We start from the raw sequence: 144,179 nt of genomic DNA, 5'->3' as shown, positions 1-144,179 counted from the left end.
TTTACAAACTGCCTGTATGTGTCCAATTTTACATTTAAAGCACTATCATTACGAAATACACATGAATTACATGAATGAAATTTGCCACAGGATAAACATTAACCAAAATTGTGCTCTTCTCCGTGACCTGCTTCGCAACTTCTAGAAATCTGTACACTTTACATGGTCTAGTAGTAATTCCTTGAGAGTTGCATAAAGAAGTGAAATACGCTTTTCTGGAAATTCCAAAGACCTTAGTAGGCTGTAGACTTCTTTTCCGACTAATACAAGGAAATGAGCCAAAATATAAACATATTCCTTTATTACAGCCCCAATTTGAACCTTTCCACATAATCCTCAAACGCACTAAAAGTTGATTGTATTGTAGTAGGCGTCGAGTCGCGATTGACTATGATCACCACTACAGGAAGATTACGAGCCAGATATTAGGTTTGATCCCTTCGTAGATCAAAAACCAAAAGGTAATTGACTGTCGTAATAGAGTATACTTGACGTCAATCTCGTGGTATCGAAATAATACCGAGATCATGCCAAATAGTACAAGCGGGACTAAGTAGCGTAAACAAAAGCGTGCGAAGTCACAGTTAACGGAAGAAGGTAAGGTTTTAGTACCGTTAAACAATCAGGTACAGTAAAACAACCACTGATACAATGGGTCATAATAATAATTGTTTCCATTATACCAGTCACGTTCTCTTCATAAAAGTAGGTCACTGCGGTATGTCCAACTGTCCTATAACAGGCTCCATCGCGATGCAAGTGCGATGATCAGAAGTATTTGAATTATTGTACTAACTAGGAATTTCCGAAATAGCACAATTTAAACCAAACAGAACTAGGTGAGCACAAACGAACATAATGCATTTATGATTCAAAATCAGTCAGACATCAAGTACAGAATAATTATTAGTTCATACAAACACCACACTTTTTTAGTGTCAATTTAGATCGGGCATAAAATGACTCCACTCTTGAAGACCTCACTCCAATATATATTATATAGAAACACAACATTGTCGTGATAGTCTAGACACTATCAAGCAGTCATTTTGAAACCACAATCACAAATTTATATGACTTTTGGCCCGATCAATTGTCACATGACAAAATCCTCAATCAGAATATCGATGTCTGTTACCTCGTATCTGTGCTAAACCAATGACACATCAACTAGTACTAGCTGCAATGAGTCAACTCTGAATCCTTAGTCGTCCACGATACAGTTGCTCATCACATAGCCCTACTCACCCGGTTCACAACACAATATCCACCTCCACTGTATGAATCAGATATTTTAGATATGCATAGTTTCGGTACAGTCAGACCAGACCACATCACACCATAAAATAAGGAGATAACAGTTATAAAAGATCAGTCGAAAAGTGGCTGTGAATATGGGAGACCGTAACTAGTAGATTGTGAGTAGATTACAAATAGTAAGTCGTATAATAATGGTCAACAGGTCAAATGAAAGCTTATGGTAAGATATATATTTGACCGTCTTTAAATCATTCCTGGCAGTAACCATTTATTTGATCTTCTTCGGATGCAACATGAATAACTGATCTTGTCACTTATCCGACCTGTTGTTGTCGCTCAACTTGTGGAAATCAGCAGAAAACCGATCGCATGTAGGCATTTTATGCTGAAATATACGCCATCACCTTAAAATTCCTTACCCGATTCTTAGTAGCACGTTTATGTACCATAGTTTTTCCTCTGGATCTTTTATTAAAATGAAGATTTCTGTTTGAGACTAATAAGATAACAATTATTTTTCACAAAATGTTTTACCATTTAAGTACGTTTAGTGCATAAAAAAACTTCAACGAAAAGGTAGACCATTAGAAAGACGGTATCATAAAGTTTGTTTATGTATTCATAATATCTTTGACATATTCGTTTCCGAAAGCTGTAAAATCGGTGTGATGAACAATTATAAGACAAATTATGACATATAATAAAGGACTAATTGTGTAACAAATGAAGTTCAATAGAATTTTTGTGATTTATAAGTTAGGAACGTGTGTTTTCCTGATCACTAATAAGTTTAAACAATATATACTTACATCAACTGTACTCGATGCTACTAACTAGTTTGGTTACATTATCTTTTTTATCTAATCCTATTGACTACTTGACATTCAACTAATGGTCATTGTTATTATTGATACTCATTGATTGATCATTTATTAACTAATTTATTTGAAATCAAATCAGCTTAGATGCATTAATAATAATAAAATGAACAAGTTAATTACTCAAAGTTTATACAACTTATCAAAATTAGATTCATTGTCGACCTAGGACAGTTTAATAATATAATCGATATGTGTTATCATTACCACATCATAACAAAAAATTGCCTTCTAATAATAAATATTTTATTACTGAAGAATAAATGATGGTGTGAATGAAGCATAATTAAGTCATAATAAATAAAGTATAAATTCTATAATTATTTAGAAGCAATATATACGATTATCGAACTTTTCATAATAAGTGCAATGGGCGAGAAATATCAGTTTATTTTTTATTAAAAGTAAGTTGATAACAATGGTAGTATGAAAAGTAATGAAGATAAGATTACAGTCATGGATATTTGTGTTTTCCTACTAGAATTGCATAAATCGTCTTGACAACACGATGTAACAATTCCTGACCCGGATCTCCTGGCATCAGCTTCAACGCAAACCGGAACACAACTACGACTGGTCACTTGTAGTTTATCTTGTACATATGTTCTTATTGTCTGTTAGTAAAAACAGAAAAGTGTTAAACAAAGAATATACTAGTTAGACAAAAACTAAGCTAACAGATGAGACAAAACTATATAAGGTTTTCAGAAAATTGACGTTTATTCCATTTTTCTTGAGTATTGATAAAATATCAAAGTAATCATTCATAGAGTCTAAGATTATTTCTTTAGTAAAATATGAATATTTTAACATTATAACTTTTCATAATGTTGTCAAATCCACGTTCATATAAGAAAGTGAAGAGATGACAACAACACATAAACATAAACAAGATTATAGGAATGTATGTAGAAAACCGCTTTCTCACTATTAAACCCTTGAAGTCACTGTCGTTGAGCCACTAACAGATAAAAACTATGCTATTTCAAATTTATTATCGTCTAAACAGTGTCAATTTAAGGCCACGAGTCATTTGTTTAGAGAAAAATGTGAGAGATATATGTATGATACTTTTATCGTTTGTGACAAAAATATTGAACTCAGTGATATCTAGGACGAGCTTGGTAGCTACCACCAGCCAATTAAATTCACAATATAGAAACGGAATTGAACTCGAAGTTCCACTACATTTATGTTTTTTTAAAAAAGGAGACTGGGTTGTTCAAAAACTAATAACATTTTTAATTGGTTATTTTGTAATTGGTTTTTCTTATTATTCCCACAGATTAAGTATTGGCTTAATATTTTTACCCCACTGTTCTTTGCAACTGCTCGGCGGATAATTTTCAACACACTAGTCTGATTGTTCATACTTCTTTTAAGTGACCAGTTAAAAGATTATTTCTTTTGACAGTTGAAGTATAATACTTTTTATATAATCTTATGATAATCTAGTTAAATTTACTTTATATACAGTAATGAATGATATTATAGCGTTTGCCCGATTTATTATATAAAAGTTCTTTCCCTTTTTATTGTTCAAAGACGTTTTGTATATAATAGAGCTGTTTTTAAACTGATTGTCCACTAAATAGTTACCGGACTTCATGCTTGTCGCCGGGTTATCATTAATTAAATTCTGTAGATTGGGTTCCGTTGTGGTCACTGTTCTAAATGATTCAGCATACTATGCACTATTTTAATGAAGGCAGTCTTCAAGAGATCCCATTTGATCTAGGTTTTGCGCTAGCTGACATTCGTCAACAAGCCAGAAATCTTAAGAAAAATGAGTATTCCCACGAAATTCAAATGGTGTCACTTGGTATAACAATCAAAAACATTGTCTTTAAGTTTTTCGAGTAGCTAATGACCCGTTTTAGAAATTAGATTTACACACTAACTAATCAGCGAGTAGTCATCAATTAACGTTCAGGTCATTCGAGATCCATATGGTAGCATCTTTGACTGTAACACTGGACAAGCTGGTTCGAGACTTGAGTGAATTAGCTGTTTCTTGAATATTTCAGGTACACCTTGACGACAAATCTCAAATAACATGAAATCCAATTTTAAGGCTTTCAATAAATTACCTCTAATCATCCAATGTAACTTTAAGCCTTCTCTGGGATAAGAATTGTTAGCTTGCAGTAACTTAACTGTTGAACACTTATATTCTGAGTTAAACACTTACCGTTAACTGTCAGAGTTTAATATTTACTTTCATTTCACTTGAATTTTCCTCCTATTACCTGTACTTCTGATTCATCGTACAGGATTTTTAGTGAGCTTTGGTAATTGTCATTGAATAAAAATACTTCGCCAATTATTTACAAATTTGCAAGAAGCATAAGAAATGCTTTAGTGCGTACAACTCGAGATTTAAATATAATATCACCTCTGTTGATTACGCTCTCATAGATGATCAAATATAAAAAGGGCAATGTGTGGTTAACTATATGTTTCTACAAATTATTACTTGAATTAAATAGTTTGTTTACTCACTAAATTGCATAAATTGAGATATTTATTGAAATACAACAGTTTTTTTTAAAGGAATAACCAACCACAAAAATTTCTTTTTAATTTATGTGGACTTGATTTATGTCAAATCTACCCAACAGAACAGAGCAAGAATTTTTGCAAACATTTACATTATAAGTAATGCAGTGGGATAAAGGAACAGTATTGTCTGTATAAAAAAGATTAGGACGATGTTCACTTTTTTCTGTTATCAAGGTAAAAAATCGATTTTATGATCACATGGTAGCATTTTTCACATGAAATAGTTTTTCATTGTAAGTACGACTGATCATCGATGAAATTATATAACAATTACAGCAACAGGTAAATTGTTAAATTTAGATAATGTGAGACAGAAGGTTCAATATTAGATCATGTTTGGAAAGTGTGCTAAGTAGTTAGAAACTAGAGCGATGCTGATGTCTATTACGTTACAATTTTCAATATTTTGATAACTTCTTTCAGTTAGTACATGGCATAATCGGAATGCAAAAGTAGAATGGTTGTTATCAGTTACGTAAATTCTTATGGAAATTCCCGGAAAAATTATTACAAGTATTGACATAAAAGGTATATTTCTCATCACTTACTGAACAGAAGGTACAACCCGTTTGTTTCTCAGTATCCTGATATCTGAAAGGGTCTTGACACTTACTACACACATAACAACGATGACCTAAACCTATTTTTGAAAAATAGAAACACAAATTTATTTACGGTAGTGAAACTCATAACTCATTCAAAGGATAAATGAATGTTGAACCAGGGTAGATTCTAGTAAATTGTACAAATACCGAGATGGATTTCAGGGATAAATGAATAAAATTATACAAACGGTTGTGGTTTACGTACAAAGATGGTTTTCATCGGTATATAATTTCTACTTAACAGTTAAACTAACAGAAATTCTCATAATTAGGGGAAAAATCTGTTTTTGTTACTTGTTAACATACTATTGTGAATCGCGAGGTGGCTACTCTAATTCTACCGATTGATCATCTTCAGATATCCCAGTACGACCCCAATACTGTTACCCAATCTCCAATATATCAGAACACGAACCGCAGATGAAAAATTGTTTATGGGGTCAGGAGCAGAATAATGATTTACAAACAAATTCATATTTACACAGTTAGGATTACTATAAATATTGACCAATCGGAAAATGACACGCGAAATAAATATTGATCAGTAGGGAAACGACCAATAGGAAAATGACACCATTTAACGTTCAAGGGTGGCATTAGACTTAACCGGATCATTGTTTTTGGGATATTTTTCTGAATATCCTCTTCGGTTGATACTATGGCTATGAGTGTGTCCTCATCAGTGGTAGAATGGTTACTGATAAGTCTGGACAGTGCATCTGCTTGACCAAAATCTTCAGAACGTCGATACTGGATTTCGAAGTCGTACCCCAATAACGCCAACGCCCAACGTTGTAGTGGGTTAGCAGAAGATTGGAACTTAGCATGGCTTTAAGCTTTGAAAAGGCTGACTCAAATTGCGTTGACCGATTCCAAGTAGTATTCTTTTCTAGCAGACGATTCAGTGGATATCGTACGTCATGCAGTGATGGGAGAAATGCTGAATAGTAGCTAATCATTCCCAAAAATGATCGCAGTGAGGAGACATCAGTTGGAGCCGGCATTTGTTGGGTTGCGTAAGTATTTTGAGGATCACGGTGTCGTCCGGAAGCATCAGAGATAAACCCCAGGTATTTAACGAAACGTAAGAAGAACTGGCATTTTTCTGGGCGAAGGCGAAAACCATTATCCTGGAGGCGTTGCAGAACTAAGTGGGTTCTGGTATGCAATTCATCAGCAGTTGACCCGACAATGAGGACAACGTCAAGGTATGTAGCAACACCAGGAACATCTGCCAGAAGTGTCCATGATCTGCTGGAAGATCGCTGGAGCAGTTTTGATATCAAAGGGTAACCGGGTATACTGAAAAAGTCCGCGGTGAGTGTTGGTTGTCAACAACTCTCTCGATTCCAAAGCGACTGGAATTTGAACGTAAGTATCTGCCAGATCCAGCTTAGCAAAGTAGGTACCACCATTTAAAACAGTAAATAAGTCATCTGGAATCGGCAGCGGATAGTGATGCTGTTGTAGAGCTGCGTTGAGTCCTGTGGAAAAGTCTGCACAGATGCTTATGGAACCATTGGATTTTTTTACAACCACAATTGGTGCAGCCCATGATGAATAAGAAACAGGTACTAGGACACCCTCAGTTTCCAAACGTTGAAGTTCAGCGTCAACCAGAGGTAAAGATGAGTATGGGACTGGACGCTTTGGGCGAAAAACTGGCGTAGCTTCTGACTGCAGTCTTAAAACAGCTTCAGTTGTGGAAAAAAGTCCGAGACCAGGCTGAAATAGTTCAATAAATCGTTTTCGAAGGTCTTCAACATGCTGTTGTGTAAAGGCAGTAGTTTGGACTTGATTGCAGATAGCGCTAATGGGAAGATTAGCGAGACCAAGTTCTTCGAACCAATCTAAACCTAAAAGGTTGAGCGGAGAATTGGTGATGTAGCACGTCCCATTGAAGGTTGTACCTCTGAATGAAATCCAGCAATAGAGTTCACGACGAAGGCGGAGATGATCCCCACAGGCACTGACGGCTGTCTGAGAGGATGGTTTGATGGGAGGTTGGCCCAAGGTTCGCCAAGTCTTTTTCGACAGAATGGTGATATCTGATGCAGCATCCAACTGCAACCGAACTGTCTGACCATTGATTGAGAGGGTCAGAAATTTGCGTCGAGTCGCGGCATGAGTATGGAAGATTGCTGCCAAACTCCTTGATGAGGTAATCGGCTTTTTGTGAAAACGACGCTGCGTCTGTGCATTTCGACGGTTATTGAATCGGTTGGATTTGCAAAAGCCGCTTTTGTGACCAACTTTCTGACAGCGATCTCCCACATGCTGTTTGAATGGGCAAAACTTCACATAGTGCCGGGCTCCACAGTGCCAACATGGCGAGGGGGCTTCTTCTGAGCCGGTTTAGAGTGATTAGAGACAGAAACAGCGCTGGCGTTCGAAGGACTCGAGGTTGTCGATCTCAAAGACTTTTTTCTGCTGCTGAACAGCATGAACTTCGGAACCACCCTGACCCCCAGATTGAACCAAAGCGGTGTCACGCTGCAGATTGATGATGCGCTGGTACTCGTCTATGATCGCATTGAGTGTCGGTGTTGGATCTTGTTCAAGGCGGTTAAGCAACCAAGTTCTGATGTCGGAGAATTCGGGTGACTGAAGACTGCATATGAGTACTAGGGACTTGAATTGGTCTTCAGTGAGGGATCTGAGCTTGAACCGTTCTCACTCACAGTTAGAAACGCCGACGTGGGTCAAGAAGTCATCGGACTCATTCATGACCAGTTTTAAGCAGCGATATCGAGTACTGAAGAGTGAATGATGATCACCAAAAAGTTGGCTAAGAGACTGAATATTGGCATCGAAGGAACGGTAGCGTGGGTTCTGCGGTAGAATGAAGTTGCAATACTTATCCAGCTCGGATGGACCAAGTTTCCGAAGAAGAAGACGCACCTTCCACGAATCATCTCTGTCAGCAAAGTCAACTTTGAAAAGGTCTTCATAACGTCTGAACCAGGTATCAAATGTAATATTGGCATCAGGATCATAAATAAATTCTGAAATACCACTGGTAATACCATCAACTGATTCAGGAATTGTCGGTGTAATTGGGACTCGAGAAAATATGTGCATCTGAGTAATCATCTCAATCACCTTCAGCTGCTGTTCGAACAATTTTTCTAATTTTGTTTTTCGTTTGCAATAACTATCAAAAATCATCAATAATTCATTCACAATAGCCTTTGGATCTCAATATTTTAAATATTTTTGGAACTTAAGTATGAAAAATGCATGAAAGAATCCTAGTTACATTTTGTTCTCAAGGTATAATGATAAATGTATCCTTAAGTAGATGGATTTTATTAACTCCAGTAAATAATAAGTCGTTTTTCAATATCTAAATTATAAGATAATTTATTTCTTTTAAGTTCATATTCATACTCAGTGAAAGTGAAATTAATAAATATTGAATAGAAAGTAGACATTTCATTAAACTGAATAACTTTCATGTTATTTCTTGTAGACTAATGATAATTTGGCATATGTCATATTCAATAGTACAAACATTAGAACATTATTTATGTTTTTCGTGATTGCACTATATGTATCTTGAGTAAATCGACTTTTCGGATTTTTGAGAAAACTAAATCTTCAACTAGCATACTTATTATCTCCAATTATGAATTCTTTTATAAATACTACTAAAATAATAACTGAAAAGGAGTAAAAGAAAGTTATCAAAACACACATTCTGTGGTTTCTGTTGCACAGAAAATGAAGGAAGATCATTAAATAATTATTAAATGACAATAATAATTACTTTCATGGTGATCATGAAGTGATATAAGTTAGACCATGATTAAAGACATGGAAGCATTGAACGGCCGTTTCGTTCCAATATGGGGCTCCTCAGTAGTACGCACCCACGAATCAGCACCTAGGAATAGAACCCAGCTAGTTACCCTACGGCGATAATGAGAGGTGGTCGTGCAATGTTGTGAATTGATTGAAGTTAGAGGTCAACACTGTTGGATGCTAACTCAGTGATCTGGAAGTTAAGGGTTCGTGCTGGAAACTGAAGGTCCTGTATACGATGCTTATGTGCTAGATCATGGATGTGGACTACTGAGGAGTCCTATACGAGGATGGAACGGCTGTTCAGTACTCACAAATTTTCAATATTGGTTTAACTTAGATTGGTTAATTATTGCAATGAAATTACTGTACACTTTTAAACTCCAATTTAAATTGCACTAATGGAGTTTTGTTGGAGTTTTGTTCTGTAATTGTTACGTACACATGAATACGTTGTAAGCGTAAAGAAATCTACTTATCTAGAAATCTCATGAAGTTTTAAAATACTCATAAAATATCATAGATTTAAGGATAATTTTATTACAAGCACCTGAATATATTAAAGATAAATATTTTATTCTGAGTCGTTAATGTCAAAACCTTTAATGCACAATTCTGTTTCAACTCAATGGATGGATATTTTCGCGTTTTTCACAAAACCTTGGTGTCTTATGTGTACATCGTTGATTAGTCCAATACAATGATGCAATAACTGTTCAATAATCTTTGTTTTTGGGATAGTCTTATCATACCGGTATCAGTTATTAATAGAAAAGCATAACTTTCACTTTATATAAAATCTGTGTAATATTACCTCAATAAAAGCTGAAGTATTGTAATTTTAAATACCTTAAAGAAATATATTATCGACTATTCTTAACTGAACAATGATAAACTTTATCGTTCCATGTTGAATTTGAATAATAGTCAACTATCATTATTGTTTATTCTATGAAACAGTATGAAGTATGAATTTTTGTTCTATAGTAATTAACTTGAAAGTATGTTATTTTATTGAAAACTGATTAATTTGTTTAATTTTATAGTTTACATAGTAATTCTTAATACTAAAAGTTTTAAAATCAAATAGAAATAATAGATTTTTTTCATTAGATTTGTTAATTGAGTGATTTACAAAAAGAATTTATAATGAATACAAAAGGTTAAATTATATCGAAATATAACCATCTTTTAAGAATGATCATCATAAATTTAATGGTTACGTAATAAATAATAATCCTAAAATTAAAAGTATCCTAAAAGTGTAGTGAACAGAACACCAGCGGGGACAATCGAATGTATTTGACACGAAATTACAGAGCATTTCAATAAAATCTGAGAACCATATTAGCAAATCGTTAATTTGCAAAATATCAATCCTTCATCTCAAACTTGACTGTTCCTGTTGCAAACATCAATCCATTGTCTCAGATTTCATTGTTCATGCGTTTTCATACCAGTTGCGTTCCATTCCTCATCGACCTACTGAAATACATCCTATGTTTGATCACCGTTATATACTACTTGTGTGGATATAAGTAACCCACATCACAACAGTAGCCTGTTATCTTATATATATATCTTAATCAAACAATTATTTATCCTTTATACAGGGTACATACTACGTTTTTTTATAAGATATATGTCTATTTACTTGAAAAAATGTTAATTGTTCTAAAAATTTACTGTGTTTAAGCCAGACCATTATGGAGCACTTATAATATGGTATTATTTATAGATTTTTGTACTCTATAAATCATTATTTATTACAGTAATTAACAAAAAAAGCTTTCTATAGTTGAGATCATGAGTCAATTAAAACTAGACCACCATGGAAAACCTGGACGCACTGGACGGCCGTTTTGTACTATTGTGGGTCTCCTATGAAATTTACCTCACTTAATTCAGTGCTTTCATTTAAATTTATAAATATTATAAATGAACAGTAAATCATGTATTAGTCTGTAATATGTAATTAGTAAACGTCACATGACAATAAAAATAATAAATTTTAATAAAAAAAATAACCTACATTGGTTACTGCTCTGTGATCAAGAAATTGTAAAAAGCCTATATAAGTGATGATTTGTTACTGGTAGAATAAAAAATGAATAAGGTTTATTGATTTGTTTATGGAGAAAGTATCCAATATCAGTATCGTTTTATTCAGAACGATTTACATAACAACAGAAAATTGTTATACAGTTAAAATAGTATTCACTCGTGGGCAGTATAATCCAATGGTCATCGTGTGAATTCAGTTAGCAGGTGGAAGTTATAAAGCATATGATACTGGGTAAGCATATAGTATAATGCGAAGCCTAACTCAATCTTAACTCAAACTTAACATTCCCATGCATTCAATCATATAATGTAATCATAAGAAGGGTTAAAGTTCCTCGCCATCTCTCATTGATATGAAATTTTATAGTCGAATTCATGAGTTTATTGAGGCTAGACCGCCATGGAAAACCTGGAAGCACTGGATGGCCGTTTCGTCCTGGTGTGGGACTCCTCAGCAGTGCGCATCCACAATCCCGCCTCGTGAGATTCAAACCCAGGACCTATCCGTCTTGCGCGCGATCGCTTAACCACTAGACCACTGAGCCGTCATCAAACGGTGTTAATGTCTAACTTCAACCAATCCACGAAGTTGCGCCACCGCCTACATCTAATATTTTCCTCAATTCTACACATTATTTCAAATCCAGGCATCAAAAATACAAGTTAGTAATCGATAGAAATATATAAAATTTTATATTCATCATTTATACACAAACTGAATATTATAGTGTTTTGAAAATTCTGTTGAATTATCAATTTTCAGTAAGTGATCTAATCTGAGTTGTTGACATGACATATATTTTTCCGTTTTCGATAAAACCTATCTACTGACTGTTTTTTTTAGAAATGTCCATATAATCATATGATCATATGATGCTACATGTTATTAAACAAAACAAAGCGGATATTTAATGTCTTAATTTTATTTAAATAATGGAAACTCATAATTAGTTGGATTTCGTTATACAATTCAAATGCTATGAAATAAAAATTTAGAAAGCTCTCATATAACTTGATTCAAAATAATATGTAGGCTGAGTATTTCCTAAGTAAAAATTGAATAAAATCTTAGTTGGTGGTTGCATAATCAATGTTTCAGATGATAAGGAATAATGAATTGTAACGTACGCTTGATATAATAGCTCCATATGTTGACCTACTTTCAGACAACAGTGATACTGAGTATTTAATAGTACATAAAAAATGATAGTACTATCATTAATTATACTACTAAAATTTATATCATATGGTTAAAGATCGTCAAAAATTACTCTTGAGTTTTTAGTCTTAGTTACGTTCTGCTAGCCAATTGATTTAATCGAGGGATTTCCGTTGTCTTTACAGACAAGCCTATCTGGGTTTTCACAACCGAAATCACGAAATGATATCAACTAGACCATCACTGGAAACCTGAAAGTGCTGGACAACCCTGGCACTGATACCTACAAAATCACGATCGATTTGTCATCATTGTATTATTCATTAGAGAAATGAGGATTCTTTGGTTTTTAAACTAAAATCATTATCTTGAACGTCTTGAAGGATCTACTATAAAAGATTTTTGGGCATTCTACAACAAAGTATAATCTTAAACATCATCAATACAATAAAATACAGTTTGAAGTATCTTTTCTTGATTTTGAAACCAAGTTAGTTAAATATGTAATTTATATTCGAGATCTAAATTAACTATAAATTCAAAGTTTCAGTACAAAGTATTTGTAGAGAATGAAATTTTGTTAATCTACACTCAATTTAATTTATATGTCAACATAGCGGATAACAAAAATCTAAGCATGGTCTTCAGTTTTTTAGACTCAAACACAATTTTGAGAAAAAGGATCTTTAAACACTACTGAAATTACCAAGTTTTAAAAAGTGACGTAAAAGCTAGCTAAATCATAGTTTATTAAAAACTCGATTGATAAACATATTAGTGTTACTCAGTCTTGATGTTCACAAGTCGAAAGTGGGTTTGCCGGGGTCAAAATTAGTGTGAAAATATTATCATATACAATTTTTCAGCTTAAAATCTGGACAAAGTGATTGATTTAAATATCCACCTGAACCTTATGGTTGAATAAGTCAATTACTTTTTCAACCTCGTTCATTGAATTCAGAAAAATATTAAAATGAATATCATGTCAGTTCTTGGTAGATTTATTGCTTTCACTGATGTACTTTTCACTGTTATAAATATGAATGAAATCCGATCAGTAATAGAACTGCTTAAATGTACTATATTTATAGTGGGTGTAGCATAGGTTTCGAAGTTATTCTCTAACTTACCGCAAAGGAGTTAACCTTGTGTAAGTGTTCTTTAACCGTTTGAATGCTAATGAAGACTACGAAGCATCTAACAAATAGTTGAGTTTTTATGGATATCATGAACTGATCAATGTAAGACCACCACTGAAAACTTGGAAGCAGTGGGAGGCCGTTTCGTCCTTGCATGGGACTTCTCAGAAGTCGGCATTCACGATCTTGCATACAGGCATAAACCTGAGACCTTCGGTCCCGCGTGAACGCGTAATCTCTAGACCACTGAGTTGGCATTCAACGACGTTAATTCATGACTTCAATCAATACACGATATTGCACGACCATCTGCCAATGTCTTCTGTGGGTAACAGTCTCACGCTCGACACGGTTGAATTCCACTGGTCACGGTTTCTCACTGTAACATCGGTTTAATTCACATTATTATCTTTTCAAACTGGAAGACAGGAATTATACCTAAGAAGTTGAAGGAACGCTATCAAGAAATTCACTCGTTTCAGTAAAATAAAAACATCATTCACATTTGTTACATTCAGATAGAAGCTTACCATTACATATAACATATATGGTGAATAAAATTATGTGTTTTCCTTTGCATTAAATGCTCATAAAATTGATTTCGTTACTTTATATTTAGTTACGATACTTTCTAGATATTCAGTCAGTACAGTTCTTTGCATCAATTACAAAGTAATCCACTTGTTTTTGTTAGAAAAAACTTTCTTCCCAGTTTTATCCTGCTCAAAAATAAAAGTTTATCATTTGATTTTTTCAAGTTGATAAAATGATTTAATACGTCTGAAAAGTTTCTTTTTACAAAATAACTTTTGGTTGAAAAATTTAGTATTAAGAAAACCTACCATTCATACAAATGAAGCACTAATGATACTATTATATGAGATTGATGGATAAATATGTGAAGCTAGAATTTCAGGGTTTTATTTAGTCATATATATACTCGAAAAATACACAAAGAATACTGTATTATTTTGCTCTCGAATACTGAGTTAAGAAAGAACTGAAATTTTTCTGATATGTTGTTTAAAAAGTACATTAATTAGCTATATGTGAGGACTTTTAATAATACATCATATATTTAAGCGTTCTCTTATTTGGCATCTACTCAAATGCTTGTTACAATACACAATGCAGAACATTACATAATTATAAGATTGTCAAAATGTTGTCAAGTATAATTGTTACATCTGAGCTTTTCCGGTCACGGCTGACCTCCTGTATTTACACTGACTTGTTATCAGTTGGTTATAGTATCACATTTATATAGTCTCCAGTATTGGTGGACTTCCAGTTCAAGTAAGCGGGATAAAGTTCCTCAGGTTTACAGACAAAACAATGAAGAGATGAATAAAAATTATTCTGCGGAATTTGACAATCACTAAGAGCTAAATGAACAAGGTGGTGTTCGATACCAAATCATTGATCAGTGTACATTTATATTAAGCCATTTACTCATTGGTTGATAGTTTTAAAAAATTCTCATTGAAAACATAAAAAGTAATGCATCGAATGAGTCTTGATTACAATTTCTCTAAACAACCTATGTTTTGTGATCAAAAAAGTTTCTCACTTTCACTTAATGTTACTACCTTCAGAATATACGATATGACACACATTAATTAAAGTCATGTAGTAGATCTCCAAGTTAAGTTCACAATACATGGAATTTTAAGTACTATCATGAAATATTATCGGTCCCTTCAAAATTGTTTTCAGTTGCAAATAGACTTGTATAGATCGGATGAACAAAAGAGTTTTAATAAGTTATCTTTCAAATAATTTAAATTTTAAATTAAAATGACTTCATATTATATCCTTTGCAAACCCGAAAAATATTTTGTAATCAAGTTGGCAATTAAATTTCACACATTTTAAAAGTAGTGACATATTATTTTCTTTACTAGTGAACTGATTTTCACAATTAATCTCTGAAGTGATCATTCAGTAATTATTTTAAAAATATGACTTTTTATGGAATCTTTGGATTTCATGTTAAAATATCAAGACAATACGTACAGTATGCACATATGCCAATAAAAGACTGATAAAATGCAGTCTTATATATCAATGGGAAGATTCAATTAAACAATACCAAGAAAATTTATTATTCTTTATTATTTTATCTATGGAAATTTAATAATATTATTTCCTTTTTTATTTGTGGTAGTTTAGATTTTCCCTTTGTTAATGTTAAGTACCAGATTTAAGTCAAATCAATCCTTAGCATTAAAAAAGCAACTAGAGGATTCTAACACATATAAATAATAAAATTCACTGTTATTGCACAATTTAGTGGATATCTGAATTCAGTAGCTCGGTGGATAATGCACTAGATATTTAAATTGCAAGATACTGGGTTTGAGTCCCAGAATGAATAAGAACACGGATGCAGATACATCCGGCTGACGAGTTATAAGTAGGATGAAACGGGTGTCTTGAATTTCACTTTTACAAAGTGAATTTAGTATGTTTAACAATAATGGGCTCAAATTGTATTTTAATTGAAATGTTCATCAATATAAACCACAGTCGAATTTAGGAATGCGTAATTACCAAAAAATCTTAAGTAGACTTACCTGTTGATGTGAAAATCATTAAAAGTAGAATGAGAAAGAGATGTAACATTTTTATATTGAAATTGTAAATCATTTAAGATGATAGGAAACACAAGGAAAATATGCAGACAAATTTCATATATTGATCAAAATACCGTTATTAATTGTAACGAATATAAAAGATTCGAATTACCAAATTTATTCAAATCTGTTTGTATATCCATTCATTGAATCCCTTAGGGTATTTTTTATAATTATTCACGAGGTCTAATTTTATTGGCTTGCTAGAGAGTTGGTTATTTTCCTGATTTGTGATTGGTTAAAATTCTGACAGAATTGTCTAAAATCAAAAAGTTTTTTTATTTGCTTTTATCGTCCGAGTAAATCCAGACTATATCACTTGGGGGTATTCATTGGATATTGATATCCAACAGTTTAATATTCATAGGAGAATTATTAGTATATTTTACTATGAGAAATAATGCTACTGTGGTGTATGCTACTTATGTCTGTCTTCATAATTAGTATTAATATACCAATCGGAAATGGAAAACCTGGCAGCAGAATGCTATGAAGGTTGACTTGAAGAAAACAGAAACAAAATTAGGGAGTAATTGTGAATCAAAAGAATCATAATGAACGTGAAAGACAAATGATGGAAATTTACAAATGAAGTATTTAATGTATTGTTCTTAAATTTTACCAAGATACTCTAAAAGTCTTATCAAAACACTACTGAAACAGGAACTAACTAGTCAATGGATGATTAACCAGGATATAATAGGGGGGAAAATAATCCATGAATAAATAATCGGCGATATGAAGTCACCCAGGAAATAAATAGAAGTTACGTCATGAAAGAAGGTGTCTTGGCGCCACTGTTAAGCCCTCGAACATTAGTCAAGTTGATATGCAAACTTTCCGAAGTTCTTCAAATCTGTTAATAAAACGAATCATTTGACAGTGATGCTTAATTAGTTATTAACTTTGGCACCAATTAAGTTCCGCAAAACTAAAACAATTGGAATTTTACTCAGCATAATTGTTTGAAACAGGTTTGTTTATATAGACAGCTATTACAGATTGAAATTAGGCATTTAGTTTTCGGGAATTTCTTTTGCATTTATATGATTATGAGCAAAATCGAAATTCGTTTCAACACCTCTATGAAAGGATTTTTTGAGCCTAACATAAAACCAACTCTCCACTTTGCATCAATAAAGCTTACTTGATTTTTGTTTTACTCCGCATACATTTAATGACACTAAAACAAAGTCAGATTACCATGTTTACAGTGTTCAGGGGACATAATACATTGAATGAATCTTTTAGGAAAGCAGAATTCAAACGTGAGAATGAAAATAGTTATTTAAAATTTTGAATAAAAACAATCACTTCAAAACAAAAAGTGATAAATTTAAATTGATAAAAAGTGTTTATAAATTGAAGGTTTTCAATAAAAAATAAGAACACTACATACTTATTTATTTACTTACTTACGCCTGTTACTCCTCGTGAAGGAGCATAGGCCGCCCACAAGCACTCTCCATCCACCCCTGTCCTGGGCACTCCTTTCCAGCTCTTTCCAGTTGTTATTCATTTCTTTCATACCTGCTTCTATTTCCCGACGTGATGTGTTCTTTGGCCTTCCTCTTTTCCGTTTCCCTTCAGGATTACCAGAAACACCTGACACATGGAAGTAAATGCTTCTTTGATACATCTCCAGTTGTCCTCCATAGTAGTTTCTTCTTCATTCAGTAGATCTTGTAAGGCTTGGAACCTGTTGTTGAGAGCTATCTTGAATTCATTGAGTTTGTTAGTATCTCGAAGGAAGGCTGTATTGAACCTTTGTAGTGCTGTTTGTCCAGTTCTTCTTAAGCTTCAGTTCTAAATTGGCCACAACTAGGTGATGATCTAAAGCTATGTCAGTTCCTCTTATGGTTCTCACATCTTCCATTGTCCTTCGGAACTTTTTATTGATGCAAATATGATCTATCTGGTTCTCTGTAGTGTGGCCTGGTGAGATCCATGTAGCGTTGTGTATACGTTTGTGTGGAAATATTGTGCCTCCTGTGACCAATTTGTTGAATGCGCACAGATTTGCAAACCTTTCCCCACTTTTGTTTTTCTCTCCCAGTCAGTCCATGTCGTCCCATGATATCTTCATATCCGGTGTTGTCTACTCCGACTTTGACATTTAGATCTCCCATCAGAATGGTGAGGTCCTTTCTTGGGCCTCTCATAGAATTGATCTTTAATGTCGTCGTTGCTATCATCGGTGGGTGCATAACACTGGATAACATTCATTATAATTCACTCCTTCTTTATCTTGAATGATGCTTTGATGATTCTGGATCCGTGAGATTTTCATCCTACAAGTACATTTCGTGCTTCTTTGGACATAATTAGAATAACTCCCTGAGTGTGTGGAGCACTTTCCTCTCCGTGACTGGAGTATAGCAGCATCTCTTCCGTATCTAGCCTTTGTTGTCCAGCTTGGGTCCAATGGGTTTCGCTGATTCCCAGTACTGCCAATTTGTATCTCCTCATTCCCGTTGCTATTTGACTGATCTTCCCGGTCTCCTGCATTGTCCGGACGTTCCATGTACCTATAAAAATTGTTGCTCTGGTTGTTAGAAGAGGCATCGGTCTTGTGGCTTTCGAAGGAACTCGGCTTTCACCATGAGGCGTCATAGTTCTTCTAAATGAAGACCTTCTAACTCCCAAGGCAGAGTTAAAATGGTTTGAATTATTTTTTCTGGTAAGCATTTTTTTAGCGAGTTAGTTTTCTAGGGGATGGGGTCGCTAACCCCATGCCCAACCCTTCTTTACCCGGGCTTAAGACCGGCAGTAACTCTAGAAGAGCTACAGGCGGAGTTAATCTAACAAAATTGTTTTCAATGAGGTCATCAATAAACTGTACTCTAATAAACATAAATATTGACATGAGTCTATAAAATGTAGGACCAGTCAACGCAATCTATGGTCAATGACCGATTTCATCGAGGATGTATTTAGAGATGCCTTCTGTGATAGATTGACGAGGGGAGTTCATTGGGCATCCTCCTCTGTTAATTTTGCATTGAGATTTTCTAGTAGGCCAGTGATATCTACTCAAACACAGGATAAGTTAGCTGAGCGTGCCTTTTTTTATGTGCATCTACAAATTGAGCTGGGGAGATGGCTACATTTGATGTTCTAACACGCAACTTAACCAACAAATGAAGGAATATCACTCTGCTTTGTTTGGACAGGGCCAGACAAAGACAATACATATCTCTGTCTTGGCACACCTAGTTGACGGTGATCATATGATGGATAAAACCAAAAGATTTCGAGTGATTTATTGCATACCTTCGTCACTCTTCGATGGAGTTCAGTCCCGTCTCCTAATATGACAGAGGCTATTAGGATCCGAACTTATTACCATAGTTTATGTGTTCATATGAAATCCGTAACAAATCTATCCGTTTTTTGGCCTGATGTAATTCGATAAACGACTTTATTAATTTTTTCACATCCTCTTTTTCCCCGTTTTTCACCTGCTTTCGTCTTTATTCTTCATTAAGTTAAAAATTAATGTACCGGTCATCAACAGGTTCTGAAACATACTCAGTTTATATGTCAGCTCATGCTTGTACTACGAAGTTCATAGTGATAAAAAAGCTCTGTATGTATGGGCTAATCAAAACAGCCTGAACAGAAGAGATGATATTCAACTAGCCACCCCTTTGCAAATGATCACTAACAAGTAATTGGACCTTATCTATATCCGCTCTGTTTATTTCACATGTAGCGTTGTTCCAACAAAAACCAATTTGAAAATTTTGACACTACAACTATGCATTTGATGTTTCTTATTTTATATACACACCGGCGACGTTAAAACATTTTCTATTTGTACTTTTATTTCTACATTTACTTCGAACAAACAAATAACATTCACTCAACAAGTATCAACATTAAGTCAAATTTACAAGCACAATCATTTGTTTACACATTGTGAACGTTTCACATAATTTACATCTTACTGATTCATATCACCTACTTACTGAAATCAACATCTGAATATGATTTAATAAGAACTTAGCGTAGATTCGATTTATTAGACGTCATAAATTCTTTGATAATATTGGTTTTGACTAATATTTTGAAGTGCTTCCAAGTTTTCCATGGTGGTCTAGCTGCAATTGACTCATGATATCAACTATTGAAATTACTACAATCTCCACAAAACCCCCTATGATACTAATATTTTGAATTTTAGACAAGTTTCTTGAATGAAACTTTGGAATTATCTAAATTTCAACTACTGAGATTATTTTAAATGTAATTTTCATAAATAATGCCTTCTATAAACTCATTCCCCAATTTTTATTAAATTATTAGTTCAAATATTGACGAATATTCGTATAAAACATTTCCAAGTCAATTTATTCAAATATGGCCTACTCCCTATATTGAACTACTGACCAGGACTTTTTTATTTCGTTATTTTTATTACTGCCAGAGCCTCTATCTTCTTACCATCAACATTTATCTTTTGCTGGTTACGTATTTATATGCAATCTATTTCATTGTGACCAATCATTAATAAATTCCCTTGATTGGTTTGATATTTTCATATAAATATTCATATATGTTATAGTAAGGCCTGATGAGGATCTAAATGAAAACAATGTTGTTCGCTTATTTTCATTATGGGAATCTTTAAATCCTCATTGAGAAAAGTAAGAACAAATGTTTTTTTGGTGGACAGTGATTTCCTTTTTACTGGAAGTAATTTAAGTACGTAAAATGACGAAGTTTCGAAAATGTAAAAATATAAGATATTGATTATAATTTGAAAACGAACCATTGGATCTAAATCATAGTACGTTAGAATTATCCATCTGTTGATAATTTTACTACGTGCATCGTTTGCCCCTTTGACCAGGAGGTGCTATCCAATCAAACTGTGAATTCTAGTTTGACCTTTGAAACTTGAATGATCACAAGTATGATAGATAAAGAAAGTAGACCTTTGTGCTCTATTTCCCCAGCGTACTACTCTTATATTTAAATGTAAATTATTGTGACATCTAAGGTAGTACGTGAATAGTTTTACCTAATTTTATTTGTGTAAATAGATTTTGTATGATATTTATTATAGCTAGTTTTTAAAGACACTAATTGTACTGCCATATACTAACGCTCTTAAGTTAGTCTTCCCACAATGTAATCATCCTTCAACACCAGATAAATGCTTTTTATTACCTTTATTAGCTCCATTCTTAAGTAATATTCATCAATAAGCTTCTTGATATACTTATGAAGATAGTCATTTTCTAAAACAGACTTCCTCAGTGTTTTACGTTCCCCTTTGAGTTTTTTTTGAGAATTCGGAAGGACTATGTTCACAGACTGTTAGACAAAAGCTGTGAAGGCAAGAGCTATGTCTCTTCCAACTTCTTGAGATATATGCAGAACAATCTTCCAGTCCTTCGAAATGATGAAAATATGTGTAACCTAATGCTAATGGACAAAATAATCCGAACCATCCATCAGGTATTTCGCAAACCAGGTATAAATTCTTACCTGTTTGCATAATTCATGCTTTTATCAGACTAATAAAGCGTTAGCCACTGTCACAAATTAAACATACATCACCATACTTCAAATAATTTGAAATGATCCAAACAAAAATACTGCGATATTTTGTTTGGAAAACCTATCGCAATTATGAAAATGTTAAGCTAGACAGATTTAGTCATTGAAAACAAGCCATATCAATTAGTAATTGCCTTTTTTCACCCATTGATTCGATTGTTTTAGTAACTCGAAATTGAATAGACTTTCAGTGTATTGAGCCCATGTTAAATCAGTTGCTGATTTAGATCACTGATTAATTAAATCATCCGGCTCAAAAAAATGAAACCACCATAATAATTCCCCAGAGCTACAAATCTCTAAAAGCTCACTCTGGTTTGGCTTAAAGCATGTGTGTAAGATAGCATTGAAAATATCATTTATTATTCAGTTTCCAGTAAAAATATAATTTTTACTGTGCTAACTGTAAATTTTATGTTTTACGGTCAAAATATTATCCACTAAACATTTAAATAGTTGGGAAATTTTCTCATTTTAAAAACCACAAAAATATGTTTATCTATAGTAATTCTGCTTCAACTTGGTTTTTTTATCCATTAAGTACAATTTTAAGAGTACCTTCCCCAAGTAAAGTTCAGTTAGTTAGATTATTTCATAAACTTAGTTCCCTTTATCATTTGAATTGAGCAAGAACACAAATTCCAGCGGTTGGTTAGACAAGTCATGTTTTGATTATAATCAATTTTTGTTAAAGACTGAGATGTTATATCGTTAATTTATATGACGAAAAGCTTAACAACCGTTATTGATTTATGCCTTCGGTATTTCCCTAAAACTTAGTAATTATCCCCACTCGTTTGATAATCAGTTATCATTTGATAATCAGAGTGATTATACAAAGAAATAAGCTCTAGCAAGTTTATTAAAATGTTCCTCTTTTTATACCGTCCCTGTTTATGTGAACACATATATCCTTATCTTTTAGTCCATGAGTATATAGTTGACAGTCACTACCGAATAAAAAACAATCGAGGAATGCTAAGTGACAATTGTTTAACCATAATAAGTAAACTTATTTCATTGTAAACATTCTATGTTCCTAAAACTGACCATATGCTTATCTGAGTTAAGATATTTTCGCGGGAATACAATTTACTTACTAGCTTAATTTATTTAATCTAAGGAAAAACCTTAAGAAAAATCACGAACGATATCCCTGGTAAAGGGACAGTTCAATAATGAATTCAAAAATAACTTGCAGTGTTTCCCTTTTAGTGTGTCTGATGTCAAAATGAATATACTACAAATCGAAGTTTGATAAATACAGAACTTCATTTAGAACGCTTACACTATCTTAGATCGATTCATGATTCCAATAAAGTTCATTGCTAACCACAACCTCATATTGATAAATTTTTTTGGTTTGTTTATAATCATGCTGGATGAGTCGAACATGAGCGAGCATGGCCATCAGACAAATCAAGAGTGACAAAGCAGCAGGACCGGGCAACATCCCAGCAGAGGCACTAAAAACAGACGTAGCGGCAACTGCAAGGATACTCCACATTCTTTTCAATAAGATTTGGGATGAGGAACAAGTACCGAAAGACTGGGAAGAAGGACTTTTGATCAAAATACCGAAGAAAGGCGATCTCAGCAAGTGTGATAACTACAGGGGCATCACTCTTCTCTCAATACCGGGAAAAGTCTTCAACAGGGTACTGTTAAACAGAATGAAGGACTGCATAGACGCCCAACTTCGAGACCAACAGGCTGGACTCCATAAGGATCGATCGTGTACAGACCAAATCGCAACTCTACGGATCATTGTGGAACAATCAATTGGATGGAATTCATCACTCTACATCAACTTCATAGACTACGAAAAGGCATTTGATAGCGTGGACAGAACAACACTATGGAAACTTCGACACTACGGCGTGCCTCAGAAGATAGTCAATATCATACAGAACTTATATGATGGATTACACTGCAAAATTGTGCATGGAGGATAGTTGACAAAGTCGTTCGAAGTGAAGACCGGTGTTAGGCAAGGTTGCTTACTCTCACCCTTTCTCTTTCTCCTGGTGATCGACTGGATCATGAAGACGTCAACATCTGAAGGGAAGCGCGGGATACAATGGACATCTAGGATGCAGTTGGATGATCTAGACTTCGCAGATGATCTGGCCCTTCTATCCCAAACGCAACAACAAATGCAGGAGAAGACGGACAGTGTGGCAGTAGCCTCAGCAGCAATAGGTCTCAATATACACAAAGGAAAAAGCAGGATTCTCCGATACAACACAGAATGCACCAATCCAATCACAATTGACGGAGAAGATTTGGAAGATGTAAAAACCTTCACGTATTTGGGCAGCATCATTGATGAACAGGGTGGATCTGATGCAGATATGAATGCGCGGATCGGTAAAGCAAGAGCAGCATATTTACAACTGAAGGACATCTGGAACTCAAAGCAACTGTCAACCAAAGCCAAAGTCAGAATTTTCAATACAAATGTCAAGACAGTTCTACTGTATGGGGCAGAAACTTGGAGAACTACGAAAGCCATCATCCAGAAAATACAGGTGTTTATTAACAATTGTCTACGCAAAATACTTCAGATCCATTGGCCGGACTCTATTAGCAACAACGTACTGTGTAAGAGAACAAACCAGATCCCAGCGGAGGAAGACATCAGGAAGAAGCGCTGGAAATGGATAGGACACACATTGAGGAAAGCACCCAACTGCGCCACAAGACAAGCCCTCACATGGAATCCTCAAGGCCGATGGAGGAGAAGAGGAAGACCAAAGAACACATTACGCCGGGAAATGGAGATAGACATGAGAAAAATGAACAAGAATTGGATGGAATTAGAAAAGAAGGCCCAGGACAGAGTGGGTTGGGGAATGCTGGTCGGCGGCCTATGCTCCGTTGGGAGTAACAAGCGTAAGTATGTAAGTATGTAAGGATGAGTCGAAAGACGTGATCTCTAAAATCTAAACAGATTAGGTAAATAAACAATCGTCGGTTATCTACGATTAAGTCACAACTGCTTTCAGTGAACAATTATCATATGTAAAAATAGTCTTTTCCCTTAATATATTGTCGAAACATTCATTTTAGATAATTATTACTATTCGTTTAGAAGTGTAACCATGTTCCATTTTATTGAACCATAATATACTGATTCTATTGTTAAATGACAGTAATTTTATGATTCTTTGTATAAAAAATATCATTTTAGATAGGTAAATAAATTCGGACCTAATTCTAAACAATTTTAATTTACTTTCAACTAGTGTTGATATGTTCATCTATCCTCTTGTACTTACCCACTTTCACTACATATATATTCTAAACTCAATAATTTAGTTTATATTTTGTCGCATGCCACAAAATAAAAGTACAAACTCTTACTAATTTCTTCGCAATGATTGAACAGAACAGAGATTACTCAGAATCAATTTTTTAGTAAACGTTTGAGTCAAGATATATTGAGTTCGAATTTCTATGTACAAAACACTGGGAGATAGATACATTTGTGGAATATCGATGAGATAGTTTTAAGGATCTAATGTTCAATCAAAACCTAATATTTATGAGATGATCACTAATTTATTTCCTCTAAAGGTAGAATGTCTAACATTATATTAGTGTCTTCCATTTATGAAGTCCTCCTGTAGCTCTTCAAGGATTACTGACGTTCCCTAGCCTGGGTAAACGAGGTCAGTTGGGCATAAGGTCATGACGTAGAAAACAACCTTGCCAAAAAAAAGAACGCTAACTAGGATAAAAGAATTAAACCATTCAAACCTAATTGAACTCAAACATCAGAGAAATAAGTCGAAATTGTAAACGAATTCCCACTCTCCATCGTTTTGTTAAGGCATTTTCCAGTAGTGTCATATGTCCGTGAATTGAGTGGAATTAATACGTTTGCTGCTGCTGGTACTATGTGAGGCCCACATAGACTATTCTAGTTTCTGGACAGACCAATCTATTCATTCTTCTCGAGCCATATTTTGACCTTGATAATTATTCGTTTATTAGCGTTGACTGTTTTGTATGATTGTGTGTGTGTAACCTATTTTTGACTGACTATAAATATTGAGTCATGCTTGGTTAAATGGAGTTGGCTCGCTCGCCTTCTCTACTGTTTTGCCACTGCTTATTCTAAATCTCTGTCTCAATAAACAAATGCCTGAAATAAATTCCTCTAACGCCACCCGTGTTTGGCTTCTTCTTACCACCGTCACACAAACGATGTCAGCCTAGGTAATAGACTCAGTTAAATAGAAGATTTAGATTCATAGCATATCCATAAGTTCATTCAAATTAGATTCATATCCAGCCGGCACCAAGTTATTCATTTTTCCAGTTTAACTTTTCCAACAATCTAAAATTTAACACTTCTGCGTCATAAATAACTTACAAGTATTAGTAAAACCCATTTTTATGAGCGATTCTGTTATTTTTTGGGAAATAGCTTCACTCTTCAAAGTATTTAAGTAAATTAATGCAGTTGATTGTAGATGTTCATTGTGACTAGGCTCTGGTATATTTGAACAGTGGGATACTATTTAGGTGTAATACGTATAAAATACAAATATATATAAAAAGAAATCTGTCAAAAACAAAATCACTTTACATAAATTTCAATTTTGATAAATGATGAAATTGTAACAAATCACTTATTATTGCGCACTGTCTATAAACTCTGTTTCTTGACTAAACGATGTGTATGGATTTTTTTGTTTTGCACTTATTAATGTAGACTTACGCATCACTGTTACGGTTATCACAAGTAAAATCTGGGTAATGATATTTTACTGGATTTATGCCGATATAAAAAAGTACATTTGTAATCTGTAGTTTGTTCCTGAAAACATCCATTGCATAACATACCAAACAAGTTCTTTTAATAGTTGAGGTAGTAACTCACTGATGAAAATAGTGGATGTGTCGCTCGATCTCGTGGATTAGTTGAAGTTAGACATTAACACCGTTGGATAACGGCTCGCGCACGTAACTGATAGGTCCTGGGTTCGAATCTCGCGAGGTGGGATCGTGGATAAGCACTGCTGAGGAGTCTCACAGTAAGACGAAACGGCCGTCCAGTGCTTCCAGGTTTTGCATGGTGGTCTAGCTCCAATTGACTCATGATCTCAATTATTAAAATTACTATAATACCTACAAAACTCCTTCTGAAAGTAAATGTTCATCGAGCAGAGAATTTAAGAGACAATACTGCGTCACACTTGAATGTATGACCTGCTGAATAGTTTGAGGTAAAATACTTTCTCAATCGCACTAACAATTTAAACCATTGCCCATAACCTTTCATATGAGAAGTTTCAAGTCTATAACATGTACTGAAATCAATACGCGAAGGTAGAGGATGAACTGAACTACACCATATCACTCGATGTATCTCTATTGATTATAGGTACTAAATAATCCCCAATCAGAAAATCTGAACATTCATGTAAGGCTCAGACTTATTAATCGCTTCATGGACCGATACTATGCCTCAGTATGAACAAACTCGGCATTCTTCTGAACAACTCCAGCCTTCATTCCCTGTTAAGATGTTGGTATGATATAGGTACGAAACATACTGTTGCGTAGCATACTATCATCTTAGTTTATAGACGGACATCTAGCCTGTGTCATCGGTAGTGTAGGTTAGTAAGAGAGATTTCTGTATCTTTTTGCAGATTTCATCAAATACTAACATCCCGGAGCTAATGAATTCAAGCATTAGTGAATAGGTTAAAGATATTAGACTAGGCATTAAATAATATTAGCTTTGTATAGTAGAGTTTATTCCGATTATCATTGTCTCATATGAATATTCAGATACTTCAGAGTTTAAATAAATCCAAACCACTTTAGTTTATTGTTTATGTTACCTGGTTGAAGAAATACATGAGCTCATGCAACTCGTAAATAAAACATTTTCCCACCTCTGATTTAGTAGGTAAACTACTATTCTGTTAAATTTGTTCCTTTCAGTAACTTTATTGGTCAACTAAACCAACGTAGCATTGAGATTTTAAAAGAATGAAAGAAAAGCCATAAGATCATATTTTTTTAATGATTTGATGAGAAATATATTTTTGAAATGGCTAAACAAATGATCAAGAATTCCATAGTACACATTGAATTCTAGTTATATGACAACATCCACTATTCTGGCGCGTAAAACTCAAACAAGATTGAATTCTTTTAAATTTGTTTGTAATATAGTATCCTTTACAGCTACGAAAACAACACGAATATTCTCTGTATCTGAAATTATGAAAAAATGTATACTTATATATGAACAATGAAATGCTGAACGATTATTTATTTGATTTTACATTGCATATTTCAATTATGTGAAATGACGCGTCTAATGATTTTCACAGTAAAATTAGACTACATGATCTTTAAAAAGTGCTGAAAGCAAATATGGATATAGAAATCTAAGATTTAACCTTACATGGGTAGCTCAACCAATAATGGTTTATTCATTAAAAGTGATTTGATTAATGTAAATTTGGAAATGTAAGTCAAATTAGTGAGTGCATCTGTAATCTGAATAAAATTGTAAGTATTACTAATTAGATGTTGGAGTTCGCTTTGAACAACAACGGAAAGAACATTCATTTAGTTGCTAGTCTAATAATCTAGGTGTATTGTAATGACACAGTTTTGTAATATTCCACTGGAAATTTTGAAAATTACTTCGCAAAGTAAACACATGTAACTAAGAAATATAATCTGCTTCAAGAGTAGATGATCACATTATTGTGTTTTTAGCTGAGTGATTCGATTCAATCGATTTACTATCTTATATATCCGAATCAGAACACTTTTTATTCGGGTGATTTTATGATCTTATAGTATTTCATATCACTTCGAAATCTCATAGTGGAGTCAAATTCAAACCAATCAAAGTCACACTAATAACTGTCAAAAAACCATTTATTGTTGGGTAAGTCATATACAGCACTATAATCTATTATACTGAATAGGATAGTTAAATGTTTCTATCCTAAAATTTTAACTTTACTAAGTACTACATCCTCAATTTGAACTAAAAGTGATTATCAAATAATAAGCAGCATATAGCTTAAAAAACTTTCTTACCTGTAGCACAAGTAAAATGTGAATAAATTGGTCGTCCTGAATTTAGATTCAATTCTTGATACATTTTTAGTATGAAATTACGTGCAGCTATTGCGTCGTTTTTTGGACCTAAAAATAAATAAAGTACTCTATTTTCATCTTTAATTGATATTAAATTTTGCTTTGTTGTCAATGTATATTATTGAGCGGAATAGATTTGATCGAAAAAGTACAACTATGTGATGCGAATAATATGAATGATAAAATTGACAACGAATGTTGCTTTTCATAGTTTTACAAATCTAATTTGTGTCATCCACAAAGCTTACTATTGCCTTGTGTTTTCCTATTCAAAACGGCTGGTTTAAATTTGAAGTTACAAATCATTGACCAACTTTAGCATTTAAAAGCGGTAAGTAATATAGGACTGTTTTGTTCTAGTAGGAGTCGCCTTAGTACTACATATCATTGACTCCATGTAGGAATGCACCTAGGACAACCGCTTAAAATTCGGACCACTGAGTTGGGATCCAGAGATTTACGTTTTTACCTGAATAAATTTACGATTTCGTCGCCTCCTCAAAATGGGTAACATACCATAGTCAAGGCTTCTCAGTAAAACTACGGGAATCACTCATCCAAGTTAATCACTAGTAAGCTCTTGGTGGTCTTCAGTTTGGATATTCTCGATCATTGTTTAAATGAACTCAGTTAGTAATGACAAATTATAAATTCATTGTTTCGATCCCTGGTAAGGTCATAGAAAGGCACTACTGAGTCTCATTCTAGTACTAAAATGTCTGTCCATTGCTCCCTAGTTTTCAGTGGTCATTATACTAGAATCAGCCTGCTATTTCAAACCACAACTTTGATAGTCTTCGCAAACCTGTATAGTAGAAGTTCGATTTTAATTTTTTTTTAATATTGTCTATTAGCAAAGTAATTAACTCAATACTGAAAGGTATCTTCAGTAGTGTAAACACTATCAAGAAATATTGGTAAGATCATCAAAAAGGAACTGAACAGATTTTTTATCATAGTAGACATTAAGCTTGTAAATATACCATATAAGGAAAACAGGAATTTGCATACCATTTATTCATACCTGTAAATTTCGGGAAGTAATCAACCAAATGTGAATATTGTATCTTCTCTTCCAAAATATCCTTTTTATTCAAGAACAATATAATTGACAATGATTGAAAGCATTCGTAATTTATAATAGTTTTGAAAAGTAGAAGACTTTCTTCCATTCGATTCTTGAAATATTCGAGATAAAAATAAAATTCCCATTTGTTTATGTTAAGTATTCAACAAATCTTATAGCTAGTTTGTAGCAAATGATTGATAGTTTTATCAAATGTACCTTTAATATAGCTGCCTCAAATCTACATGCTTATATGTTTTTCAGTTATATAAGACAAATGACATGTTGGTTTCTTATTTTATTTTATTTATTTATTCAACGTAATCCTGTAGTGGCTTAGCTTCGTTAATCAATCACCTTGATAACCGTTATTATATAAATCCCAAGTGTTTTAATTCAGAAGGTAATAAGAAACGGCGACTACAGTTTATTAGCAGATAGCGCAGATAACAAAGCTATAATTACATCGAGCGAACTTGAGACAAAGAGGCGAATGTGCGTATGCGAGCAAAGGTAGAGGTAAATTTATAGTCAAATCAAATAAGGTGCAGCTAGGCAAGGCATATGCTAATAATAGGATTCGCGTACATATACACATAGGAAAGAGAATGATTCATCGAGCGATATTTAAGATAATAAAATTTAAGCTAGAGATATATGAGTAGGCTGTCACATGTGATCAAACGTTCTCGTGCTAATGATCATAATGATACAAAGAAATAAGAGAATTGTTACTATTCGAATAACATTGTTTGTTAATTAAGTTAATAAAAGTGCTTAACGAAATTTAACTATAATCGAAATTGATTGTAGGAGAGTTGTTATGATCCGAAAACTACTTGGGATATACCACCATATGAACACATAATTAGGTTTATAGATAGTCTCGAATTAAAAAATAACATTTTTGTCACTCATCTATATCGACAAAAACACCATTGGAATTCTCGTTTTCTATCCCCAGTTTTTGGTACCTTCTGGAATAAATAAATCAATCATGAGGGGAACACTGGTAATCATTTGGATAAAGACATGCGTAACTGATAAAAATGAAAGACGACAAGGTAAGTCTTTTGGATCTTAGTGATATTTGACAATGAATAACAGTTACCCAACCTTCAAAAACGATGTCCTATATAAAAATAACTCACATCTTAAGATTATCCAATGAAGGGAAAACAGAGTTTATCCCATAAATTACTATAAAATTAATAAAAAATCATATTTTCTGAAGAACCTTCAGTACAATTATATGATTATCACTAATTATTTGTAAGGAAATTCTGAACTGAATGTTTAACACATTTAATTTAAACCAGTATAGTTGTATAAGATTATAAAATGTAAAATGCAAGTTCATTTTCAAAATTAGTATCTTGAAATGACAATATACATACTAAATACAAATACAAGAATGAATGTTAAGAAATTCCAATATTTTATAATAGCTTTTCTCCATTCCACCTTTTTTACCCCTTTAGGGTTCCTGTCGGTCTCAAGCCCAGATGAAGGAGAAGGGTTGAACAGGGGTCGGTAACCTATTCCGTTAAAAACAACCTTGCTAAAAAGACGCTAACCAGAAAAAAACAGTTTCGTAGTCACCATCCACATAATTGCTGATACATATTTTACTTATATAAAACGTAAGTGATCATTTAGAAAAAAAGGAAACAGTTAAATGCGATATTTTTCAACTGTGTTTTGGATATTTATAAACGAGAATATTAACTGAATGTTTTGTGTATAAACTTTAAAACAATTGTGAATGTTTCATCATGAACCGATTTATATATTTATTCATTTATTTAACCAAATGAACCGAAAATAATAAAACTTGTTCTAAAAATCACCAACTGAAAGAAATAAGACCTTATTAAAAGACCACTTTTGTTCACTGAATGCATTTCATTTGTCAGCCAGTCAGTCAGTCAGCAACAACGTAGGACCAGGCACATATGTGCATCGACCCAAGTTGCCATACCTCGTTAGCATAACAAGATGAACACCGGATTCATAGTAGTTAATTCAGTGGTGCTAATATATAAAGGAAAGATTGCACATAAGGATACATTACAGGTAGAAAGAATTAGTTGGTAGAAATAAAGATATGAAGCGATTTTAATCTCATAGTTTAAGGGAAGACAAAGAGTGTATACACCGACGCCATTGTGATCGATTCTGAGTCATGTCACCCACGGTCTCCAACCATTGGTTACGATAATCACGCGGACCCCAACCAAGTGGTTTGCATCTATCAACATGTCTCAAACTAGAAATTAGTGACTTCAAGCACTGATGCCATGTTTTGGTTTGGCCACCCCTAACTTTCTTCCAACCATCCTCAACACTAGTCAGCATTGTGCGAAGTGGTAATCGGTGTTTAGGCATGCGTAATACGTGGCCCGACCATCTCAGTCGATAAAGACTCACAACCTCACCAACTGATTTACCACGTGAATCCCAATGGACGATGTTTTTTGACAAAAGTACCGTTTTCATTTTAAAATAATCAGCGGCTATTAGAAAATGAATATTGAAGTGGTTAAAAGCTGTTTTCTTGTTCTCTACAATAATCAGTTTACCCTTTAACAAATACATAATAAAATGGGTGAAATCATCATTTTATTCTGCCTGTATTATACAGAATATGTTGAAACAGATTTAATTAAGGAATTTTAAACTAGAAAAAAAAGCATTACAGTTCTTTTTATATGCATTAGTTTTTAATTGAACATCAGTTTGTGAGAAAAATTTATCTCCAAATTATACAAAACATCCCCACAAAAACCATTTCCTAAAGTTACTGAATTGTTAATTCCCTACATTCAATTTGTACTAAACATTTGTTACTATATTACATCCGGTATAGTAATAACGATGCACAAGATAATTACGATATTATATAAAGGCTAACAAGCAGTTCACTCACATGTACTCAATAAGGTTTGCTATTTATAAAAATTTATGGCAATAATAGCAATAAATTTTCATGTAAATTGTATATATAATCTTTCTGTTAAAGAATTGGGAATGAGGAGGAGGATTTTAAATGTTGATTAAAGTAATCTAGTTCTTGCTTATTCTGAACACTTATCACGAATGGAGTGGTGTGTGAAATATAAACAATTTGGTACCATAAATTATTTATTATTTGTATCTATTGATTTACTGAAATCATAGAGATGCATCACCCAAAATCATTATAGCTCTTAATGAGGAACAGATTCTCGAAAACCAAAAGAACTGAAATGATGAAAAGGAAATCAGACAGTATGAAGATTATGTATAATTATGTAAATTATCATCTTTCATAACTTAGCAAGATAAACAGTGAATGTAGTTGGAAAACTATTAAAAGAGGGATATCTTGTAATCCATGCAAAGATTGATCTCTTTCAAAACACATACTTCAGACAATCAGAAGTTTGGATGAACAACTAGTTTACTCAGTGGTCTTGCTTGAACCTTACCATTGCAAAATTTGTCCTATCTTATTTACACATCTAATGCCATCCGAATCTAAAGTTTTTAACGGTCTAGAACGTGTTAAACATGTTTTGCTAATCCAGACAAACTTTTCCATAAACTGATATTCCATTTCAGAAAAAGACTGTTAGTCAAACCTAAACGTCTCTACCCATGTGATTACACCAGTTATTTAGAAGACCTTGAGGATGTGTGGATAAATGCCTAAATCTTCCTATGGTGCTTACATTGTGAAAAGATGTCTAAACATTATTTGATAAAACATAGAATAGGCTTACCTTGAATACTAGACTATGGTTGGTAAATATCATCTATCACTAACAAGCAATAAATAAAATTTTAACCATTGTGAAACAAAGATATTTCGATAATGCAATGAGAAGGCGAAGATTATCAGAACTATGTGATATATTAGCGCAATACATTTCGAACAATCTGGTCACACATATACTTGTTAAGAGCATTTATATATAAAAATAAAAGGTCAACTACACAGTATATGTGTGACTAGATTGTTCGAAATGTATTGCGCTAATATATCGCATAGTTCTGATATTCTTCGACTTCTCATTGCATTATCGAAATTTATCAAAGGAACTAATTGTTTTAAATTTCTTAAAACAAAGACATTTGTCTAAAATCTATGACTATTGCTTATTAGCTTAAAATATTGCTTGAGATAGTAGTATTTATTAACTATTATGTTATCTTGCATCATCTATGAGAATGAAATTTGAGTTTTTAGTTAATATTTGAAAATACAACTTTCAAATGTTTTTAAAACGATAGATTCAACTTTCCTACCTTTTTAGCTCGTTATGATCAATAAATGAAAAGAAGCAATTATATTGTCTTTTTGCTGTCATTTAGAAAAAAACAACAAATATTTTGGTGGGTAATGACATGTTATTAAAAAGTTGAGACAAGCATTGACAAGATCAATAAAATGAGATGATTTAAAGCTTGTGAAGTAAATACGGAAATCTCAATTCTGTACAAATTAAGCAATTATAACTTCAGAATTATATCATTCAGGTAAGAGAACACAGAATGAGAATCAGCCCGGAGTTATAAATATTTCCCAACAGTTTTAAGGATACATGATACACTACCAACTTATTGAAATGATTCAAAATTCATTTAATTTAACGCTTAATGAACTCGTCTCAACTTATATAAAGAAAATTTTCATGATGATATTTTCTTCTATGAGTTGATTGAATTATGAGCTGGAAACTATCGTTTTTAGTTATAAGTCAAAAAACTATAGACGCTTTTTACAGTTGCATTCTTTCGCTTGTTTATGGATAACACAATCAAACTGATTATCGATATAACTGATCGATGGAGTTGTTAAATTTTAATCTGATTGGTTGATATATAAAGCTTTTTATTGATTCTGTAAAACTTATCATATGCATCTACTGTTTGTTTCCCATATCGAAACAATAGTGTTAATTTACCTATCAATTGCTTGTGTATCTAATTTACTGTACTTTTCACATGATACAGTAACATCGTATTCATACGATTAGATAAGAGTGAGGATAAAACTACAATTGTCTGCCTAAATATTTCCCTAAAGTTTATGCAAACACGAAAATTGCCTTATCAGCATTTAGAAGAAAAGAGGTTTCTCAGCTATATATATATATATATATATATATATATATATATATATATATATACTTTATAATTTATATATATTTATATGATATTGTAGTTAGATGTGAGAATAGAAACCAGTACTATTGGTTAATTTATTATTGTTTAAACTAAACTAATAAAATAAAACTTGAAAATTGGCTGGTGAGCAGACATAGTAAAGTATTGATTTTAGGTGTTTTGTTTGGAAGAACGATATGGAAACTTAACTAAAGCTGAAATGGATATAAGTTACCACAAACCATGTCATAAAAATGTAATACGATCTAGTGACTAGGAGATTAAAATCTTACCAAGACTGCATGGTAGTTATAAACAAGGTGATGGTAAATGCTACTAGAATATCATATTAGTAAGTCATATAAGGATAGAGCTAAATCAACTTTAAGTCAAAAGAAATGTGGATCTCCCTACACGAATAACGGTCACTGAATTTTGAATCGCGAATTGAACTTACGATTACCCGGGTTGTAAGATGAAGACACTTACTGAGTTTCATTTTCAGTTGAGTTAGAGAGTTACGTTTATCGCCTGTAATATCATTTCCTATTATCGTATAATTCGGGACTATTACTAAAACATGATTCGTAATTATTCTGAAATTCAAGTTAAATGAATAATATGAAATAATCTATACTATCATAACCATAGTGTTTGTGTTATAACTTGTGGCCTGTGAGCCCTGTTAATGTATAACGTAATGGTACCGCCAATTAGAGAATAATAAATTATCGATTGATACAATGACGCGTAAAACACGTACGAGCAGCCTGGAGTCCTTGTCGATCCTTCTTCCTGCCTAACCCAGCCAGTTATGTCCAAAATACCAATCTCAGCCTCTGAGATATGAATCGTTTATTTCAAACATACTGGGTTTATATACCAATCAAACAGACCATATTGTACCATAAAACAGAAAATAACATTTTTACATTTAACCAAATGTGGCTGTGAATAAGGGAGATAGTAATTGATAGACAAGGCATAACTCAAGAATGGTCAATCATATAATAACAGTTTATGGGTCAAAATAAAGCTTATGATAAGAGAAACACGAATATGTATAGTTTATTCATTCGACAATTATACGATAAAAATATATGCATAGTATTGGTCCATAACTGAATCCCAAAAGTTACCATTCATTATTCTCATCGGGATATAACAGTTGGTAAATGGTTTCAACTAAGTTTTATCTCTTGTATAAAAATTTTAATTAAATATATTTTCATAAACGCTAAAGTGCAGTTTTGTCTTAGCGTTGCAATCATAAATTAATTTTGCAAAATGAAAACGAATATGAAACTAATATGGATAGCCTTAAAGTTCCCACAATATAATAGTGTTGAATATATGTAGTTGAAATTCGTTCATCTGATAATCATGTTTTCTACAAGATCGATAGTACTTACAGTTTATTGGTAAAAAAAAAGATATTACAATAGTCTGAAACAGTATAACAGTAACAACAAAAACAATAACAATGCAACTATTCAATATATAATAAACAATCCCATATAATTTGCTGAATGATTTCTAAATAATAACATGAGGTGAATCTATGCAAAAATTCATTCGAATATATAATCTATGTCATTGACTGTTATTAGTTTACGTAAAACTATAAACAAATAATGATTGAATGCCTGTCCTAGATAGATTTAGATTGTTTCTAACTCTTCTAAATATTAAGAGAATTGAAAATAGAATTTAAGAATTTTGTTAAAATCTATTATTCAATAATTTTACTCTTTAGATACTAAGACAAAAACTCATTTCTCAATGCTTGAACGAAACAACTTAATGAAATCACGAATCTATTTACGTCACTCAAGTACTGAAAACCTGGAAGCCCTGAACAGGTGTTTCACCCTAACGGGAGAATCCTCATCATTGTGAAACTGCAACCCTCATATTGGAGATCGAACCAAAGACCTTCAATCCTTCACGCGAACAATTCGCATTGCTGAGAAGCCCCATAATGGAATGAAACAGCCGTCTAGTGCTTCCAGATTTTCCAGGGTAGTCTAGCTCAAATCGATTCATGAATTCAACCATTAAATTACTACAATTTCTACAAAACTTCATTATGAAAATAATTAGAATAAATTAACTTTCAGAAAGGACTTATCACAGTCACATGCTAACAAAAAATTTTACAAATGAAAATTCACACACCTTCCGTTCCAGTTCAAGTAATTCACCCTGAGTAATATATTTTATAATATTTTATTTTCAACTACTATAAGGATAAAACCCATGTCAGTTATGATGATTACCATTGCTGTCTCAAAGAATCAAGTCATTTGTTTGAAAGAGCACAAAATCTCAACAATACTTTAATCATACCGCTAATATTTCGTCATTAAAATTAGTTCAAAATAAACTTTTATTTATACAGTAAAGAATTTTTCAAAGCTAAGATCCACTTTTAACACTAAAAATAATCTATTTGTGTAGAACAATCAATTAAATTATTCAATAGTTACAGATTTCTTAAAGAAATGATATATGCCCATTGAGACATAAATTAAGAAGAATTAGTTCAGCGAAGAGTTATTTTTTCGGCAAATTCATTTTCAAAGTTGTACAATCACAAATATATATAATTATGTTTCAGGATGATAATAATTACAATAATAGTGATAACAAAATTCTGTTAAACCTAGTAACCGTGAGGTAGAATAAACAAAGGTATTAAAACATTATCAACATGATAAGATAAAATGTTGAAATTGAAATGAAATATAATCAGCAAGATCATATAAACAGAAATACAGTTCTGGAAATGAATTCACTGAAAAGAGAACTCTTCTCTGAACTAATCTATTTTATTAAAAATTCTATTTCCAAATTTTTACAAATAGCGAAACAAAAAAATAACAACAAGTCGATGAGTATCAAACTTAATGAAAACGTTAAACAGTAATATTAGACAGTATCCATGTCAATAGAACTTACTTAAAAGGATTTTAGTTGATTTTTAAAGTACGTTGTAAGTTTATATTTTTAGCGCATATAGATGTGAATGAAAGCTTAGGATGTGCTATGGTAATTTTTAATTTATTTAGAATAATTCGTTAGAAAAAATATACGTAAAAAGTCCCATTTCAGGTTTTAATTTCATACATGGATGTACAAATACATTTAGATATCATGATAAAAGATATCACTACTTGATACTTTATAACTTCGGAAAACTTAATTATTTACGAATCTTGGAATTGCATAAATTAAATTCAGTGCCTGGAATTTTAACGAAATACTGATTTCAGTGGTTGAGATCATGGGTTAATTGAAGCTAGACCACAATGGAAAACCTGGAAGCACTGAAAGGCCGTTTCGTCCTCATTAGTAGTGCTCATCCATGATCCCGCCTCGCGAGATTCGAACCCAGGACCTATCGGTCTCGCGCGCGAGCGCTTAACTATTAGGCCACTGAGCCGGTATCCAACGGCGTTAATGTCTAACTTCAACAGATTCATGAAATTGAGCAACACATCCACCATTTTCTTTAGTGAGTCACTATCTCACAACTGACCCGGTTGAACTCCACTGGTCACTAATTTTCACTAGAACTCCAGGATATACCTCTTGAAGCCAGTCACTTCAACTGACTCATGATTTCAGCCATTTAAACTACTATAGTATCCACAAAACCCTCCTGATATGAAAACACTAGCTATTAGTCGATATTTTAGCAAATATAACTTTACGATTTTTTTCTGAATTATTTCGAGTTAATATTTTTTCATTCTAAAATTTATGCCATTCTGAACAAGTTTTATAAGTTAATTATTTTAAAATAGTTAGCTTCAGACAATCATTGCTTATTTCGTCAAAAGAAATTGTAATTTCTGAAGCCCGAACATGTTAGGAGCAAGTCAGTGACTCACTAATATTGAAGGGTACGCTACCAACTGACTGGAATTGTAAATGTAAGCCATTGTATTTTTACTGAGAAATATGAACGTATTATACTCGTCGTATGATCCGTAGTTTATGCCTGAGTTGGATTATGTTTGCGCACTGTTGAAAATCATCAGATAATGTCAATTCATGAACAAAACTATCTTTAAACTAACCAAACCTTCACGAACATTCTGTCTACAAAATTATGACAGTTTATTCGTCAACTGAAGAAAAAGTACCTAAATCAGTCACAAACAAAGTGAACCGTGCTTCGATACATAAAATGTTCACTTTCTCATCAGTTTTTATCCTATGTTTGTCAGTCGATAAGCTTTACGACTTACATTGCTAACTGACCATCTAATTATTTTTAACGACCGTTCATTAATAATCAGATGGTGATGTACAATCACAATAACCAAGCGAAATGCAAAAACTTCAATATCAGAGTTATGAATAAATAAATTTGTGTCTTAAGTAACATTTAATTTTCATTTGAGATTAAAATAGTGTGGCGTTTGTATGAACTAATGATTACTTTGTGCTTGATGACTGCTTGATTTCGAATTCCAAATACACTACGTTCTTTCATGTTCATATTGTTCTTCTTGGTTAAATTGCGTTATTTCTGTGATTTCTAATTCGTACAATAACTCAAATACTCCCAATTATCACAAATAGTTAAATATTTATTGAAAAACGTTCGCATCATGTTTTACATACAAATGTTTCGAAATGCTCTTAACAAGGAACTATTTCGACATTAGTACTAAATGTTTTGGTATGCAGACTAATAGATATCGGTAGTTATATACTATATATTATCGAAAACTTACCTTTCATTCAACAAATAGGACGATTGAAAGAGTTAATTAAACTAATGTTAACTGATACGTTTCATGAACATTGCGCATTCAACAAGAAAATGTCATTTACCTTACAAATTCTTTCGTTTATAATAGCTTTACACATGATTAATTTTGCCTAATCTTTTTCATTTAAAATACTTAATGTGTACCTTATGTTTTAGGACTTTATTTAGTATCATGGATTGAACATCACGTAATGCGGTAAACATTTTGAAGATTGACTTTTAAAATTTCTTATAAACAATATATATCATACAGATATGTTAAAGATAAATTGCTATATTAGTTCCCATTGTTGTGTACCAACCAGTTTACTTTCCTTTGTGAAACGGATTTTATTGATTTTACGTAGTATCCTATTTTTAATTTAATCTCTTTATCCAAAACAGAACGCAAGTTACTTAATAGGTTAATTCTTGAACATCTAATCAATTTTGGTCATGTAACACAATTAGAAATATCTTTGGAGATTCTGAAATAAAAGTCCAAACACTTTGGTATATAACGGATTGTGAGTCAGAAATGAATGTAAATTATAGCTTTTGACAAATTACCAACTTGTAACCCTGTATTTAAGGACAATAAACCAGGTTCTTCGTTTCACCATGATCTTAATCCTTTCCACTCTTTAAATATTTTCTATTTGTTCAACTGATACTATCACCTATTTGTTTCATTTTCACCTTCTTTTTGGTTTAGTGAGCAATCAACATTCAAACTTTTCATGTGCACATTATTCCAACTGTTTTCTGATTTTATTACTCTTTAAATCAATAGGTAACCTTTCTGTCTGATAACTGGAATTTTCGGACTTTTTTTACTGACGTAATATCAATCTATTTTTCAATACTTTATTGTGTATATTGAATAGATACAACACTAACTGTACAAATTTAACATGTGATAATGAATAGATATTTTCCTTCAAATTAGCCTTAAATATTTTCATTAATATATGATAGTTAATACTATCTATCTATACTGAAGATAAGAAAAAATCTTAAAAAAAGAAAACTAATTCATTTCATTCCATAAATAATATTCTAATTTCTTCATGAAAGTTGATTAGTGAAAGTAAATGTATAAAATTCCACGTTTTACATAAGATGATATTAGAACAGAATTTCTAACACAGTTTTCATTTGAAATATAATTTACAAGAAAATCTTTATGTTAAATGTCAAAGGTATTGTAAGATATGAAATAATTACATGATAAAATTTTAATCATTTTGCCTATAACGGAAAATCTTAGTATAAAATGTTAATAACACTAGGATTAGAAATCCTTTACATAAAAGACGGACAAAATAAGTACTGAGATGGTGGAGAAGATTTGTAGCTCAGGTGGATGATTTTGTTGGAGTTTTGTTCTCTGAGCCGGATGGTTTGGTCATGGAGCTTTTATCGTTCTTCTGAACGACATTATTAGCACAAACTTCAGATAGAAGTGAAGTGTTCGAATTTCTCCATATGTGTTTCATAGCTTATTCTGTACACCTCGATGTTGATTGGTTCTTACTGACCAAAAATCGAACCAATGGGAAGCATAACCAAAACAAAGAAGTAAACAATGACAAATTTAAGTAAGTACTCTTTGATTCTTATAAAGCACACTTTGTTACCATGTAACTTGGGGGGGTGAGTTAAAGACATAAGTTGAATAGTTTAACAGTAATCTAAGTAATAGACATACCTTTCACAGAGATTTTTATACAAACTTTAAAATTTATTTTACGCATCAACATTAACCTTGCATCGATTTGAAATAATATTAGGTTAAAACAAAAGATGATCATTTAAGAATTTATACAACTTTATTGTTATCGAACTTTAACTGGCAACAGAACAAATGAAGTACACTATAGCAAAATATGCTATCAGCCTTTTTTAAGTGAAAATGGGTTCTTATCTTGGTCAGTGAAAATTCCTTAACATTTAGAAATACATAATAAACAACCATTGTCAACAAATCTTTATTCTTAGACTTACAATAAGATATCGAATATCTTTATCTTAATTCTAAGTACCGGATATTAAGACAAAAAAAGTTTTATGAACTCATATAAATAGTCCTTTACTGCTGATATTACCGAATATAAATGACAATAGATGAAGTTTTCAATTCAATAAAAAGGGAAACATTTGGTGCATACCTTAAAAGTTTGATTTTTGTTATCAATCATTTTTTATTAACTAAGGTATTGTAGTACTTTACAGCCAAAAAGAAGACTGATTATTGAAATAGCTAGTTTGACTATAGTCACTGAGTGGGCATTTTATAAAACAATCAGCATTCAAAATAGTAAATGAAATATAAAATGATCTAATATCGTTAGTCAAAAACAAAGTTTGTTTTATGACATTCTTATTTTACAACTCTAGCTGATAAATCAAAATAGATTTAGCTGATCTTAAATAAACAAAATAGTGCAGAAGCCTTTTTATGATCAAGCTAAAATATATCAAGGCTAATAAAATGATGTAGTCTATGAAATAATTTTGGAAAAATCTTTTATTATTAAAATCATATCAATGCCGAAAGTCATTAATTTCAATGTTATAGATAACTCTAGGTCGCAGCGTGATAGTGTGAGTGCAATTGTGTACGTTCATATCGTTTTGCTTAGTAGATTTTACTAAAAGTTCAGTATTCAGTTTTATCAGTAAACTCAATACTTCGACTTTAAAATTTTAGTTCATAATTACACGAAAAAAACACGGTAGTTGAAATTAAAGTTGGCACCATTGCATATAATAAATTCAGTAAAGATTAAGAAAAATGTAGACACATTATTCATTTTAATTTTTTTTATATATACATTCTGTCAAATGATTTCTAAATCGATAATCGTCCCTTTAGTTGGTTATTACATTTTAAAAATTACAAGTCATTCAATTATAATGGTGACTGTCAAATACATATTACATGAAAGTCATTACAGGAAAATTAACCATTGGAAAATATTTTTAAAGGACAATAAGTTTTGGAGTTTTTGTTAATGTTCTCCTTAGTTTAAGTTAGTGTACAGTTTTCGTAAATAGCTTTGATGGTGATGAGCATTTGATGTCATTTAATAAGTGTTTATTACTTACTACTCCAAAATGTGGTATATATACGAATTATTTAACGACTATTATGGAATACGTATGTTGATTTGAAAACGTTCAGAATTTCATTTCAAATTCTATTGAGTCAAAAATTACTTGTGATAACCTGACAATACTATTTAATATTAAGAACATCTTAACAATTAAGTCACTGAGAAGTTAGCAACAAGTTGTAAGGTTATTATGTGATTCTTTAAAAAATTTTCAAAATGACCATTCAGAACATCTTAATGTAAAACAGTTCTAAAGTGTTGATATTGTGATTATTTATTGGTCAGTAATAACCACTGCTTTTCGCTTCGTTTTCAGATGATTTCAATAGTACTTGAATTATTTACAATGAATTGCTATTTCATTATTGAATACAGTTATATATATTATATGAATATTTGTCAGAATTTGAGAGAACAGTTCGACAGAAACTTGATGCCAAGTATTTAGAAGAAAATCAATATAAAAATTGTATTTGAATAATCGATTGTATTCCCCTTGGAGAAATTCACATCAGATTACCGGAGGAAACATAGGAATTGTGTTTCAATCACTGAAATTATTCAAATACAATTTTCATAGTTATATATTGTTCATAAGATGAATTTCAAGTGAAAATAAACACATATACAGCACTTAAATCCATCCTTTTTGACTTCTCAGATAGGTATTTACTGAATTACTTATAGTAACGATGCCTAAAAAAATTATTGAAATAAATTACTACAGTGAATAATTGAATGAGGCTTGGATTACATAATAAAAACATACAGGTCTATTTCTATGATGATTAATTAATAGATAGTTTTGAAATGACTCTCTCACTTTTATAAATAAAAAATATTTTTGAAATTTTGCAAAATATTTTAAAATTTTTACAAAATAAATTACCTCATTTTTATTTTCTACAAGAACTTGATCATATTCATTTAATGCACTTAAAAATATAATAGAAGTTACACTTTCAAAGGAATGAATCCATTTTCTTCGTTCTGATCTTTGACCGCCCACATCCACAACCCTTTATTATAATTTTAAACATAAGATAATTCTACAAGCACTAAGGATTAAACAAATACTCATTGGTTAATCAGTTTCATACATAGAGTTTATAATATTCTATGCAGTTAAAAGATAGAGTTCTAATTCAGAATGCTATAACAGTATGATAAGCAAATTTCTTTTGATACATAACGGTAAATACATTTGAATTCACTTGGTATTGTTTGGCTTGTATCTTCCCATTGAGGTTTAAGACTGCAATTAATCAATCTGTTATTGGCATATGTGCATACTGTGCGTATGTTTCGATATTGCCTTAATTCACAAGCTTTTTGTAAGCAATGATGGATAGTGGCTAGTAGTGGAATACAAGCCGAACAATACCAAGTGAATTTAAATTCACCCCATCGCACAAGCAAGTGGCTATCAGGACACAGTAGCTCAGTGGATAGCGCGATGGCGTTTGGAGCGAATGGTTCTGGGTTCGAGTCCCAGAGTAAACAGCAACTCTGAGATGCAGGCACACCCAGCTAACGAGTCTGAAATAGGACGAAACGCGCATCTTGGATTCCACTGCTAGCCACTATTCATCATTGCTTACGTAAATACATTTGGTTTCAAAAAACTCCAAGTTCAAATTATTTAGCTGAGATACCATACGTCTTTTATTTCTTTTCAAAAGCTTAAATCATCATAAAAAGAGGAGGGAATAACAGCTATTGGTATAGTAATAGGATCAGTAATAGTATTAGTAATATCATAAGATACAAATATTGTTAGAACTTGTGACGGTATTTGTAATTCCATTTTCTTTTTAAGACAAAAGTAGTAATAATTTGTGAACTAGTATTCATGCTATTGAAACGTTGAAAAATTTACTCATCTAACGAAATTACGTGCGTAACTGTAATTCAAATTGTATCATTATAGTTTCTTTGTATTCCGTTTGGCAAATAACTAACCGGTAGCAGAAGAATTTGGGAATTTGTTAGAAATAACTTAATCCATACATCATCACTGTAAATTGAAGAAACATCGTCGATACAAAGATTTATATATTTTAAGGATAGAAATTAAGCCTTGTTGATTGGTAACAAAGGACTGTTTGATATTTCTAGCAACTACATATTTCATTAGAAAAGTGTGACTTCTGAATACTTGTTACAATGTGTTACATTGTTCGGATTCTGTTGTTATGCCATAGAAATGCTTTTATTCTCACTGTGTGAAATCTTAAAGTTTTCAGCCCAGTCATTATTATTTTCTACCAATACTTTCTTTACAACATTTCAACAACTTAAAAACTAACCTGAAAACCGTAGAATCCAAATTGAACGGGTATTCAATTATACCAGTTGTTGGTACACGTACACGTAAAATATCTTGTAGACTTGGTAAATAATCTGGATCAGCTATTCTGTCAAAATTGTTCAAATAGCTAAAAAAGGTATAAAAAACTACTTGAATATTTTTGATGACTGGTAACTGAAGTTTTTATGATGGGTCACATGTTATTATAATATGATATAATGATTTGATTTTTTTGTCTTTTAAAAAGGCTATCTGATAAGAACGTTGAATATTTAGAACTGAAATAAATTAAATATTACTGCTATACTGAATAAGACTGACCATTTAATAAAATTTGTAGATGTATCTGAGGATCCATATCATCAATATAGTAGGGCACTTTTAAAATATCAAGAGGACTAGACAAATATTCTATTTACACTCATTCCTATCAAGCAAAAAAGTATCCGATTATTCTATTTCTCTCTGGAATAGATGCATTTATTAAGAAGCTTCCATCACAGTGCTAGGTGGGATCATCATCGTAAGCTTCAAAAGCAATGTATGTTTCATTCCCAGCCGAACGTATGTCAGCATTTATCCATGTTGAATAATGTGTCGTGGTATGTATACCGGAATTAAAGTCAATTAATGGAAAAATGAAGCTAGTAAGCACATTCTGTTTAGTTAACTTATTTAATTTACTTCTAAGGTGAAAATCTGAAGTCATGATGTGATTTTTGAAATATTTTTTATGTACAAAATTATCCATGATCTATTTTTATTGATATCTAGTTTATGTAATTTCAGTTTTTATTAAAGTAAGAAGACAAAAATCCGTCGGATTTTTTTTGCTTGTTTTGACTTGAACAATTTATCTAGGCTCTCAACAATCTAGCCAACTAATATTAGGAGAGGGTTGTAACATCAAGTTACTTTCAAGATTTTTTTCCATTCTAATGACAATTTACAACATTAGTCATTTTTCGTAAACAGTTTGGATATTATAAAGTCTAATATTTGAATTTTTTGTAAGTTATCTTGAATAGGTCTTTTTCTGTAAATGGTCACTTAATCGAAGCCTGTTTTGCTTCCTTTCATTTTTGCAAACGAGGTGTTATGAACTAAATCAATGTAACCATGTCTAATTTTTATCTGTAAATAGAAAACAGAAAATTAGTTAGAAACATTTTTCGCCAAATATTTTGTATTTTTATGTTTAATTTTGACTGGGCATATCAATATTCTAATCTGATCAATTAACCGTCTGTGATGTTATTTTTCAAAATAGGCACAAGTAACTATCAATAATTAAATCTCAATTACTGGGCACCTTGGAATTTATGAGTTATTTGGGTTATTGTCTAATGTATATCATTTGTCTTTAAACTGTTATTTTTTAGTTACAGATAATCTACATAAAACTAAATGTTTTAACAGTATAATGGTATATTTTTGCACAAACTAAAATATAATATTATGCAAATATACATCTATATAATCGACTTATGTACCGTTTAGACACCTGTATTCCATATTACTTATTTATTAACTTTTAATTTTGTCTATGATCTCTCATGATTTAACAAAGTAAACTGAATACATCTACAAGATAGCTAAAAGCAGTTATGAGGAAGCTTGAACTTTACGTTTTGTTGTGGTTGGCGTTCCTAAAAGATGTATAACAGTAATGCTGGTGTAACTCATAATTTCGTAACGATTACGAGTGGCACTAAACAGTACCAGGGAGAAAAATATTACTATTGAGCTAACCAGAATAAAATTTAGGATAAAGCTTTCATGGACTTCATCCAAATGACTTACTTTAAATAAGACGTATCAATCTGTCAATCAACACAACCCAGTGGCTAGATTGTCAACATTATCGATGACATTCAATGAGCAATAGGAATCAGACAACCGGAAATTAATTATCACCAAGTGATTGGTAAATATAATAAAATACTTCCTCATTAGTTAAATGAAAGATCAGTCTAAATAATCAGCAATGCTAGATAAATTTAGGCAAAATTAAATATTCAGGAAGTTGAACTATATGCTACTCCATGTGGGTTAATAATATATAAATATGATGTAATTAGGATACTTGGTTATTATTTGAAATCTATAAAAAGAAATTTACATCTGAATGAGAAGTAAAAGCTTTTTTCTTAAATAAATAGTTTAATTTGAGTAACGTAGAAATGATGACTGATTTGTTCAAGTATAAGGATTGTAATGCACATTGTAATGACTTCAACCTAATTTATTGTTTGATTGTGTTCAAATAGTTGCATGAATAAACATCCATTGCTTATTAATGAGAAAGTAATGATCATATTAAGGGATTCAGATATTTTTTGATTGATAATCTTCGGCGAAAAAATTTAAATAATCATTGCAAAAAAATATTATACAAGTTCCATTTGCCATAATCTTTCTAACTTACTATTTCGATGAGTCGGACAACTGAAATTCTCTTCTACGTTCATAGCACTCTTTCATTCCTTGGTCAGCCCATAACTGACGTATAGCATTGATACGTTCAGGTGTCAGTTCAACAGAATCTTCAAGATCAACTTTTATGATAAGTTCTATATTTTCCTAGTCCCATTTCAAGTGAAAACAAATGAATTTTTGAGTTGTATATATAAGATTTGAGAAATTAATACAATTCCACAAGCCATCATCATATCTAAGTATGAAATTCTTATGTTGAAATCCGTTTACATTCAACTTGTACATATGATTTCCATTAATGTAACATGAATTTCTAATAAAAATTTCTAAACATTTTCAGCCATTCCCATTAGCATTATCGTTCTTATTAGAATTTCATAAAATATATATATGAACTAGAGTATATATTAGTTAGCAAAACCTCTTAAGAGTTGTACTCAAAATGAGTGACTGATTAATTGTTGACAAATTACTGAGTTTACCTATTAAAGTGTTTGGTAAGTGGTTCATATTCACAACAGAACACATGCACAACTTTACACGAGATTAAACTAATGACATTCAGATCTGGCGTAGAGTACCATACTTTTAGATTACTTGTCAAAGTTTAGTGATTCATATTTTCGATTGCAGTCAATTCGCAATATACTCCAACCATCCCTATTATATAACTGCTGTGTATCTACCATATATTTTTTTAAAAGTCATTGATAACATTTCAAAACATTTACCTCTTTGAGAAAAAATTAAAGTATTAATTTCATCTTTCAAACGAAATACATTCACATCATAGTTGATTCATTCAGCAATAAAAATTATCAAAACTACGTTTTTCTATTATTTATAGGATAAATCATAAGTAAATTTTCATTCATCAAGCTTATAACCAAATCGTTTTGTATTTATAAAGTCAGATTTAACTAGTCATTTCATTATTTATTTAATTAATATACAATGAATTAAGACTATTGCATCAACTATAAATATGACACGTAAATAACAATGGTACCAGTAATGTTAGATATTGAATAATTCCCAGAAAATAATTAACTCCTTCTAATAGTCTATTTGCACAGAAAACATTAATTGATTATTTGTAATAATTTGTAAAACTTCACTCAGAAATACTTGTAAGGTATTTACCAGATACCATATTATGCTAATTAAACGTACAAAATATATGTTCATTACTTTATATCATTCTAATGAAAACATTTTGTTTAAGATGGTAGAGAAGATTTGTAGCTCAGGTGGATGATTTTAATGGAGTTTAGCTCAGAGAAAAAAAGTCCATCAAAAACTTTGGTGAAACTAAAATTTATGGACGACCTTTGAGCGATACTAGACTGACCTTGAGAGTGTCCACTCAAAAACCAGGACTAAATGAGGTCTATGTACCTGGGTGAGGAATTAGAATTATATTTTATAGTTGATGATTAAGCTTAAAAATTAGATTTCGGGTTGTCATCACGAACTGACATCATCTATCATGCCGAAATTCTATGTATCAAAATGGATGCGTGCATTTAGCGCCAAAATCCAAAACCTGTTATCTTATACGTGATTTTTTCGTTCAGAAATTATAGTCTCACCAAAAATTTTGTTTACTTTTGAACATTATGCAAACCTAACAAACTAAAAATAAAACTATCTTCTTGATAACCTGTTATTATTAGTCTCTGAAACATTTATTGAATTTACTTTTTTTCTGATTCATTTAAACATTAAATAATACTTTATTTATTATTTATTTATGTGAACACATTGATATTGGTACAAGGAGGCACCAAATACATATGCGCCACTAAAATCTCATTCGATATGTGTGAGGGCTGTGATACTGCTCGGGTGACCAAACCGATGCAGGTGGTTTTCTCAGAGGGTCACATCCGGAGCCTTCGACCTAAAGGTCTGATCCACAAAACAGTGGAGCACCGTGAGGAGATGCAGTTCCATGGTAGCCAGTGACCAACGATTGGTTCATACGCCATTTGTTCCCTCAGGATGCTGGAACCCGTGTGCACCATTGGTTTGGAATCAGGGTTTTCCAACTCCCCTAGGTTGACTCTCCGTGTCCACCAACCCGGTTAAAGCGTCCGACATTCGCTTTTTGTCCTCTCAACTTCGTAAACAACACCCGCGGTATGAGAAGGAAATGAGTAGGATTTCCGTGGCAGCTGCTACATACGTGTGGCCATGTTGAGAATATTTCGAGAGGGAGAGCGGACTCTCCTCACTCTCGGCCGTACCACGGCATTTGGTGGCACTAGTAAAAATATTTTTTAGCTGAGTAGATAGATTATATTATTATGATGAATGATATTGTTAATATTCCTGGTAAAAATTACCTTAAAATATTTTCAAACAATTAGGATTGATGATTTTATGTAAAAAACAAATTATAAACTATGACATTCATAAATAACTTATTTCAACATTTTGATTTTTAACTTACTTGATTTACAGGATATTCTAATTCTATTGAAAGTGCACACAGTGCATCACACATTGTTTGCATGGCTAGAAAGATATTCTGATATACTAAAGTTTTAAAAGCATATTTTTCCATGTCTGTATAACCAGCTCCATGTATAATTCGCATTTGTTTTACAAAAGTACTTTTACCGGATTCTCCAGTCCCTGAGAAAAAAATGAAAAGACAAAATTGTTTTTTTACGCATTCACAATTCAAATCAGTATTTTAAGCAGTTATTAAAATGGATTTTTAGCTGTTTATTTTGTTCTATTAGAATTTCCCTCATAACTTGTCCAGTCAAGATCTTTGGATATAGTACATCTACGGCGTGTAACTTAACTAATAAACATCGCTAATTTCAGATAGATAATTGTTAGTATTACTTAACAGGTGTCGGTATTTACTATGACTACTTAAAAGGTACGGATCTATTCAAATTAAATAAAGCACAATTTTCCAATATTTCCATGCAAATAACCTCAATATTTCATGATAATTTTACTACCAAATTATTACTGATCATTAAAAAATGTGTCAAAATTTTGTATGAAAATACAAATTTATATTACTGTGTTCGATGGTTATTTATTCCCATGTTATTTCAAATTTATTCCTTGAGTTTTAATGGACACTACAAAATAATCTGAATGCTTAAAAAAGAACAGACAAAAATGTAATTGATGATGAGCTAATCTATGATTTAATTATCAATTAACTTTAGTTTCGACTTTAATAATAGTTCTCTTACATGTATTCTGTTAACGATTGATTTTTTAAATAATTTAATGTAAAAACTAGTTAACAACTTCGATATAGCTGGACGATTTAGAGTTTGGACGCAAACTAGCTCCTCTATCCCATACATAGCAAAAATTGCACGCGAAGAAAGCCAATGAAGCGGCAGTCTCTCCAGAAGTAGGTCTCAGTATTCACAAGGGGAGAAAACACGATCCTAAAATATAACACTGAGAGTCCCAACCAAAGCACACCTGAAAGAGAAGCTCTGGAAAAGGTGGAAACTTGAACATGCCTGGATAGTATCATTGATAATCAAGGGGGATCTGGTGCAGATTTACAGGCTTGAAATACCAAAACAAGGGTAGCAGTCCTAAAATTGAACAACATCTGGAACACGAAAAAACTGAGACTTGGAGAGTCACTACAACCATCGTTAAGGCGGTACAGATATCTATAAGCAGTTATCTACGCAGGATGCTCCAGATCTGTTGGACAGGCATTATTAGCAAAAACATACTTTGGTAGAAAGCCAGCCAGCTTGTAGCCAAGGATAAAATTAGGAAAGAAGCTGGAGGTGGAAAATTCAAACTACGGAAGCTATCAAACTGTATCACAAAGCAAGCCCTAGTTTGAAATCTTGAGGGCAAATGGAAAGGAGGAAGGCCAGCGAACAAATTGCTCCAGAAATCGGAAGCAGACATCAAAAGAACGAATAGCACTTGGGAATAACTGAATAAGACAGTACAAGACAAAGTTGGTTAGAGAATCATGGTTGGCAGCCTATGCTCCATGAGGGATAACAGCCATAAGTCAGTAAGTAAACAATGAATAGTCAGAGATCTCTTTAACTTATATTTAAAGTAATGTTTATCTACTGAATCCTTAATTCAAAAAAATTCGTACATATAATATTACAATTCAAATAATTAACTTCATCTAGGTTTCTTCACTAGTAAGTGGTGTAATTATTAACAGGGACTCCTTATTTCATAATAAAAACTTACCAAGTAATAATAATTTCACTTCTTTTCTTCCTGTATTCTTGTCTTTATGTAATTGACGTTCAATTTCTCGACTTATTCGTTGTTGTTCTCTAGATTCTTCTGATCGGAAACAAGACATTTTAAATAATAATAGAAACAGATCAAAATTATTATTTTAAAGATCAAAACATTAACCAGTTGACAAGGTATTTATATAAACCTTGATTGAAGCAGATACCAAACATTATTTTCATTCATTGGATGAGATAAAATAGTAGATCATTAATTTCCTAATAATTTTTTTCTTATCTATTTCAGTTGGACACACCCTTGAGATTAGATCAAATTTGTGTAAATTAGAAATGTGAGCAAATCGGCAGATTAGTAGTAGGGTCATTAGTCAGTAGTAGAATTTTATTATTATTATTATTATTATCGAAAAGTAATCTGATAATATGATTTTTACATATACATGTTATTTGTATTTATCATCTCGTTATGTTATCCATTTATCGATATAAAAATATTGGACTGTTTTTAAAAGGAAGCATATTTAAAATGAATTTAAATGAGCAACTTATATTTTTTCTGTGTAATACTTAAATCTAGGAATTTTCAAGTACATAAACATGATTTTGACAGATCTAGACTAAATAGAGACGAGATATGTATCTATGAAGTTAAATGAATCCTGTTGAATAAAATTAGTCAAGTCAGTTCGAAATATCATAATTGTGAAGATGAGATAATATTTACTTTTGTTTATACTTTATAAGCCCCAACCTTTACATGGATAAAATTAATTTCTAATTTTGATAATTATACTTAGAATAATCACCTTCTACATGTTATTTTTGTTAGTCAAATTAACACTAGCTATTATCAAGGGGTGAAATCAGTTTAAGAATCATAGAAATTTGACGAGGATTGAACACTAGATTTCATGAGAACTCTCAAGGTTCTAGTTAGAAGCAGTGATCGGTGAACATTGATTGTATTAAAAATGTAAGAATTTTTAGTGATGACTATCAATAATCGTAACATTATATCATAAGATTACTGAGGTTGGAAACGTGACCCGTCAATTTCGTGATTTGAAGGTATTGTATTCATTTGGAAACATTTAGGTTCTGAGTTTGATCCCGTATAAAGTTGTCTACGTGCATAGATGTGGTCTCAAAGATTTAAACAATGTTTCCCCGTTTTTTATTATCTAACTGATGTTTGTTCGTTACCAAAAATGCCTTGATGTTCAAATTAAATTAACTTTAGATGACTGAGTGAAAATATTCACCTAGATATGAACAAACACTGTTCAGTAACTCAAACAACTGTTTAGAGGGATATTACTTGCTTACTTACTTGCGCCTGTTACTCCTAATGAAGCATAGGCCGCCGACCAGCATTCCCCAACCCACTCTGTCCTGGGCCTTCTTTTCTAATTCCATCCAATTCTTGTTCATTTTTCTCATGTCTATCTCCATTTCCCGGCGTAATGTGTTCTTTGGTCTTCCTCTTCTCCTCCATCGGCCTTGAGGATTCCATGTGAGGGCTTATCTTGTGACGCAGTTGGGTGCTTTCCTCAATGTGTGTCCTATCCATTTCCAGCGCTTCTTCCTGATTTCTTCCTCCGCTGGAATCTGGTTTGTTCTTTCCCACAGTTGATTGTTGCAATCGTGTTTATCCGTATCGCTATTTTATGCAGCAAAATACAATACTTAACTCATGGCACAGTTTCAGATAAGTTTCTCTTCAAAAATATGTAAATGAACCTCGGACATCATACTAGACGTAATCAAATTAATATATTGAATGTAAAACAGATATTGTCTATAGTGACTTCAGAGTTTGTAACCGTAAGTGAAAGTTATGAAGACTTTATCACAGTTTTTTCAGGTTTATAATTTCTATACGATATGTGTGTGAGCAGAGATTCAATAAAATTTCGTTTTGCTTTCAATGAAACTTAACTACGAAGCCTGATATATATAATCCTACTATAGTCACCTTTAAATAGCCTTATTACTTGATTGTGGGAAGCAGCCTTGATCCTTGAACCAATTCGAAAGTGAGTTTATCAGTACTTTTTAAATTTAGTGGTATAAAATTTCGTAATTTTTTGCCTTTAAATCCTTTTAAAAAAAAAAAATTTACTAGCACTGAATAGTTGTTAACAGTGGAATCTAGAAAAAATGTTTCATCCTTGGTGAAACTCACTTGCTGGATGCACATTCATCCCTGCATGGATATCAACAGTGGGATCCAAACCTAGTAACTCGATTACAAAGCCTATGGCTCGTCCACTGAGCTACTGAACCGAAACTGCCATTAGCTAGTGAGACAGGTATGAATTTTACTTCTGAAAGTCTGCATTTTCACATAATTGCTGTTATAGACTGCAACTGGACAGTCTCTGTTGGTATATTTACTAACCGCTATCCAACTTAACCATAAATTTTTAGTTAGTCTTGATATACAAATATTTTACTGTTTATAAAATAAAACAACAAATTTTACTTTAAATGTTTATTGACTTGTGCATAACTGTTGAGTAACAAACACTGAAGTTGAAACATACAGTGCGAATTACACTGTAAAACATTTTTGTCCATATATATAGTTTTAGTACCATATCACGTTTCATAATTTGAAACGAAAGTTAGTGTATGTTTCATGAATTTTATTACTTACTTACGGCTGTTACTCTTCGTGGAGTAGCATAGGTCGCCCACCAGTACTCTCCATCGCACCCTATCCTGGGCAATCCTTTCCAAATGTAATTCATCTTTTTCATATCTGTTGAAGTCTTCATAATCTAGTCAACCATCAGAAGGAAGAGGAAGGGAGAGATTAGACACCCTTGTGACCCCGGTTCATACTTGGAATGCAACTGTCAGCTGTCCTCCATGCACGACTTTGCACTGTAGTCCGTCGTATGGGTTCCGGATAATGTTGACAATCTTCTCAGGAACTCCATAATGTTCTCCTGTCCGCATTATAAAACGCCTCATAGTCAATGAAGTTGATGTATAGTGACTAGTTCGACTCAACTGATTGTTCGACGATGATCAGTAGTGTCGCAATTCGGTCCGTGGACGATCAATCCTTACTGAATTCAGCCTGTTGATCCCGAAGTTGGGCGTCTACTGCGTCTTTCATCCGCTGCAGCAACACTCTGTTGAAAACTTTTCCTGATACTGATAGTAGTGTGATGCCTCTGTAGTTCTCGCATTCTCTCAGGTCTCCTTCCTTCGATATCTTGATGGGGTGTCCTTCTTTCCAGTCCATCGGCACTTTTCCCCCCATCCTAAATTTTCTTGAATAGAATGTGAAGCATGTTTGGAGTTTCTTTAATATCTGACTTCAGTGTTTTAGCTGGTATATTTTCAGGTCCTGCTGCTTTCCCACTCTTGATTTATCCGATGGACATCTTGATTTCTTCGGTCTTTGATGGACTGACATCTATAAAAAGATCTCTGTATGCTGCTTCGATGTCCAGTGAATTCAATTGAGCTGGTCTATTCAACAGTTCCTCAAAGTATTTTGCCCATCTGTTTCTCAGTTCTTGAATCACCGTGATTAAACTGAACAAATTAATATGATTAAAAAGTTGATTTCGTAATTCATCAAATTCTAGAATTAATTTTAGTTCTGCTTTGCTGCTTTAAATAAATTCATTGATATAATGAGAGCGTGATATGAGCTACTGATCTCAACAGATAGAAGTAGTATACACCACAAATCGATAGTGAAATACCTGGCGACAAAGAAGTGAACGAGAATAGAGAGTGACTGGTGTGGAAGCGAAGAAACAATCAAGTTTGAGACAAGTGATTGACGTTTTGCAAATGAAGTATTTACTGCATGAGTCTCAGATTTTACCAAGACATTCTGTAATGTTGTATTCCAATGCATTTGGTTGTCCCCACTAGTTTTCTCGTTCACTACAAGAGAATTAGCATTGGATTGTCATAAAGTAAAGTGTTATATCACTTTATAAGATAACTTAGTTTCATCCTCATTAAAAAAAATATTCAAAGATTATGAGTAATTTTAGTTATATTTATTATCGTTGATATCCACATATTTCACACGCTTACTCTTATATGTCCATTGTCCATAGTAGTGTTTTACTTGCACAAAAAATTAATGAATTTTTATGATTCACACACCTAGTTATAATACAAGCATTTTAACTAATGACAAAAAGAATCTCTTGGATATAATATATGTTTTATTTGTAACTACACTGACATAAAGGATATCCATATACTGTACCCATTTATTCCTAGAAAAAAAGATCATAATCCAGCCGTTTGTGTTTACAGTGTTGAATATTTTGAAAGAAGCCATTTGTCAACACATAAATATCCTAGCAATGAGTATCTGATTAAATGTAACCGCAGCCAACATCATAAATTGTGGATACATTTCGCAAAGTAGATAGCAGACGACTCCTCATTTGGCTTAATGAACCAACCTTAAAAATAGATTAAATGGATAAAATTTGATTATCATCTGTTGAAATAACGCTTGAATGAGGAATAATTAAGCACAAAATTTCGAAATAAAACGATTTAATGATGTGGAAATCACTGTCATTAAGGCTAAAACTTTGTGATATATATGACATCAGTAGAAAAAAGTCAATGCTGCAATAGGATGATACAGTATGAGCAGTTACTAAATCACATAGAATTAGCACAATTTATAAATACTATCTCACTGAAACTGTTGTAAACAAATTGGGCTGTCGACTTTATAGAAACATTGACTTGGTAGTTCTTATTTTAAAATCATTTACAAACTGCATAAAGTAATTTTTACGACCAATGCATAGATGAAAGAACGTTCAAATACACAGAAAGTCCTCAGAGTCCGCTCTCCCTCTCGAAATGCTCTCACATGGCCACGCGTATATAGCCTCTACCAGGGAAGGCCTACTCACTGCCTTCTCGTACCGCGGGTGTTGTTTACGAAGTTGAGAGGACAAAAAGCGAATGTCGGACGCTTTAACCGGGTTGGTGGACACGGAGAGTCAACCTAGGGGAGTTGGAAAACCCTGATTCCAAACCAATGGTGCACACGGGTTCCAGCATCCTGAGGGAACAAATGGCGTATGAACCAATCGTTGGTCACTGGCTACCATGGAACTGCATCTCCTCACGGTGCTCCACTGTTTTGTGGATCAGACCTTTAGGTCGAAGGCTCCGGATGTGACCCTCTGAGAAAACCACCTGCATCGGTTTGGGCATCCGAGCAGTATCACAGCCCTCGCACAAATCAAATGAGATTTGTGTGGCGCATATGTATTTGGTGCCTCCTTGTACCAATATCTATGTGTTAAAATAATAATAAAAATAACCCAAGTTAGGACTAAATATTGACTATTGAGAAATGTTAACGATCGCCATTCCGAAAATTATTTTGATTTGTGATTGAATATTTTCTGACTACATAAAATCACATCTCAAAAGTGACTGTATTCATTTGGTTACTACCCGCTTGTTTTAAGACAACTGCATATACGACCTGACTAAGTCATTTAAATAGATTTTTTCATGCGCTTTATTCTACTTGGTTTAATTAAGTAGTATGAGCATCCCAACTGAATTTGTTATGCTGATTGTTGCCACCACTTCCTTTGAATAGAATAATGCTGTCTTAACAGAAGTTATTTTTAATCTCTTGATGGCTGGGTGTTCTACAAAGATTCATAAGATTTTAGTTCATAGTTCAAAGTAACCACTTACCTTAAAGGACGTGAATGATTGTATTTTAATTTCTAGGTTTAAAATCATTCCCCCCAATTTTATAACATAGCCTGAGGCATATGTAGAAAGAAAACAAAAATTTCAGTAAACACATTTTTCTTCTCGACTGTTTCATTTGTAAAAGCTGTAAAGTACTTTTATGAAACAATTAACACGAATAGCAAATTTTTCAGGTAGATCATGATTTGAAACCTAAAAGTACAGATGTGTTTTGTCCTAGTATGGGACCACAAACCACTGAGTGTTTCTCAAGAAACCGTAAGTCATTTAACTTTTTTCGACTCTAGATATGTTTATCTAGCTAAAATTAATATCTACCGTTTTTTAATGAGCTTTATGAGTTCACACAAGATAAATTTACTTAATAGTAAAAATCAGCATTTCGAGATCCTATTTACATGGTTTGTGTAAAAATGTTGAACATGAAAGCAATGGTCCTTATGAATCCCCAAGCTTAGGAATTCGGAGATTATATCAAGACTGTAATCGTCGAATCAGTATGGCCCACTTTCATTTCGCTTTTAAAAATCCCGCTAATAGGCCTACTAAGACGATAACATGGATGATTACAGAAATCCATTTATATTCGATATTAGATTTGGTTAATTTGCCTAATTGGTGCATCAAGCTTGGTTGTTTCAATAGACCTCAAAGTCAAGCAAAATTTAAAAACTAACCCACAGTATTGATATGATTATCACACCCGATATGTAAGAGATTTCAGGTGGTTAAGTTCATTTATATTTTAACTGTGGTTTGCAGAATTGCAGCCACAATCTCAATGACCAAAGAACACATAATTAAAGTATATTAAAAAACAATGAACACCCTTCTAAATGCTTTAGTTAGCATAAAAGAAAAAATCCACTTTATATTAACACAGGATTATGTCTACATATTAGGTTGTGTTGACTGTGATGCCTTCTTTATTGGAGGGTCACGTGAAATCCCGACTCCAACCAGAGAATGTCACAGCTACACAAAAAACTGGAAAGACTCCAAATTAAATCTACAATAGCAGTCTACACCATTTTCAATAACCATCAAGTTGATCTTAAAAACTATAAAATATATACAAAGACGAGTAGGTGAAGCTTTCCATATTTGCTTAATCCTACCGCTATCAATAGAAAAGAAGACATCACTACCCACCTGACTTGGACTGTTTATCCGAGCTAACATGTCTGATTCTATTCACATCTCACATCATTATCAGACGTACAAATTCAACTCAATCCTTTCGCACCACAAATATCATATTTCTTCATCCCTTAACATATACACAGACGCGCAAATATACAAACATGCCTCACATAAATAACCTTGACCGGAATGACACAACATTGAATTAGTCAGACCTGTATTTGACTGGTCACTTTAAATATTTTTGTTTGTTTCTGTCTACTACTTAAGATTAGGTTAATTTAGTTTGACTATTTATTCTCTGAAGAAGCAGCTCACACCGAGTCACGAAACGCCAGGAAATCTAATTTTTCTACTTATTGGGATATTACAAATATATTATTTTTATTAATAGAAATCAATGACACTGTTAAATTAATGACACACCAGCATTCTGTATCCAACTCGGTCTTGGGAAATCCTTTCTTGATAAAAACAGGCCCAGATTAAAGTATGCACAAGTAGCTACATATATATAGGGCTTCAGAAAAACAGGAATTCAGACGAATCCTTCGACATGATCAGAAGTCTTCAGTGAAACCTTATAAGTAATCGATAATACTTTGGTCCCCACTAGTGAAATTGGTATAGTAGATGTCACATTAAAAAAGCCTGTAACAGAACTCACAAGTATCTAGGTCAAAGTAGGCTATTAGAAAAGTGATGAAGGCTGCTACTGTTGTTTGTTAAAATGGTTGACTTCCTACAGGCAATTCTGTATACGTTAAAAAGAAGAATATATTTGTAAAATCTCAGCGAATGAATTTTAAGTAAATCCACCGTTTCGCCTGGCAATCTGGTCCAAGCTTTTTCAAGGAAAATATAACCAAACAACAAAATTATCGAATATAAATAGGTACAAGGTTCTTCGGTTTACTGTATACTGAATAAGTCATCCAATCAACGTGAAGGATTTTTTATAAATAGGTATTTGTATTAATGTGTAAGATACATGTTTATATGAAAATAATATGAAAATAATAAAGGTCAAACAATTAAAAGTTCATTTGAAAATAACCAAGAAGAGAGAAAGAATAAGAAATTATCGTGTTATCCTAGGCCATAGAATGACTTGAGGATTACAAGGTAAATTCAAGGTTATGACAAATTGTTTTTGCACATGTAAGGACAAGGTATGTGTTATGGAACCAAAACGTGTTAAGACAACAGAATGTGTTTATACGCAAGTGCTGTGAGAAGAAATTTCATTCAACTAAATATTGACTTCGGTCTGTGTATATTAAGAAAACAGATCATTTTTATATATGAAATGAATCAAAAATGCCACAGCCTGCATTAAATGAAGATAAAATACGTAAACAAAATAAAAGAGGAATGTATATGTAATTGAAAGTGTGTTATTTTTAATGTTCCAGTCAATTGTTTAGCAATATTCAGATAAGATAACGGATCTGAATCATTGAACGTATTATCTATCAGTTAGTTACTATGGCATAGATATATCAAATTGCAAAAAGATCAGGTTTACTTATTAATTATTAGTTGCCATGGGACAGCTAGTTGTATTCCATCTCTCCTATTAATATTGTTTGAATCAGCCCATATATGTAGGGCTTCGGCTGTTAGTCGTTCTTTGTAAGAATTAAATCCTTTTTGGATGATTCTCGTGCCATTGAAATCAACTGTATGACCCGATTCAATCGAGTGTAATGCTATCGCCGATCTGTTCTCAAGCTTTTTTACATCAATTGAGGATTTAGGAATGTGCTTTAAGCACAGTTTGTGTTCCTTCACCCTCACATTCAGTTGTTTTGATGTTTCACCTATATACGTTGCATTACAGTCATTACATTTGATTTCATAAACACAATTCTGTTGATCATCCTTGTGTATTGGATCTTTGATTCTTACTAGTTTTGATCTTAGAGTATTGTTTGTTCGAAAGAATACTCTTATATTTTGACGAGTTAAAATCCTTCTGATATCTTCTGAGATACCTTTACGAAATGGGATCACTACTGTGTTCATCCAATCTTGCTTAACTCTTTTTTAAAAATATCATTCCGTTCTTCATTCTTAATTATTCTTTTAATAAAACCTTTCGGATAATTATTCATTAGTAGAGTGAATACAACTAAATTCATTTCCGTTTTTATATCATTTGGTTCAGTGACAAGTTTTTTGACTCTGGTGATCAAATTTTTGGCCACTGTCACTTTGGTCGAGTGTGGATGCGCAGACTTAAAATCTAAAAATTTCCCTGAATATGTAGGCTTTCGGAATATATTAATTTTTAAACAATCATTATCCCTCCTTTCAACCAGGCAGTCTAGAAAAGGTAATCTGCGTTCAGGCGATTCCAACTCTTTAGTAAACTTGATTTTGTCATCTAAGCTGTTGAACCGTTGGAATAGTTCGTGTAAACCATCTCGTTTTATGATGACAAATTCTATATACGGTTTATTAAAGCTAATTTCCTATACATTATATCACGCTAAAATCACTACAAATATGATGGAAGTTAGAAAATGAGTTCAATATATTCGAAAATAGTTCTGATCCCAAAATGATAGACAGGAAAGATTCTAGTATCTACTGGTCTATAGACCCCGAATGCCCTGGTACGGCAGAGAATGGGGAGAGTCCGCTCTCCCTCTCGAAATGCTCTCACATGGCCACGCGTATATAGCCTCTACCAGGGAAGGCCTACTCACTGCCTTCTCGTACCGCGGGTGTTGTTTACGAAGTTGAGAGGACAAAAAGCGAATGTCGGACGCTTTAACCGGGTTGGTGGACACGGAGAGTCAACCTAGGGGAGTTGGAAAACCCTGATTCCAAACCAATGGTGCACACGGGTTCCAGCATCCTGAGGGAACAAATGGCGTATGAACCAATCGTTGGTCACTGGCTACCATGGAACTGCATCTCCTCACGGTGCTCCACTGTTTTGTGGATCAGACCTTTAGGTCGAAGGCTCCGGATGTGACCCTCTGAGAAAACCACCTGCATCGGTTTGGGCATCCGAGCAGTATCACAGCCCTCGCACAAATCAAATGAGATTTGTGTGGCGCATATGTATTTGTGCTGGTCTATAACTAATTAAAAATACATTCAAAACAATTCGAACTCGTTTAAAATTATCGATTAACCTAAACAAACCAAATATCACGAATTTTATCAGGATATATATATATATATATCAAATAACTGATATAATTGTGTTGTTAGTCACTCACTAGTCGTTAATATAGTGTGACAATAACAAAATCACTATTACTCGTATTAAACACCAACACAGAAAACTTGAAACTCGTAAATACAACACTGTTAGAAACTAGCAATACTCTAAGCTCTGTAATAACACTAATCATTATTCTGAATGGAAATGAATTTGTGAGTAACACCATTTGCAAAACTTTTCCAAGTTATTAATTACCAACCTACTGAATACTGGAAAATTCATCCATCCCACCTACCAAAGAAAATATTTATAAAGCAAACTCCTGTCATAGCAGATGTTTCGCTAGGTGATATTGAAATTAAAGTCAATAAAAAGGATGATATGTACATGTAATGGCAACAGATTAAACATTTTTTAACACTTGTTTTTATCATACGTACACCGCAAATAACACATAAAGTAAAGAAAAAGTATTGTACAAAGTTATAAACATGTCATTGCTTATCATCGTCATCTTCTTCTTCCGCCTGTTCAAGCCAATCAAAGAAAGGTTTGACTTTTTCTCTTAATGATCGAGTTTTCTCAGAAATATCATCATCAAGTAAAAGTGGGGAATTATCTTTCCACCACCATATATCATCTTCTAAAACTAAATCATTGTCATACATAGTGTGAATAATAGACATAGAAGAAGCAAATATCAATGAATCATAGCATGCTGCATCTTCAACGGCTTGAAGATAAACTCGGCCAGTATTTTGAAATCCTGACATACATGATGACAGAACAGTATTAAAGCTTAATAGGAGTTTACGAAGATTAATGATGAATTCTGTTATATCAGCTTTACTGCATTCATTTTGTGATTTCGAAGATAAATGATCACGAGTTAGCTCCAGTAAGGCTTTTGTCAATAAGAATCCAAAATCTTCAATAGGTACATTATAAGCATGTTTTAAAGAATTAACTTCAAGTATAAGTGTTTCAGCTGGATACTTATGTCGTTCACCTCGTTCCAAAGTTCGTTTCAATTCAGTAACTATGAAGCTTTCTGACTGCTCATCATCGCCATCACTTTCAGTTTTCGATGTATCTTTTAATTGATGTTCCAAATCTCCATCACTGTCATCTATCTCACTTACCATACGGCGAGGCTTGCTGGATTTGCTACAACGAATATCACTAGTTCGGCTATGACTAGACTTTTGATTCATTCTCTGCCGACGTGTTTTAGCTGCATTTTTAATTCTGTCCCAGGCCGTTTCCCACAAATGACAATTTGTAAATTCATCATTTGTCAAATACACTTGGTCGGATTGCGTATCTTCCTCGGAAAGATTATCCACAGAATCGCTCTGAGAAAAAAATATATATATATAATACATAAATTAAAGCATCTAAAGCAACTAAGTGCAAGCAAAGATGGTGTTTGACTTTGAGCAACACTGAATGTATAAAGGTTAGTCAACATGACAAACTATTCAGACGGAAATACACTCAGAAAGAGACTAGAAGTTATCATTACCATAAACAAACAAATAGTGAGTAATTACTAAATACATTTTATAGATCCAGTTACTTTTTTTATTATCCTGGTAATTTTAAAATCCAGAAGCCTTCTGTAAAGGTATAAATACTTCATTTGGAATTGGAATTAATGGATCTACTAGTGCGACCAAATAAATTAACTCGCATTGTTACTGTAACTTATGATTTAAGCCATAATTTTATAATGATTTTATTATGAAAAGGATCTGTGTTCGTAAACGTGAAGTAGTATTTTTAAAGTTCATTTTTAAAACATTACAGTAAGTGAAAGTTCTGAAATCCCATAAACGAGTCATATTAGGATGAGCGAAATGTAGATCTACACAAAAGCGATTCTCGTTTAGGGTCTATGTATGAGCCTAAAGATGAAACGAGAAACTAATATTACCAGCAATATTATGTTAGATTTTAACGGTTTAGCTCAGCTAGAAAATTTTATCACAGTCGTTTTGTAATGGTATTGAGTAAGATGTTTCATGGAATAAGACGAATATCAGTTTAGTAAATTAAAACCAATAACTAACATCCACACAAGTGCACACTATTTATTGAGACAAAATAACTTTCAGTTTGGGGTTAGAGAGATTGTTGAAGTTCACTGAAATTACGAACCAATCAATGTAAGACAACCAGTAAAAACCTAGAAGCACTGGGCGGCCGTTTCGCCCTAGGATAAGAGACTCCCCTGTAGTACGCATCTACAATACCATACGCCAGATTTGAACCCAAGACTATCGGTCTCGCGTGAAAACGCTTAACTTCCAAACCACTGAACCGGCACTGCTAAGGAGTCCCATACTAGGACGAAACGGCCATCCAATGCTTCCAGGTTTTCAATGGCGGTCTAACATTGATCGGTTCATGATTTCAATAAAATAAACTATTTATTCATTTATTGCCTATCAACTTGATGTGAAGTGTAACTTCAAAGGATACCTAAAATCATATTTTTGGAGAATTTTATACGCCCAGTTTAGTTATATGCAGACCTGAGAACTGTTGTTTAAAATTACCACACAATCAATCTTCATCAACAAGTTGGTGATATTTAAACTACATCATCGTTCTGTATAAAAATGCTGGTAAATTAGTCTGCTGGAACCCATAAAAGGGAATATTAAACCAGACGAATAGCTCTTATGATGAAGAATGAATTATCGCGTAGTATTAATCTTCATGATGAGCTTGGAACCAATTTTAATGGATAAGACAGGATCGACACCTCTATGACTCTACATATTCATAGACATTATTTAGTAATTGTTCTTCTTTCTGTTACTTTTTGTTCTGTTGCTGATTTACTCTTACTATGTTGGTTCGAAGTGTAAAAAATTCAGTTTTTCAAAATTACATAATAATGAAAGTATTCGTCCTTGATCTTACCTAGACATTCAAAAATCTAAGAAAACAGCATTAGAGTAGGCAGGTTCTAATAAAATGTTATTGACAACATCTATGGATGTACATTCTCAACACGTTCAAATATTTTCAGTCAAATATAACCGAGAAAAATATCAGATATGAACCAAAAGTGATAAGTAGGAAAATCCTGGAAAATGCATAGCCAACTATATATATATATATATATATATATATATATATATATATATATATATATATATATATATATATATATATATATATATAGTCAACAATTTAATTAGCTCGCAAACAAGAAATTAGAGCTTACTGTCCCTGAAGGTTGCCTTTTTTTATAATAGGCAGCCCAGGCTTGTTCACCACCAACTGAAGGGTCTATAACTAAATCACCTGTACGAGGGGCGACCAGAACGCTGTTACTTGGCAAGTTACCACATCCTGGACCCAATGTTACATCTGCGGTTGATGACGGGCCTATGAAACAGCGGTTAGGAAGTTTAAATCCAGAAAGTATACGAACACCGGAACACAACCAAGCTACGTCTGCCTTTACATGACTAGAAATATGAACGTTCTTCAAAGCGATAACACGTCGTAAACATGCGTTTTCACCTACAAAACAATTTTCCCCAAGGGAACAGTCAATTAAGCAAGCAAACGCCGACACTTCGCACCCAGATCCAATGAAGCACGCTCCAATTATTCTGGCTTTATGGTGAACTTTCGCCAACTTAGACACAAAAACTTGTGGACCAACTGCTACAATTTCGGAGCCTGATAGATTGGCATACAAAGGTGGCAGAGACAAATGAAACCCACCTTGTCGAGACAGAAGTTTAAAGTTTAAGTCAATCAAACTACTAAGATCAGGAGCAGCCTGAAGCACAATCGGTCCTTTTGGTAAAGGTTCAACATGTATGGTATATTCCATAATTTCTTCATTCGTTAACACTCCATTTACAAGATCATCCATAGTTTCATAGTCAAAATTATCCTGAGGAAGCAACGGAAAGAGGGAAAATAACTTCGATAAGTAGACAGTAAACATACTAGACATGAATAATACAGGTATATTGCTTACAAACAATTTGTATGTTATGATGGCAATCCACTTTACTTAACAATTCATAATGTCATGCATCAGAATATGAATCATAATATTTATAGGAAAGCCTGAAAACCTGAAGAAACGTGAGTGGCTTATGAAACAGAACCAACAAGATGGATCATGTACCTTCAAATCTTATAACAAGCGTCTCATATCATGCAGAAATAAGAACTTTTATAACAGCACAACATATTGTTTTAATTTTCATTCACATCGAGGGTTAGATTTATGATTAAGGCATGTACATGAGTGACCTGGTTTCAGAATAAACAATTTACTACCTCTGACACAACGAATTTAATCTTATGACCAATTGCTAATTCACTCGATAGATATATCAAGCAATAGTTAGAGGTACTTTATTTTAGAGATTTATGTGAATTTAGATTACAAAATACAATTTGAGTACCGCAACATATGAACTTCATTCATAAATACAATCAACTCAAAAACTCATGTTGAACGCAGTTTCACCAAAGGTTTTATTGACGGACAGTATTACTGACTGTAACACAATATAGATAGAGAACAACTTACTTAAATATTGTATAGTCTTCAAAAATGAACTGAATTACACTACATATTCATTTTAGAACAAAAAGAATGCTTCTGTAAATTTGCGAAGCTGGTAAATTTACAGAAAAAACTATCTTTGATAATATAAGCAGCCCACAGTAGGCAGTCAAATGAAAGTGTTCTAAAAAAACTCCTACCTGAACATTTGTCAAATATTATAAAAGCACGGAAGCGCGTTTAATTCTAAAGGTAGTTTGTATAAGACAATAAAATATATAGCTGTCACTGATTTCTCTGATGTTCGGTGCTTAGACCGGGTTGGTGGGTACGAGACACCCACCTAGAAGAGCTGGAAAACTCTGACTCCTAATGAATGGTGCACATAGGTTCTAAGATCCTGAGATAAAAAGTGACGTATGGACCCATTGCTGATGACCGGCTACTATGGGACAATATCTCCTAACGCTGCTCCACTGCCTTATGGACTAGACCTATGGATTAAAGGCTCGGAGAGCAGTCCCCTAAGAAGACTACCTGTTTCGATATGAGCACCCCAGGTGGTATCCCAACCCTTACACAAATCTAACGATAACTGCAATTATATTTACACAAACAAATATACAAATGAAAACAAACACTACAGAAAGTATGTGCATGTTATGGCGTGAGATTTCGGGTTTGTTATGAGCATGTTTTGTTTGCAATATTGACAAATTTAATGGTCCTACGTTGTAGCTGACTGACTGACTGATAAATGAACAGAAGACCGAATTATTGACTCAAGCCCCAAAATGAACAGATACCGACAAACACCATGACTGATGAGCAAATAACTTTATTTTTCTTAGTAAAATGACACACATAAAGTATTGACACAAAACAAATATAATCTATGACCTAGGACATAGAAAGCTGTAGGGAACCGGTTTTGTAGGTCACTCATTCGATAAATGTGTTCTTCCCACCATTTCAATGCAGAAACATTGCAAAAGTACGAAAACAGCTTTGTCATAAAATTTGAAGATATCAATACATTCACGGAATAACTAACTGAATTCATAAAATTTGCAGAGGAATAATATGAACTCTCTACGTATATGATGAATATTATGAAATCTGGAGGTTAAGTTTTGTAGAATGAATGGGTTGGAAAACAGTTAAGAAGTTGAAATTCAAACTAAGTCTCAAAAAGGAAGCAAAAATTTTACTGGGTAAGTTTTCGTGGCTTATAACTGCATTATTATTAATTGATCAAAATCAACTAATGGAAAAGAAAACATCATACGATAAATGATTATCCAATTACGTTTGTGAAAGCGAGTTATAATGAAATGTTATCGGGCTTGAAAATGAATCATAAAACCAACTGATACGAAAATATAAAATGAATGTAGTCAACAAGTAGAGTTTTAAATATGTTTCTAAAGTAAGTCAATGATTTGTTCCCAATTAGAATGTTTCAAGAATTTTATCACGGTGCTTATTACTGGTCCCATATAAACTTAAAATGTAAAACGCTGCAATGTTCAGATATGGTGTCCTTCCTTAATAGCATATTAATTGCTAGTTAGAAATTAATAAGACTGGATTTTATTATATTAAACCAAGAATACATCTCTTATAGAATGGGTGAATATACTACAGTGGGATTAAACGACCTTGGCAATCAGACAATTACATTTGTAAGCTCACATTTTTGGAAATCACACCACACATAATGAGTTGAGAACGATGGGCAGATGCACACAAAATTCGAAAACAAAACAAGTAATTTCAAGTTTTACTATTAACTTAATTTTGTTTTAGAAGAAATAAATCTACAATATACGTGGATCTTAGCTTCGATAATAATTGTCGTAGACCAGCTCACAATGCATATTGACATTTATTTGAATAAGTAAAAACGATGAAGGTAGCAGGCAAGTGACCACTTCAGTGGATATTTACTTGGTAGACGATTGCAGCAAACAAAATACTTAAGCGACCCCAACTATTGGTCTTACTTGTTTCTAACTGCTTCTAAAACCAGTCAAATGATTCATTTACATTTTAATCGATGACCTTTGTTATCAGGTTCACGCTGTAATGAAATATTTGACTGTAATGAAAGCCCGAAAAACAAATGACCATTTCATAATGCTGACGACACTTATAATAAAATGCTACGTGACGCTTTTATAAATAATTGATAACACCCCGTTTAATACTAAACGCTAAACAGCTTAATGTAAACAGAATGAAGTATAAAAACCTGTATCTCAATTGAAGCTATATTCATGAACAGAATCCTTTGTAGTTGAACAGTTTTTAAAAACATGTTAAGAACCCATGTTTGAAAGAACTTAATAAAATTTAAAACATTTTATCTCACTTGAAACAGTGGTGGTATATGATTACTACAAATACTCAGTTGAATATCCATCAGTTGAGAAGACTCGATAACTTCACCGGGTTTCATCAAGTCGCTAAGCAGAACTGGAGAAAGGTCACGATGAGATTCATGAAGAAGACTGATCAAACGATTATTGTTCGTTCGCGAAAATATAACGTTAACTTTGAGCTCAGAAGCTTGAACTGAACTTATCGCTTCGGTTATGGGGGGTAATAGAAGAGTGAGTATGGCGTTGGGTGTTTTTTCACGTTGTTCCTTATGTTTATTAACAAATTTTGCCAAAGAGATGCCGCAAATCAGATCAGCGGGAGCAAGCAAAAAGTCTGAGACTCCACAAAGAAATTCACTTGACTCAAGATCACGCATAATATCACCTAGATTATGACAATTTTCCACATTTCGTACAAAAATTTTCAATCCAGGAAAACAATTACTTAAAGTAGTTTGATTTATGTATGCTTGAACGCTTTTGTAGCTTTTAATAGTATAGATTAGAATGTTCCTGAAACCATCAAAAGCAAGAGTAGATAACGTCATATGCAGCAGCGGAACATTACATAATGGAAGTAAACAAGGGGGAACGTAGTCACTTAGAGGATCGAAGCGATCGTATAGAAGGTCTGCAATAAGTACTGCATATAGCTCTTTATCTGTCTGTCCAAAGTTAGATGAATTTTTTATTACATTATCTGCAGGACCTCTACTTTTGGTTCTGTTCGCTTTCAACTTATTCATTGTCGTGGCTAAAAATGAACAAAAATTAATAAAGTCTTAATATGAATCAATAAGAGAAAAATATTTACGTACATTTATGATGGAACAGCGAAAACACCCTAATGTACAAGGCTAAAAAGACTTATCCAAAACCGCGAAACAATTCTTGTTATATTTCTCTTGCACAAAAACTTAAAGAAAAACAACAATCAAATATATTAGTTTGAACTTTTTGTTTGGTCTTGACCCTTTGCTTGAACTGAATGCTTCATAGTGAGAGTTTTTACATTGTTGCATAAACATTTGTCGAAGTACATTTTAAGTATTATTATAAATGAATACTAATATTATATCCCTGACTAGTAAACACTTCACACCCGTAATCTTGATAATTACCAGTTAATTTTGGTTTATCACGATTTTTGATGTATACATATTAGTAATGAAACAGGTTTGGATTATCACTTACCAGTCACATCAATGACCGACGGGTTCTATAAAATAAAAACCGCTTTAGACCTCAGATAGCATAACTTTGACGTTGGTTGTGACCTGTTCCTGATTTATACATTACCAACAGCCTAAGCACTTTGGTCTATCACTAAAATAGTAGCTATTACTCGCAATTTTATTTAAGCGATATCAGTTACACTCTCAATCGATTTGAACAAGAAATTCTCCAAATACACTCAGATATGTTAAACTCATAAGCCAATTGTCATACTGCTGTGTAAGGTTCGATACCCCAGGTACAATATAGGTAGCTCATAGGGCAAGGTAACTAACAAACGCGCTCAATCAACACTTTATTTAGACCACAAATTAGTTCTAAATTCTTGGGGTTTAGAAAACTTTTATCAGTACCTACAAGTAGATAAGTATTCAAAGTTTTAGAAAAGTATGAGGATCTATCTTTGAAGAGCCATGCGAAAATGCTAATTCTATGACTGTACCTGTAACACAACTGAAAAATGAAGAAATTGAGCAACTGTGACAAAACTATACTGTAAGCTTTGATTTGATTTACATTATTCGAATCGAGCCTTTATTGAAGTAACATGTTTTCTGAGTATATTGTTCAGACGTAAATTAGCAATCATGATGGTCATTTTGGCTTATATGTGACTATTACGTGAAAATATTTATTTTCTCCAATAACCCAATAGAGGCGATGGTTGAGATTATTTACGAAAAAACCTGAATTTCTTCTAAGGCTTAAGCTTAGCACTAGAGCAGAAATGTTTTTTTCTTTAGATCTTGAACATAAATGCCGCTTTAACCCAAGAATCTAATTATTATCGGTTTAGGGGTTGTGGAGATTGTTGAGTTTTTGATTGAGATCATGAACCGACAGATGTTAGACCACCATTGAAAACCTGGAAGCACTGGACGGTCGTTTCGTCCTATTATGGGGCTCCTCAGCAGTGCGCATCCACGATCCCGCTCGCCAGATTCAAACCGAAGGCCTTCAGTCTCGTGCGCGAACGCTTAACCAGCATTGAAATGCCTGGATCAGTTGTTTTTTAATGTGTATTTACTAACTGAAGATGTTTGTTAAGTTTAAGGCCATTTAAATGAGCATGTACCATTTGTTTTAGGACTCTCCTGAGAAAGACCATTTATCTTCTATATATTGACAAACATTGAACAAGATTGTAAATGGGTAGGGGACACTTGTAAGAACGACTGATAAATTAAGACGCATAACTAAAGGTTTATGAGAACTGACTTCTCGCACGATAAGGAAGCGGTAGACAAAAATTCAATTACTCAAGAAGGTTACTTTCCAATATCATAAGTATAAGAAGCAATATGATGAATGACCTATTAAGCTACATGAGTCTCCACTAGGTAAATCCGATTCAGGAAGTTCTCCTCGAAGATCGACATAGACCCAGAATACACAGTTACTGCAGAGGAGTCCTGAATATGCGATATTCGATACCAGCGGAAGCGGACTTTTAATTACGTAAATGTCTTAAACTAGTAAAATCTATTCCGAATGAACTGTATAATTGGCTGTCTTAACAAACATATTAACACTTCTATTAGAGAAATAGGCTATAGTTAGCCCTATCCTCTAGACAGCAAATAAATCAAATCCATTTTCTGTAGCTGACGGAACAAGACATAACCATTAGTGTCTTGAGAAACATAAATAGTGACTACCAATTGTTGGGTGCAAAAAATTTTCAGTTTAATCAACGTTTTCAAATGGCATCAAATCCACAAATCAAGATCTCGCGGCTTTTGGAGTTACAATAGACATTATTAGAACATCTTGAAATGGAAGGATGAGGCCAATTAGCTTCCTATTAATAGGAATATCGTAGTGAAGTTTTCATAGGGTAATTGAGCCTAGACAGAACCACTAGTACTGGTCTTTCGACTGTTTAACATAATAATTGTTCCTTTGACCTAAAAACTAGGTGTCGGTAGGCTTTGGGCTGAACTAAAAATATGTTTTAGTGGAAGTCATGATAGTGCTGGTGAGGGGATAAAAATGAGTAGAAATGTAGAACAAATACTCATTCTGAACACAGAATAGAAACTCAATCGTCAATGTGAACAATCGGAAACGGTCAATAACGAACAAGTATGATATTAGCGCAACCCTTTAACTAAAACCGATACACCGAATAAATTTGAACGACACTATTTCCTAAGGCCAGTCATTGGAACATCCAAATAATACTATATTTTTCTTAAGGGTTGCTGTCTATTTGTGTCTGTTTTGTTTAGTGTGGAAAATCAGTTGTTGATCTTTGAGGACGCCTAGTATGGTTATTTTAGCTGGTCGGTTTCTATCAACGTAACATATGTAATTGGTATTTAAATGGGTCGACTGGTTGTGGATAAAACCGAAGTGCCTTTTCTCAAAAATTATCCCTTGTCTAGCTGCCAATGGAATTCGAGTCGTATATGTGTTAAAATGGCGCTTTGCCCTGATGAAACCCAAATTACAAACTGCACACAGGCCTCAAGACTCTGTCTTTAAGGTACATTAGACAAGTGGGGCAAACTACTCAGGGAATTTCCACGCACACTCCTGGGGTTAAGATGCTTGTTGTACACGAAGTGACTTGAATAATTAAATCTGTGTACAATACCTTAGATTAAGTGGTAATTTCCATATAATGAACAGGATAGCAAGTAAACAAATCACCAAAATCAAAAGCTCTATGAGTCTTCGACATTTGATGCTGACCACATTAATTTTAATGGACCTGTGGAGATAACTCTAACAAGCTTATTTTGTAAATAGTTTTTAATATTATTTGTATTTATTTTGTCAATTTTTCACTGTATGTACATTCATCATTAAATGACTGTACGTGTTGTTTTAGTCATTGACCTTGAAGACACTTTCCGTTGAGCCACTACATAGCGTGACATATTCGTGCTGGTTAACAAATACATTACTACTCACGCATTCCTAGTTCTATCTTCATTTGGGATTGAGTTAATGGAAGTTTAAATCAAATACTATCTACATTTATAGACTATAATCGGAATATATCACATCCTACGTTGGACTATATCGCTAGAGAGTTCACCAACCTGCTCACAGTCATCAAGCATTTATAATTGTGGATTTACATTACTGGACTTAATCAGAACACGCAACGTTTGGGCAATTTAAGTAACGTCCTTAATTATTATTGTATTCGTAACATTTAACTTGTATATATTCATATTACTATTGATTGTTATTAACTTTGTTGATACCTTTTGCGTTTATATATTGTCTGGTCCACCACAATTATTTGGTGAGCCTCGTGTTTATCCTAACGGTTATTTTGTTTTTCATTTCATACAATTTACTGGCTTATTTTTTTTCTCGTAATGTCCTCTCCCACTAAACTCATTGATATGGATTCGCCTCCAGTAACAACTTTTGTCTCATTGTCGAACTCTCCCGAAAATAATTTTAGTCCAGTTAATTCTATCTCAGAATTCAGACTCCCAACTTATGGAGCTAATAATCCCAGAGTCTGGTTTGCTCAAATTGAAGCTTTATTCATGGCTAGAGGCATAAGATCTCAGGCATCAAAGTATGCATACGTAGTCGGCGCACTTCCTATCGAGATTGCCGCTGAAGTTGGCGATTTAATCGATCACGTGCCAGAATCTGAACCATATGATAAGATAAAAGCAGCAGTTATTCAACGCACCACGGTCTCAGATGAGAAAAGGCTACAACAGTTGTTAACATCTTGTGACTTGGGTGATAAAAGACCCTCGCAACTTCTCCGCCACATGAAACAACTCGCCGGTCCATACAAGCTAGACGAAGCCCTCCTAAAGCAAATGTGGTTTCAAAGATTACCACACAGCGTTCGACAAATTCTCAGTGTTTCAGGGAAATCCGTCGCCCTTGATGACTTAGCCGACATGGCAGATAAAATGATGGAAGTATACCACGACAATCACTGTGTGAACTCATTGCAAACACCTGGACCAACAGATATTAGCTGTTTAGCCTCCTTTCAAAAGCAGTTAACACAATTAACGAGCCAGCTGGCGTCACTGCAATCGACCATAGCAACCATCCAAGCTAGACAGTCGAGATCCCCCTCCAGACGAAGATCTTTTTCTAGACAACGGTCTCGGTCACCGAAGCGAACATTTGATGTTTGTTGGTACCACCAAAAATACGGCACCAAAGCACGGCGTTGTACACGACCGTGCACATTTTCTGCGTCTGACACAGAAAATCAGGGAAACGACCCGGCCAGACAGTGATGGCGGCGCCTGTTTCTGGCCACTACCCGAGCCGTCTATTTCATGTCAGGGGTCGAATTTCGGGCTCAGATTTTTTGGTCGATACAGGAGCCGAAATCAGCATTATCCCATTACAGCTCTCTCAACGACGGCACCCTCAGAGTACTAAATTGTCTCTAGTCGCAACCAATAACACAGTCATTAAAACTTATGGCGAGCAATCACTTATTTTAGATCTCGGTCTCCGGAGACGTTTCACATGGGTTTTCATCGTAGCTGAAATCAAACAACCCATTATCGGGGCCGATTTTCTCGGTGCTTACAACCTACTTGTAGATATGGCAAAAAAGAAACTAATCGACAAAAACACAAGCTTACAGGTCAGTGGCACAACTATCTCCAGTTACGAAATTCATGGAGTCCGTATGTTAAGACCTGAAAACAAAATTTTCACCGATATCCTATCGAATTATGGAAGTATAACCAGAGCTGATTACCAAAACGAATGCTCCACACATCGTGTCCAACACAGTATTACTACTACAGGACCACCTATTCGCGCCAGGGCGAGAAGACTCCCTCCAAACAAGTTGCAGTTCGCTAAGAGACAATTCGAACATATGATGCAACTTGGGATAATCAGACAATCTAACAGTCCTTGGGCCTCGCCGCTGCATATGGTTCCCAAGAAAGATCAAGACTGGCGCCCATGTGGAGATTATCGCCGATTGAATAACCAGACTATCCCAGACCGGTATTCGATCCCTCACCTGCATGATTTTTCTTTAAATCTACATGGAAAACAGATTTTTTCAAAGTTAGATCTAGTCCGAGCATACCATCAAATACCGATGGCACCTGAGGATATCGAGAAAACAGCTGTAATCACACCTTTTGGCTTGTTTGAATTCTTGAGGATGCCTTTCGGACTAAAAAACGCCGCTCAAACCTTCCAGAGATTTATGGACGAAGTAACTAGAGGTCTGGATTTCGTATTTGTCTATATCGACGATGTTTTAATCGCTAGTTCTTCCATTGACGAACATGTTCAACACCTACACACGCTTTTTGAACGTTTCAAAAGTTATGGTGTTGTAATCAACCCTTCGAAGTGTATATTTGGCGCCTCATCTCTGGAATTCCTGGGACACCACATTGATTCCCAAGGAATTAAACCACTTGAAGAGAAAGTCAAAGCCATCTCCAGCTATCCAGAACCAACCTCAGTAAAATCACTACGCCGTTTTCTTGGAACATGTAATTTTTATCGACGATTTCTACCAAATTGTGCCGATGTACTACAGCCATTGACAGATTTACTGAAAAACGATAAATCAGGTACCAAGAAAGAAAAGAACCAAATATTCAAGTTACCTTCCGATGCCAAAGTAGCATTTGAAAAAGCTAAATCCATGATTGCTAATGCTACCATGCTTCAACACCTAAATACTGACCCCACAACACTGTTGATCCTATGCACGGATGCTTCACAAAGAGCCGTCGGGGCAGTATTACAACAGCGAGTAAACAACACGATTACCCCCATTGCCTTTTTCTTCAAGAGATTATCGCCAGCACAAGAACGTTATAGTACTTTTGGACGCGAACTCTTAGCTATGTATTTAGCAGTAAAACATTTCAACTTTTTGCTACAGGGTCGCGATTTCATCATTATGACAGATCACAAACCCCTTTGCCATTCTTTTAGCACATCGTATGACAAACACTCTCCACGAGAAGCAAGACAACTTGATTATATCTCCCAATTTACCACAGACATCAGGTTTATCAAAGGTCACACGAACGTTGTTGCAGATGCACTATCTAGGAGGGATATCAATACGATGGTACTCAATCATGACATCAGCCTTGAAACCTTGGCTAAATTACAAGCAGACGATGCAGAATTAAAAGTCTGCAAAGAAAAGTCTAGCTTAGATCTCAAACCTGTACCTATTCCCCTTTCAGACGAATTCATCATGTGCGACACTTCAACAGGCAACAATCGTCCGTTTGTCCCACATGCTTGCCGACGAAAAATATTCCAGCATCTGCATGGTCTTTCACATCCAGGCATCAGAGCAACAACAAAGCTCATTACCGAACGTTTTGTGTGGCCTAAAATCAACTCGGATGTTAAACGTTGGACACGTAACTGGCTCCAGGGCCAACGCAGTAAGACGCAAAAACACACCTACAGTCCAATTGGGAAGTTCCCTATCCCTGACAAACGCTTCCAGCACGTGCATTTAGATTTAGTTGGGCCTCTGCCACCATCAAACTATTTCACATATATCCTCACCGCAATAGATAGGTTCACAAGATGGGCCATAGCATGCCCCATTAAAGACACATCGGCAGAGACAGTGGCTTCAGTTTTCCTCGACCGCTGGATATCCAACTTTGGCGTACCATCAACAATCACAACAGATCGTGGTCCCCAATTCCAATCCGTTCTATTTAACGAGTTCACTAAACTTCTTGGAGTAAATCATGTTAAAACGACAGCTTATCATCCGGCAGCTAACGGCATGGTTGAAAGATTCCATCGCCAACTAAAAAGCTCTCTGATGGCACAACCGGACCCTTCAAAATGGAGCGATGCTTTACCGCTCGTTCTCCTTGGGATTCGCTCGTCTGTAAAGGAAGACATCGGATGCACGGCCGCTGAACTAGTCTATGGCACGACATTAACGTTACCAGGACAACTGGTCAAGAATGAAACCACAACACCAGGAGACCCTTCTCGTTTTGTAAGCAGATTACTACAAATGATGCAGAGCATCAGAGCAATACCACCTCGAGAATACGACAACCGAGTCCATCTCGATAAACATTTAGAAACGTGCAAATTTGTTTTTGTCCGAGTAGACGCGGTAAAAAAGCCACTGACACCACCATATGAAGGCCCTTATAAAGTAATAAAACGCACTCACAAATATTTCATTATCAACAAAAATGGGAACCATGAGACAATTTCTATAGACCGAATAAAACCAGCTTTCTACGAAGTCCCTCATGACACAGAAGACAATACTGCGAACAAACAATCACCCCCATCTATTGCTAAGAAACAAGAGGAAGAGGAAAAACTTAGCACTACACCCTCTTGTTTAACACGTTCTGGGAGACTTATAAAAAAACCAAAGCGTTACGTACATTTTGCCATATAAAAAAAAAAACTAAAACAATCAAAGCAAACAATTATCGAGGACCTACACTATCAATCCCATCTAAAAAAAATTTTTTTAACAGTGTATATGATTAATCACATTTTCCCACAATTATTCGTTTTGTCACTTTTTCAAAAAAAAAAAATTTGTCACAAAAATAAACGGTTCAATTTTGTTTGTGTGTGTGTGGGTCATTAACAGTTTTACACATTATCATTGTTAGCTAAACAAGACATTAAATGACAGTATATTCTTTTTTTTTGTGTTTGTTATTCTGTGACATCACTGTTATTTTTTTCACTCGATAACACACGGTATGTCTCACTAATATACATATCATACGCATCTCCACATCTTTGTTGGTTATAACTGTAAATATTATTTTTTTTATATACATATCATATTCTCACATTTTTGTTGTTATTATAACCAGTGTTACCTCCGGACACTCTGGGGGGAGCTATGTGGAGATAACTCTAACAAGCTTATTTTGTGAATAGTTTTTAATATTATTTGTATTTATTTTGTCAATTTTTCACTGTATGTACATTCATCATTAAATGACTGTACGTGTTGTTTTAGTCATTGACCTTGAAGACACTTTCCGTTGAGCCACTACATAGCGTGACATATTCGTGCTGGTTAACAAATACATTACTACTCACGCATTCCTAGTTCTATCTTCATTTGGGATTGAGTTAATGGAAGTTTAAATCAAATACTATCTACATTTATAGACTATAATCGGAATATATCACATCCTACGTTGGACTATATCGCTAGAGAGTTCACCAACCTGCTCACAGTCATCAAGCATTTATAATTGTGGATTTACATTACTGGACTTAATCAGAACACGCAACGTTTGGGCAATTTAAGTAACGTCCTTAATTATTATTGTATTCGTAACATTTAACTTGTATATATTCATATTACTATTGATTGTTATTAACTTTGTTGATACCTTTTGCGTTTATATATTGTCTGGTCCAGCACTCGGTCATGCATCTACACCAGATCACGAGTGGTTATGATGTATTCAACTTCCCCTACAACCGCTAGCCAGCTTAGACTGATCATTTATCGATATATCGATAACCTACTAAATATCCCTTCGAGCCTATTCTCTTCTGGCCATCGATTTCACTGGCACATTACGATTATAAAAGTTGTTACTGTTTAGGTTGTTGTCAAACTCCGAATACTTATGTTGTATTTAGTTGTGAGCTGGTACACCAACTTGTAAACTGTGAAACTGCTCCGTTTTGGAAATTTATATATCATTTTTTTACTATGGTTTCTACATATTGCGATACTTTTTATTTAGTATTTTTGGATGTTTTGCGTTTATTGCTATATTTCGTATTTATCATGACCGAACAGACTTCTAAATTATTTCAGATCAAGACTCTTACGCCACCCTCGTTCCAGCCAGTGTTAACATTGAAGCCTGGTTCTGTTACTCAGAAGCTGACTTCCACGAGCACGACGTGACATATTCACATGCATAATTTTTCGCAGTAGTGAAGGAACTGCCGGGCGAAATCAACAGGTACATCACATCTAGTATATTCACTGGTGATGTCTCAGAACAGCATGAAACTCCATTCTATTCTAGTCTGATCTGAAATGCGAAGATCTAGCCGATCGACATAGATTAGATCAACTCCCTGACAACATCGAACTACAATATGGCTCAGCAACACACATGTTGTTACGGATGAGAGAGGTCATTGGTCAAAGGACCTTTCACGATGGCTTGATTAGACAACATGCCTTATCTAAGCTTTCCCATCAGGTTCAGGCACTGTTTGTTTCACTTTAAAACAACGCTGTAGACGAGTTTGCTGCATCTGCCGACCGCATTGTAGAGATCACCGTAACCTCTAACGCCAAGACTTTCTCAGTCAAAGAAAAATCTCAAACGACACGACATGACGTTGCGGAATTCTGTCACACTATCACACGTTACCTTCGTATTCGTCATGACCTCAGACGCCCCAAAACTCCTCGAAGGGGTACTTCACGAAGACGATCTGACCTTAGATCACGAGAGATAGATAACCCTGAATGGTGCTGGTATCACACTCATTACAGAAAGTCTTCTCGATATTGCAGGAAACCATGCAGTTTGTCGGCTCCAGAATATCGGACACGCGAAACGCGTCGGAAAACTGTCTAGCCGTCACGCGTTGACGGCAACCGTAGCCAGCAAACATAGTCGTCTGTCATAGACCACCGATGTGATTACGAATGTTCGCTTCCTCGTCCACACTGGCACAGAAGTGCATGTTCTTTCAGCAGATTCTGACGTCCGACTGTACAAAGCAGTTTTCAAATTACAGATGGCTAATGGGAAACCGATAGCCACATATGTTATGCGGTATATGTGCCTTAACGTGGATTTATGTAAATCTACTCACTGGTTCATCATTGTTGCAGATTTTTCTATACCAATCATTGATACAAAAACGTGCCACAACATGATAATCTAATCATCGAAACGAGCAAATAGAGGTTGGTAGACGAAATTGCTGATCTATCTGTTGGTGTAACTTCTTTGCCGGTTGCAGATTATCTTTAGTCACAGTAAAGCACACGATCGATCCATACTACCAACAAATACTCGATAAGTAGCCCGAGATATATCAAACCCGACCAAAATCAACGTGAGTAACCAGCAATGTTATACATCACATCACGATCACAGGACCACCTTTATTCTCGAAAGCGCGTCAACTAGTTCACGAAAATCTAGGGTTGACGGGAAACGAAGACAAGTACTTGATAGGCTTGGGAATTATTCGACCACTGAACAGCCCATGTGCATCCTCCTTACACATGGTCCCTAAAATGGACAGCAACGATCGTCGTCCAACCGGTGACTATCGGTGACTGAATGCAAAAACCACCCCAGATCGTCACCAGATGCCTCACATTCATGATCTGACAGCTACCTTGAAAGGTACAACTGGTTTTCCCAAATCGACATGGTTAAAACATCCAGTAAGATTACCACAGCTGCCGAAGGCATTCTTAGAACTGCTATTATCATTCCTTTCGGTTTCTATGAATTTTCTAGCATGCCTTTTGGCTTAAGAAATGCTGCACAAATTTTGCAGTAACTTTTTGAGGTCTCAACTTCGTGTATGTGTATGTTGATGACTGCTTGATCTCAGGCCCGAACGGATAATCTCATCTCCAACATCTTGAACTTGTCTTTGGATGATTACAAAAACACGGCATTAGTGTCAACACTCAGAAAAGTTAACTCGGCACCGACTTCCTAGATTTCCTCGGACACACTATTGATGCTCGAGGCATCCGCCCCGAAAAGCAAAATGGCGGACATTCTCGATCACCCAGAACCGACCACAGTCGAGCAACCACGCGTGTTTAACAGTCTAATAAATTTCATATCGACGGTTCATATCGCCATGCGGGTCTCTCGTGAGACCTTAGACCGACCAACTTTGTGAAAATGCAAAATCCATCAATTTGGACTATATCGCGAAAAACTTATTCTTCACTGTCAAGTAACTGATCGCCAAAGCAACACTGATAGCACTCCAGGACATCAAAGAACCCAATACTACCTCAATAGAAGCATCTGACTCGCCAATCGGAGGAGACTAACCACAATGGGTTTGCCACACCTAAAAATACTTAGCATTCTTCTCGAGACGGTTTCCAAACACTAATCGCGGTATAGCACTTTCGGTAGGGGAATCCCAGCCATGTGTCATTTTGCACGGTACTTTCAACTATAAACCTCTTGCCTTCTCCTTAGGCTCGTCTTCAGGCAAGTACACACCTCGAGAGTTTTGACAACTAGATTAAATTTTTCAACCCACTTCAGATATACAACACAAAGAGTGGGGTTGCGGACGGCCTGTCGCTTATATCTTCTTTGAACAGTTTCCAAGGAATCGACTTTCTCGAACTCTTTCAGATTCAAAAAGAATACACCTATCATCAGTACCAGTTATCATACACAACTCTGAAGCTGAGTATTAAACAGATGCGAACAGGTAAGCGAACTTTACTATGTGACACATCCACACGTAGTGATCGTCCAATAGTGCCGGAACATTATCGACGCAACGTCTTCAATACGTTGCACAAGTGTCCTCATCCAGTTGTTCGAACAACCATCAACCATGGCAGAAAGATTTTGCTGGACTATTATAAATGGAGATATGAGGGAGTAAACACGCTCGTGTGTAAGCTGCCAGAACCCCAAAATGATAAGCCACTGCAGATGTCCGTTGAGCTCTTTCAAAACTACCGACTCTCGTTTCCACCATGTTTACTGGGATTTGGTAAGGCCCTCGCCAGATTCAAATGGCTACTCTTATCTCTTAACCTGCGTAGACCGTTTCACTTGATGATTAGAAGCAGTACCCATCAGTGACATTACTACTAAAACAGTGGCCCTCACATCCATCGACTGATGGATAGCAAACTTCCGCCGCACTTCAGCTATCACTACAGACCTTGAATGCCAGCTCGAATCCATACTTTTCCGTTGTCTGGCTACACTAATAGGAAACACGTGAATCCGAACGACCGTTGATAACGCAAAAGCAAACGGGTTGGTAGAAAGACTTCACCGACAGCTCAGAGCTTCATTCTTAGCTGTAAACGTTTCACAATAGACTGGCGCTCTTCCACGAGTCTTCGTCCAACCTATCCCACGATATAATTCACACGTTTTGCACGTCGCAATTCACTTCAACGACCTCAACAATACCTATCCCAGACTATCTTATCCTAAATTCATAATGGTTTCTAGATGCCTTGTGACATGATTATCATTAAATAGTGTTATTTTCTCGCAGTTGTCTTTGTCTATGATAAATTGTTTCAGTATTTTTCTCTAACAGCTGCTCATTTGGTAGACAACTTAGAACACTGTCAGCTTAAGTGGGGTCTAGAGACACAATCATCTGTGCAACTCATCAGTATAAGCCGCTGAGCGAATTTCTTGAGAACTGAAAACACCGCAGTCGGATTTGCCCCTACACTGGCAAAGGTTCATGTCCTTATTATAGACATGTGTAGGGAGTTATACTCCTCCTGGTCGCAACTTTTATTTTCCCTGATAATTCCATGAGTATCACTCACCGTTTATCATTTTGTAAAGATCCGAAAGCGTCGTAAATCACCAGGTCACCTATCTTTATGGCACATAAACTTAGTTGATTTCGACACCTTATAATCACTCAAGTTCATACAAATCGATCTCTATATTATTCTGAACTTGATACTTGCAACTGACTTGTAAATACCAATAATTATCATTACAACTAATTGGTTTATTACACATCAAAGCATTGAGTCTGGAGCATGTCTCTCATGGACTTACATTTAACGAATTACTGCTGTCTATCTATCTGAAATGTATACTTTTTACGTGCTGAAAGAATTTTTGATAACCATTCATATGTATTTGTAGGTTTCTTAATTCCTATCTTGGTTAAACAATAATGAGGTCGAGCAAATCTCCCCACAACTAAATAAACCATATTAAACTTAATAAACTATCTGAAACACTGTATTTCTTCAACTAAACGATTGTGCTTTTGTTCCTTACTGAATTTATTTGTCCTTAGTCATCGAGTATAAAAATAATGTATATAGCACGAATCCATGACAGAAGTCCAGCATTTTGTTTCATGAGTCTCTGCTACCCTCATATTATACCATCTTCTCCTGCTTATCTGGGTGCTCCAGCCTTACCTGACTAAATATTTTTCACACCTATCTTAACATTATTAATACAACCTGATCGATGGGTAGTAGCATCTTTGGTCATTCCTACCAGTGGGTCCTCAATTATCATGTGAACGTCGATACATAGGTTTAATTTAGAGTTCTTGGGCTCTAGAGATTACAGATAAGAGGAAACTGAGCATCACTGGTTTCTGAATCTCCTCTATAAAATGGTCTAAGACCTATCAAAAAAACCATAAAAATTAATAGACCCGTTTTCTACTAGTGTGCTTATGTAAGCCCTAGGGCGCATCCATCCGGAAGCACGAATTCATTGGCGATTCTTATGATAAAGTCTCACGATAACTTATAACAGTCAGTAGCGTCCGACTTCATTTCGTTACACTAAGGGGTCACATGATAAATTATCGATATAGACGGAACGAAAATTTAAAAAATAACTGGATTCTTTAGATGTTTCCTCGTCGTCTCTATCTTTTCATCTAGGCCTGAAATATGAACAAATATACATATCGGAAAGATCATGCCTATCCAACAAATCGTACGGTTAGGAAAAACTTACTCGAATACGTGCATATACCTCCTGACGATGGAAAAACACTAAAAACATGAAGTGTTTTGTCAGCGTGAAATATACACAAAAAGGTATTTTAAAATTATTTGTTTTCTTTGTTCATGGTGCGAAATTGACGTGAAGAGAGAAATGAGGAAGTAATGGTGATTTATTTATCAGGATATTATTTCACTTATTTCAAAGTCTGTAAATGGTGACACTTGGTTTTGTCCTTGATTCATGAATAATAAGCTTACGCAAAGTATGTGAGTTACCATCATAATACTTTCTCACTCAGAACAATTGTATTTTATACATAACCAAAGTACTTCGTTCTGCCGAAATGTGCTAGTTTATACAATTGTATTTTCTGTGCATTGTGGTCTTGTTAATTACTTACTTACGCCTACTGCTCCTAATGGAGCATAGGCCGCCAACCAGCATTCTCCAGCCCACTCTGCCGTGGGCCTTCTTTTCTAGTTCCATCCAATTCTTGTTCATTTTTCTCATGTCTATCTCCATTTCCCGGCGTAATGTGTTCTTTGGTCTTCCTCTTCTCCTCCATCGGCCTTGAGGATTCCATGTGAGGGCTTATCTTGTGACGCAGTTGGGTGCTTTCCTCAATGTGTGTCCTATCCATTTCCAGCGCTTCTTCCTAATTTCTTCCTCCGCTGGAATCTGGTTTGTTCTCTCCCACAGTAGGTTGTTGCTAATAGTGTCCAGCCAACAAATCCGAAGTATTTTGCGTAAACAACTGTTCATAAACACCTGTAACTTCTGGATGATGGCTTTCGTAGTTCTTCAGGTTTCTGCCCCATACAGTAGAACTGTCTTGACATTTGTATTAAAAATTGTGACCATGGTGTTGGTTGACAGTTGCTTTGAGTTCCAGATGTTCCTCAGTTGTAAATATGCTGCCGCTACGTCTGCGTTCAATGCCTCTGATGGAATGTTGTCTGGTCCTGCTGCTTTGCCACTCTTGATTTGTCTGATGGCCATAGTGATTTCTTCAATGATTGGTGGGCCAACATTGATTGGGAGGTCCGTGGGTGCTGCTTCGATGTCGGGTGGGTTCAGTGTGGCTGGTCGATTCAAGAGTTCTTCGGAGTGTTTTGCCCACCTGTTTCGTTTTTATTCAATGTTGGTGATTACCTTGCCTTCCTTGCTTTTCACTGGTCCTTCTGGCTTGCGGCTATTTCCAGAGAGTTTCTTTGTCGTGTCATACAATTGTCTCATGTTTCCTTCTCTTGCAGCCTTTTCCGCCGTCGTTGCTAAATCTTCCACATATTTACGTTTGTCAGTTCTGATGCTCCTCTTCACTTGTTTGTTAACTTCTGTGTATTCGGCTTGTGCCTTGGCTTTTTCTGCTCTTGTTCGACTGGTTTTGATTGCTGCCTTCTTGTTCCTTCTTTCTTGGATCTTATCCAGTGTATCAACAGTGATCCATTCCTTGTGATGTTGCTTCTTGTGACCCAGGACCTCATGACATGTTGAAGTGATTGCCTCTTTGATCCCCTTACAGTTGCTCTCCACAGTAGTTCCTTCTCCATTGAGTAGATCATGAAAGGCCTCGAACTTATTGCTGAAGACTACCTTGAATTTGTTGAGTTTGTCAGTATCCCGAAGAAAGGCCGTGTAGCGGTAAATAAATCCCCAAAATAAAAGGCTCTAAAAGTTTTCGACATTGGATGCTGACAACATTAGTTTTAATGGACTCACCTAGCAGAAGGAGGTCAGTCATGCATCCGCACCAGGTCACGAGTGGAAACGCCGTGCCCAACAACCCTTGCAATCACTAGCCAGATTAGATCAGACGATTCTCGATATATTGATAGCCTATCAAATATATCTTCGAACATCCTCGCTCCTGTCTTTTGATTTCACTTGGTGGGTACGCTTTATATTGGGTGTTACTGGTTAAAGCGTTGTCAAGCTCTGAATACCTGTTCCATCTTCAGCCGTATTGAACTTTTGTGATATTGTCCGCCCCGTTGTCCAGTACTTCTTGAGTTTTAATTTCATCTTGGCGACCAGCAAGTGGTGATCTGATGCTATATCAGCTCCTCTCTTGGTTCGCACGTCCTCTACAGTCCTCCTGAACGTTTTGTTGATGCAAATATGGTCGATTTGGTTCTGCGTGGTGTGATCCGGTGAAGTCCATGTGATTTTGTAAATGCGCTTATGCGGGAATATGGTGCTGCCTATGACCAGTTTATCGAAGGCACATAGGTTTGCAAATCTCTTACCATTTTCGTTCCTTTCTCCCAGTCCGTGTCGTCCCATGGTGTCTTCATATTCGGTGTTGTCCATTACAACCTTGTCATTGAAATCTCCTATCAGAATGGTCAGGTCTTTTGTTGGGCATTTCTCGACGATTGACTGCAGCCTATTGTAGAATTGATCTTTAGCGTATTCATTGTAGTCGTTGGTAGGCGCATAGCATTGGATGACGTTTATTGTAATTCCCTCTTTCTTTGTTTTGAAGGAGGCTTTGATGATCCTTGGTAGCATTTTTTAGAGAGTTAGTTTTCTACAGGAGGGGGTCGCTAACCCCATGCCCAACCCCCTCCTTTATCCGGGCTTGAAATCGGCAGTAGCTTCCGGAGGGACTCAAGGCGGAGTGGTGGTCTTGTTAGTCATATATGTATTTGTGTGGTTTTTCGAGTAAATCTAAATCAGGAACATATCGGGTAAAAGTTGAGACCGATCGATCTTTATCCCATTCGTTTGACATTCTATCAGAGTGTAGGTCGGTGATCTAATGTTTTTCTCTCCTCCTCAAGTGTTTTCAGTCACAATCAAACTCACGCATCTGTTAGTCTCAAGGTTGAACTAAGTAGCCTATTGCATCATGTCCTCAAACTAGGTCGATGAAATTCCACCTTTCTGCATATTATTGGGCAAACAGATTGTTAAACTTGAAAGTTGCAGAGACTAAGAAGGTAACCAATATGCCGTAGAACGCAAAAAACTACAAAAAATCTGACTAAGACACCTCACCCAAAGTATCTTTTTAGATGTTCCAGAAGAAATCCATGGTTCTACCATAACATATCGATTCTCAGCAGTTGCGGTATACGTACGTAATCTGTCCCAGGAGGTCCATGCGACGCGTTCACTCAATTGTGAATATGGCTAAATCAATTGCGAAATATAAATTCTACTCTTAATTTCATGGACTATACTTAGACTAACCACATTTAGTAACAGTGACGAAAAAGCCAATTACAAATTCTGTTGGAGTAATCTATTTCAAACACTCATGTGTTCAGGAAGGCTGTAATAGTGATGATATGGTGAAAGGCTTCACAGACTACTCAAATTCATCGAACATGACTTAGCACTTGTAGTTAGACAGATAACAACGAGTTAAAGACGAATGGTGTAAGTGATAAACAAACATATGAACACACGTACTAAAACAAAAATACTTGGGATTACAAGTGAACGGTCGACATGTAAGACATATCTGCACAATCGATATAAAAGCGTCCAATTGTGCGACATTTAACTACATCTTTTGCGTTGTACAAACTTCCTGTTTATCAACATCACTTAGATATACTCAAAAAACAACAAACGTAGTAAGAAAGACTACACTGTAATGTATGTAAAAGTTTTCTATGATATCACGCGATCAACGAATCGAAATGGTATGTTTCGCGAGCAGAGTTAACAATCAGTGTAAGCTCGTGGAGTATTTCTAAGCATTCCTATTGCGTAAAAGCAAACCAAAAATGTACAATTACTAAAATTCGTAGAGAAAACGTGCAATTAGGCTACTAAAAGTCTGCTTTCTAGGTCCTCAGCCTTCACTTAGTCTATTTTAAATTTATCTCCAGTTCCACTTATTTAGGAGGTGCAGTTCCTGGATCACGATTCACAACCTTGAAGTGATCTTCATAGAATGAGTCGATGCGTCAGTGTAAATAATCACGACGTAAACATACGTGTGCACTATAGTGCAAGGCGAGTCGAGTAAAGAATGTCAGCTGATTAAATTCGATAGGAGCAGGTTTAACGAAACCAATAGATTTTGTAAGCCGAATCACCTAAGAGCTTAGATTCACATTCAGATAAAAATATAAAGGACCTAGAAGTTATGTCAGAAGTTAAATAGTTGTATATACAACTATTTAACCGCTTTTCCACTGCATTGCAGATATATTTTGGTCTGTTGTTGAAAATAATGGCGACCTTTGTGGTTCTGTCAATGGATTGAAAATAGGGGATATGTGTGTATTTAGGCGAAAAGTCGGTAATTTGTCGACAAAACGGAGAAAAAGGGGAAAATCCGCATTATTTCCCCCGGACAGGCGAAAAAGGGGACATTCTGGCGCGTTTTCCTCTTTATTTCTCCTTTCACCACCAAAGCATTTACCCATTTATTTCCCCTTTCTTCGCCTTTATTTTCCCTTTTTGTGTTGTCTGGGATTGTAAGAAAGGCTGTCTGCAACGAATCCAGCGTTATCCTTCACTTCACAACGTATTCCTCATGAAGCAAATATGAGTGTATTGGTCCTCTGAGACTTATTACCAAATGATTGTTACTGACAAGATGTTTTTAGTTATTGTAGGTTTATTTTTCTAAACTACTAAAAAACTTTTCGCTTCAAAATTTATTTAGCGCCAGGTTTGGACTGGAAATATTTGGTTAGAGGTAAATGTCATCTAAATATCCTTCTGGGAAGAAAGGTAACCGCATAAGCTTATGGTTTAAACGCGTTCTACCTGGTAAGAAAATATTTTCGACTTATTTTTTTAAGGACTCAAGCTTAAGACGAGTATATATATTGTTCTTTCGTTCTCACCACTATTTTTACATACATATTACGTTGTCTATAAATATTTTAACTTTGAAAACGACGCATTTTTCCTGTTATTGTTTTCCGATTCCACATGATTTACTTTACGTAAACGAGGCTATAGCTGGACGCCACTTTATTATCACAGATCCAGCTGGTTAGCAAGTCATTGGTGGACTCCCATTATGAGTCAAAAAAATGCACTACCAGAATCTGATAGTAAGCGAGAAACCCACCCTGGCGTGACTGAGAAGAAAAATCTAATATCATCGAATATTATTGTGAGCAAATTGCTGGAGTCAACCGACCCTGACACCAAAATTGGACACGCACATAATTTAGAGAAGCTGGGAGAATATATTCATAGTATCTTACCAGATAACTCTAAGGGAGTTCAGGTCAAAAAACTGGTTAGAATAGATAAGAGGACCGAGGGAAATGTTGAACCCCGACCATGCAGACTCCTTAAGGTAATCCTAGGGTCGGCGAAGCAACGGGATCTCCTATTAAGTAGCGCTCGTTGTCACAATTCCAACGTCCGAGTTAGACCTGATATGTCTCTCAAAGATAGAATAAAAAGGGAAAAAAGCACTAGCTGAACTAGAAACCCATCGACAAAACGGTCAGGAAGATCTCCGGTTAGTGGGTTTTTGGATAGTCAGGTCTTGGAAGCGAATGCTACCAAGACATGTGTGGATAGGCTGTTCTACCTAGGAGTTTTATATGCCAACGCTCGTAGTATAAGTTCTATAAACTAGAAACATTAGTGGACAGATTAAGGCCACTCATTGTAACAGTGACAGAAACTTGGTTAGTCCATGACTTGGACTTAGCTTAGCTGATGACTTTATTTTAAAGCACACTCATCTTTGGAGTGCAAATACTAGATGCTTGATAATAGGAGACTTTAATGCACCTGATATTAGTTGGACTGAGATGACCATGGAAGGATCTATAAACTCCTTTGATAGTAGGTTCCTGATAACAGTAATGGAGCACGCATTAGTGCATCATGTATCCAAACCCACACGTTTTGGTGCTAACCAAGGTTCTTCTCTGTTGGACTTGGTAATCACTCATGAGACTCAGGGCTGGTTGGGCCACGTGTTACGTATGCCCAAACACCAATTACCACGACATGCAATGCTAACTGGTGTTCGGGATGGTTGGAAGAAAGTTAGGGGCGGCCAAACCAAAACGTGGCATCAGTGCTTGAAGTCACTAACTTCTAGTCTGAGCCATGCTGGTAAATGCAAACCACTTGGTTAGGGTCCGCGTGACTATCGTAACCAATGGTTAGAGACTCTTGGTGACATGACTCAGAATCGATCACAATGGAGTCGGTGTATACACTCTCTGTCTTCCCTTAAACCGTGAGATTAAAATTACTTTATACCTTTCTTTCTACCAGCTAATTCTTTCCATATGTACTGTATCCTTATATGCAATCTTTCTTTTATATATTACCACCACTGAATTAACTACTTCTATGAATTTGATATTCATCTTGTTATGCTAACGAGGTATGGGAACTTGGGTCGATGCATATATGTGCCTGGTCCTATGTTGTAGCTGACTGACTGACTGACGGACTCACGGTATTGTCGACCTAAGTATTCTTCCACCGTTAGTGAACAGCGATCACGCTGTTTTGTCACTCACGTTTAGAACTAGGGACATATACGATCAGGTTACACCCCGCCCAAATGTATGGAAAGCTAGCTAACATATCAGCCATTCAGAAATGCGCTGCTAAGACAGATTGGTTTGTAGATAATAGTATTTAAAGGTAAGTTTAGTTTAGTGAGATCCTCGTTCATACCATACCTGGTATCGCGAAGACCGAATAACAGTCCATCATGGAGAACTAAAACAATCATGAAACTTCTTAGAAGAAGGGAGAAGCACTGGAATACGTTCATCTCTACTAGCTCAGAACAATACAGATCCAGTTATTGTACGATCAGGAATGCCTGTAAAGCGTTAATAAGTAAGACTAGACGATCATATGAAAAACCATTGATTAGAGTTTCTAGATATAGTCCGAAACGGTTATTCTCGTATATAAAAAGGCGAACTCAGAGAAGCGATGGAATTCCATCATTTTTGATACAAGAAAATCCGTTAATCTTGGCAGAAAATGATACCGAAAAAGCTGAAGCCTCATCGGAGTGTTTTCTATCAGTAATGAGGAACGATTAACGATTCATTTTGATTGTGGCGGCTCGCTGATGGACCCTGTAGTCATTGAAAAAGGTACTGTTTTAAGGCTACTTCAGCATCTCAAACCTGATAAGTCTAGTGTTCCTGATGATATTCATCCTAGGATTATGAAAGCCATATCGGATGTAATTGCTGAACCATTAGCGGTACTGTCTGACATGTCTCTGAGGCAGTCCAGACAGCCCGGAGACTGGAAAGACGCTATAATAAGTCCGGTGTATAAGGCTGGGAGTAGGGATTTAGTTAGTAACTATAGAGTCGTTAGCTTAACTGGTGCAGTTGTAAAACTGATGGAAAAAATTATTCGGATATCTGTTATAAACTATGTTGAAGGGCATAATCTTTTCTCCAGGGCACAACATGGTTTTCGGAGAGGCCTATCATGCTTGACAAATCTTCTCATTGCAATAGAAAATTAGGCTGCTACAAAAGATCGGAATATTCCTGTGGATGTGATCTTCATAGATCTAAGTAAGGCCTTCGATAAGGTCTCCAACTCTGGTCTTAAATTTAAACTGGAACGTTTTGGAATCCATTATACAGTCATAGATTGGATAAGTAACTTTCTCCATGACAGGAGATAAAGGGTAAGGGTAAATGGGGCTCTCTCCCCGTGGGTACCTGTAAAAAGCGGGGTTCCCCAAGGTACAATCCTCGGTCCTCTTCTCTTTTTACTTTATGTAAATGAATTACAAACTGTAGCAAAATCATCCGTTCTACTCTTCGCTGATGACATATAAATTTGGAGACCCATACACAGTATGTCGGATAGGATAGTATTACAGGATGATCTTAGCTCATTGGTGGCATGGTTGGGCAGGTGGTCTCTAGAAGTAAATCCTAATAAGAATATGGTGATGCAATTAAATAACTATGATGAATCGTATCACTACACAATATGTGGATTCGTGCTACCCAAAGTAAAAAACTATAAAGATTTAGGAGTCATATTAAGCAGTGATCTCAAAACCACTAGTCACTGTAAGGCTGCTGCTGCGAAAGGCTATAGGGTATTACGGTCTATTCGCAGGTCCTTCCAGTATTTAGATGAAATGTTTAGATTACTATACCCGATTTACGTGCGACCACATTTAGAATATGGGATTCAAGCAGCGAGCCCTTGTTTGAAGTATGAAGCAGATATGTTGGAAAGAGTCCAACGACGAGGTACTAAGATGGTACAAGGTCTATCTGGCCTATCTTATGAAGAAAGACTGAGACACCTTAACTTATTTCCGTTATCTTACCGTAGAATACGGGGTGATCTAATATTGGCTTATCGTATACTGAATGATGGCCTTGGTATTAACATGTCTTATCTTTTACTTTCGTCTAGGACTGATCATTTGAGAGGACATTCGAAGAAAGTTCGAAAACCGAGATCAAATCGTTTACGTCTGGAGTTTCGTTTCTCGCACCGAGTAGTGGATTACTGAAATTCCCTACCAGAACACGTAATACCAGCACCTGTTGATATATTCAAAACGAGATTGGACCTCCACAGTTTCACAAACTGCAAAGAATAATATAGGTCGATGGACCTCCTATCCTTATTACTGAAAAGTTTCAATTGAAAGCCGTTGAAGTTTCCCTCAGAATCCTTCAGCTTTCCAAACTAGTTATGGGGCTTCTATCAGTCTTTCGTTTCATGAGGGGCAGAGCAGAAAAAGTTTCAACTTCATATAATCCCGACAAATCCCTTTAAGACCCATCTACATACTTCTATCTTGACTACGAGTCAGTCTTCAGTAATAAGGATAGGAGGTCCATCGACCTATATTATTCTTTGCAGTTTGTAAAACTGTGGAGGTCCAATCTCGTTTTGAATATATCAACAGGTGCTGGTATTACGTGTTCTGGTAGGGAATTTCAGTAATCCACTACTCGGTGCGAGAAACGAAACTCCAGACGTAAACGATTTGATCTCGGTTTTCGAACTTCCTTCGAATGGCTTCGATATCTATTTATCCTCTCCATGCACTAACCAAAAGCGCAGTCTACTAATTCCAGTGGACCCAGACATGTAGTTACTTAATGCAAGATATACTTCAATTAGATGTTCGTCATTGATGTTCTGCTATCAACTAAAGTCTACTTGTTTATAAGAAAAATAGAGGACAAATTATGCCAGTTTTCATTGCGTTTGCAGCCAAGTTTGGCATCTGCGTAGTCTACAATAGTATGATTTGGAAAGTAACTATTCAAGGGACTTTTCTGTACGTCAACCTAATCGCCTTAGAGATTCCGCATGTGTCTTTTCTCTAAGCCATTACCAGTAAATCTAGGTCTCATTCCAAAGTAGGATTTTTAGTATACACACCTGTCGTACAAGTGTTACATGAACATTGGTAAATGCTTTCCTATAAGTTCAGATTTTCCTATAACCCTTGGCTGCAAAGGGACAGCTGTTGGTCGTGGTCTCTAATTACTGGCTCGCTTTGACTTCTAAATCATTGTAAGAAGAACTAATTAAACATTCTCACCTGTTCGCTGCTCCTGGTGACAAACGTACCTGAATTCACAATATCTCACATCAATTTACTAAATTGCCCATATTGATTTCCAAGATATTTTTATCTCTATCCTTTCTTACTTCTCACTATCCAAGTCATCAGTTTTTTTTAATCAGTTTGCGAATAATACGAAAAATTTGTTTATCACTTCTTTGTACATTCTGCTTCGATGTCAGGTAAGACAAGTGACAGATAAACTTACGGTTGAAACACCATCAAAATAACAAGTGCTATTTATCGAATTAAAATCAGGCTTCCTTAGCGTATCAATATAAAATAACTCATTTTTCATAATTAGAGCAAGTGGTTAGATGGATTTTGACAAGGTTGTTACTCAGAGGGTCAGTTTTCAATCACTAATTATGTATGTAAAGTAGATGCTTGTAATTTAATGGGAGGCATACATAGAACAAAGATAATAACTCTACAATCGTATTCGTGGTTAGACGTAAAAGGAAAAGTTAGCAAGTCATTCACATGTAACGTAGAGCCTGGGTCATATACATCATTTCAAGTTGTATCATATTAGCACAGCGAGATAACACGATCAAGACAAATCGCAGAGCAACATGAGTAGTCACAGAGTTATTACTATTAAAAAAGCCTAGTTATAGAAAGGTGAAAATGTATAAGGAGATTTTGAGATTTAAGTTTTAAGGAAGAACAAAGATTAAATGTACCTACTACATTTTGACCGGTTCTGAATCGTTGATCGACGTTGCCAACCATTGGTTACGATAATTGCACATCGAACAACATTATCCTTCAAGATATGCAGCGGTTAGGCATAGTACGTGTTCCAACTATCCCAGTTAGTGAAGACTCACAACTTTATCGACCGATTTTCTATCCTTATCTCGTGTTCTATGCTTAACTTCATTGCTGCTTACTCGGTGTCCAAAAATACACCACAAGTGCCTCAAAGACACTAGCGATCAAGCGTTAATAAACTGCCGATTTCTTCTGTTTTCAATGATACGTTTTCTTTCACACCCTTACAACAGGATGGGCCGAACAGCCGCTTAGTATATTCGTTCTTTTTCTGGCAGACGAACATCTCTCCTACGCTACAAATGATGCAAGTTGTTAAAAATGAAGCGAAGTTTCATCACACACACCAATCTATTGGGGCTAATGTGACCTCCAAGACAAGTGAAGCCAGCTACAACATAGGACCAGGCACATATATGCATCGACCCAAGTTCCCATACCTCGTTAGCATAACAAGATGAATATCAAATTCATAGAAGTAGTTAATTCAGTGGTGGTAATATATAAAAGAAAGATTGCATATAAGGATACAGTACATATGGAAAGAATTAGCTGGTAGAAAGAAAGGTATAAAGTAATTTTAATCTCACGGTTTAAGGGAAGACAGAGAGTGTATACACCGACTCCATTGTGATCGATTCTGAGTCATGTCACCAAGAGTCTCTAACCATTGGTTACGATAGTCACGCGGACCCTAACCAAGTGGTTTGCATTTACCAGCATGGCTCAGACTAGAAGTTAGTGACTTCAAGCGCTGATGCCACGTTTTGGTTTGGCCGCCCCTAACTTTCTTCCAACCATCCCGAACACCAGTTAGCATTGCATGTCGTGGTAATTGGTGTTTGGGCATACGTAACACGTGGCCCAACCAACCCTGAGTCTCATGAGTGATTACCAAGTCCAACAGAGAAGAACCTTGGTTAGCACCAAAACGTGTGGGTTTGGATACATGATGCACTAATGCGTGCTCCATTACTGTTATCAGGAACCTACTATCAAAGGAGTTTATAGATCCTTCCATGGTCATCTCAGTCCAACTAATATCAGGTGCATTAAAGTCTCCTATTATCAAGCATCTAGTATTTGCACTCCAAAGATGAGTGTGCTTTAAAATAAAGTCATCAGCTAAGCTAAGTCCAAGTCATGGACTAACCAAGTTTCTGTCACTGTTACAATGAGTGGCCTTAATCTGTCCACTAATGTTTCTAGTTTATAGAACTTATACTACGAGCGTTGGCATATAAAACTCCTAGGTAGAACAGCCTATCCACACATGTCTTGGTAGCATTCGCTTCCAAGACCTGACTATCCAAAAACCCACTAACCGGAGATCTTCCTGACCGTTTTGTCGATGGGTTTCTAGTTCAGCTAGTGCTTTTTTCCCTTTTTATTCTATCTTTGAGAGACATATCAGGTCTAACTCGGACGTTGGAATTGTGACAACGAGCGCTACTTAATAGGAGATCCCGTTGCTTCGCCGACCCTAGGATTACCTTAAGGAGTCTGCATGGTCGGGGTTCAACATTTCCCTCGGTCCTCTTATCTATTCTAACCAGTTTTTTGACCTGAACTCCCTTAGAGTTATCTGGTAAGATACTATGAATATATTCTCCCAGCTTCTCTAAATTATGTGCGTGTCCAATTTTGGTGTCAGGGTCGGTTGACTCCAGCAATTTGCTCACAATAATATTCGATGATATTAGATTTTTCTTCTCAGTCACGCCAGGGTGGGTTAGACTTCCGGCCACATTCGAACACCACTCCATTTACTCTGCTTTGGACAACTGGCTAGTAGTATTATCATCCTTCACTTTGAGTATGATTCAAACACACGCGCCTGATGAATAAGTTTATCATATTTTGTTTATGAATCCGTAATTGTCGAATGGGTTGCATTTTTCCTGAATTTAATTACGAAACCTCCTTATTGTAGTAACTTGTGAATTGAATATAATTATAACATTCATCTCAGTAATTATTTATATGAGTATTTTCGTGTACAATTCACTCATTTGATTGCTTCTTAAATGGAACCATTTTTGTATACTTATTAAACCACGTAGTCTAAGTGGATTATTTCCATGTGATTCTCATATTCTAACCTACAGCCCCAATAAGCGCTAGATAAAGAATATTCAGTTTCTGTTTTCTAGTATCTTTACTTCTTTTCAGATTCCCACCCACAAGTAAAAAAACGTAATGAGCTTACCTCATTTTCCGAAAATGAAACTGAATGCCCAGTTTGTTTGATGCCTATAGAAGATCCACTGCGACTTAGTTCATGCGGTCACTTCGCTTGTTCAGTTTGTTGGAGGAATTTCATCTCGTGTCAAATAGAAAACTTTGCACTGGCTCATCTCACATGTGTAGCGTGCTCAGAACTATTGCAGCCATCAACTGTGATTCATCTCTTGTCTGCTGTTTCGACTCGTCATGAGTCTTCACAAAGTCCCGTAAAAGATAATCAGTATGACCGCAGTTTATCTCGATATGAAGAATTTTTACTTCAACAAGCAATGTCCTGTGAACCAGAAGCGAGATGGTGCCCAAGAGGTTGTGGGTAAGTGCTACATTTTTTACTGTTGAATCCAGCTATACTCTCCATAGAGATGATGGTTTTTCGTCCCCTCATTTTTAAAATTTACAATTCTGCATGAACACGTAAATATTAGCATAGTATGGCATTCTCATTTTGAAACTATGGGTATTATGTGCACATTACTTGTACCTTCGTCTCTTTTTTTAATGAGGAAACTCATCAAATATGTCATTTTTTACATACTAATTGGTCGTTGATTAGAAGTTAAGGCTGCACTCGTTCACTGCTACGTTATAACTCAACAGTTTTCACTCTACTTATTCATTATGTTTGAATTTGGTCACTCTACTTCAGTCCAAATGGCCAAATAGTATATCTAGTTCATCAGATATGTAGCTCAGAGCATAGTTAATAAGTCTCTAGTTCGTTAGTCTCATACATCAAACTACCTATCACGGAAATAATTCTTTGTGACCAAAGGGAATCCAGTTCCTGGATTTAGTTTCCTCTATTTTAGGATGTCTTTAATGCTCACGTAACCACGACTTATTAACTTTAAAGATACTATTTCATCTCACATTAGCGAAAAAAACGTCTCGGATATAATCCATTTAGGGATAGACGATTGTTTTTGGAATTCGAAACTTAAGTAGTTGAAAGCATTCGAAAAAAAGACAGTTTACATCTCATGAACTAGTATATTATGCAAAAATTAAGTCTGACAGTATCTTCCAATCGTTAATGTTTCAATGGACTTCTGATCATGTTTATTCTCATGTTAAATATTTTGTATATAAGCATATTATTTTTGCAGATAGAAAGCCTATTCCGGCTAATGATCTTGTCTTTGCTATCAAATCATTCGGAAGTCGGTGTCAATGTTTCGGCATGGTAATCATTTATCAGTCGATTGATTTATGATCCTTATTTATACATTAAAAAACACGAAATTCAGCAAAAGGATCGATTTTCAACTTATTAATAATCAGTATAATCGTATATATATACAATATTTGTGCAATCGAAACACCATGTAAAATCAATAAGTTAACGTAGCATTGTAGCGAGAATGGAATAAAATTGGTAAAATGTCTTCATCACAACAATTAATGGTCTTTATCACACCCACATTGTCACTGAGTCTGTTATCGCTTGATCAGAACTCTGTTCATTCATTTTAGTAGTCTTTAATTCACGAATCGTTCGTCGAACCGTAACGTAAATAGCGCAGACTAAAATATTCATTAACAATAGAAACAGTGTGAAACATTTACTTATATATCCGAATTGCAGCACATCGTATCATTCAGAGAAAAACTAATGGGACAAAAGTAGTGACAACACTAGTGAGGATGTGGGAGACAATATACAGTGTTCGAAATAATAATTCTTTCGATATTATCAAAAATGAAAATGTATATGAATCATTATAACTATATCTTACTAGTAATACATATAACTAGCCATCCATTTCCTATTAACTTCAACCGCTAACCATAAAGCCTGTGTTTTTGTCCATGGTTTCAATCAACATACAACATTTCTTTTCTAACCACCTTAAGCCCTCAATCCCACCCTCCATCCAGTTTACATAACACTTTGACGTAGTCGATAATTCGCTGTATGTATCACATCCTAATCATCTCAATAAAATGTTCACAATTTCTCTAACAAACTTACCTACTTTTAGTTGGTAATCGGTTCTCAATTCTATAATTGTACAATCTATGATCTCACCACACATGATTGAGTGAAAAGTCATTAACGACCCAGTATTTGTTACTGTCTACTCTCAATAATAATATTTTACATCCAATTAATAGAAAAGGAGCTCACAATCCTAGTCATTAGTATCATAGTTCATAAATGAATCCCCAAAGGATAAAACTCACACGAAAATATTAAAAGAGAAACATCTGAAAAATCAAAAAGCTTTTGCTTTTACAGAATCAGATAGTCTATTTCTGTATACAATTTATCACTATATTTAATATTATCCTCATACAGTATAAAATAACCTCTCAAAATATGTATTATCCAATCCTTGAAGAGCCGATATACTTTCTGAACTTACTCTAACTTGATTGGCTCCCACATTTATTTAATGTGTCAAACATCTGTAACTGATAGATGTGGAATTATCTCTAAAAGGTTCATTGTTTTATAGTTTCAATTAGACATCTGTCTACCTAATTCGTATACTCAGCTCAGGATAGATGTATATACATATTTCAAGGTCCTAATTATGTCATATAACAGGCTTTGGAAAAGCTGTGAATAAAAAGAAAAATATTTTGTAGTTGTAGCAGTAGTAGGTATTTGAAGTGGTTCCATTTTATGTTTAATTAGTTCTTCATACTACATGATATTTTATCATTTCAGTTATGGATTGATAGCACACTCCTTCCACGCCTGTCCGCAAATTGTCTGTCTTCATCCAATGTGCGAAGGACGTTCATTTTGTTTTAAATGTAGAAGACCTTGGTCCACTGATACAACAAATGAAAGTTCGTCAGATCAAAATAATGTTATACATATTTGTCCGGCTGAACAAGATATGCGTAGTAATGCATTAGATGGACTGCGCTCTTTCTTTGGTATTCGGCGTTTTAGCAGGCAAATATCTGGTCAAAATTTAATAACAAATGGCCCTCAACCAAAAGTTTCTGATAATATTTTACCAATACATTTAAATACCTCGACTTCTATGAAGGGAAAGCGTTCCCATGTACTGAGATCTTATCCCAGTTCTACCAACTACTCCAATGATACTCGATTATCTATGGAAGAACTATTTACAAACGTAGATCTTGAGAGTGCTAATACTACTGCTCCTGTTTCAAAGGAAAAGTAACTACCTTTTTAATTATGAATATCCATTTGAAAATTCATCCTCATTCGTTTTTTTTATCTAATTGCCTTTATTCTAATTTATGAATATATATATGGTAGCAAAAACATTTAATTTGACAAATTGTTTATTATCATAAATTCTATCCTCACGAGTGGTTTTATAATTTCTTCTTTAGACATCCGATCTCTGAATATGATGTGGTTAACTCTTCTGAATCATCTCCCAAAGTAAAGAGACGTCCTTCCGTAGATTCTAATGATCAAAGTGAGTTTTTAAAATAGTAATCGCTTTATTCAATATTGTACGTTTAATACAATTTAGGACTTTCAACATACAATGTTTTAACAAGTTTCAATCTTGATAGACGTTAAATATATATATAAAACAGGTAGACAAAATTACATTACAATGAAATCTTTATAAGAAAATAAGGATCTTCACAACGTTGAATAAACTGCAAATTCTAGAGTATCAGTTTTTGGTTAGTTGCGTAGTATATATGCTAAGTACGTTATTGTACGGAGCCTGTGCACTTTTTACCTGCGTAAACTCTTATATATCTACATCTTGTTCCGACAGACGATATACAATTGGTGAGATGTGATTAGAATGAATGATTCATATTTAATTTTGCCATGGCATTTACAGTTAACTATACAAAATAATCACAAAATGCACCTGAAGGTTTTGTAATTTCTTAAATTTCCCAAATCGTGAAATGTCTATTTCCAAAGTTAAGTAACTGTGCTTTTATTTTATTAATTATTCTACTAATTAAGAGGCTGGGGAATAGAGTCAATAATCATATGTAAGAATTAGTTATATAATGCACTAACTCCCGGCTAATTTATAATTTTATTACCGTTCATTTCGACTGTTTTTCTTTCAAACTATGAAACGTACGTCTGTAAAATATATTCCTCTCGACACATAACCAAATAAATGTTGCATAAAAAATTCTTCTGACAAGTGCACATGATGATATTGTTGTAATGAATTCAATGTTGATTTAGTAGTGCTATGTGACATTAATCTCGCAAACGAAGTACAGGTTCGTACTTAGACTTCAACCATATTTTTATACGAGAACTTCAAAGATAAATAATGTCACATACTTACAGCTTACAAATGTCTTTCAAATTAAACTAATGCAAGTCATTGTGACTAAGAGAGAATTTGATCAAAGACTATCAAGATATGAATAAGTGAAATTTGTAGTTTCTTAGGTGAGTGTATTTCAGGAGCAATGAATTTAAGAGACAATAAAAGTTTATAAATACATCAAGTAGAAAAGAAGGCATAAAAATACAGAAAAGAAATTAGTCACTGTATGCAAATCATGAAAAAATGATTGGTTCCAATAAAGCTATCAATAACACTTGATTTTCAGTCAAAAAACTAAACTTGTAACAATCACAGCAACTAATCAAACAAAAAATTAGTTGACTTGTCTATAACCAGTCAATTTAATTAAATCACTAAACAGCTGATTTTAATGTTGATCATCGTGACCCGTATAACCTTTTTTATCAGTGCATCCAAAACAGACATACAAAGAGGAATAACATATACAAGATAGATAAATGTGCGAATTTCAATTGAAGGCAATTGATTATACTAAATATCATCTGGGTTTTCTTTACTAATTAATGTTTTAGAGTGTGTTTTTTTTACCGAGTGTTATTCTTTTTTAACTAATTGCATTCCAATCAACCAAATCAGTTTGGTATATGGACCATACAAAGCTTCATAAACATTTTATAGTATGTTATACTATATTTCAACGAGAATTTGTGTGCCGTAAAGCTTTACTGTCCTTTATTATTTTGATCAATACAGCTTAGCAGATCGGTTTGTCAATTGTTTACTTGACGTCAACAACTCATTTCATTTAAAGTAGGCGTGGATATATATATATATATATATATATATATATATATGCATGTTTGTATACATGTATTTACTACCAATCAATAGTAAAACAAAGTAGAACCTGGGTCTATAGTATGTTTATTCAGATTGCCTCATGTCGTAGCAATCTTACTCAGTCGTCCAATCGCTGCACCTAAATTCAACTTTCTCTTTTACCCATATAATGGACAATATTCGATTTTGCCAGCTTAATAATAAAACTATTTCGATACCGTTTTGGTGTCATGCATTCCATTGTTTCTTTTCAACCTTTTATACACCCATTTTATTGGTAAACGTTTAATAGACATCTTAAGCTATTGAATGTAAACGTGTTTATTTCACATATATTGATCAGCCACTCAAGATTAAATGAATCTTATAAAAACCGATAGGATGGTAAATATATCGTACTCTGATAATCCTGTTTCAATTTTATTATTCAAATTACAATGTCATTTACCACTGCAATAATTTAAACCATAATAAGTAATATAAATAATGTGTCAAGAACGGTTGTCTTCTTACAACTAACTCAGTTCCTTTTTTGGATAATTTTAGAATATCTTAAAAATAAGTAGGTATTTGAAAAGATTTAAGGGATAACAGATTATTTTAGGGAAATAACCTAAAATAAAATAGTTCATGACTTTCGTTTATATTACATCTTTCATGCACTGAAACAGACTAAAAACATCTAGTGACTAACTTAATCATTAGTGATTAATTACAAACACCTTGACAAGTAGAAATCCATAATCTGCAAATATTTTTCGAATGAATCCAACAAATTGTCTAGAAAAAATTTTAGTTAATCAGATATATTTGTGCGTACGTTGAGGTTTGAAGACGTATGTACTAGTGTACTTCGTTGGTCGATAGAAGTTATTGTTCATTGAACAATAAAACAGAACTGTCCTTTCTCAGAATTCAAATCACAATAACCTAAGTGAGCCGATGGTTATTAACTAACTCCCCTACATACTTACGCCTATTACCCGTAGTGGAGGAGCATAGGTCACTCACCAGCATTCTCCATAGAAATCCGTCCTGGACAATCCTTCACAGTTGTCTCCAGTTGCTATTCATCCTTTTCGTGTCTGCTTTCGATTCCCGACGTAGTGTGTTCGACCCTCCACTTTCCCGTTTCCCTTCAGGGTTCCAAGTTGGGGCCTGCCTCGTAATGCAGTTCGATGATTTCTGCAAGGCATGTCCTGTCCACCTCCAACGTCTTTCCCTAATTTCCTATTCAGCTAGAAGCTGATTTGTTCTCTCCCACAGTAGGCTGTTTCTGATGGTATCCTGCCAACGCATATTGAATATCTTGCGTAGATTATTTATTTATTTATTTGAACACAAATATTGGTACAGGAATGCGCCGAATATATATGCGCCACACAAAACAATGAGAACTTAACGAGAAGGAAAACAAAAAAGAGAGAATAGTAACGAAGAGATTGATGTAAGGTGGTGTTATAATAATAATGGTAAAAGTGGGGGAACGGAAAGGTACAATCAGAAGAAATCTTTCAGGTAAGGGAGACACAACCACTTTTTATGAAGAAAGTAAAAGAAGGTTACAGCAGGATCGCCACTGGCTTCTATTCTGAGCCATATCTGATGACGTCTCTAGCCACTGTGTAGCACCATCTCTCGGACCCCAACCAGGGGGCCGTGAAGGACCGACAGAAGCCAGTCCTTTGCAGCTTTCTTTCATACCACGACACCATGTCATGCGCTGACCACCTCTCCGCTTCTTCCAACCAGTCCGAGAGTCGGCAAATAATGCACGACGTGGAGTTCTCTGGGACGACATTCGTAGAACATGTCCAAGTCACCGAAGTCGGTGTTTCCAGATGGTGACATCGATTGCATTATCATCTCTGTGCCCGAACACACGATGCCGAACCTCTGCATTACTATCATGGTGTTGCTACTGGATGTCAGCAATCCTTCGGAGACAACGATGATCGAACACAGAGTCATCTAACGTCTTCAACTCGGAGAGGCCAGGTTTCACAAGCATAGAACAAAACTGCTCTCACGACGCGTTGTAGATCCGACCTTTTACAGCCAGACTAACAAAGATGGCCCAGATTGGTATAAGCCGCTCTGGCTTTCACTATACGTGCATTGATCTCATCACTCACACCCTCACCAGCACTTATGCAGCTACCTAGATACACGAACTTCTCGACTACTTCTCTCTGCTCACCATCCAGGGTGAGTTCAGGATTAGAATCCTGCCAGTCTTGTAGAAGTACTTTGCACTTCGAAGGTGCAAAGCACATACCATACTTACGGACACTGATTGCCAACTGATTAAGTGCGGTTTGCATGCCTTGGGCGTTATCGCACAGTAAGACAATATCATCCGAATACTCAAGGTCGAGAAGTCTTTCTCCGGGCAACAGATCCACACCGCCATTACTTACATCCATCAGAGCTGTTTCCAGAATGTCATCGATGGCAAAGTTGAAGAGGAATGGTGAGATTGGACAACCCTGCCTAACCCCACTGCTCGAATCGAACAATGGAGAAAGGTGGTTGTATGCCGTCACTCTGCCTGAGGTGTTTGTATATAGGGCTTTTAGGATGTTAATAAACTTCTCAGGCACACCCTTCTTCAATAGACAATCTCAGAGAACAGTCCTATCCAATAATTGAAGGCAGCCCTGATGTCAAGAAACACTACGATTGTTGGCCTTTGATAAGTATGGTGGTGTTCTAACATTTGGCGGAGGGTGAAGATATGATCAATACATCCTCCACCAGAACGAAACCCAGCCTGCTCCTCGCGAGTCAATCTTTCTCGGGTTTTGGACAACCTACGAAGTATGACGGAAGCCAATAGCTTGGACGCGATCGGAAGTAGACTTATTCCCGGATAGTTGTTACAGGAACGACGTGAACTCATTCCATGACCTCGGTACACCCTCCAGCTCTCAGACCTTTGTAAACAACACAGTCAGTTCCTTAGTCAGAAAGTCACCACCATCTGTAAAAAGAACCGGAGGTAAGTCATCTGGGTCAGGTGATTTGTAGCGCTTCAAGAGTTGGAGTTCCTTGCGGACTTCCACCTCATTTGGTGGACCAGTCTTCACTGGCCTTGGAGGGCAGGACAATGTGACCGATGTTGTCGGAGCAGCAGGCCAGTTGAACTGCCCCTCGAAAAATTCTGCCCATCGTCCAAGACGTCGATGGATGTTAGTGATTGGCATCCCATCGTCCTCGCAGATTGTTTCGCTCACATCAGACTTCTTGCTGCCAGTGGCTCGGATGAGCTGGAAGAGCTTCCGGTAGTTACCAGATGCAGCTGCTGCTTCCAGATCATTAGCACACTCCGACCACCAGGCTTCTCAGTCCTTACGCAAACTTTGCCCAATTTCCTTACGTAACATCCTTCGTTTGTGGTCAAACTCACGGTCACCCGGAGTAGACCGACGGGCTTCAATGAGTTGTAAGGAACCTGGAGAAACCCAGTGCTTATAAGCGGGACGTTTCACGAATCCTTAACTGACTGTAGCCACCATTTTCATGGCGTCATGCAATTGCAACCAATGCTCATCTATACTTTTCGGTGGAATGGTAGCCAGCCTAGAAGCTAGCTCGGTTCGATACTTACTTGCAACAGAAGTTGCAACCAGCTTGCTAATATCAATCCGTTGGTGGCGGTCACTTCGTTGGCCACTGAAAAGTAAGTTAAGATTTGCGCAGACCAAAGCATGGTCAGAGTCCAAATAGGTACTCCAAAAGGAGCGGCAGTCTTGTACACAACCACGCCAGTGGTAGCTGATCGCGATGTGATCAATCTGAGTCCAGGCTTGAGATGCAGAGGGAGGACGCCAGGTGGCACATCGGCGATGGCTGTGCCGAAAGTTCGTGCTGGCCAGAAACAGGTTGTAGTCTGTGCACAGTTGCAGTAGACGGTCCCCGTTATCTGTTCTGCGACCAACAATTCCCCATCGGCCACTTAAACGATTCTCTTCTGTGCCTAGACGCCCGACCTGAGCATTCAAGTCTCCGGCTAGTACTACAATATCTGTCGAACGCACTTTCTGGAGAACAGTTAACTGATAGTGGAATTCATCCTTGACTGCATCCGGGCTGCAATCTGTCGGGGCATAGGCGGAGATGACAGAAAGACATCGTTTCTCATGCCGATTTCTCACTTTGATGGAACTTTCTGATCTAACAGCACATAACCGACTTCTAATGGGGATCCAATCGACTAGTGCTGCCTCAGCTCTAGCGCTTAGTGCGACACCAACGCTAGCAAGACCAGACGAAGATGCCACAGGGTCCCCGGATAAGCGCACGTAAAACAAGCTTTTCGAAGCGACAGATGGAGAGCGAATTTGTAGTACTTCACCAGAGTCTTGAATACGGGTCTCAGATAGACAGCAAACATGGATATCAAGACTTTCTAAAGACATAGCCAGCCCCATCTGTTGTCCAACCTGCATAAGTGTGCGAACGTTGAAGGCAGCCAGTTTGAATGGTGCACGTGGTTTCAGGAAAACTGCTTCAGTACTCATATTCGGTAGTAACATACAATTTTCAACCGGAAAGTGACTCGAGAATGTTTAGATACAGTCGAATTTCCACCAAAGACGAGCCGCTGTATAAGTATAAAAGGGGGTGAATAATGTGGTAAATAATAATAATCATTTGAATCATTTGATTGTTATTCGAAGCGAGAAAAGTAGTTTCCATAGATATAGAGAGTTCATCATTTGCTTGTGGGCTGCGATACTGCCCGGGTGCCCAGTCCGAAGCAGGTGGTTATCTTAGGGGGCCACACCCCGAAGCCTTTAGCCTAAGAGTCTAACCCACAAGCCAGTGGAGCATCGTAAGGAGATGCAGTCCCATGGTAGCCGGTGGCCAACGATTGGTTCAAACGCCATTTGTTCCCGCAGGATACTGGAGCCCATGTTCACCGTCGGTTTAGGATCCGGTTAAAGCGCCGGACACTCGCTTTTCGTCCTCTCATTTTCGTAAACAACACTCGCGGTAGGAGAAGGAAGTGAGTAAGAATTCCCTGTCAGAGGCTGTAAATGCGTGGACGTGTGACAGTATTTCGAAACGGAGAGCGGACCCACCGCACTCTCGGCCAAACCATAGCATTTGGGGGGATATTGCGTAGTTAACTGTTCATAAATAGTTGTACTATTTTGATGATGGTTGTGGTAGTTCTCTAAGTTTCAACTCCGCACAGTAGGACTGTCTTGACGTTCATATAGAAGATTCTGACTCTGATATTGGCTTGCATACAGTTGTTTTGAGTTCCATATGTTCTTTAACTGTAGAAAGGCGGCCCTTGCTTTCACATCTGCATTAGACCTTCCTTGCTCATCGATGATGCTTCCCAGGTACGTGAATGCTCCCACCTCTTCCTGAGTTTCTTCATGAAGTGTGACTGGGTTGGTGTTTTCCGTGTTGTATTTGAGAATATTTCTCTTTCCCTTGTGTATGTTGAGGCCTACTGATGCAGAGGCTTCTGCTACACTCGTCGTCTTGACTTGCATTTGTTGGTGTGTATAGGATAGAGGGGCTAGGTCATCTGCGAAGTTGAAATCATCTAGTCGCATCCAACATATCCATCGTATTCCGTGCCTCTCCTGAGATGTGGAGTTCTTCATAATTCAGTCATTTATTTATGTGGATACATACATTGGCACAAGGGGGCGCGAAATACATATGCGCTACACAATAACAATGGGGTTGTAAGAGGCAAAGAATGTAAAGTGCGTATAGTAAAAGAGAAACAACAACGAACAGAAATCAGTGTATGAGGGTGAAATAATAATAATGATAATAATAATAGGAGAAACAGTTGAGTTAGCAAAAGTATAACCAAAAATAATTCTTTCAATCAAAGAAGTTACGTTCATTTTTTATGAACTAAAGGGAAGTTACAGCAGAATCGCCACTGGCTTCTATTCTGAGCCATATCTGATAATGTCTCTAGCCACCCATGTTCAATACTCTAGTGGAGTACTACGAGTTCGTGTTCCATCTGTCGATTCGGAATGCCGGATTCAGGTACGCCTAGTTGGGGACCCTGGGATATCTTCCTCTGGTTTTGCTGGTGTTGGTATCACACTGGGCGCCTGAGCAGGGGAGTATTAATCGATTGAATCACTATTAACAGTTGTCTATGTGCTGTTAGATTAGAAGGCTCCATCAAAAAGAGAAAGAACTGGTTTGTGAAACGGTGTATTCTCGTTATTTCCGTCTACGCCCCAATTGATTGCAACCCGAATGCAATCAAGGATGAGTTCTACCATCAGTTGAATGATCTTAAGAAAGCGCAGATACTAACATATAAACGTGAATTAGTTGAATTCAACTAAATAGACATCGTAACTTACATGTTTGGTCATGAGTACAGTGAAGTTAATTGATAAAGCAGGAAGTGCTATGACAATTGTGAGTGGAAGCAGGATTGGTGTACCTAACATTATACTACAAACAGTAACAACACGACGAAGTTTTGACCATCGGCTGCGACCCAATACAGTACAACCGGAAAAACTGGAAATGGTAAACACATAAGAATGAAGTAGTGGAATGCAGTAATATGGAAAGTTATTAATCAAAAGTAGATGAACGTATCTATAAGTAATCGTATGACGTGGAATTTACACAGTACTCAAAAGTAACAAGCCAAAGAAAAAAATTATCTGGTATTTCTTAGTCTTCGGTGGTTTTCAGTTGGTTTCAATGCCCATTAAAAACGGTCTTCAGACTAACTAATAGTAATACCTATTAGTACTGAAAACTAGCAAGTAGCCAAAGTGTATTGAGTTTGATAAGCGAAACAGGTCACTTACTTTCTAATCGATTAAGACATACCTGGTTGTTGAGACTAATTCTTATCCATCATATCACAATATGAATTAAACTGAGGGGTATGTGAATTTGAATAATCTCATAATAATGAAACAAGAGTGACTCGTGGATTTGGCGAATTTCCTAGAACAGTAATTGTCAGAAAAGTTAAGTCAGTAGGACTATTACCTGGAGGTCAAGAAGACAAGGTAGGATCGGCAACTTAAACGGGACATTTATCTATAAATCGTTGGTTATATCTGTTTTACCACCACACTTAATAATAATAAGTGTGACTAACTCAGTCAGTTACCGAACAAAAATTCTTCTACTCAGGTTAACTTGCAGGCTACTGATACTACCTGTCTGCGTAAACGAAAGTAGGCAGTGAATGGTCGAAACATGAACCTCTGTATTTGGTAATCAAGTAGTTTAAATGCCAAAGCACCATTTTACAAATACGCGAGAAAATGAAAGACAATATGAAAGTTCCAGGCGTCCCATTACACGTATTCGTTTAGTTTTGTAATGTTTTTAATATGATTTGGATTTATATAAGCGTTGAGGTAATATAATAAGTATTTTAATTTAAATAGCTTATACTCATAATTTTGTCAGTCAGTACCTTTTGGTATGTAACGAAATTTGACGCACTAGCCCTATATGCAAGTCCATATTTGATTGAAAAAATAAATAGCACTTAGTTATTTGAGGTAGACAGGTATATCTTTTTGGGAAACATAATCTTTATAGCCGAGTTTACCATAGATGTATTGATTTATATCCTATGGATAACACAAACAACCGGCACATTCTATAGTTGTCAAATGCTATTTAATACTCTAAAGATGGTTTGTGTGGTCTTCTAGTTTAACCGTAAAATGACAGGTTTTTGATTTTTTTCGCACAGTTCGACTGTGTAGTGCTATGTCAACTCTTATGGCCGAACCCGAAGTATTCTGTCTTCAGGGATTTAACGTTCCAATATCTTTCAGCTTGGTTCATTTATATATGTTCCCCTGAACACTTAGTGTGGTCAGTTAGTTAATACCTCAGTTTCAATTCAGCTAGCTCAACAGGCTACTGTTTCGAAGTAAAACTTCGTGAAATCCATACTAAATCTGTCCACTGCTCTCTAGCTTTCAGTTCTATGTTTTTAAACTCATCAAACCTCCAGAAACTTAGTTAAATCTTGAATCCGTTCGATCGTGTAAGTAACCTTTAAGTATACATATGATGAGGGATGTTGTAATAGTCTGATTTAAGTGTGGTAAGTTGCAAAAGATTTTACTGGTACTATGCAATGTCTTCTTTTTTTAGTTTATTCACTTTCGTTTTCTCTAGTATTTTGTTACTGTTTTATATTAACTTAGATTAGAAAGGTTCGCAGACGCTTGAAGTAATGTCATTAAAATAACATAAATTTTTATATGGATCATATTCTAAAGTTAAGAAAATATTAAGTCCACTACAGTTTATAATATACCTCTTTACACAGTATTTCTGGTTATTTACTCTGTGTTTAGAAATCTAGTTTGACATTCATATACGATAATTCATTAGTTAACGTTGATTGATCATCTGTTAATTAGATTTCAGTTTTAGTTATGCTTAAATATCGGCAACTTTTATTCTGTAGGCTACAAAGAAAGCAGTTTAACAATAGTGTCATCTTTTTTATATATTCATTCATTCTAAATTAATTATACCTCTATCTAGTCTGATACATAATGCTTATTACTTAATATCACTTGTATTTTTTAGTGCTTCTCCATTAAATACATCTTAAACTTTTAATAAGATAAATATAAGATTTTGTGTATAACGTTCAGATAATGAAAGTTTAATCAACTGTCAGTCATTTCTCAGACGATAATTTTTACATTAAGCACGAACACCATCATTGAAATTTTGTCGACTCACTTAATATACCATTAACGTTATTAGGATACCAGAATATATATTTACAGCGAAACCTGTCTTCTAGTTTAATGGCTACGTTCATCTGTTATATGACGTGATGAAAAGGCGACATTAGATTCTTTTACTCATTGTGATTTTTATTCAACAGTACTCCCGTTTTAAATTCAATGTGATAATTACTTAGTTTATTATTTGTTTTGTTTTTCAATGTGATATTTTATTCGGTACAACATACGATATTTTTGTATTAAATTAACATAAACTATGCTCAGCATGGCGTGTGCCCCCAAATGCCCTGGTACAGCCGAGAGTGGAGAGAGTCCGCTCTCCCTCTCGAAATGCTCTCATATGGCCACGCGTATATAGCCTCTGCCAGAGAAGTCCTACTCATTGCCTTCTTGTGGTAGGGGTGTTGTTTACGAAATCGAGAGGACGAAAAGCGAACGTCCGGCGCTTTAACCGGGTTGGTGGACATGGAGAGTCCACCTAGGGGAGTTGAAAAACCCTAATTACAAACCAATGGTGCACATGGGCTCCAGTATCCTGCGGGAACAAATGGTGTACGAACCAATTTCTTGGTCACCGGCTACCATGGGACTGCATCTCCTTACGATGCTCCACCGTTTTGTGGACCAGACCTTCAGGTCGAAGGCTGCGGGTGTGGCCCCCTAAGAAAACCACCTGCTTCTGTTTGGGCACCCGGGCAGTATCACAGCCCTCACACATATCAAATGAGATTTGTGTGGCACATATGTATTTGGTGTCTCTTTGTACCAATATCTATGTGTTTAAATAAATAAATAAGCATGACATGTAGCATGGAATTTGTTATAATTTTTTATATATGCAATTTCATCCTAATAAATTATCAAATAGGTTTACAATCAATGTATAAACGAGCGTATTTTCGACTAGGGTCGTCGTCGTGTTTTGGGTTTAACAAATCTTCTATTGTACCGGTTGTGGTGTTCTTACTTCCCGTCGTGGAAATTGCAGTAGTTCCTCGTTTTTACAAGTATAAGTAATAAGTGATTCCGACATAACACAATCAGTGACGACCAGTTATAACAAATTGACGACGAGACATAACAATCTGTTCACATACAATGTCTTAAATCTAATAAAGCAACAGAGTATTAACTTCAAAAACCTGAGATGAATTTGTTATCTAATATAAGCAGATTCGTAAATCTCTTTTTGTGTGTAGTATATATTAATTGTTGATCATTAATTTCTATATACACAATAAATCCACTCAAACGTTGTTTTTCAATTAGTTTGATTTCATTGTTTTCATTTTAGACTCCTTAGTGAAACCCTGTCCTAATTGTAAAACTCTCATACAAAAACTTAATGATGGAAGGTGTAATTCTATGGTATGCTCAATTTGTAATTATGAGTTTTGTTGGTTATGTTTACGGGAAACTACAGCAACTCATTATTTGAAGTACGTAAGCAATAATCCTTGGTCTTTTGATGAATATATATTGTTATAACGCCCGGTTTTCCTTGTCTACACAAATGGGACGTTAATTTGCCTTGGATGAATATCTACACTAGATTCCCTCCCAGTGTCTGTTCTACAGGACTTCAACACAACTCACATCAAGAACACATGATTAGCCTGACTAGAACGTAAATATATTTCTACATCAAAAACCGTCAGCTAGCCTACACAATCCAATAATAATAATAATGATAATAATAAGGATGGGAGAATATATAATTCATCTAACACCTGTCAGACTACAAGTCTGAGTAAGTAAACAGCCAATCATTGTCATTCTCGCCCATATATATGGTGGTGTTTATCAAGACAGACACTCAGAATGCGGAGAAGGCGAGAAAGCCAACTTCGATTTTGTCAAGTGTGACTCAATATTCATAACCAGACAAAAATAAGTTGCAGACACGTAATGAATAGGGTAAACAATTAATACACGTATGATCATATAAAAACAGTCGAGGCTAATAAGCGAATAATTAACGAGGTCGAAATGTGACTTGAAACAAATCAATAGATCGGTCTGTCCGGAAGCTAGAATGACCAATATAGGCTTGATATAGTACTAAACACTACAGCTGCAACACAAACCTGGAGACCAGCAAACGTTAAGCACTTACAATTGGTTGATCTCGGAATAGTGACCAACGTTACGTATATCAAGTCCTATTTAGTGCTGATCGAATTCTATCGATCAAGTTGCAACCTGGTCACTAGTTTGGGTTACTCGACATCGCATAAACTATTTTGACATATAAAATGGTGATTAGAGGTAGTCTATCTAAAACCCCTGAACCTAGGTTTCATACCATTTTGAACTCTTTAGTATGGTGTACCTGTAACTTTGAGGGTACTAATAATTCCTGGCGTATTCGATCCCGTGTCATTCAGCTTCACAATCGGAGATATCTCAGTCCTACAGGAAGTCAGTCGCGGTCCGAAAATCTCAGCAGTAACATCACTGGTTATGAAGCTGCGTATTACGGTATTGGACCCACAAGGAGGCATCAGCTTCCTTATTATTGCAGGTACACCTTGCTGACGAGTACCAAATAACACGAAACCTAAGTTCAGGGTTTCTTCTCGACTAACTCCAACCACTATAGTAATCGCCTAAATTAACAACTGTTCAACCGCAATTTACTCAGAGCAACGTAGGCGTTTATGAAAGTGAATAGCATTAAATGGCCTCTAGTTTACCTAGTATGAAAAATTATTAATTGAATATGTTCCCAGTCAAGCAGTTAACCATGCGCAACGTATAACCTGTTACATATGTGCTTCTGTCCAAGTTGCTGCACCAAATCACCGCGAGACTCCAGAAGAATATAAGTTAGTGGTTTTGCTAAGTCTGCACATTTAGGGATAAAACGTCTGTAAAAGTTGATCATCCCAAGGAAACGTCGTAGTTTCTTGAATGAATCAGGCAAAGGATAATTTTTGATAGCTTGTGTTTCCTCAGGAACTGGTTTAATGCCTTGCTTATCAAGTACGTGACCTAAAAAGGTGAGGGATTGTTTTCCGAACTCACATTTGTCAGGATTGACCGCTAACCCATACTCGTTTAGCTTCTCAAAAAGCATTTTCAGATGAGTTAGATGTTCATTTTCATCTTTGCTTGCTATAAGTAGGTCATCTATGTAAGCATACACAAACGGTAAGCCCCGTACCACTTGGTCAATAAAACGCTGGAAACTTTGTGCAGCATTCCTTAATCCGAAAGGCATACGGACGAATTCGTATAGTCCAAAGGGGGTAGTAATGGCTGTTTTAGGAACATCATCTGGATGAATTGGAATGTGATGGTAAGCACGGACGAGATCAATTTTCGAAAAGATCGACACGTCAGATAGGCTATGAGTGAAGTCATGCAGATGTGGGAGAGGATATCTATCTGGTATGGTTCGGCTGTTGAGAGCTCTATAGTCACCGCACGGTCTAACTTCGGAAGAGTTTTTCTTAGGTACCATATGGAGCGGTGATGCCCACGGACTATCGGAGGGGCGTATGATGCCCAACTCAATCATTTTGTTGAATTCGTTCTTTGCGATAGCCAGACGAGAGGGATCAAGGCGTCTTGGACGTGCGAACACAGGTGGACCCTCTGTCTTTATGTGGTGTACGACAGTATGCGTCGGTTTGTCGTGTTTGAAACTCGGTCGTAATAAATCTGGAAACTGATTAAGTAAATTGACGTATTTGTCGTTCTCGTGACGAGGTTTAACTAATAAATGTATGGAAGTCTCATTTGATATAATCCCTCTAATTTCCTTACTCTTTTCGGCAAGGACAAGTTTCCTATTTCTGACGTCTACCAGTATTTTGTGGAATTGCAGAAAATCAATGCCGATTATAGGAACGAGGACGTCCGCTATGATGAAACTCCATGAAAAATTAGATTTAGGACCGAAATTTAATTGCAACCGCCTTTTGCCGTACGTCTTGATGTCAGACCTGTTTGCAGCTTGTAGTTTTAGTTTGGGGTCAAGTGTGTTTTTCTCGAGTGCAGTAGGTGGTACTACACTAACCTCTGCCCCAGTGTCGACTAAAAACTGTGTGCCGGTTCTTTTGTCTGTAACATATAATAGACGACTGTCTTGAGAGTTGTGGTCAGTGAGTGCAGTCGTCATTAACCTGCGGTCTTGACGTCCCTTTTTCTGTGTGCTTGCAAAGTTACAAGGCGGAGTACATTTTCTAGCTTGTTTGCCATATGTTCTATGGTACCAACAAATGTTGTGTCTAGTAGTGCTTGGACTACGTCGTCTGCAGCTTGTGGATGTTCCTCTACGCTTGCTGTGGGAGGCATTCAATAATTGGATCTGAGCTATCTGTTTCGTAAGGGTATCAACTGATCGTCGTAACTCGGCGATCTCGTCAGCTGAGCTTGATTGGATTTGAGATACAAGGTGAGTCTTGGACCGTTCGTAAATTCTGTCGGCTATGTCTGCTAGTCTATCAAAATCAACGTCTTCGTCTCCAATTGCTAGTATCTGTTGAATGTTTTGAGGGAGACGTCTGAGCCACAATTGATATAGTAGACGTTTGTCTACTGTACGATTTCCTAATAAGTTTGTCATGTGGCGTTTTAACTGTGACAGTGTATTGTCACCTAGCTCCACGTTGGCTAAAAGTTGATCGATTGTCTGTTGGTCGGTGAGAGATGTGACACGAATGACCTCTCTTTTTAGACAATCGAATGGTGAGTCAGGATCCGGCTTAAAAATGACATCCGGCACTTGTTCAATGACGTCATCTGGCAGCAGTGAATTTGCATAACTAGATTTCGTACTCTGGTTTGTGATTTTGTTTGCTACAAAAAGCTTTCTAAACGAGCAAACCAGAGTCCAGCCTTTCGTGGATTAAAAATGGGTAAAGGTACAGAGATGGCACCCACGGAAATAGATTTAGATGAAAGGCTTAGCGAATTATCAAGTGCCATGATACGAAGAAGCAATAGTAATAATAAGCCGAGGATTGTAATATACAATATGAAGAGAAATCAAAAATAACAACAAGAAATATATATAAGACTCACCGAAAAGAAAAATTGTCACTTTGGGTATATGTATGAGAATATACAGTAATAATTCCAAACGGAAAATATTATGAGTGAATTTATTATGACTGTCAATGGATTGTTATTAATTATAATAATAATTCCAATATGAAGTTCTTTATGATACTCTTGAGGAGAATGCAGCAGACTTTGTAGGAAAATGGTGCGCGTTCTAAAGGCGGGTCACCAATATGTTGAGGATGATGTCCTCAATATCTGACTCCAAATAATAATATCCCGTAACTGAGTATTTTAGGTAGGCTTAATCTCCTAGTAGAATTGCGAATTTACTCGAGATTATTAAAAAGCCTGAACACCAGTTATAGAGATAGTTTATTGATAATGAATAATAATAATCCACAAGCGTACGGTGAGCAAGCACACGATGAAACAGAGAGAGTGTGTGAGTCCATTAAAAATCCATATATATTTGAGAGTTAATCGGGTGTGGATAGATTATCGATTATCTGCACATTGAAACCAATAGGAAAATAGCTTAAGAGTTAATGTACAGACATACATTCGATCATACACACCGAAATTAACATAGTGAATTGAGTCTGAGTTACAATGAATAGATAAATGATACAGTAGTCAAATGGGCTTGCCACATAAGCTCCCATCCAGAACATTGATGTTTTTATGTACAAAAAAAGTTGGATTAACATCTATGTTCGACAAAGAGATAAAGGACGGAACTGTTTTTAAAATAAAAGTACAACTCAATATGGTGAGTAAGTGTTAAATTGAAATAACAGCTTGTGTGTTGAAACGTTTCATATCGTATATACAAGTGTATATTTAACATTAATGAATTGTATAAAGTTAAAATGTAAGCATAATGATGATCCGTGGGGCCAATAAATAAAAAAAATAGTAATCAAAATAAAGTAGGATTTTTATGTGTTATAAGAGTAGTCTCAGGATTTGGTCTAGATAAATATAGTGGTTGCTACATACCTATCTGGCCAATGTACTCTTCTTCCTGATCTTGTTGTAGTTTGTGCTGCTGCTGAACTTTGATTTGAAGTGTTGCTTGTTGCAGGTAGTTTGAATGGTGCTTGCTCTGCTGCAGGTTTAGACGGTTTTACAGTTGTCTGTTTTTTCTCAAAAATATTTCGTCTCATACCGAAAGGTACAAAAGGGCGAGTTTTACCTGTTGAGGTATCACAAGTTAAGGTGTCCTTGTTGTTTATGGGGATGTTTTGGAATAATAATTTCGTTTCCTTAGACTGCAAAAGCTTTTGTAGCTCCGTATCGAGCTTTTGATGCTTTGCCATTTCTTGATAGTCTATATCAGGGATCGAGAAGGTATTGATATTTAATCTCGATAGTGCATCTGCTGCCTCATTTGCATTGCCTTTAATATAGCGTATATCAGCTGCAAATTGTGAAATGAATTCTAGTTGACGAATTTCGCGCGGACTATATTTATCATGATTGTGCATCAAGGACTTAGGGATTTGTGATCAGTATATATCGTGAAAGAATTGCCTTCTAACATGTAGCGAAAGTGTTTGATGGCTAAGTAGATAGCCAACAGTTCTCTACCGAATGTGCTATATTTTGTTTGCGTTGCGTTTAGCTTTTTTGAGAAAAATGCAAGGGGTTGCCATTGTTCATTGACACGTTGCTGAAGTACAGCACCTACTGCTACGTTAGAAGCGTCGGTCATTACTGCTAAAGGTGCATCAACCTTTCGTCGTGCGAGTAATGCCTCTGTGCTTAAAGCGCTTTTCAACTGATCAAATGCTTGAATTGCTTGCGGTGTCATTGCTAATGATTTAGCTCGTCCCCTCAATAAATCAGTTAGTGGTTTTGCTAAGTCTGCACATTTAGGGATAAAACGTCTGTAAAAGTTGATCATCCCAAGGAAACGTCGTAGTTTCTTGAATGAATCAGGCAAAGGATAATTTTTGATAGCTTGTGTTTCCTCAGGAACTGGTTTAATGCCTTGCTTATCAAGTACGTGACCTAAAAAGGTGAGGGATTGTTTTCCGAACTCACATTTGTCAGGATTGACCGCTAACCCATACTCGTTTAGCTTCTCAAAAAGCATTTTCAGATGAGTTAGATGTTCATTTTCATCTTTGCTTGCTATAAGTAGGTCATCTATGTAAGCATACACAAACGGTAAGCCCCGTACCACTTGGTCAATAAAACGCTGGAAACTTTGTGCAGCATTCCTTAATCCGAAAGGCATACGGACGAATTCGTATAGTCCAAAGGGGGTAGTAATGGCTGTTTTAGGAACATCATCTGGATGAATTGGAATGTGATGGTAAGCACGGACGAGATCAATTTTCGAAAAGATCGACACGTCAGATAGGCTATGAGTGAAGTCATGCAGATGTGGGAGAGGATATCTATCTGGTATGGTTCGGCTGTTGAGAGCTCTATAGTCACCGCACGGTCTAACTTCGGAAGAGTTTTTCTTAGGTACCATATGGAGCGGTGATGCCCACGGACTATCGGAGGGGCGTATGATGCCCAACTCAATCATTTTGTTGAATTCGTTCTTTGCGATAGCCAGACGAGAGGGATCAAGGCGTCTTGGACGTGCGAACACAGGTGGACCCTCTGTCTTTATGTGGTGTACGACAGTATGCGTCGGTTTGTCGTGTTTGAAACTCGGTCGTAATAAATCTGGAAACTGATTAAGTAAATTGACGTATTTGTCGTTCTCGTGACGAGGTTTAACTAATAAATGTATGGAAGTCTCATTTGATATAATCCCTCTAATTTCCTTACTCTTTTCGGCAAGGACAAGTTTCCTATTTCTGACGTCTACCAGTATTTTGTGGAATTGCAGAAAATCAATGCCGATTATAGGAACGAGGACGTCCGCTATGATGAAACTCCATGAAAAATTAGATTTAGGACCGAAATTTAATTGCAACCGCCTTTTGCCGTACGTCTTGATGTCAGACCTGTTTGCAGCTTGTAGTTTTAGTTTGGGGTCAAGTGTGTTTTTCTCGAGTGCAGTAGGTGGTACTACACTAACCTCTGCCCCAGTGTCGACTAAAAACTGTGTGCCGGTTCTTTTGTCTGTAACATATAATAGACGACTGTCTTGAGAGTTGTGGTCAGTGAGTGCAGTCGTCATTAACCTGCGGTCTTGACGTCCCTTTTTCTGTGTGCTTGCAAAGTTACAAGGCGGAGTACATTTTCTAGCTTGTTTGCCATATGTTCTATGGTACCAACAAATGTTGTGTCTAGTAGTGCTTGGACTACGTCGTCTACGGCTTGTGGATGTTCCTCTACGCTTGCTGTGGGAGGCATTCAATAATTGGATCTGAGCTATCTGTTTCGTAAGGGTCTCAACTGATCGTCGTAACTCGGCGATCTCGTCAGCTGAGCTTGATTGGATTTAAGATACAAGGTGAGTCTTGGACCGTTCGTAAATTCTGTCGGCTATGTCTGCTAGTCTATCAAAATCAACGTCTTCGTCTCCAATTGCTAGTATCTGTTGAATGTTTTGAGGGAGACGTCTGAGCCACAATTGATATAGTAGACGTTTGTCTACTGTACGATTTCCTAATAAGTTTGTCATGTGGCGTTTTAACTGTGACAGTGTATTGTCACCTAGCTCCACGTTGGCTAAAAGTTGATCGATTGTCTGTTGGTCGGTGAGAGATGTGACACGAATGACCTCTCTTTTTAGACAATCGAATGGTGAGTCAGGATCCGGCTTAAAAATGACATCCGGCACTTGTTCAATGACGTCATCTGGCAGCAGTGAATTTGCATAACTAGATTTCGTACTCTGGTTTGTGATTTTGTTTGCTACAAAAAAGCTTTCTAAACGAGCAAACCAGAGTCCAGCCTTTCGTGGATTAAAAATGGGTAAAGGTACAGAGATGGCACCCACGGAAATAGATTTAGATGAAAGGCTTAGCGAATTATCAAGTGCCATGATACGAAGAAGCAATAGTAATAATAAGCCGAGGATTGTAATATACAATATGAAGAGAAATCAAAAATAACAACAAGAAATATATATAAGACTCACCGAAAAGAAAAATTGTCACTTTGGGTATATGTATGAGAATATACAGTAATAATTCCAAAGGGAAAATATTATGAGTGAATTTATTATGACTGTCAATGGATTGTTATTAATTATAATAATAATTCCAATATGAAGTTCTTTATGATACTCTTGAGGAGAATGCAGCAGACTTTGTAGGAAAATGGTGCGCGTTCTAAAGGCGGGTCACCAATATGTTGAGGATGATGTCCTCAATATCTGACTCCAAATAATAATATCCCGTAACTGAGTATTTTAGGTAGGCTTAATCTCCTAGTAGAATTGCGAATTTACTCGAGATTATTAAAAAGCCTGAACACCAGTTATAGAGATAGTTTATTGATAATGAATAATAATAATCCACAAGCGTACGGTGAGCAAGCACACGATGAAACAGAGAGAGTGTGTGAGTCCATTAAAAATCCATATATATTTGAGAGTTAATCGGGTGTGGATAGATTATCGATTATCTGCACATTGAAACCAATAGGAAAATAGCTTAAGAGTTAATGTACAGACATACATTCGATCATACACACCGAAATTAACATAGTGAATTGAGTCTGAGTTACAATGAATAGATAAATGATACAGTAGTCAAATGGGCTTGCCGCAAGCAACAATGCCAGAATGTTTGGAATGCGCTTCTCCCTCGAAATGCAAGTTGTTGCTTCAGGGCTGGTCTGCGTTAACACCTTAACTAAGGATAGGGAGTGAAGTAGTTGAACGCGTTGACAACTTCACTTATCTTGGAAGTCTGATCAGCCCTAATGGGTTGGTATCGGACGAAATCTCAGCACGGATTCGAAAAGCTCGATTGGCTTTTGCCAACTTGCGCCACCTATGGCGAAGGCGAGATATCCGTCTATCAATAAAAGGACGAGTATGCTGCGCGGCAGTCCGTTCTGTTTTAATTTGCGGTAGCGAAACATGGCCATTGAGAGTAGAAGACACTCGTAAGCTATTAGTATTTGACCACAGATGCCTTAGAAATATTGCTGGCGTCTGCTGGGATCACCGGGTAAGTAATAGTGAGGTTAGACGCAGGGTATTAGGGAATGATGGTAAATCAGTTGATGAGGTTATGAATCTTCATCGACTGAGATGGTTGGGCCACGTGTTACGTATGCCTGAATACCGATTACCACGACGTGCAATGCTATCCGGTATTGGAGATGGTTGGAAGAAAGTTAGGGGCGGCCAAACCAAAACGTGGCATCAGTGCTTGAAGTCACTAACTTCTAGTCTGAGCCATGTTGGTAGATGCAGACTACTTGGTTGGGGTCCGCGTGACTATCGTAACCAATGGTTGGAGACTCTTGGTGACATGGCTCAGAATCGATCACAATGGCGTAGGTGTATACACTCCCTGTCTTCCCTTAAACTAAGAGATTAAAAATCGCTTCATATCTTTCTTTCTACGAACCAATTTTTTCTTCTTGTACTATATCTCTATATGCAATCTTTCTCTTATATATTACTACCTTTGACCTAACCACTGCTATGAATCCGGTGTCCATCTTGTGCTGATGCGGTATGGCAACCTGGACCGATGCACATATGTGCCTGGTCCTACGTTGTAGCTGACTGACTGATCAGATGTATTAGAAAAAGTTAAAGAATGAGGATATGACTCGAGAAAAGATAGTTTGATAGAAAGAAAACGAGTAAACAGACCTATGCCATCACGAATGGTTCTGAGCCATATCACCCAAAGATCCTAACCAAGTAGCCTTCACCTACCTTCATAACTTGGACGAACAGTCGATGACTTCATGAATTGATACCGCGTTTTGTCGTGGCACACAATAGATATCTCAATCGCCTTAGCATTGCGTTCTCTATCGTTTCAATATAATCCAATGCTTCGAAAGCATCTCTGATAAAGTACTAGTAAACCACAAACATCCTCTAATTTTAAGGTCATGAGATAGCCATAAAGTAAAGATGGCAAAAGCGAAGTGAGCATTCTGAATCTATTGCGAAATTCCATCGGACACCAAGCCACGATGTCTGATGAGACTTCCAAGATAACTGAAGTGGTCGACGCATTCAACTATTTCACTCCATATCATTAGTTTAGGCGTTGACAAACATCCAATCCTGAAGCGACATTTTCTATAAAAGGCCGGTTGTTTGTGTTATCCATAGGATATAAATCAATACATCTATGGTAAACTCGGCTATAAAGATTATGTTTCCCAAAAAGATATACCTGTCTACCTCAAATAACTAAGTGCTATTTATTTTTTCAATCAAATATGGACTTGCATATAGGGCTAGTGCGTCAAATTTCGTTACATACCAAAAGGTACTGACTGACAAAATTATGAGTATAAGCTATTTAAATTAAAATACTTATTATATTACCTCAACGCTTATATAAATCCAAATCATATTAAAAACATTACAAAACTAAACGAATACGTGTAATGGGACGCCTGGAACTTTCATATTGTCTTTCATTTTCTCGCGTATTTGTAAAATGGTGCTTTGGCATTTAAACTACTTGATTACCAAATACAGAGGTTCATGTTTCGACCATTCACTGCCTACTTTCGTTTACGCAGACAGGTAGTATCAGTAGCCTGCAAGTTAACCTGAGTAGAAGAATTTTTGTTCGGTAACTGACTGAGTTAGTCACACTTATTATTATTAAGTGTGGTGGTAAAACAGATATAACCAACGATTTATAGATAAATGTCCCGTTTAAGTTGCCGATCCTACCTTGTCTTCTTAACCTCCAGGTAATAGTCCTACTGACTTAACTTTTCTGACAATTACTGTTCTAGGAAATTCGCCAAATCCACGAGTCACTCTTGTTTCATTATTATGAGATTATTCAAATTCACATACCCCTCAGTTTAATTCATATTGTGATATGATGGATAAGAATTAGTCTCAACAACCAGGTATGTCTTAATCGATTAGAAAGTAAGTGACCTGTTTCGCTTATCAAACTCAATACACTTTGGCTACTTGCTAGTTTTCAGTACTAATAGGTATTACTATTAGTTAGTCTGAAGACCGTTTTTAATGGGCATTGAAACCAACTGAAAACCACCGAAGACTAAGAAATACCAGATAATTTTTTTCTTTGGCTTGTTACTTTTGAGTACTGTGTAAATTCCACGTCATACGATTACTTATAGATACGTTCATCTACTTTTGATTAATAACTTTCCATATTACTGCATTCCACTACTTCATTCTTATGTGTTTACCATTTCCAGTTTTTCCGGTTGTACTGTATTGGGTCGCAGCCGATGGTCAAAACTTCGTCGTGTTGTTACTGTTTGTAGTATAATGTTAGGTACACCAATCCTGCTTCCACTCACAATTGTCATAGCACTTCCTGCTTTATCAATTAACTTCACTGTACTCATGACCAAACATGTAAGTTACGATGTCTATTTAGTTGAATTCAACTAATTCACGTTTATATGTTAGTATCTGCGCTTTCTTAAGATCATTCAACTGATGGTAGAACTCATCCTTGATTGCATTCGGGTTGCAATCAATTGGGGCGTAGACGGAAATAACGAGAATACACCGTTTCACAAACCAGTTCTTTCTCTTTTTGATGGAGCCTTCTAATCTAACAGCACATAGACAACTGTTAATAGTGATTCAATCGATTAATACTCCCCCTGCTCAGGCGCCCAGTGTGATACCAACACCAGCAAAACCAGAGGAAGATATCCCAGGGTCCCCAACTAGGCGTACCTGAATCCGGCATTCCGAATCGACAGATGGAACACGAACTCGTAGTACTCCACTAGAGTATTGAACATGGGTGGCTAGAGACATTATCAGATATGGCTCAGAATAGAAGCCAGTGGCGATTCTGCTGTAACTTCCCTTTAGTTCATAAAAAATGAACGTAACTTCTTTGATTGAAAGAATTATTTTTGGTTATACTTTTGCTAACTCAACTGTTTCTCCTATTATTATTATCATTATTATTATTTCACCCTCATACACTAATTTCTGTTCGTTGTTGTTTCTCTTTTACTATACGCACTTTACATTCTTTGCCTCTTACAACCCCATTGTTATTGTGTAGCGCATATGTATTTCGCGCCCCCTTGTGCCAATGTATGTATCCACATAAATAAATGACTGAATTATGAAGAACTCCACATCTCAGGAGAGGCACGGAATACGATGGATATGTTGGATGCGACTAGATGATTTCAACTTCGCAGATGACCTAGCCCCTCTATCCTATACACACCAACAAATGCAAGTCAAGACGACGAGTGTAGCAGAAGCCTCTGCATCAGTAGGCCTCAACATACACAAGGGAAAGAGAAATATTCTCAAATACAACACGGAAAACACCAACCCAGTCACACTTCATGAAGAAACTCAGGAAGAGGTGGGAGCATTCACGTACCTGGGAAGCATCATCGATGAGCAAGGAAGGTCTAATGCAGATGTGAAAGCAAGGGCCGCCTTTCTACAGTTAAAGAACATATGGAACTCAAAACAACTGTATGCAAGCCAATATCAGAGTCAGAATCTTCTATATGAACGTCAAGACAGTCCTACTGTGCGGAGTTGAAACTTAGAGAACTACCACAACCATCATCAAAATAGTACAACTATTTATAAACAATTATCTACGCAAGATATTCAATATGCGTTGGCAGGATACCATCAGAAACAGCCTACTGTGGGAGAGAACATATCAGCTTCTAGCTGAATAGGAAATTAGGGAAAGACGTTGGAGGTGGACAGGACATGCCTTGGAGAAATCATCGAACTGCATTACGAGGCAAGCCCCAACTCGGAACCCTGAAGGGAAACGGAAAAGTGGAGGGCCGAAAAACACACTACGTCGGGAATTGGAAGCAGACATGAAAAGGATGAATAGCAACTAGAGGCAACTGTGAAGGATTGTCCAGGACGGATTTCTATGGAGAATGCTGGTGAGCGGCCTATGCTCCTCCACTACAGGTAATAGGCGTAAGTTTCTAAAAATTCGTACTCAGCTGTATGATCCGAACTTCCGACCAATCATTAACTTGAGTTTATTTGAGACCTTTATCTGATCACTGTTGAACCACTACTGTAAACCTTGACGCACTGGACAACCGTTTCCTCCTAGTATTGGACTCTAGGTGTACGCATCCATGATCCTGCACTGGAGTTTATTTAGACAAAAAACGTTTTCTCTATCGATGAGCTGCTTTGTGAACTGGCAACAAGAATAAAGAAAGGATGGAAAAAAGGGAAAAGTAAAACAAGGCGAGACTAAAACACTTGAATTAAATGGGTAATTTTTCAATACCGAGTTAGCAGTGATATCAAATTCAGTCGATTTCTTCATGATTATTCACTGTCATTGTGAGACAGGTGAAATATTACCCGGGTTCTCAGACCGGACCATGTGGATTTATTAGACGGCTGCTCACCGAACGTTTTATCCAGAGATTGATTCCCTAACGCCACAGGACCTTATGAGATGTGACCTCATGGTGATCACTCAAAAAGTCAGTCCTATGCACTATCGATCTTTCAAGATTCTGAAGTCACTGCGCACCATTAGTTTGGAATTAAGGTTTTCAAACTTTCTTAGGTGGATCTTCCATATCCACCAACTTGGTCGTAGTTTGAAATAGAATGTGTATAAGGTGGTGGTTGGAAATGGCCGGTAGGATACCCTAGACCTAAATTTCATGATATTTGACACATATTGGGAAGGTGTACCTTATGCTCGCTGGTGAGTTCAATACGGTATCAAGCAACGCCATAGTCAGTGATGTTACCACCGAGATTTTTAGATCGCGACTGACCTCCTGTGAGAATGTGTATATGTCGTTTGAGCGACTAGTTTGAAATCACTATTTTCTTATTATTGAAGAACTAATTCTTTGTTAAGAAATATACTTGAACAGAGTTTCTCAGAAATAATAGACAAGTTTAATACCGCATTGAAAATAAAAAATTTTGAGAAATCTTACTTCTTTTGTAGTTTCTCAACTAATAAGTCAATCATATTGCTCTTCACGTGTTTTCAAAAGTCAAATGTCTGTTTATAATTTAGTCATACCGGCATTAAAAAGTATGCATACGTTCATACAGTTATTGATTCCTGGTGTTTTTGTCTTAGCAATTTCACATAATACTTGTGTTTGATTGGCTAAAATCTCTAGTTGCGATAAATTTTCGTCTCAACTGCAGTCAATCTGTGGTTACCAGCACACTTTGCCGACAATTTTTACAAAACAACTTATGTTGACGAAGATTAGAAATACCATTTCCATGAATTTCTCGTATGTTTCTATGAAGTGGAATGTTTCTTTTTCTTATCATCTATGTCACATCTAATTACCATTGTTTGTTACTTGATTAGCGCTAATATTCTCTTAGTACGATCTATTGTAGCGCCGATTTCAGCCCTAAGACAAAAATTCATACTAAGATTCTGTCTAAATATGCTCCGCCTTACTATCACTAAACAAAGCAAAGATGTTATTTACGCATAAGTTTTATACATTCGGCGAGTGTATGGCTCAATTTTCCCAGTACTACTATTCACACCACAGAAAATCACCTTTTTCTGTTACATGTTGAAAAATTTACAATAAACCATGCCATCTATATGACATTTTAATTCACGCCAAAAATATGTGATGATGGATGTTTTGACATCAAATTTGATTTCATAATTATCGTCATCAACCTCATAAAGAGGTGGAAGTGACTGTGCTTTATAGATATTCAGGTAACTTTAGTTTTCGAATCAATGGCAATTTTTCGTCACATGCTGTCACTTAGCCGTTATTTCATTGGTGAACTATTTCTCTTTGTGCTGCTTGTCACCTTTGTTACTTACTTGATGGTTGATTATTACTTGTTAACTTTTTTGGTAGATTGAACAGTAATTTTGTCTGACCAAGCTATACATTAAATCGATTTCAGTGTATCTGCTGATTATTATTTCGTTTAGATATTTGATCTATAGAAATACTTTTCGCAGCAAGTAACTTTATAACAGCATCAAATACTTGTCATTTATATTCATGGAGTCAAATTTCGAGTGTATTTACATCTATTGCTCGATAGATAAAATCAGAGGAACAAATAGTGATGTAAATATTTGAAATTTCACAGGCTTTAGAACCGGATGATAAAATAAGTCCCGATGAACACGTCGTCATTTTTTCTACCAGCATTTTGTTAGATACGACGAACACTTGTAGATTTATTTAATATTTTAGAATTTTTTGTATAGTCTTAACGCGTACTTAACATATTAAGAAGTAAAATAGTTGGCTGATACTAAATCGTTAGTGGGTTGTGAATATTTCAAACCTTTCCTAACAATAGCATTTACTTCTAATTATTCCATTAATATGCTGACTAGTAGCAGAGACATTATGTTAGTAAATAGTATGGTTTGCCTCACTATTCCTACCAGAGTTAGTTCAATAAAAATATTTAAATTACCAAAGTTAGCATACCATAATCTTGGATTGCATAATTATCAGCCATGTGTAAGAGGAACCTTGTAAAATTTTAGGTGATTTTATCCAGTCTTTAGCAAAGTGGTTTAAAGCGAAATATCTTTATATCTCCTTTACAGACGTTTTTTTATCTACTTTTATTGTTTTGTACACTAGACCTAATAACCATTTCTTTGAATTGTGAAGACAAACTTCAACTAGTAATTTTTATCTACATTTGGTAGGTTAATTGGATGCTTCTTTCGAAATCCAAACATTTAAGACGGTTTGTTCTATTCTGGGTTGTAATCGCTGGTCTCATTGTGTTCCCAGTACTAACAGGTAAGTGCCATACTTTTGCCTTTAAGTTTTCTTCACTTGATCTTGGTTTAAATGAAACAACCCTCATTCCTAGTCACATTAAGACAACAGATCTGCGGAGTAGCTTTTTCTGGTCTACGTTTTGCGGAAGAATATCAAACTTTTTGTGTTCAGTCTTAAAATTACAGGAGTACATATGGTTTGCGACTGCAGATCGCGCATTACAAAATATATCATACCACTGTGGTTACGTTCACTTTTGATTTTGCTTTCTATCTGTTGATGTTTGCAATCTAATTTGTCTCATAGTTTTATTTCCGTTGCTAAGCATATGTCATAAATTTTACCTTGTGACAGCTTGAAGTGGTGCACTGCTATAGGATAGGCTATCTATCACTTCAATCGTTCAGTAAATTATTTGACTCAAAAAAAATAAAAGTTCATAATATTTCTAATGCAAACTAAGAGTTGGTACGGTATCAAACTCAGAGACTATTTACATAGTTTTCAGGTATTTTTATTTCATTCTGTTTGCTAATCACATTAATCTAGTTTTGTAAAGACAATCGAAATATCCAAACCAAAGCAAAATGGCCGTTCATTTCTCCATGCCTTTCATTTATTCATCAGCTTGCGATGAGAATTAACTCCGGCATATAATTTAAGAGATAAATCGTTACTGACTTTCATTTTTAAAACATCAATAAATCATGTTTGCTAAAAACCATTCCCAGAAATCATTCAATGTAAACGAATAACAATGAAGGTTTCTCAATTTCTACAAAGTGTATAGTCAAAGAATGGGCGTTAAACTAATAAAATAAATCTGTTATATTAATCGTATGGCCCCGCGTTTTAATTCCAGTGATAAAATATGTATCCCTATTAACTTAGTATATTTACCTAGACTTAACTGTTGTGTAATGAATACGTTAACGATTATATGAGATGTTTAGTGGAAATAGTCTTGAGATTATGTATACTTCAAGGATTCGGATGCGCAGGCAAACCATGCAAGCAAGATGGATATTAACCTGGGCCAGAATTGTTGAATTAGTTATAACTGATTTTAAATGACCAAATAAATGATAAGATAGAGAAACATTACATATACAACGTTCACTTGGATATCTTCTTACTGTTATCAAAATATTACATTTTTCACCCTACTTGTCAGACGTTCTTCACATATCTTGTGTGTGATTTATTTATAAATACAGACTTTATTTTAGATCTGAATTCTATGAACAAGAATATGTAGCAGTATTCACCACATTTGTAGTGCATAGCGGCGTGTTTACGGAAAATAATCGTAACAGTAATAATCCATCAGCTATATGTGGTTAGTATTTTACGTTAATGCGTCATTCGTCGACCTCACCAAATTTATTGTATTGTTTGTAGTAGTCGCAGCAGCCATAGCTGGTAGAAAAACGTGCTGTCGAAATTCCGATCGCATAATAACCTTTGCATCTGATTTTTATTTGTGATGGTGTTGTCATTAATTTGTATTTATTAAACAACCAGTTTGTCGACTGTCGATGAGACAGAGAAACTATCCTTGTAGCTACTTGATTATGGAGTCCGTACCCCTTCTCGGGTTACTGCCGGTCCAAAGCCCGGGTAAACAAGGAGGGTTAGACATGGTATCAGCAACTTCATACCATAAAAAACAACCTTGTTAAAACAATGATAAACAGATTAAACAAAAAATAAACCATTCAAACTGTTCTGGAAGTTGGATGATCTTCGTTTATAAGAATTATGACGCGTCATGATGAAAGCCGACATTCTTCAGAAGTCACGAGGCCAAAGCCCCTTCTAACCACCAGAGTAAGAATTAATATGGGTACATGGGACGTCCGGACAAAGTGGGAGACCGAGAGGATCAATCAAGTGGCTATGGAAATGAGGAGATACAACCTGGAGGTCCCAGGAATCAGTAAAACCCATTGGACCGAAGCTAGACAGAAAAGGATAGATTCAACAGAGGTGCTGTTTTACTCTGATCAAGAAGAAAGTACTCCACACTCACGGAGTTGCTCTGATGCTGTCCAAAGAAGCACGCAAAGTACTTATAGGATGAGACTCTCATGGACCCAGGATCATCAAAGCATTCTTCACAACTAAGAACGAGGGAATCACAATGAATATTATCCAATGTCATGCACCCACCAATGATAGCAACGACGATGATAAAGATAAGTTTTACGAGAGGCTGCGATCGATCATAGAGAATTGCCCAGGAAAGGAACTGACAATCCTGATTGAAGATCGAAACGCCAAAGTTGGAATGGACAACAACGGTTATGAAGATATCATGGGACGGGATAAACTAGGAGAAAGGAACGAGAATGGGGAGATATTTGCAAATCTATGCGCATTCAACAAAATGGTTATAGGCGGCATAGTATTCTGACACAAAGCTACGTGGGTCTCACCGGATCACAATACAGAGAATCAGATCGATCATATTTGCAACAGTAAAAAATTCGAAAAGTCGATGGAAGACGCGAGAACCAAGAGAGGTGCTGACGTAGCTTCACATCATCACCAACTGGCGATTGCCAAGATCAAACTAAAGCTAAAGAACCAGTGAACAACTGGACAAATAGCACTACAAAGGTTCAATACAGCCTTCCTTCGAGATACTGACAAACTCAGTGAATTGAAGATACCTCTGAGCAACGGGTTCCAAGCCTTACAAGATCCTACTCACAGAAGCAAAGACTACTATGGAGGACAACTGCAAAGGGATCAGAAGCACTAACTTCAACATGTCAGGAGGCTCTGGGCCGCAGCAAGCATCATAATAAAGAATAGATATCTATCGAAACCCTGGGCAAGATTCAAGAAAGGAAGAACAAGAAGATAGCAATTAACAACAGCCGAACAATAACAGAAGTCAGGTTACAAGTTGAACATATAGAAGCAAACAATATAGTGAAGAGGAGCATTATAGTCGTCAAGTAGAAATACGGGGAAAACCTAGCAGCGACAGAGGAAAAACGCTTCAAGAAAAGGAAATATGAGACAGCTATATGGCACGACGAAGAAGCTGGGAAATGTAGTAATCCAGAGAGACCGGTCAAGGACAAAGAAGTTAAGTTGATCACTGAGATTCAAGAACAAAGGAACAGGTGGGCAGAGCATCTGAGGAATTCTTGAGTAGACCAATCCCATTGAACTAACCATACATCGAAACAACACACGCAGAACTTCCTATCGATGTCACTCCACCAACAATCGAAGAAATCAGAATGGTCATCATACATATCAATCGTGGGAAGGCAGCGGGACCTGACAAAATACCAGATGAATCACTGAAGTGAGACACAGAATTAACTTCAAAAATGTTTGTTGAGGGCTAATTTCCTGTATATCTGACTCCAATAAATGATATCCCGTTACCTGAGTATTTAAGGTGGGCTAAATCTCCTAGTAGAATTATGAATTTACTGGAGATTATTCAGAAGCCTGAACACCAGTTGTAGAGATATTTTATTGTTTAAGATAAATAAAATCCGCAAGCGTACAGCGAGCAAGCACACTGTGAAACCAAGAGTGTGGGTGTGTGTTAAAAATCCATATATATTTTTGAGTGTCAATCAAGTGTGGATAAATTATTGATTATCTGTATGTTACAACCAATAGGAGAATAGATTAAGGGTGATGTGCAGACACGCGCTCAACCATACACACACAGAAATTAACATAGTGAATTAAGTGTCTGAATTACAGTGAGTAGACAAATGATACAATAGTTGGATTGGCTTGCTACATGCTCCACGATCACCTTAGAAAGAGTGGGCAGGAAGAACAAGTTCCGACAGACTGGAAAGAATGATACCTCATCCAGATACCAAAGAAAGGGGATCTGAATAAGTGTGAGAACTATAGAGCCATAACACTACCGGCAAAAGTACTCAACAGAGTGTGCCGATAAATCGCGACACTACGGATCACCGTTGAACAATCAATTGAATAGAGCTCGTCACTATACATCAACCTCCTTGATTATCAGAAAGCATTTGAGTGTGGATAGGAGAACACCATGGAAACTTCCTCGACACCATAGAGTACCTGAGAAAATCGTCAACATCATACGGAATTCGTACGACGGGCTACACTGCAAAGCCGTGCATGGATGAGAGCCTTCATACGCATTCCGAGTAACGACCGAAGTCTGAAAATGCTGCTTACTCCCCCTTCTCTTCTGGTGGTTGACTGGAGTGTGACATGGTGTCGTGGTATGAAAGAAAGCTGCACAGGATTGACTACTGTTGGTCCTTCATGACTCCGTAATTGAGGTCCTAGAAATGGTGCAACACGGTGGCTAGAGATGTTGTGAGATATGGCTCAGAATAGAAGCCAGTGGCGATTCTGCTGTAACTTCCCTTTAGTTCATAAAAAAATGGACGTAACTTCTTTGATTGAAAGAATTATTTTTGGTTATACTTTTGCTAACTCAACTGTTTCTCCTATTATTATTATCATTATTATTATTTCACCCTCATACACTAATTTCTGTTCGTTGTTGTTTCTCTTTTACTATACGCACTTTACATTCTTTGCCTCTTACAACCCCATTGTTATTGTGTAGCGCATATGTATTTCGCGCCCCCTTGTGCCAATGTATGTATCCACATAAATAAATGACTGAATTATGAAGAACTCCACATCTCAGGAGAGGCACGGAATACGATGGATATGTTGGATGCGACTAGATGATTTCAACTTCGCAGATGACCTAGCCCCTCTATCCTATACACACCAACAAATGCAAGTCAAGACGACGAGTGTAGCAGAAGCCTCTGCATCAGTAGGCCTCAACATACACAAGGGAAAGAGAAATATTCTCAAATACAACACGGAAAACACCAACCCAGTCACACTTCATGAAGAAACTCAGGAAGAGGTGGGAGCATTCACGTACCTGGGAAGCATCATCGATGAGCAAGGAAGGTCTAATGCAGATGTGAAAGCAAGGGCCGCCTTTCTACAGTTAAAGAACATATGGAACTCAAAACAACTGTATGCAAGCCAATATCAGAGTCAGAATCTTCTATATGAACGTCAAGACAGTCCTACTGTGCGGAGTTGAAACTTAGAGAACTACCACAACCATCATCAAAATAGTACAACTATTTATAAACAATTATCTACGCAAGATATTCAATATGCGTTGGCAGGATACCATCAGAAACAGCCTACTGTGGGAGAGAACATATCAGCTTCTAGCTGAATAGGAAATTAGGGAAAGACGTTGGAGGTGGACAGGACATGCCTTGGAGAAATCATCGAACTGCATTACGAGGCAAGCCCCAACTCGGAACCCTGAAGGGAAACGGAAAAGTGGAGGGCCGAAAAACACACCACGTCGGGAATTGGAAGCAGACATGAAAAGGATGAATAGCAACTAGAGGCAACTGTGAAGGATTGTCCAGGACGGATTTCTATGGAGAATGCTGGTGAGCGGCCTATGCTCTTCCACTAGAGGTAACATGCGTATGCAAGTAATTTTAGGGAGTCATATAGGATTTCAGGATCAGCTTTCAATGACATTTCTCAAGGTTGTTCCATTATCTTGTCTGGCAGGACTGAACTAGCAAGTTTAAATTTGATGGCTAAATATGTAACAAGATTAGCAAAGAAAAGCTTCTCTAACCTGGCAAACTATAGGATTGGACAAGTTGAATAATAAAAGAAATATTAAGAAGAACAAAACTTACGGACAAAGTATGAAAATAATTAAAGGATTATCTAGCGGCGCAATTAAGGATAATGTTTGTTTAGACATAACAAAGAAATATACAAATAGAAATAATAAAAATAAATAATGTGATACTACAAAATAGAACAAACATAATACGCACCAATAAATCTTTTACGAATGGTGCCATCATTACCATTGTTAATTAGCTATTACAGCTATGTATTATAACTGAAGTAAGCTCATTTCTCAAACCAACCCGAAAATCAATATGCGAGTCAATTGAATGATTATAGTTTATTATAAACCCAAGGATCGATTTCCTGACCGCTTTCTTCTCATCCTTGTAATTGCAAGTTGGAGGTTGTGTTCTGATAGCGGATGCTAGTGGACCTCGCCCCTTATCAACAAATGAACTGATAAGTGCACATAAAGGTGACCGACCGGATAAAAGTTTCCCTTTACGCACGCACGGAAAAGTTTATGGTTTGTAAATCTTAGAGAAAGTTTAGCTTCATGAAACGTCTTGTTTATAACTCCAGACAGATAATTCTTAAACAACGGGTTAAAATATCGGTGGTAAGATTTCTCACATGAATAGTTTGAGAAACATTTAAGTCCACCAGCGAAACTAGATAAGGACATTACTATAGCCCAGAAAGTAGTCTCCGTTCTTGTTCCTCTCACAAAAGTGAGGAAAACTTCTAGGTGACTAGCATAAGAAATGTTTCCCAAATAGCAAACTATTCCCTTGAAATATTCAGACCCTATAAAGAATTGTTTAACTTCTTCAGACAAGCTTAAACTGTGAACTAGCACGAAGTGCGACATGTTTACCATCGTCATACAAACAAACCCTCGAAAGATTTGATGATCGCAGTATTACAACCGATTGGTCATAATACCAAGGTCCAAGTACTAGGATTCCTATTGTCACAGTTCTATCGAAGAGTATACGACGTTTATAGTGCGACTCAGTAATCTTCCCAACCAGAAATAGTGAATCATTTTATTTCTTCAATGTCTTATGTTTAGTTATTGATAAGAAGTATTTATATAGGTTTTTGACGATCTTTTTGATCTTGTATACGATACCTAATTGGACGCAATGTTTACCATTTTATTTACATTTCAGCCGTAACTTTTGGCCTTTTGATCCCCGTTGTTTTGGGTTATGTGTATTTATACCTCCCAATTAGTTTGTTTCGATCCCTGATAAGAGATGAAAGTGATATTCTTTCAAAACCGACCGAACTAGAGAAACTACAATCAGTAAGCCCTAATCTCGAAAACCAGTTCAAGGCAAAGAATGAGGATATCAGATCAAATGATGGAAGCTTTAGTGAGTCTAAAATTGTCGTAGTAGACGAAACAGTGCCAATGGAACGTGATCAGACATTATAAGTGTTTTGTGAGAACAGCTTATCTCTCTTAGTCTTTCATTTCTTACCTTTTATTCAAACAGAATGATTTTCTCGTGTCTATTTAAATAAGTAAAAATACAAACTAATGCCACTTTTTATAATTCAAAGCCAAGGCTGTGATTTGTCGATTCTATATGAGTTTCTTCTTATTTTATCTGATTATTATATTCAAATCTGCTGTTTGTATGCTCCAATAATTTATTTTTTTGGTAAAAAGAATATATACGTTGTTTCGAGTACCTTCATGTTGTGTTTACTTAAGGTCTGAACGTCCAGCGATTGCTAGATACATTTATCAATTAGTTATAGTAACCTTTATGCTACTTCAGGGAACGGATCTGTGTTGTAGGATATATCTATGGTTTAATAACGGTTACAACTAACTTTCTCTGATTATCGGATAATCTACATTTCGTAGATAATTTATGTATTTCTAATTCACAGAAAATGTGTTCAAACACCGATGAATTACTTATCTCCTTAAAATTATCAGCTACAAATAAGTTATTGTGCAAGCACAAACCAGAAAGTTCACAACACTTAATGATTACATAGATCTCAGGTTTTAATTCGGTCACCAGCATGTTTGCAACCTCACAGCACTACTCACTTAATGTTTCCAACATATACGGACAATGCTTTAAAGACAATCATGATAACCTATGAATATCCGCTACTCTTAAAGCTAGGTTTCACAGCCGTAAAGAAAAACGAAGGACTTCTACGTAGGAAAATTTCCCCTTTGATTAGCAGATGAACGTCTCATCTATGTAACTAGTGACAAGTTTACAAGAACAAAGCGAACTTTCTGAATCCGTGGCGAGTTTTTGTCAGATACCAATCGACTAAGGCTGATAAGAATTTACAGGTGAGGTCGCCGACGTGCCCAACGACCTCACTCCTTACTACCACTTTAGGTGTTGGCACAAACCAGCCATGAACAAGTATCTCGGATTCATTGTAAAGGAGACGCGCCCAAAACACATTGTTAAGATTCCCAAAAGGATCTAGATTTTATCAGTCACTGGTCTTGGGCTTTGTTGAAAGTATGAGGGTGGTTACCACTCCCTGGTCGCCCACACCGTGTAAGGGTTCTCCTAGAAGTATGTGAAAAGGGAATTGGGTTAGAGGTGGCCTTAGTAACCTGAGTGTGACCGCAGTGTCCGAGCGACAACTGCTTCAGGCCGGTCACACACGACGTTTTTGTGTTAGCTCCGTACTTGTTGAGACCTTACCACCGGAGACGGATACCCATAGGACAAGGTATGGTGTGCACTTTTAGGGTTGACCTTTTCTAACCCCACCCTTCCTTTGTGGGAAGGTAGCACTACTGTAATGCTGGTTGTCTGGAGGAAAAACCTTACTACCTTCACACCTCTGTACAGTCAACAGTACGACCTCAAACCTTGGGTTCGCTGCTTTTAGTCTCTGTTCTTCAACTAACCTGCCCGGCACGATAGGACCTTGAAGAACGATTGTTCCAGCTAGTATAGTCCTATCGGATCATCACGACAGGCAAGCCCGACCACCACGCCAAGGTAGCAGCAACGGTCAGTAAATGCCCGGAAGTAGATAGTTGGAGAGTGGTCGAGGGCCATCTAAAATGTTTTCTGGGATGTTCCGCCCACTGTTTCAATCGTCTAGGTTGAGAGAGGATCATGATCCCACTATTTTTGGAAAGTTTTGTCAAAACCTAGCTTTCTGAAAACTATCCCTTTGATAAATTGGAACAGTTGTCTAATCTTACCTATCTCCGACGCTTTTCCCCATCTCTTTTTTGATCACTCACCATTACTTACAATCGCTGGACAGACTTCTTGTGATTTTACGTCTAAATTGTATTGGTTTCACAGTGTTCGAAGCCTGATGCGATGAATTTCCGACCGTTTAAAAATTCCAGCGAACATGGAAATCCACTGGTCTTTCCTTACTTTTCGGTTTAATTCTATAACAGAGATCACTGTTGTTTTCGCAGTAGGTGGCTGTAAAGAATCTAACTGAATAAATAAATACACAAAATATTTCATGTTGACCACGTTAGTCCCAATGAACAGGACGAACAGAAGGCTGGTTAGTCACTTGGTGCTCCACCGCATAAGCATACTCCTCGCATATGCTACCCACTTTCATGGTATTATTCCTGAAGTCTATGAGACTCATTAGTGTTTACAAAAAAATATCTCTGAGCAATTAAAGTGTTTGCAGTTCACAAGTATGGGCACGACTTTTATGTAGTTGAAAGATGTATTAAGGCCGGAAACTAAATCTGAGACGGGAATTAACTAAATAAAGCAATAGTTTTAATGAACATCTATGATATAAACCGAGTCACCTTACAAAATGTAGTGTGAACTTAGACATTATAGTTAGGATTAATATTCCCAATATCTCGAGGAAAGCGCGAAATGCCAGCAGTACAACCAAAACCAAGGTACTAATATTATATCCCCAAACTTTGAAAACAATGAAACTTACTACTCTTAATCACTACTTTTGGCCCTGATCTTGACTTTTTGTCACGCAGTACCTTTGTTGTCTCTCCAAGTTTGATCTTTAAAAACATTTTTATTTCAAAGCAGAATATGTTCTCCTTCTGCATGGGACAGCTAGTGGATACGGAGGACCCACCTAGGAGAGTTGGAAAACCCTAATTCCAAATCAATGGTGTACATGGGCTCCAGGGTCCTAAGGAAACAAATGGTGTATGAACCTATTGTTGGTCACCGGATACCATGGGACTGTATCTCCTGACGTTGCTCCACTGCCTTGTGGATTAGACCTTTAGGTCAAAGGCTCGGGGTGTGGCCCTCTGAGAAAATCACCTGCTTCGGTTCGGGCACCCGAGAAGTATCCCGGCCCTCACATAAATCCAATGAATCATGTGGCGCATATCTGTTTGGTGACTCCTTGTACCAATGTTTGTGTTTAAATAAAATAAGAAAGCACGAGCTGGCAAACAGGAGATAAAAAGAAACATTTTCCCAACCCATTATTACAATGTTTAGTCTACTCGCAATACATAGCTTCAAAGCCCACTGATAAAGTGAGTATAGCCGCATAGTTGTTGACAGACCACAAGCCCAAGCGTTTTTAACTTTCACACCTAGAAGTGATGGGCTATGGTACCATCAGGTAAAATTCTGCATACGAAAGCTAGAGCTATACAGGAGAAAATTCGGAAGGTCACGATCAACTCCAGAGATTATATACTTTAAGTTTAAACGCTTTTAATAAAGCTGCACAAACCAATACAGTTGACAATGAATTAAGGATGGTCGATACAGAACCAGTTATCTCTGGTATTTCAGAGAGTAAAAATCAGAGCTCGCCACAAATTGCTAATTAGCTTTGAACTTATTTTGGCAGGTAGATATGACAGTTTATCACTGAACATCTTTTAGTTTGTCAACTTGTATAAAATTAAGAGAATTATATATAGACTCATATAGGTATGAATCTAACAGTGTCACATTGAATGAGACTAGTTATCAACAATTTGCACCAAACATCAAAGAGATGGGGGAGATTTTAGTTACGATTAGTGAGAACTCGAAGTTATATAGGCTGACCATTATATTTATTGGTGCCTTTTACGGAGAAACTGGTACATCATCACACTCATGTACTTCATGCCTTCGAAACGGGCGCTTGTGATTTGGCTTGCTGTTTTGCTCGTATTGCTTCAGCGTCTCTAGAGCATACAATATAACTAGATAACATTCCTACCTCAAACGTCTTTCTTCTAAAGTTAATCCCTTATTCCCATCCTTTTGACTGCTAGTTTTAGACTTTCTTTGTTCACTCTGTTTTTTTAAATTTTTTTCCCTAGCTAAATCTCTTTGGTTTCCGCCTACACAAAATCGAGAAATTAGTAACAAGCCGACCTACGCGTCATATGGACGACGACTACGACCCAATTGGAAATGAATTCAAATTCGCAACGACCTTGAGAGACTCGAAATGGTTCAAATGGTTCAAATGGTTGTGGACGGAATAGAAGAAGCTTTCGCTTAACAGGCTTCCGTGTCTAGTAGCAGGGGATCACCAAATCCTCCAGGCAGGAGCCTAGGTATGTTAACAATAAAAAAGGAAAAGAAATTGGTAAATCATAATGTGATGCTGTCCTTGGTCCTTAAGAATAGGTCAAGTTGCCTCTTGAAGGACTCCTGAGAAGTCGCTTGGACTAGCTCGGCCGGCAGCGAATTCCAGCTTTTGACAACTCTTAAGGAGTAGAAGTTGTGTCTACATTCCGTCTTGCTATGTTGTGTTTCCAGTTTCTGGGTGTTACCCCTTAGGTTATTATTCAAACTAAGCTTAAGTAGGTGTTTAAGAGGATGTCCAGAAGTGTTAAGAATACTATAAGCCATTAATAAATCACCTCTAAGACGCCTATATTCTAGTGGGTAAAGGTCTAGTGAACGGAGGCGTTCTTCGTAAGGCTTAGATTTGAGTCCTCGAACTGATTTCGTGGCTCGCCGTTGGATACGCTCCAAAGTGACCTTGTCCTTTTGTAGTGAGGGGGGAGTACTATGTTTCCGTACTCTAAATGGGGACGGATGAAACTATTGAAGATTGTGTGGAAAGTTCTTCCGTCAAACTGGCCAAAAATGCGCCTCAACATTACCAGTGCAAGGTTTGCTCGGAAGGCATTTTTGTCACGGTTAGCGTAAGACTTTAAGTCATGGGGCACCAGGACTCCTAAATCTTTTTCGACTTGGGATACTACTAGAGAGGAGTTTCCTAAGTTGTAACTGTAGTTTGCGACATGTCGCAGATGGACTACTTTACACTTTGAAGTGTTAAAGGTAAGTCCGTTATCGTCTGCCCAACTTTGAAGTCGCGTCAGATCCTCCTGAAGTGCCTGTGTATCGTCTTGGTTGCGTATCTCTCTCCAAAGTTTCACGTCGTCGGCAAAAAGTAATAAGTCTGACGTCACCTGTTGAGGAAGATCATTTATGTAGATCAAGAAGAGAAGAGGCCCTAGTACTGAGCCCTGGGGGACCCCACTAGGACATTCCATAGCCTGAAATAAAGTGAAATTAACCCTAACCTTAAAGTGTCGATTTTTTAGGTATGAAGTAAGCCAATCGATTAGAGGTGGTTTGATACCTAGTCGTTTGAGCTTGTTGATAAGACACAAGTGGTTAACCTTATCAAAAGCTTTTGAGAAATCAAGGTAAATGACATCAACCTTTCCCTTGCAATCGAGGATGCTTGTCCATCTGTCCACCGCAGTCAGCAGGTTGGTTATACAAGAGTAACTCTTCCTGAAACCATGCTGTTGGGGTGAGAAGAAATTTAAGGACAGGCAGATAGTCATTTAAACCGTCGCATATCAGGGACTCCATGAGTTTTGAAGGTAATGACAGAAGAGCCACCGGCCGATAACTTGAAGGTTCATTGCGTCGACCACCTTTGTAAATTGGTGTGATGTGAGCCAACTTCCAATTTTCCGGTAGTTTGCCCCGGCTAAGCGAGTGTGAAAACATCACGCTAAGCGGCGTTGCCAGGATTGAGGCTGCCTCCCTCAGTATGGCAGGATGAACCGTATCCGGGCCAGGAGAAGTGTCAAGTCTTAAGTGCTGCAATTTCCGGAACACCAAGTCAGAGCTTAGGTCCACTTCAGAAAGTCCTGTGGAATTGCAGATGAAACTGTCGTCAATAAAGTTGATGTCAGCCGGTTGAAACGTTTGAGAGTAATGTGCCGCCAGAAGGTTAGCGGCGTCGCCATCGTTGTTGGTCGGGCCGTTAAGACCTAGCAGTTGAGAAACTCCTGTTTTGGCTTGACGAAGAGAGGCTGTATAACGGAATAGGCTTCTAGGGTTAGAGGCAAATTTGTCCATAAGCTTTGTTTGGTACTGAAGCTTGTCTTCTCTTATAGCCTTCGTGCATATGTTCCTGATATGTTTATATTGCCTATACGCTCCATCGTTATTAGTTCAATTGTATTCCGCCCAACAGTGCCTTTTGCGGCTTAGCAGGCGAAGGGTACGGTTCTTGATTACTGTAGGTGGCTTGCAGCTTTTAGGAACCGTTTGAGGAACTGAATGGTCTGTAGCACATAAGAGCGTGTGCAGTAAGAAGTCCCAATGACCATCTACATCGAGTTGAGGGTGAACATCCCAAACCAACTGTTGTAGATAGTCATGTAGAGCTGGGACATTCAGCCGTTTAAAATTCCAACGCAAATTATTGTTGGGATACATTAGCTTAGTTTTGATGACAAAACTGGAGGCTATGACGGCATGATCGCTCTTTCCCAGAGGAGCCAGCATTGAGAGGTTGTCGACTAGGAATTCTTCGTTAGTGAATACACGGTCTAAGCGCGATGGTGTCTGACTGTTTCTCCAACGAGTTGCCGACCTCACATTTTCATATAAGCCCAAGTTATCGATGAGGTTGAAGAACCGAGCTTCAGTTGAGTTGTCGCCTCCAGTGTACGTGTGTTCCGCGAAGTTGACTCTAGGGAGATTAAAGTCCCCTAGAATCAGGATGTGTGTGAAACCGAGACGGATAGAGCGGGATAGTCCTTCCAGCATACGACTATCGTACTCGGTGTCGGCAGTTGGCTTTCTGTAAATGACTCCGACTAGACACCTCGAAGTACTAGACAATCTTACAGAGCACCATATGGATTCCTCAAGATTGTTAAACTCGAGGTTGTGAACTTGGTGCACCTCCAAGCAAGAGCTTATGTATATGGCTTCTCCGCCCCCAATTCCTGTTTTTCTGTCGTTGCGGAACAAAGTCATCCCAGGTAATGCTAACTCTTGGTCCGAGAACTGAGAAGATATCCAGGTTTCAGATATTCCTATCAGATGGGCCTTATTAGCGTTGCTAAGTTCACGTAGTTCATCCAGTTTGTTTGGTAGACTCGCGGCGTTCATATATAAGCAGTTTATGCTTTCAATTTGGGACGCGTGAGCTTCGTCCTGTTTTTCTGTATGAACCTTATGTGAATGGACAGGTAGCCCACCTATATGAGGTTTTCCGAGGTAGTAGGCCCTGTCCTTTACGTTTTTTTATCGTTTAGACAGTCCACAAGTGGAATGGTCAGCTCCAACTTGCCTTTGTTCTTGGTCCTAACTTCGTATGGCCTATCCGGGTGCATGTGGATTCCAGGTGGCAATCGACGTCTATTAGCACGAAATGCTTCCAGAACTGCAGCCGCCATGTGGGAAGATGGGAAGGTTATCTTCATTAGACGGGGTCTAGAATCACCGTCCTTCTTGGCTAGTCTCGTCACATGCTGAGTCAGTATTTGTTTGAGCCTCAAGGACTGTTTGATGAATTTCCATTCCCTGATGTCAGAATTTGATTGAGTAGGGTCTGCATTTTCCGGTATACCTTGAACAATTATGTTTCTTCCGCGGAAAAACTGATCGCGAGATTCTTTAAGGACGTTTCGTATGATATTGCGCTCAGAGTACGGTATGTCGGGCAATATTCTTACGTTACCATCGGATTTCAGCAAGTGACTTGCTAGCAAGACGTCCTCTACGTCGGTAGCATTCTTAAGTGTTACTCGGAGAAGCCTCGGGTGATTTAGATGCTTAGAATCCTTTCCTCGAGTGAGCCGGGTGACCGTCAAAGGCTCTATTCTAGGAAGTTCGAGCTTCTTGTTCAATTCACCCCACAGCATCCTGTCGTTTTTGTCCTGCAGACTGAGAGGAAGGTCAGGATTGTCAACGAGGTTCATGATAATGAGAGAATCGTCACGAACTGTTGTTAATTTACCAGGTTTCACGATGAGTTCAGGTTTAATAACTTGTTGTTTGGAGGTCAGTGTGCGTTTATGAAGCTTTGGCTCTTTATTGACCGGACGAACAGTCTTGGGGGTAGACTGTGCGACTAAATCATCAGTTATTTTCCGTGCAGCAACACTTGGGTTGCTCGGCTTAGGCGGTGATGCCTGGTTCTTTTGGGCTCTCTTAACGTGGGTCGAATCACCTACAGGGTTTTTGGGAACCACTGTTGTGTTCAGGGACCCTGAGCTGGGAGACCCGAGTTTGCCTAGGGAGTCTAGTACCGTCGACGTAATGATGGTACTGAGCCTCGACACGTCGTCATTAGTGTTGATGGATGCTCCATCGATGGTATACCTATCGACATCCCTATTTCTGAGTCCGTTGCACGCTCTTGTCTGTATATCGGCTTTTTTACTATCGTTTTCCAAGTTAACTGACAACTTGTTCCGAAGACCTGTCAGTAGGACAATGATGTTACTCAGCAAGACTACTGCGTCCGTGCTGCACGTGACACATACCCACTTTTGGTCTGGCTTGCTGAGTCTGTTGTAAGCAGTTGCTGTCAGATTTGTGCATGCTTCGTGGAACCAACCTTTGCAGTTGTCGCACTGCATGCCAGTTGTGACAGCAAAACGGCATCCCGGACGTTTGCATGAGTTTTTCATGACGGTGTTGAAGCAAACTATGTTATAGATGCTTGCAAGAGCCTAAGACCTTTTAAAAAAAACACTAAAAAGCACACTGAAAACGGACAAAAATGGACAAAACGAGTGATATAAACTGAAACTAGTCTATACGTGAAAAGCAAAAAAACCGAATAGTAAGCTGAGGCAAAACCACAGGTAACTATTAAATATAGTGAAACTAAAAAAAGTAATCTACCGAACGTATAGCTCAGGATAGATTCTTTAGGACTAAAATGGTACTTTTGTTGCGTAAGAACACAGCAAAAGTTTGATAAATGCAAATCACGTTAGGACTAAACTTCCCGTTCGAAAAGCGCGCCCAGGTAGCAAGATTCAGATTTGTGTAGTAAGGACATAAGGCCCACGGCCTATGTCATTCCTTTCCTAGAATGCTTCTATGAGTGTCTAATCTTCTATTGAATGACTCAACTGAATGTGTGGACACCACTGTTTCGGGTAACAGGTTCCAAGAATTGATGACTCGGTGTGAAAACCTGTATGCCAAAGGTATTTTGTTCATCCTTGGTTTTTCTACTCACCTACTATGTCCTCTGAGATTTTCCGATCTATTGAGGGGAAAAGAGAGGATTACAGGCACTGCGGCATTTTAGCACACTAAGACATTAAATTACATGGCTACACAAAAGAAATAGCTGAAAGAAGCACAGAACGAAGAAAGCCGACCGCCATTGCTTACAAAGATGGCGGATGTAATAATTCCCGCCTCATTCTGACTATTTGCTAAGCTGAAGGGCACATTTACGAAATTTAGTTGCGTTTAATTGCAGCCATCTGACTCGACTTCAAAGTTCGGCGGACGATAACGGACTTTTCCATACACATTGTCCCTTTCATTATCTTAAAGAGAGCAAGGACAAAGATTGTTGCAGAATAATATGAATTCATTCTATTTCGTTAGGTTCTCATGAGCTGCTTACAACCTAAATTATTTGAAATTCAAAATTATTACAGATATTGACATATTTATACATAAGAGTGTGATTAAGGATGAATACATGTGTATCATGATATAACGAAGATTCAGATAGACTTGATTAGGTCATAAAGTGTTTGATTCGAATGATTAAATAAAGTTTGAGAGGGAAAGTTCCAGAACATTGAAGTCGTGATTACAACTCATGAAAATAGATTAATAGTAATAAAGAGAATATGAATTGAAATCAGTCAGTTATGTATGATGTAATTTAAAAGAGTTGGAGTAATGACGAAATAAATAAATAGAGAAACAAATGAACAAGAAAGGGGGTTATTGTTACCAGGGTAAAGAAAGATTTATTACTGTCTCTTTGTATACATAGATCTGGTTTTAAACGTTTGATTGCTATTGCTTCGGCGAATTTCAAAAGGTTGGAGCTTGATTGTTTGTTAATCACCTTGAAGGACTTCAGTATGTCAACTTCATGTCCTGTGTCAAGGAGATGTCTTGTGATGGCACCGCTGGATGCTTTTAATCCATTTAATCTTAAACTTTCCGGAATATGTTCTTTGAATCGGACGTAGGCTCTCTTTTCTATTCTACCAATGTAACTGCTTTGGTAGA

At 36.1% G+C, this 144,179-nt stretch overlaps 5 protein-coding genes across 6 annotated transcripts; 1 reads left to right on the top strand and 4 right to left on the bottom strand.

Moving 5' to 3' along the window:
• Nucleotides 1-1,853: 1,853 nt before the first annotated feature.
• Nucleotides 1,854-16,120, bottom strand: MS3_00001556 (uncharacterized protein; the record flags this gene model as incomplete). The annotated part of the gene is made up of 3 exons (XM_012942503.3): nt 1,854-2,752; nt 5,249-5,340; nt 16,048-16,120. 3 exons carry the CDS (start codon nt 16,118-16,120, stop codon nt 2,537-2,539), a joined length of 381 nt encoding a protein of 126 aa, XP_012797957.2. The 3' UTR covers nt 1,854-2,536.
• An 11,610-nt stretch (nt 16,121-27,730) lies between these two features.
• Nucleotides 27,731-39,828, bottom strand: GNA14 (Guanine nucleotide-binding protein subunit alpha-14). Its single transcript, XM_051209020.1, has 4 exons — nt 39,784-39,828; nt 29,843-29,996; nt 28,759-28,866; nt 27,731-27,915 (listed from the first exon to the last, which is right to left on the bottom strand). The coding sequence occupies exons 2-4, from the start codon at nt 29,988-29,990 to the stop codon at nt 27,833-27,835; spliced, it is 339 nt and encodes a 112-aa protein (XP_051074438.1). The 5' UTR covers nt 29,991-29,996; nt 39,784-39,828; the 3' UTR covers nt 27,731-27,832.
• A 3,812-nt stretch (nt 39,829-43,640) lies between these two features.
• MS3_00001552 (uncharacterized protein) lies at nt 43,641-52,005 on the bottom strand (the record flags this gene model as incomplete). The annotated part of the gene is made up of 5 exons (XM_012940402.1): nt 43,641-43,938; nt 45,229-45,357; nt 47,659-47,813; nt 50,125-50,309; nt 51,888-52,005. 5 exons carry the CDS (start codon nt 52,003-52,005, stop codon nt 43,641-43,643), a joined length of 885 nt encoding a protein of 294 aa, XP_012795856.1.
• Nucleotides 52,006-59,477: 7,472 nt separating this feature from the next.
• On the bottom strand, nt 59,478-72,278 carry EIF2B5 (Translation initiation factor eIF-2B subunit epsilon). Its single transcript, XM_051209019.1, has 4 exons — nt 68,888-72,278; nt 65,203-65,886; nt 62,228-63,319; nt 59,478-60,113 (listed from the first exon to the last, which is right to left on the bottom strand). The coding sequence occupies exons 1-3, from the start codon at nt 69,641-69,643 to the stop codon at nt 62,459-62,461; spliced, it is 2,301 nt and encodes a 766-aa protein (XP_051074437.1). The 5' UTR covers nt 69,644-72,278; the 3' UTR covers nt 59,478-60,113; nt 62,228-62,458.
• A 16,140-nt stretch (nt 72,279-88,418) lies between these two features.
• On the top strand, nt 88,419-134,423 carry MS3_00001550 (uncharacterized protein; the record flags this gene model as incomplete). Of its 2 annotated transcripts, XM_051209018.1 has the most annotated exons (8): nt 88,419-88,504; nt 96,294-96,681; nt 99,043-99,510; nt 99,690-99,778; nt 111,485-111,629; nt 122,506-122,668; nt 126,972-127,068; nt 133,896-134,423. In XM_051209018.1, the coding sequence occupies exons 1-8, from the start codon at nt 88,474-88,476 to the stop codon at nt 134,162-134,164; spliced, it is 1,650 nt and encodes a 549-aa protein (XP_051074436.1). In that variant the 5' UTR covers nt 88,419-88,473. The 2 variants fall into 2 exon arrangements, with proteins under 2 accessions (XP_051074436.1, XP_035590207.1); XM_035733999.2 differs by lacking the exons at nt 122,506-122,668; nt 126,972-127,068; nt 133,896-134,423 and adding an exon at nt 111,853-111,948 and having other exon boundaries at nt 88,419-88,543; nt 111,485-111,633.
• Nucleotides 134,424-144,179: the final 9,756 nt, after the last annotated feature.

The sequence above is a fragment of the Schistosoma haematobium genome, chromosome 1, assembly GCF_000699445.3.
Source record: "Schistosoma haematobium chromosome 1, whole genome shotgun sequence".
Lineage (NCBI taxonomy): Eukaryota > Metazoa > Platyhelminthes > Trematoda > Strigeidida > Schistosomatidae > Schistosoma > Schistosoma haematobium.
This window is presented reverse-complemented; position numbering and strand designations above follow the sequence as displayed.

Excerpts from the sequence above, each read along its gene's own strand:
- GNA14 (XM_051209020.1), bottom strand. The coding sequence starts at position 29,990 with ATGGAAGAAAGTCTTCTACTTTTCAAAACTATTATAAATTACGAATGC. Across the intron at positions 28,867-29,842 it reads TTACTTCCCGAAATTTACAG|GTCCAAAAAACGACGCAATA; the intron begins GTATGAATAAAT and ends ATTTATTTTTAG. Across the intron at positions 27,916-28,758 it reads ACATTTTACTTGTGCTACAG|ATACAGAGAATATTCGTGTT; the intron begins GTAAGAAAGTTT and ends TCATAATTTCAG.
- EIF2B5 (XM_051209019.1), bottom strand. The coding sequence starts at position 69,643 with ATGAATAAGTTGAAAGCGAACAGAACCAAAAGTAGAGGTCCTGCAGAT. Across the intron at positions 65,887-68,887 it reads ATATACCACCACTGTTTCAA|GATAATTTTGACTATGAAAC; the intron begins GTGAGATAAAAT and ends TTGCTTCCTCAG. Across the intron at positions 63,320-65,202 it reads AAAGGCAACCTTCAGGGACA|AGCGATTCTGTGGATAATCT; the intron begins GTAAGCTCTAAT and ends TTTTTTTCTCAG.